We start from the raw sequence: 144179 nt of genomic DNA, 5'->3' as shown, positions 1-144179 counted from the left end.
ATCCGTTTACGGATTGGAAGCCAATGCAGGGTCTGCAATAAGCCCGCAGCACTGGCACGTCTGTTCAGGCCAAAGATCGCTCTCGCCGCCGCGTTCTGCACAACTTGGAGCCGCTGTAGCAGGTACTCTGGCAGGCCCAGGTACAGAACGTTTGAATAATCTAACCTGGAGCCTACCAGGGCCTGCACAGTCAGCTTCCTGTGCTCCTCCGACAAAAGGGGAAGAAACCTCCGCAGCATCCTAAGGAAGCCGAAGCAGATGCCCGACAACCCCAGGATCTGGGACTTCATAGTCAAACCCTTGTCCATCTTGACCCCCAGGTTCTTAGCCACTTGGGATGAACAAGTGGGGGGGAACATGCCAGTTGGCCACCATGCCTGCCAATCTGGCTCCATATCACACCCAAAGAAGAGTACCTCGGACTTATCGGAATTGCACTTGAGGCTGTTCAGTTGGAACCATTGGAACACGGCCCCAAGGCAATCCCGGATACTCTCCCCATCAAAGTCTCCTCCTCTCTTACACGAGAAGAGGAGCTGGGTGTCGTCTGCATAGGATACGATCCGGGCCCCAAACGACTCCGCCAACGCCGCCAAAGGGGTCATGAAGATATTAAAGAGGGTCGGGCTCAAGATAGAGCCCTGGGGGACCCCAACTCCCAAAGGCGGCATCACGGCGGAATCTGGCGAGGCCCAGACCGTTTGCCGGCGGCCAGCTAGAAAGGACGAAAACCAGCTGAACACCGTCCCCCGTAGTCCAATCTCACTAAGTCTGGTGAGCAGGCCATCATGGGGGACGGTATCGAAGGCCGCCAACAAGTCCAGCATCACCAGCATGGCTTTTCCCCCAGCATCCAGCACCCCTTTGATGGTTTCTGAGACCTCAAGGAGCGCGGTCTCCGTGCTGAGATTTGGGCGAAAGCCCGACTGGGTGGCATGCAGAATCTCGTTCGTCTCTAGAAAATTGGACAGCACCGTCTGCACGTGCTTTTCTACAATTTTCGTGAGAGCTGGTAGCAGGGAGATAGGCCGGTAGTTGACTGGGGCCTTTGGATCCAGACCAGGCTTCTTAAGCAGCGGGATGACCATTGCCTGCTTCCAAGCCTGCGGAACCACTCCCTGGCTCAACGAGAGATTCAGGAGCGGGTTAGCCAGTGGATTAATCACCTCGGCCAATTTCGCCAGAATTTTAGCAGGGCACGGGTCCAAAGGCGAGCCTGATTTCAAATTGCCCATAAGAGCTAAAGAGGCGGGCGCAGATAAAGGTGGAAACACGCCCAATGTCACGCCTGGCGAGGCCGGGGGCGGTCGGTTGGCCTCAGAATTGATCAGCCCTGCAGGTATAGCCGGTGGAAAGGAATCCTGTATGAGTTGGATCTTGCTAGTGAAAAAACTAGCCAGATCGGAGGCCCAAGAATCAGAGGGCCTCTCCTCAGAGATGTTAGACCGTGGAGATATAAATTCTCTAACTATAGAGAAAATCTCCTTACAGGAGTTGGAGGCAGCTTCTATCCTCCCTGCCAGGTATGCTTTCTTGCCCAGGCGAATGTCCCGGTGATAGTCCTTAACCGCACTCTTATACGTCAGCTTGGCCTCCGGGTCATATTTAATCCGCCAAGCTCTTTCGGCCACCTTGCACTGCTGCCGCTTAGCCGACAGTGCAGCGGTGAACCAGGGGGCGGAGACCCGTTTTGGAGTAAGACGGGGGGCCAGTTCCGGGGCAAGATCATTAAGCCTGTCTGAAAGCCACGCCTGCAAGGACTCCAGATCCCTCGACAGGTCGCCCGTGAGGGGGCAGGGATGATCCAGGGCAGCCTGAGCTAACATCTCAGGGGTCACTCGATGGTAAGCCCTAAGGGTTTGGCCATGCTGCTGTGGAGCGGCAACAGCCGATTTAGCTGTGCCTTTGATTGAAAATTTAGCTAGCAAATGGTCTGACCAAAGTACCGGGATAATCTCTAGCGCCTCAAGAGGGGATGTCGAGAAAACCTGGTCGAGAGTGTGCCCCTTGTCATGCGTCGGCCCCTGCAAATAGGGGAGCAGTCCCAGCGGTGCCATGGCATCTATGATTTTAATAGTGGCCGCGTCAGATGGATCATCCATCCGAAAGTTAAAATCCCCGGCTACGATGCAATGTTCCGCTTTCAGGGCCAGTCCCAATAAGACAGAGTCAAGGTCTTCAAAGAACGTACCGGGTGGACCGGGCGGTCTATAAACCAATAGCCCCTTGACTGATTGATGCGGAGCTAAGATAATAGAAAACGCAAGGGACTCCGAGCCGCGAATGTCCTCCACTGGCAAGATAGTACAAGCTGTGCCTTTCTTCACCACCAGTGCCACTCCCCCGCCCTTTCCCTTAGCTCTGTCCTTCCTGAAGATGTTATAGTCCGGGGGGATTGCCATGGCCACGTCTGGATTCGAAAGTTCTCCCCACCACGTCTCAGTAAGCATGAGACACAGTGGTTTAGCCGTGTCGAGAAGCTCAAAGATGTCTTGAGCGTGTCTGCACGCTGATCTGGTGTTTAGTAGCATGCAGCGAAATTCCACACTGGCGATGTTAATGCCAGAGGAACATGGCAACGCTCGGGTGGGGCGCCAGCCGCAACCGGGACAGATGGACTTACCATGGTAACGGCCCGGGAAAACAGTGCAGCAGCCACTGACAACAGTGGAGAGATCGCGAAGCTCCCCAGAAGTATACCGCTGCACGGGTGATCCTGAACGACACATGCTCGAATCCAAGCCCCCCTGTCGCCCCGTGCGCCTCCGGGACGCTGACGGGCGCAGACGGGCGCAGACGGGCGCAGACGGGCGCAGACGGGCAGGACTCTGGCAAGACTCCGGCAAGACTCCGGCAAACGACGGCGTCCTAGCTGCGCGTTCCCGCTGCGCGGGTAAGAGCGACTTCAAATAGGCGCCGAAGTGGAGGGAGGAGCGCATGGACGCTCCAAGATGGCGCCCGCCAAAAAAGACAGGACCCAATCCAAGATGGCGCTGGTCGCCGATCACAAAACGATCCCCGGACCACCCACAGGACCCGGGCCCACCAAAACGGTGGTGAGTATTCCACAAATTAAATGCAGGTGAGAGGGGGGGGAGAGCCCAGCCAGTGCACAGTTAAAAAACAAAAACGAGTGCAAAACGCGCGAAAACGCGGTAAACGCGCTAAATACTGCAACTACTAAAGATTAAAATCTGCAGCCCTTACAAACCGCAGCGCGGTAATACGGGACCTTTCAAGGCTGACCGCTGTTTAAAAGTGCCTTAAATAGGCGCCGAAGTGGAGGGAGGAGCGCATGGACGCTCCAAGATGGCGCCCGCCAAAAAAGCCTGGACCCAATCCAAGATGGCGCTGGTCGCCGATCACAAAACGATCCCCGGACCACCCACAGAACCCAGGCCCACCAAAACGGTGGTGAGTATTCCACAAATTAAATGCAGGTGAGAGGGGGGGGAGAGCCCAGCCAGTGCACAGTTAAAAAACAAAAACGAGTGCAAAACGCGCGAAAACGCGCTAAACGCTCTAAATACTGCAACTACTAAAGATTAAAATCTGCAGCCCTTACAAACCGCAGCGCGGTAATACGGGACCTTTCAAGGCTGACCGCTGTTTAAAAGTGCCTTAAATAGGCGCCGAAGTAGAGGGAGGAGCGCATGGACGCTCCAAGATGGCGCCCGCCAAAAAAGCGTACTTGTAAAGCGCACTACTTACCCGTGAGGGTCTCAAGGCGCTGAAGGGAGGGTGGGTGCTGCTACTGTTGTAAGAGCCAGGTCTTGAGGAGTCTTCTGAAGGAGAGTAGGTCTTGGGTCTGCCGTATGTGGGTAGGGAGGATGTTCCAGGTCTTGGCGGCGACGTAGGAGAAGGATCTGCCGCCGGAGGTCGTACCTTGGATACGGGGGACAGTGGCGAGGGCGAGACTGGCAGAGCGGAGCTGGCGGGTAGGGGTGTGGAAGCTGATTCTGCTGTTCAGGTAGGCTGGTCTGGCGTTGTGGAGTGCTTTGTGTGCGTGGGTGAGGAGCTTGAAGGTGATCCTCTTGTCGACGGGGAGCCAGTGTAGGTCTCTCAGGTGGGGGCTGATGTGGCTGCGGCGGGGGAGGTTGACGATCAGTCGGGCGGAGGCGTTTTGGATGCGTTGTAGTCGTTATAGGTGTTTGGCTGGAATTCCTGCGTAGAGTGCGTTGCCGTTGTCCAGTCTGCTGCTGATGAGGGCCTGTGTGACCGTTCTTCTTGTTTCGATCGGGAACCACTTGTAGATCATGCGGAGGGTGTTGTAGCAGGAGGAGGAGACGGTGTTTACCTGTTTAGACATGGAGAGGGAGAAGTGGAGGAAAAATCCTAGGTTGCGTGCATGGTCGGTGGGTGTTGGTGCTGTTCCCAGTGTGTCGGCCACCAGGAGTCATCACAGGCTGAGGGGGTGGGTCCGATAATGAGGACCTCCTCTTGTCCGAGTTCAGCTTCAGAAGGCTGCTCCTCATCCAGTCGGCGACGGCCTTCATTCCCTTGTGGAGGTTGGCTTTGGTGGTGTGTGGGTCCTTGGTGAGGGAGAGGATGAGCTTGGTGTCGTCAGCATAGGAGATGATGTTGAGGTCGTGATGGTGGGCCACTTGTGCGAGGGGGGCCATGTAGACATTGAACAGCATCAGGCTGAGGGATGAGCCCTGGGGGACACCGCAGATGATGTTGATGGCTTCGGATCGGAAGGGTGGGAGGCGGACTCTCTGGGTTGTGGCTGAGAGGAGGGGCGTGGTCCAGTCAAGGGCCTTCTTTTGGATTCTAGGAGGCGTGTCTTTAGAGTGTGATGGCATAACGTGTTGAAGGCGGCTGACCGGTCCAGGAGAATGAGTTTTGCCGTTGTCTAGTTGGCGCCTGATGTTGTCTGTGGCGGCTATGAGGGCTTTCTCGGTGCTGTGGTTTCGTCTGAATTCGGATTGGGATGGGTCCAAGATGTTGTTGTCTTCCAGGTGGCAGGCCAATTGCATGTTGATGATTTTCTCAATGACCTTTGCCGAGAACAGGAGCAGGGAGATGGGCCGGAAGTTCTTGAGGTCCTTGGGGTCCACTTGGACTTCTTGAGGAGGGCGTTGATTTCGGCGTGCTGCCAGCTTTCCAGGAATGTTGTTGTTTCGAAGGAGATGTTGATGACCTTCCGTAGTTGGGGTGCGATGGCTGCGTCTGCTTTGTTGAATATGTGATGTGGGCATGGGTCTGAGAGAGATCCTGAGTGGATGTAGTTCATGAACTTGCGTGTCTCATCATCGTTGACATTGGACCAGGAGTTCAGGCGGTTGGCGCTGGTGGTGTTCACAGGGGAGGTGGAGTCTGGCGTAGTCGGGCGGTCGTGGTGTTAAGGCTATCATGGGTGTCAGCGATCTTGCGGTGGAAGAAGATGGCTAGTGAGTCGCATAGTTCTTGTGGGGGGTGCGAAGTCATTGGCGTTGGCGCTGGGGTTGGAGAGTTCCTTTACGATGCTGAAGAGCTCTTTGCTGTCGTGTGTGTTGTTGTCCAAGCGGTTTTTGAAGAAGGATTTCTTGGCTAATTTGATGAGGTGGTGATGTCAGTGGGTGGCGTCCTTGTGGATTGCGTGGTTGTCCGGTTTGCATTCTTGGAGCCATAACTTCTCCAATTTCCGGCATGCGCGTTTGGATATCTGGAGCTCATTGGTGAATCAGGTGGCTCTCTTGCTGGTGTGGCTGTTGGAAGGTTTCTTAAGCGGGGCGAGGGTGTTGGCGCAGTCATCAATCCACTGTCTGAGGTTGTGGGCTGCAGCGTCTGGGTTGGTGGGGTCGGTGGGTGGGTTCTGGGCGAGGGTAATGATCAGCTGGTTGTCGGTGACTTTGCTCCAGCAGCTGCGAGGCAGCTGTTGGGTGCGGTAGTGCATGGTTGGTTTCTTGAAGGTGAAATGGATGCAGCGGTGGTCGGTCCAGTGGAGTTCGGTGGTGAGGTCGAAGGTGAAGTGGGAGCCGGTGGAGAAGACGGGGTCCAGCGCGTGGCTGGCGGCGTGGGTGGGTGCATTGACGAGTTGTCTGAGGCCAAAGTTGGCAAGGTTGTCGATCAGGATGGCGGAGTTGGCGTCATTGTTGTTCTCGAGGTGTAAGTTCAGGTCCCCGAGGAGGATGTAGTCCATGGAGGCAAGTGCGTGGGTGCTGGCGAGGTCGGCGATGGAGTGGCTGAACTGAGCCCGGTTTCCGGGGGGTCTGTAGATGAGTGTTACTCTGAGGGTGGTGTTGAGGTTGGTGTGGATCCAGAAGTGCAGGTCGTCGGCTTGGGTGGCGACCTTGTTTCTGTTCTTCTTTTCACCTTATTTTTCCATTGATAGCACACAGCATTTTGCATTTCCATTGTCTTCAGTAATTTGTGGTGTTGTACAGCAGTTAGCATGAGGAGGTTTTGGAGGAGCTTTTCAGCGTGGTACCATTTCGGTGATACTCGCACCTTATTTTACGCAGAGGCGTGTTACCCACACAGTGACACACACACCTTGTTATCATTTCAGCTGTATGTTCAAAAATCTAATCGCCTATATAATTGTGCATTTATTTTTATGAATTGTATTCAGAGTGCATTATTTTTACATATATTAACAATTGCTATCATATGTTTATTGTTGTGAGTATAGATCTATAGTACACAGTTAAGTACAGAGTGTGATATATATTTTTGCCTGAGTGGGATATTTATATATATTTTCTCAGCCATATTGTGTGCAAAACTCAGAATGTAGCATAACATTGTGCCTCTGCCTTTTTTGGGGGGCCAGTCCAGACCATGGGGATATGGACTGGGAACAGTGGAAAGAGGGTTTTGAAGCTTACTTGGAGGCTTTGATGGCAATGATTTCTCGTTGAAGAAAATGTATGAGTTGTTAAGACATTGTGTAGGTGCAGAAGGAGGAAAAAACTTAAAACATTTACCAAGGAAAATCATTCAGGGTGAAAGAGAGGTGAAAGATGAATTTGCTTCTGCAATAAAAATGCTTGATATCAGAGTTCAACCTCACAAAAATGTCATAATGAAAGGCACAAATTCTGTAGAAGACACCAGTTGCCAAGGAAATCTGTGGACAGATATGTTGGCATATTTAGAAAGCGTGGTGCCACGTGCGAATACAAGGAGTTCGAGCATGAACTAAGAGGTTTTGCTTATGACACCAAATCTAACTTTGAGTAGAGCTGTAGAGTTGGCAGATGGTATTGAAAATACTGTATTGTATATGGCACAAATAGTTACAGCTCATGACAGTAAGTCTATTGTAGCAAATACATTTACTAATGGAAAAAAGAAATTTTCCAAGAATCAGAATATGAACAAAAAGAGAACCCCATTCGCATGTTATAGGTGCGGCAGTCCTTCTTATTTAGGTGATTCACGTAGTTGCCCTGCGTGTTTATTACAAGAAAAAGGGACATTTTGCCAAAGTATGTCAGGCAAGCGACACAAGAAAATCTAAAGTTATTAGTGTGAAATGACGATGATAATGATGATTCCACTTCAAGCGAGGAATGTTGTGTGTTGAGCATTGAGGACGACACAGGAAACAATGCAGATAGTTCTGCTGGTAATTTTTCTGTACTAAACATGACAGGCATTAAAAGACCGTATTGTCAGGTTGGTGTGGGTGAAGTAATGGTAACCATGATGGCTGATTCTGGGACACCTTCCACATTGATCGGCATAGATGACATGTCCAAATTTCAAGAAGAGAATTTTGTTTTAAGGAATTCAGACATAAACCCTGTAGTGTAGGGGGCAAAACCTATAGAAGTGATCAGACAAATTGAGACCCTTTAAATGTTTAAGGGGAATACATCTCCTGCTATGGTTTATGTAGCCAAGAATGGCTCTTTGTTATTGGGTTGGACGAACAGAAACATTTAAAAATAATTCTGGATCCTAACAACGCTGAACAGGTTTTGCTAAAAAAGTAGTGTATGAGTGTGTGGGTGATGCAAGTATCTGAATGGGAAATTACATCTTCCAAAGTTTTCACCGATAAGGTAGGCATGATGAAAGGATTTAGGGACAAAATACAACTCATACAAGGTGTGGAGCCTGTGGTGCGGGAAACACCCATTAAATTGCATGTGTTACAATACAATGCATGCGATTACAACACGGTTGTTACAACAACTGCGTTAATACATCGCAATACCATTACAACGCAAGTGGTTTCAACAACTTGCTCTAGGGGGTGCTCTAAAATAAGGAATAATATAATTTACTATTCCAACACCTTCCCTACTGTTGCACACACTGGAGTTGGAATCGTAAATTATACTATTCCTAAGTAGAGCGCGCACCCTAGATCAAATCGTTGTAAGGACTTGCATTGTAATGGTACTGTGATGTAACAATGCGGTTGTAGTAACATTCACGTTGTAATCACATGCGTTGTAAACACAAGTAATGTAACCAGATATATTCCTGTGGTTCATATGGTTATTTAGGTTCCATTGATGTTAAGATATGAGTTGTGAAGAGAATTGCACAAGTTGCAGGAACAAGACATAATTGTACCTATAGAAGGGTCAGAATGGTTGTCACCTGTGGTTTTCGCAAACAAGTCTAATGGATCGTTATGCAAGGGTGCTGATTTGAGAGATTTAAATAGCAGGATTTGTGTGGACAGGCACCCTTCAGGGTGAGCATAGTTGGCGGAGTACTGCTACGTGGAATTCCGCAAAGTTGAACACATACTCATTCAGACTCCCAATGAATAAAGCAGAAACCTCATATACTTTTGGTAAAATAACAAATATCTCTGTCTTTACATGCTAAAATGCATATAGTCATTTTACAAAAGTGAAAATGACAATTTACCAAGCAGTGAGAGAGGTGATGATTTGGGGATCCTCACTAACTTAGGGAGAGAACCAAGCAGGTGCCTTGAAAACAGAAAGCACATCTTGCTGAACGATTCGGCGGTGGTCCCATCCTCTTAGAACCACTCCAAGCCCGGTTATGGGCAAAAATACATCCCCAACCAAAGGCCCAGCAAAGCATTATGGGACGAGATTAGCAGTGGGCAGTGAATTTTATAGAATCAATATCAGAATAATTCTACAAAGAGCTGCAGTTCAACTAGTCATTACGTGGTGTCCCTCACGAGTCAAATGCAAAAGCATTGAATTTATTACATCAAGCTGAAGTTCCACTAGTCGTTACTAGGTGTCCCTCATGCGTCAAATGCAAAAGCATTGAAACCCTTTCGAGAAACTGCAGTTCCACTAGTCGTTACTGGGTGTACCTCACAAGTCAAATGCAAAAGCATTGAAAAACCTTTCAAGAAGCGGCAGTTCCACTAGTCGTTACTAGGTGTCCCTCATGAGTCACATGCAAACGCATTTGACTTGAGGGACCCCTAGCAATGACTAGTTGACTGGTCTGTTATGGAGGATAAAGGTATGGCATCAGGGGCAGACAAATGTATGTTTCCTCTGGACAGTGTAAATTGTCTTGGGCACAAATTATGGGCGTGAGGTATAAAACCTAATTTGGTAAAGGGCATAGTGGATGCCTCTATGCCAGAGGAAAGGATCAGTTTTGTCATTTTATGGGACTGCTGGAATATTATTCTAGGTTTATCCCTAGATTTTGTGAAGGAACACACAATTTAGGTTGTTGCTAAGGAAGAGAGAGAAGTTTGTGTGGACTGGTTCATGCGGCAAGGAGTTTGAGGAAATACATTTATGTGTTTCCAGTGCCATTCCTCTTAAGCCTTTTGACACCAGGGATAGTAGAATTGTTATCACTGACCCTAGCCTTTATGGGTTGTGTACTGTGTTATTTCAGGAAAGGAATGCAAGTGAAGAAGTAGTGGCATTTCCCAGTCGTGGGCTGAGAGGTGCAGACGCTTTATATTCGGTGGTGGAACGCAAAGCATTATTGTGTATGGGGTGTCTTGATTATTCCCGCCAGTATTTGTGGCGCTCGAAGTTCATGGTGAGTGTTGATCATAAACCATTCATTGACATTTTTACCACAAGAGGAGCAGTAAGAACAACTCCAAGGATTGCTGAATGACAGTACAGACTCCAAGGTTGTCATTACAAGATGGAGTATATACTAGGGATAAAGAACATTATGACAAAATGTTTATCAAGGTTGCCAATAAAGGAGATGGATAACAGTGAGAATGATGATATTGAGGATGTAGAGGTTGTCATTAATTAATTATCGGATGCAACCATGATTTCCATTTCTGAAAAGGAATGGTGTGAGGCTCTTGAGATGGATATTGTTTTGAAAAATGTGGTGATGTATGTGATGAAGGGTTGGCCCATAAACAAATTATCATATGCTGAGTTAAATACTTATAGGAATGTGGGTCTTTGATGGTGCTCTTTGTCGGGCAGAAGCTTTGGTAGTTCCGGAGACTTTGAAATTGAAAGTAATTGAGTTGGCACAAGAGGGCCCAATAGGTATACGTGCCATGAAAAGGCATGTAAGAGATACATATTGGTGTCCAGGTATGGACAGGGAGGTGGAACGGTATGTACGGTTGTGCATGCATTGTATTGCTAGTGACAAGTATCAAGTCACTGTGCCAAGTTCTATGAATGCTGTTCCTGAAAAAGCTTGATCCAAATTAGTTTTTGACATGATTGGATTGGTGAGGGTGAATAATGGTATGGAAAAGTTTGGAATTGTTTTGATAGATTATTTTTCACGCTGTTCGGAAGTAGAGTTTGTGAACAGTATTACTTCAGCTTCGGTCAGAAGAGTGATGGAAGAATTTTTTTTGAGAGATGGTGTTCCTGATGTGGTAGTGTCAGACAATAGTCAGCAGTTCTTATCACAAGAATGTAAGGATTTTATGACAGAATTTGGAATTAAACTCATTACGCATCTTTATATTACCCTAGAAGCAATGGCCTCGTGGAGAGGTTTCATTTTGTGTTAAAGGACAATTTGTAGTTATCAATGGTCTATGGTCTTCATTGGATGCAGGAGGTTAAGAATTTTTTATGGGCTGTTTGTACCACACCTAATGCTGATACCAAAGTGTCTCCTTTTGTTTTATTGAAAGGTAGATTTCCTGGATCAAAATTGAACAGAGTATGGATGGGTTGAACATTTCCATCAGAGGATGTTTCAAAGTCAGTTGGAGAGAGAAGAAAATTGGTGCAAGACAAATATGTCACAGTAAAGTTACAAGAACTGAACGTGAAAGACGGCGATGTGGTGAGAATCAGAAACCTCAATGTTGGAAAAGGAAAGAGTAGATTTTCTGGTCCTGTGAGAGTGAAGAATGTGAGAATGGATGTGATTGTTTTGGAGAATGATAAATGCTGGAATAAAGATAGGATGTCCATTACGCATGATGGTGAAGGAGTGTCAGAACAAGTGTGCGGAAAAGAGTGTAAAGAAGTGGGAAAAAAGGTAGCTTGGGATAAATTGTATAGAACCAGGAGTTTGCCTCGTAGAATTAAGGATCATGTGATGTAGTCACATTTTATTATAGTTATTCTGTTATGTTGTTGCATAGTTGTTATAAGTTTTGTTATGTTTTATTTAGTTTTATACTAGATCTCTATTCTTGTACTTATTTTATTTTTACATTTGTATGGGTTTTGATAGCAATTAGAGCACCCTCAGTGCATGTGTTTTCATTTAATTGTTTATGGGGGAAGATGTGTTGGGATCTTGATTCCTAGTTGGAATCAGAATGTGGGGATTATGACACAAAATGGAATGGGCAACGTTAAAGGTGGAAGGGCAATTGGTGTGACCCTGGATTAATTGGCAGGCCATTTAATGCATGCTACTAAATAAAGTGTTTACTTAAGCTTTATTTTCAACTGGCATCATTAAAGTACATACTTTGGGATCATCAGCTGCTGTGGGGGAGAGTGCATTGGTCTTTACGCTACAGCACAGGGGTGCAGGGCACCACACAGCAGCTGATGCACCCCTGGTACAATTTTGGTCGAGGAGAGGACCTGTCCAACATGCTGGATATTGAGGTTGATGGGCTTCATGACTAATTATTAAAAAAACATTTTTTAATGCAAATATATTTTTTCAAATAGCAGCTTGCTCACTCTCAGAAGTAAGCTAGGTTTATGTTACGAATAATAGCTGGTACAGCTTGAGCTAGCCAGTGGTCAGTGCTATCTATCTACCGGGACATTGTTGATCTAGAAGAGGACTTACTTGACCTGCTAGATATTGAGGTTGATGGGCTTTGTGACTAATAATAATATATATTTTTTTATGCAAATATTGTTTTTCAAATAGCATTCTGCTCACACTTAGAGGAAAGCTAAGTTTATATTACGAATAATATCTGATACAGCTTGAGCTACCCAGTGCTCAGTGCTAGATTGGGTGAGTTATTTAAGAAGTGATGCAGACTCCTCTGTCTTGTCACTAATATAGTAGTGTATCAGTGAGTTAGAGTTCTCTGTGCATTTTTTCATGTAGCTCATTAAGTCCCAATCCTAGGGTGATGGGTAGTATGCATTGAAATGGAATACTGAGTTGGCCAATCAAAGGGTGTGGAGAAGCACAGATCATTTGTTGCAATGCATTAGTAGTTCAAAATGTAGTTTAAGGTTCGTAAATTAGCAGTAGGGCATTAAGCTATCTGATTTAGAAAGGTACAATGTTACTACATCTGCCTGTCAAAATATTCTTTTAAGGATTTACTGTACCACTAATATTTTTTTTTATCTTCTTTATTTCTAACATCAGCATCCAAGGGCAAGAAGGCACTGCCACTGGGCAAAGGGGCTGCCACTACCAGCGCTGCAGTGGATGAATCCACCACCACCACCAGAGCTGTAGCAGATGGTTCTGCTGGCCTCAGTAAGTCCTGTCATTATGGGGGAAGAATATTAAGGGTTTGATGGGTGGGTGGGAATGAACAGTTGGGGAAATGTGTGACAAACACTACAAATCAACAATATTCATTAAGGCCATAAGTAGCAAATCATCATCATCAAATCTGTTGTGGAAAGAAATGAAGGAATGGCGGTTCAATTAAATGCATTGCAAACAGTCCTTCTGCTGCAGAGACCAAAGTTATTATATAGCTATGTGTTCTGTCATCTATGATTGAAAAATACAAATTATGGAGGAGTGATCCCACAAAGTTCCCAAAATTATGATTGTTAATAGAAACATCATTCTGTATATAAACTTCAAATTGGTTGGTGCATTTGAATTCTTCTGGGAATGTCTGTCTTGTGTACCTGGTTGAACTGGTCTGGTAAAGTAATCAGGAGTGTTATGCTGCTTTTGCCTTTCATTCTGGAGAAGAGAAGGCCTGTTTATTGTGAAAGAGTAATGATATTTTAGAGTCAAGGTGAAGTACAGAAGGTAAGCTTCGTCAGGAGTGGACCAAGAAGCAGAACAAAAGCATAGGCTGCTGCAATCATTCATGATGACTTAGATGTGATTAGCTGAGAAGTGAGAGCAATTTTACAACCAATCACAGACAAGTCTCTGGATGTATCTGGCTGATCAATCCCACAATTGGCATAACATTTAGCCAAGTGAGTCAATCATGTTATGGTGTGACATCATATGTCTGTGTCCAGTTACTTCCCCGACTACAGCCACATAATAGAGGAGCTTGACACTTGAGCAAGCACCCTACTCACAATTACCGACATCAACACACCTCTCTCCAATCCACAGGGCTGAGTAGGCAACATAGATTTATCATCATGATGGTTTCTCAGTAGGCAACTTTCTTCTTGTGCCTCTTGAGGTTGTCCCGGTCTGAGTCCTAAATCCAAGTAACAAATCAGTCTGGCACCTGACCCAAATGAAATTGAGAGGGAGAGATACACCTGTAGTTCACTTCTGCTCGTGAACAAGAAGAGCAAGAGAATGTGAGAATTTTTCATAGATTTGCTAAATAAACTAACTGGTCTAGTCTCTGAAGAACCAGCAACAAAAGTACCACAAGGAGTGGAAAATGGAAGTACATCTAGCTAAGTAGGAAAGGCCCTATCACCTTGAGGCAAAACTACCCACCAGCCCCCAAATATTTTAGGTCATTGGAATCAAGTTTACAAATTAGTTGAACACCCTCACTTTCTGCTACCACATGAATCATCATCACTCAGACTCACTCATTGGTGCAATAGTTATATGTTCCAATCCAAGCATGGGGTGCACGATTGTTGTATTGTATCTCCTCTTTTCCAATGGAAGCAACACAGTGGCAGTCTTGTAAATTATTGCTCTCTAATGGGACCAGTCCTGCTCTGGAATGAAAAAATAAATATAGGCATGGGATGGAGGCAGGATTTATCTCAAATGTGCTTGAAGGGAATTTGGAGGCTTCTTCACTGCACACTGGTCCAACTCCTATCCAGCCATAGATGTGAATAAATGGTGATGCTTCATTAGTCAGACAGAAAATATATAATGTTCCTCTAGCTATAGCCATTTTTCTTTTGCTGAAGTAGTTTGATTATAATCTGAAAGTTCTATGGAGGCCTTTTCAGTCAAGGAAGTAGAGTGTGTCCTCAAACTCAGGGGGTTTGCCAAGAAGTTGGCCAGCTTACGCATTTCACTCTGACCAATCACACTCATCCTTCTCCTGTGGTGTTTAAGGAACAATGCAATTGGATGCTATGAAGTATTGGTCAACTTTAATAGTGGTAAATCTCTCCACGTTTTGAGGTGAGAGACTAGTCAGTCTAACTGTGACAACTGTGACAGCTGCACTGAGTACATGCTCAGTGGACACACTAGCCAAGGACAAGCCATATACATTATTGCCAGTTTGTTTAACTCTGGCTAATGGCTCATCTTCCCAAACAAATCGACCAATGGGTTTTCATCCACGCAGACTTTTTCTGGGTCACCCAGATAGTCTTAGTCCGTCCTCTAAATGGTCATTTGTGCTGCCACTTGCTTGACCTCTTTTGCCTTACCCTCTGTACTTGCCTTAAGCCCTCGTCACTTGAGACGAAGCCATAGTCGCCATAGAAGTTATAACTAAACTACAAACTATCCAGAACGCATCAGCACGTCTGCTTTCTGGCAAAACAAAATATGAATCAATATCAAAAAGCATAAAGGAATACCACTGGCTCACTATTCGAAACAGAATTCATTTCAAGTCCCTTTGTATTGTATACAAAGCGCTCAAAAACCAAGGACCACATTTTCTGAAAGAGCAGCTGCAACTGTACAAACCAAGCAGACTGTTATGCTCAGCTACCCTCAGTCAATTGGTCATTCCCCGCACCAAGACGGTATCTTGGGGTGATCGACGCTTCTTGGTGGCAGCCCCGAAGCTCTGGAATACTCTACCCCTAAACATCAGGCAGAGCCCCTCCCTCCTTCACTTCCGTAAGCTCCTGAAAACATGGCTGTTTAATCAATGATTGCCCTTTCCCCACTTTCCTCCTCACAAATAACTGGTTTTTATCAGCGCCAAGACGCCCGGGGGTATTTGCTGCGCTTTAGAAATATCAAAAAATAAATAAATAAAAAAATTGTGAGAGGTTGGGTCCAATTCTTCTGTTGTTGGCATTGTTGTTGCTGGTATTGACTGTTGTGAGACAACAGCATTTCCCTCTCTGGAGGTTGAAGGCTTCATGCCAGAGCTTCTGCTTGAGAATCTAACTTCCAGTTGCTCTTCTTCCAGGACTCCTGCTTGCATAACAATCCACATCTTGTATGGTGAAACATACCCTTCTGAAAAAGGAATGAAAGTTTGTAGTATTTTTTTGTACCATGGATCAAGTATTGTGGTTCAAATGTAATTTTCGGAGGACAAAATCTCTCTTTGCAGCCTTGGTTTAACAGCAAAGGATTAAGCTCTCAACCAACTCATATGCTGTTTCATTCACACCAGTGTATGTATGGATGATTCAGTGACTGACTGTATCAGTGAGTGAATAAACGTGTTGCAGTGAATGTATGGGAGAGTGACTAATCTGTGTGAATGTCTGTATCAGTCTGTCAGTTGGTGTGTAAGTGGCTGCATGGGTAGGTGACATGGGTTGCTTCATGAGTGTCTATATGGGTTATTGATTGGTTGTCTGAGTACCTGTATGGGTGTCTGAATGGCTGTGTGGGTGATTGGGGAGTGTGTGACTCCCTGCATGGATGTATGAGTGGGTGAATTACTGGGTGTATGGGTTCAGGAGTGTGTCCGCGAGACGCTGTATGGGTGAGTGAGTGTGCGTATGGCTGTGTCGGTGGATGTCTCCGTGGCATATGTGTAAGTAACTACATATGTGAAAGGCAGTATATGTGAGTGTTGCAGTATACACATGACTATATGTGAGAGAGAGTAATTGTGAGAGTTGCAGTATAAATGAGTGTGTGCTTGTGTCAATGATTGTATAAGAGAGTAATCATATCTGTATGAATAGGTTAGATAATTAATGTATAACTGTATAGGTGAGTAAATGGTAGTGTTATCGATTTTTATATGTCTAGCTTGGTGTGTCCATAACTCTATGGATGACTGACGGTGTATGAGTGTTTGTATAGGTGTATGAGTACATATAATAGTGCGGTATTTATGAGTGACTGCATGTATGAGTAACTGTATTGATGAATGAATGAATGTGCATGTATAGCTAGGAATTAGTCAGTGAGTATATGGTATCTGCTATAGATTTGTCTATAGTTTCGAAAATTGTAGTCTGTATTTTGTGGGTGTATCAAAGGTTATATTAGGGTGTGAGGAGGTGTATCATATTATCATGTGGATGATGTCATCAGTGATGTCATTTGAGATGTCATTAGTGATGTCACTGACCATATCATGCGTGATGTAATATATGACGTCATCAGCAGTGCATTGTGGGGCGCGAGTTATAGTTTGCTCTACTAACTACAACGTTCAAATTTCTCTGGTTGTGTACAAGTGAAATGTCCAACTAACTAAGGATTTTTAAATACTAATTTCTAATTATAACATTCGTTAAACCTATAGATTATTCACTGATTTTAAATTATCATTCCATTCTCAACCTGATGAAAACAGCCGATATCGCCAGTTTTCCAGCAATAGCTTCCACAAAAAAAAATTGCCACAAATGAGAGCAACAACTAATGCTAATATTATGCAGAGTAGGCGTTCCTGTGCACAAATAACAGGAAAACACAACTTCCCAATATTTTCAACTAGCAGACAAATCTGCGGTGCGATCCAAAAACAGGCGATAAGCTGAAATAGCAATAGAAATGTAGACAGTATACCTGATTTAAACATCATACCGGTTATAGACGAAGTCAATAATAAACTTGAAAGATTAGATAGCCTGCATTTATCTTTATATGGACGATGCAGTGTCATTAAAATGCTAATTTTACCTAAGTTTTTATATCTGTTTAGGACCATTCCTCTTTTGTTTTCTCAAACAAGCTTGGTAAAGGCAGATAGAGTTTGTTACAGATTTTTGTGGGGGTATAGACGCTCACGTAGCGCAGCTAAGTGGATGTGCCTTCCCAGAGATCGAGGGGGCTGGGCGGTTCAAAATCTTGCTATGTATTATTGGGCTGCAATGCTGCAGGTAATGGGAGTGTTGTTATGTGGAGATAAAGTGAGCATACCCTTATGTAACACTCCCACTATTTATGAGATTGGGCTTGGGTCAGCTGAAAAAGGTATACTACTTGAAGTCCTTGAACCTAGTTACTATAAGAGAACCCGCTTTAAGGTTTTGTTAGCAGCATATACTATCTGGCGAAAGATTAGGAGGAAATTAACTATTCCAAATATGAACTTATATACGCCTTTTAAAGCTACCCAAATATTCCCCAGCATCTTTCAGGATTACGTTATGTACAGATGGCAAAACAAAGGTATCTATGGGTTGGGTGATATGGTCGTGGATGGTGCTGTTCTACCATATAGTGAAATAAGGGATACATTTCAGTTATCTTCACGTGACTTCTTTAAGTATTTACAGATTCAAAGTCTTATCCAAAAATACTTGAAGACAAATTCTTGCATTTTGGAGAAATTTCCTGTCATCGAGCTGATAAAAAAAGAGAAGTAGAATAGGCATTCTGTATCATTATATTTTATCAACACTTCCGGATGACTTGATAGTTCAAAATGCCAAGTGGGAAGTGAAATTGGGTATAGCTGGTATTGATTTAATTTTGGTGATAGAACTTGCTAGTCAGGCTATAGTATCTGGTTCGCTTAAAACCCAAAGTTATATGTCAATGCTGGACTTATATTATACGCCTGCTAAGATTGCAAAATGGGGGGGGGCCACAAAAGGAAATACATGTCCAAAATGCGGGTTGTTTGCAGCCGATGCAACATATATGTTCTATTCCTGCTTATCGCTCCGTGCCTTTCTAGATGATATTGAGCACTTTATTAATGTTACACTTAAGATTCGATGTACAATAACACCGGTACTTGTGATATTTGGGGTTGATGCAGGTAATATATTAGTTGGTGGCAACACCTTTAATGAATCAGCTCTTATATTTATTGCTATGTCACAGGTTCGCCTATGTATTACTTCTCAGTGGCTCTCGCCGGAAGCCCCCACATTTGGACAGTGGCGGGCAAGATTGTTAGCCATACATCGTTTAGAATTCTCTGCATTCTCTTGTAAAGGGGGGAGATGGCGGCAACTTGCGACCCGAGTCTGGGCGCCTGTGGCTGAATGGATTGGATAAGAGAATAGCGTTGTTTGGACTGTATTTCTGCACTAGTATCTTTCTCATTTGTTTCGGATGTGTTTTTGTCCGTCTTAATTGATCAGAATGTATTTTTGTTATCATTTGCCTAATTTGACAATTTATTGTTTGTTTCATTTTGTATGAATTTTGTACAACCAAATCTGTTATTTAAATTGTAAATTCGAACTGTCTAATGTTTGGTCTCAATAAAAAATAAAAAAAATAAATGTAACATATACCTTTTACTAGTGTAAAATAGGATGACTGCCAACAGTGTGAAAAGGAGCCCAGCTCAGAATCACATCTGAAGACCAACACATGTCATAGAGCTACTGATCATGCACCTCTGACCCCCAAGAAGGCCACAAAACCCACTGCCACCACCATCAGGACCTCTCCCCGGACCAACCCTCTACTACCGAAGCAGCGCACAACAGGACAGCGGAATTTCCAAAAACGGCATAGCCTCTCAGTCACACAATAGCTGAATGTTGCGAGAGGTGGCAACCAAACATGTGTGAAGGATGCAAGTCACTCACCAATAATAATGCACACAATACCAAATGTAGAGGTTATGTGCTGGACAGACCTCACTATGCAGAGCACAAACCTCTTGATGTGTACATATACTGCTGGTGCTTGTGGTGTTGTGGACAGTGGACGCAACCATGTTACCTCAGGAAGTGGGGAAGAGCTCGGTCATGTACCTGTGTCGTCGTCCCCTGTAAGCGGAAGCGCAGTGGGCTGGGCCAACGTACGCCACTCCAGCATAGAAGTGTCAATAAATAGGCCAAGGCTCTGGGTGTGGTTCACTTGTGTGAAGGCCAACCCGTGTGCCAGAGCGGCGGCCCTCGCCACGCCACATGGCTGCCGCCATGATGCGGGCCTCCTCAAACACAGGCCCCCTGCGAACACAGTGGCACAGCACCGCAGATTTATGTCTGTACAGACTACTGCCTTCAATCTACACTGAGGACAGCAGGGCTCCTAATTCAGATGGAGTGGCGATTGCAGATGTCGTAGTACAGTAAGCAAGACACATTGCTCCCAGTGTGGCCCACCCGGACCACGCATCCTCACAGGCTGCGCACACGCTGAGCGCCAGAGATACCATTAACTCAATGCACCACAAGTCAATGCAACATGGCATTATTAAGGTAGAATTCATTAGACATGAGACATTGCTACCAGTTCGGCCCGCCCGAATCACGCATCATCGCAGGGTGCGCACACGCTGAGTCCTTCAGGTGCTACTAACTCAGTGCACCATAAGTCATCACCACGTACCCTTATTAAGGCAGAATTCATTAGACAAAAGACATTGCTACCAGTGTGGTCCGCCCGGAGCATGCATCATAGCAGGGTGCGCAGACGCTGAGTGCATCAGGTGCTACTAACTCAGTGCACCATAAGTCATCACCACGTACCCTGATTAAGGCAGAATTCATTAGACAAAAGACATTGCTACAAGTGCAGCCTGCCAGGATCACGCATCATCACAGGGTGCACACACGCTGAGTGCTTCAGGTGCCACTCACTCAGTGCACCATAAGTCATCACCACGTACTCTTATTAAGGCAGAATTCATTAGACAAAAGACATTGCTACCAGTGTCGTCCGCCTGGAGCGCACATCATAGCAGGGTGCGCACACGCTGAGCGCTTCAGGTGCCACTAACTCAGTGCACCATAAGTCATCGCCATTCACCACGTACCCTTATTAAGTCAGAGTTCATTAGACAAAAGTCATTGCTACCAGTGTGGCCCGCCCGTACCACACATCATAGCAGGGTGCGCACACGCTGAGTGCTTCAGGTGCCACTAACTTAGTACACCATAAGTCATCTCCACGTACCCTTATTAAGACAGAGTTCATTAGACAAAAGACATTGCTACCAGTGCGGCCTGCCCGGACCACGCATCATCGCAGGCTGCGCACGCGCTGAGCGCCAGAGATACCACTAACTCAGTGCACCACAAGTAAATGCCACAGGCCTTATTAAGGCAGAATTCCATAGACAAAAGACAATGCTACCAGTGCGGCCCACCTGGAGCATGCATCATCGCAGGGTGCACACACGCTTAGTGCTTCAGGAGTCACTAACTCAGTGCACCATAAGTCATCGCCACGTACCAATATTAAGGCAGAGTTCATTAGACAAAAGACATTGCTACCAGTGCGGCCTGCCCGGACCACGCATCATCGCAGGCTGCGCACGCGCTGAGCGCCAGAGATACCACTAACTCAGTGCACCACAAGTAAATGCCACAGGCCTTATTAAGGCAGAATTCAATAGACAAAAGACAATGCTACCAGTGCGGCCCACCTGGAGCATGCATCATCGCAGGGTGCACACACGCTTAGTGCTTCAGGAGTCACTAACTCAGTGCACCATAAGTCATCGCCACGTACCAATATTAAGGCAGAGTTCATTAGACAAAAGACATTGCTACCGGTGTGGGCCGCCCGGACCACACATCATCGCAGGGTGCGCACACGCTGAGTGCTTCAGGTGCCACTAACTCAGTGCACCACAAATCATCACCACCTACCCTTATTAAGGCAGAATTAATTAGACAAAAGACATTGTTACCAGTGTGGCCCGCCCGGACCACACATCAGCGCAGGCTCCGCACACACTGAATGCTTCAGGTGTCACTAACTGTTCAGCTCAACTCAACACCACAGGCAGTGGGCCCTTGCTGAACACTGCCTCCGGCCTACACTGCGGTCAGCAGAGCTTACAATTGAAATTGAATCTTGAATTTTTTTAATTAGAGTCCAGTAGGCAACTAACTACAACGTCCCTAAAACCTACACAATAACCTTTTAGTATCCTTGCTTCAAGAACTTTTTTGATATCAATTATAGCTTTAGTACAATAACCAAATTCATCTTGCAAGTCCAAAGGAACACTGAATTGCAGTCTAAAATTGCGGACAGCAGAGCTCACAATTTGAATTATTTATTGAGAGTAAACTGTACTCTATGTCGTTGGATTTTCTCAAGAGAAAGTCACAAAAAACATTCCTCGATGTGTGTGCTGACTACTGCATTCGATCTACACTGTGGAAAGCAGGGCTCACAATTCAGATGGAGTCGCAATTGCAGATGACGCAGTCTAGTAGGCAAGAGACATTGCTCCCAGTGCGACCCACCCACACCATCCCTGGCTGCGCACACGCTGAGCGCCACACCTACCACTAATTCTAGACAGCTGAAGTCAAGACCACATGGCTGTGGGCCCTTCCTGACCACTGCCACCTGTCCTCACTGTGGTCAGCAGGGCTCACAATTCAAGATTAGTACCGATGCATATTGTGTAAGAGATTATACTTGGTTAAGAAAACCAAATGCTCCCAATCTGTGCAGCTAAAGTCAAGGCCTCATGGCTGTGGGCCATTACTGACTGCTGTCTCCGTCCTACACTGTGGTCAACAGGGCTCAAAATTCAAATTCAGTCTTCATTTATTAATTTCTGAGTCCAGTAGGCAACTAACTTTAACGTCCCCAAAACCAACACATTTCGACAATGTATTCCATACATATTTCCTCTTTTGTTTCTTACACTGTGGTCAGCAAAGCTCACAATTTGAATTCAGTCTTGATGTATTACTTGCAGACAGAATTGTACTCTATGTTCTCCGATTTTGTCAAGTGAAAGTGAGAAAAAGCATTCCTCGATGCCTGTGCTGACTACTGCCTTCCGTCTACATTGCGTACTACAGAGCTCGCAATTCAGATCGAGTTGCGATTGCAGATGACGCAGTCCAGTAGGCAACAGACATTGCTACCAGTGCAGCTCTCCCAGACCACGCACCATTGCTAGCTGTGCACACGCGCAATGCTTCTGATGCCACTATCTCAGTGCACCACAACTCATGGACCCTTTATGATAGAATCTTTTGTGTATTATTTCACATCTGGTGCCCCTAACTTAGTGCAGCAAAACTCATGAACCCTTTATGATTGAATCTCTATGTGTGATCCGATTATTACTGTTGTACTTGTTGCCGGCACCAGCCATTCCATGAGGGCTGGCTTACACTTACCCCACACGTATCCAGGACAGATGTCACTGGACATGTGACCCTGGTAATAAAATGGGGCTGAGTGCCCATACCCATAGCCAGTTCCACCATCTATCTAACTGTGTCTGTGTGTTCATTATGTATGCATGATGCCCCTGGGCCCTACCACATTACATTCTGCTGTGCACAGCGCTCACAACCATGTTACCTCTGGCAGTGAGGAAAATCTCAGTTATGTAACTTTGTCTTGGTCATTGTATAAGTACAGAGGTACAGACTGCATCATTAGAGTACTGCAAGGAGTGTGTATATTGAATTTATAAGTGCTTTAGAATTGTAAGTGCGTATGTTGGAAGAGCCAAACCCCTGAGCACGAGCTTGGCTCTAATTGGCTGCCCTTCATGTGCTAAAAACTGAAATTTGGACTTTGCATGGCCCTGTATTGCTACAGCTGCAACACTCCACTTAATGTGCAATAAACATTCATATCCACACAGATGTGTCATGTGCACAATATTTCATGTGTGGAAGTATGGAAGAATGTAGGGTCAGTGATTCCCCCTACCTTCCATGTTGGCCATGTTTTGGGTCTTGGGTCACAGGGTGACACATTGGCGCGTGCTGCCCGGGTGGTGGAAGCACTACAATGGGGACACCTGCATCCGTTGATTCCTTATACAGCCCAGGACGGAACCACGCCCAGAGCTCCGCAGTCATTGTTCACAACCTCACACAGGACTGGCATACGCCAGGCCAGCCCACTCCACTTACACATACAGGGAGGGACAACAACGCCACATGGCCCAGATTTTCATTGTAGGGATCTGCTGCTCACAGTTCTAGTTGTCAGTATGCAACAGCCACTCCCTGACAGCTGGTTTATATCCACACCACACCACACCCATCAACCACAGGCGTCACCGGACACGTGACCCTGCCAATAAAAATGACCGGGCGCATGTGTTCATCGCCATTTCAATTTCAGAATTGGTGGCACCAGATGCACTGTGGGCAGCACAGGGACACCGCCATGGGGCGGTGACTTTCGGTGTACTGAGTTAGGGGAACTGTAAGTGAGGAGCAGGTGTGCAGACTGTGATCATGTCCTGTCCCAGCAGTCCGGACAGGTCAGGTTTTATGTGTCCTGCTGAACCTCAGTGTAGGCCTGAGCCCTCAAACAGCGGGGGCCTACCGCCACGTGGTGTGGCCTCGCTGGTCACAGAGTTAATGCCAATGCAAGGGCTGAGCGGATGTCCAACCTGCGATGATAGTGGGTGCACTGGTATGTAGTCTGCCATGGTAAAATCAAGACGCAACAGCAAATGTTAGACCTGGTGGCTTGCGGAGCGGGCTGCATGATATGCAGGGTGCCCTGTCCGCAGGGCCTGGGCTTGGTCCTTGCAGCAGCACATGGTAGACCCTCTTTTCTACACACAGGTTGCAAAAGGTGAGCAGAGATCCTTGTTTGTGCAGTGGCAGGCAATCACCACCGGGCAGTGGGAGTGGATGTGGTGCAGCAGTCTGGGTGGGCAGTGGAGGACAGACACCTCTGGCCAGTGGAAATGGATGGGGTGCAGTAGCCTGGATGCACAAAGGTGGGACAGAGATTTAAGCGTGCTCAGTCGTATGTACTCTGCCATTACTGAATCTGTATTATATTTCAGATGAGTAAGCTTGAGGGCTCCACTATGTCCCGGCACATGGTTGGAGATACACCGGTGGTGAAAAGGTGAGCTGTGAGGGTTTTGTTAACAGTGTGGGCACTCACTGTCCCTCGCCATCTCTTTCTTTTTCTCCCTCGCACTCTTTCTCTCTCTCACAGTGTTTCCCTCTTTTTCTCTCTCTTCCTCTCTCTCTCACTCTTTCTCTCTCTCTTTCTCTGTCACTCTTTGTCTTTTACTCTCTTCCTCTTTCTCACACTGTTTCTCTCTTTCTCTCTCTCTTCCTCTCTTTCTCTCACTGTTTCTCTCTGTCTTCCTCTCTCTCACTCTTTCTCTCTATCTTCCTCTCACTCTTTCTTTCTTTCTCTCTCTCTTCCTATCACTCAGTCTTTCTCTCTCTCTCTCTTTCTCCTTTGATGGATGCATGACGCACAATCTTATCTTTCTTTTTGTCTTGCAGGCTGTGATTCACAGATTGACAACCCCCGACAAGGACCTCCCACCAAAAGGCGATGAATTCAGTTCCCCAGAGTTAGTGCCACCAGAGATGAGCACGTCTGCAGCCTGCGATGATGCGTGACCATCCTAGCAATCAACACTCACCTTATTGTGAGCTTGGCTTGACCGTGTATACGCATGACTGAGGAGGAGGTTGCTTCGGCACATGGTGGGCCCTCTTCTAAATGCGCCGGTGGTGGAAGGTAAGCAGAGAGGCTTGTTTGTGCAGCGGCGAGCAGTCACCTCCGGTCAGTGGGAGTGGACGGGGTGCAGCAGCCTGGGTGCACAGCAATGGGCAGACACCTATGCGCAATGGAAGTAGATGGGATGCAGAAGCCTGGGTGTGCAGCAGTGGGCAGACACCTCTGGGCAGTGGAAGTGCGTGGGGTGCAGCAGCGTGGGTGCATAAAGGCAGCACAGCAATTTAGGTGTGCGCGGTTGCATATACTCTGCCATTACTGATGACATACTATGTTTCAGACGACTAAGCTTGAGGCCTGCACTATATCCAGCCACGTGGTTGGGTACACACCGGTGGCAGAAAGGTGAGCTGTGAGGATTTTCTCCAGTGTCAAAATTCTCTTTCCCTCTCCATCTCTTATTTTCTGTCACTCACACACTTTCTCTCTCACTCTCCACCTCTTCCTTTCTCACTCACACACTCTTTCTCTCTTTCTCTGTCTCTTCCTCTCTCTCTCATTCTTTCTCATTCTCTCTCACTTCCTCTCTGTCTCACTCTTTCTCCCTCTCTCTTCTTGCCTCTCACACTGTTTCTCTCTTTCTCTCTCTCTTCCTTGTATCTCACTTTTTCTCTCTCTTTCTTCCTCTCTCTCACTCTTTATTTCTTTCTCTCTCTCTTCCTCTCAGCCTGGGTGTACAAGAGCGGGCAGACATCTCTGGCAGTGGGAGTGGATGGGGTGCAGCAGTCTGGGTGCGTAGGAACAGGCAGTCACCTCCGGGCAGTGGGAGTGGATGGGAGGCAGCAGCCTGGATGCACAGCAGCGGGCAGACACCTCTGGGCAGTGGTAGTGGATGGGGTACAGCAGCCTGGGTGCACAGAGGCGGGCAGACACTCTGGGAGGCCGGAGTCGATGGGGTGCAGCTGCTTGGATGCGCAGGGGCAAAACAGAGAATTAGGCGTGTACAGTTGTATGTACTCTTCCATGTCTGATTCTATACTATTTTTCAGATGGCTACACTTGAGGGCTGCACTATGTCCCGACACTTGGTTGGAGACACACCGGTGACAGAAAGGTGAACTGTGAAGATTTTCTCCACAGTGTCAACACTCACTCTCCCTCTCCATCTCTTCCTTTCTGTCACTCACTCTTTCTCTCTCTTTAACTCTCTATTTCTTCCTTTCTCTCTCTCACACTCTTTCCCTGTCCCTTATTCTCCCTCTCATTCTTTTCTTTTTCTCTGTCTCACTCTTTCTCTCTCTCTCTCTCTCTCTCTTCCTCTCTCACACACTGTTTCTCTCTTTTTTCGCTCACTTCCTTGTATCTCACTCTTTCTTTGTTTCTCGGTCTTCCTCTCTCTCAAACTCTTTCTTTCTTTCTCTCTCTCTTCCTCTCAGTTTGGGTGCACGAGAGAGGGCAGACACCTCTGTCACATTTGTTTGTGGGGGGGTGGCAGACAAGGAGCTGGTGGCAGGGGTGGCGGATCAGTGTTGGGTGTCTGAGCTGCATGATTGTTGGCTCCACTACATCTGTTGTCAAATCAAATTCAAATAGTCTTTATTCGATATTTTTCAATCATAAAAGACATTTTACAATTAAAAATTGTTGTTTTTGATCCCACCCCCCCACCCCAAAAAGGTACAGGATCCACAGTGAATTATTTCAATAAAAGAAAGAAAGATTAAGTATCACCCTAACTCATCCTATTTACATTTTTACATATTCTTAAATAAAAAACTGTTAAAAGCAATTATAAAAACAGTTATAAAAGCTGAATTCATTACTAGAAAAATACAAAAAATCACAGTTACTTATGCAATGTACGTAGTTAATCCCTTATTAATACAGTGTGCAAATTTAAATAGCAGCAGACAATAACTATCCTACAATTACTCCAGACTCATTTTACGTGCCCGAATTATCCACATCCAGTGGAGAAATTTTGTCATGGCTATAACAACAGGCTGAGAGGTATCAGATCTTAAAATCCTAACAGCCTCATTTGCAGTTCTTAAGCCTAACTGGGCGCAGATCGGTTTTAGCCATGATCGTATAGGGGCACTGTATTCGGGACAAGCAAACAGCACATGACCAATGTTTTCATTATGATCAGGACAAAAGGGGCCCCTTGAGGTTTGACTCTTATACCATTTCTCAGTTAGAGCGTTTAGAGGTAGTGTCCCCACCCTCAGTTGATGGTACCTCTTCCGGTCCCCTGGAACGGTGATCCAGTCCCAGTAGGATTCTAGGGCCGGTGCATGCTTGAGTTCTAGAAAATCATAAACAAAGGATCGATCAATATGATTTCTAAAACACTTAATCTCTACCATGCTCCAATATAGATCTCGAAGAGTCCTTTTGGGTGGAAATACATTGCTTACAGGGTCATCCCACAATTGAGATAATCCCATCGTCCTATATATAATTTTTACCTCTCTCATCCAGACTATTTTACAACTTGTATCCAGGGTTCTAAGCTCTAAGAAGCCTTGGGCATACTGGGAGAGTTCTGGGGTTACCCATAGCCTTCTCCAGTAGGCCACTGATCTATACCTGGCCATATCCACAAAGCTATAGAATCCCAGATAATAATTTAAAGGTATCAAGGGGGTTGACATTGGTAATCCAATAATGTTGCAGAGGAATTTATTCTGTGCTACCGTCAACTTTGTAAGATTACTGGGCCCCCAGAGTTCAGCTCCATAGAGAACTGCCGCTCCAACCTTTGCATTATAAATTTTTAAAACAGGTCTAATTGGTTTAGTGTGTGATGAGAATAGTTCCTTAGTAAGGGCTCCTGTCAGTTGAGCGTGTTTTGTGGCTAGCTCATTAGTATGTTGTTTCCAGTCTAAATTATAGGACAGATTGATTCCGAGGAACTTAAAGACCTGGGTCTGTTCAAGCTGGACCCCGTCCATATTGACCTTCCCTCTAATGTGTCTCCGTTTGTGCAAAACCATAAATTTTGTTTTACTTGTGTTAATAACAAGGCCATGATCTGTGCAAAACGATTTGAAAACCCCAATGGCCCTCCGAAGTCCCTGCTGGGTCTTAGATATCAGCAGGGTATCATCCGCAAACATCAACAGGGGGATCAGTCTTCCTGCCAACTTTGGGGCATCTGTGGGCTGATGTTCGAAGTACCTGATCACCCTGTTGATGTATAGCGAAAAGAGCGTTGGAGCAAGCACGCATCCTTGGCGTACTCCCCTCGCGATAGGGAATTTGTCAGTGACACTACCCTGCTGGTTCCACCGAACTTGTGCAAAGTTATTTTCATGCATTCTAATTAATAAGTACAAAATTTCATTTTGAATACCCTGTTCTTGTAGAATATTCCACAGCTTGTGGCGGGGAACTAAATCAAAAGCTGATTTTAAATCAACAAAAGCTGCAAAAAGCATCCCCCCCCAAGTAAAACTACGCGCCAATATATTAAAACAAATCTAAAAACTTGATCAATGGTACTGGTATGGCTACAAAAGCCTGCCTGCAGGGGCGACAATATATCCTGGTCACCTATCCACCCATGGATTCGCTGCAATAGAAGTCTTGCCAATACTTTCTGTATACATGCGATCAGGCTAATAGGCCTATAATTACCTGGATCCGAGCATGCCCCCTTTTTATAGATGGGGATGATCTCGGCTCCCTTCCAAGTCTCAGGGATAGGCGAGCCCTTCGCAATGCCATTGGCTAACAACTGAATATAGGTGGCCCATAGATCCTCGTCATGCATGAACAAGTCTGCAGGGACAGAATCTAGGCCCGGGGCTCTGGCTTTGGGTATGTTATTCAGGGTTTTTAAAACATCGGGTTTGGTGAAGAGTAGGTGGTTCGTCGAGATATCTGCTGAGGCCACACACTCCTCTTCATCACCATCCTCAGCAGCAAACTGAGTTGCATAATGGGATACCCATGCTTCTGGTGGCACATGATTCATGGGTTCTCCTCTTATGGCCCCCCTTCCCCATTTAACAATGTTCCAAAAGGGCGTCATAGATCTTTCCTTACTAGCTTTAAGGAGATCCCTCCAGTAGCCTTCCTCCCAGTCCCTTTTTGCGTTCATTTGCACTTTTTTATACATTACACGGGCATCCCTTATCTTGTTTTTATCTTTGGCCTTTACAGCATCGGACAGGGCCCTGTAGGCAACCCTGCAGGATTCGTCGAACCACTGATCCTCCTTCCTTATTGGCCTACGCTGCTTCTTAGTAACTTTTTTAACAAAAAAAGATTTTAACCTATTAAAAAATTCATCATGGATCCTACTGATTTCAGATATCAGAGTATCCATAATGGTTATACTCCTAACTTCTCTGATGGCCTGGGTTGTTAAGTCCCTCATAGCTGTTATGCTTTCCTCATTGGCTGCGCAAGTTGACCATCTAATGTGTCTGTTATCATTTGAGAGATTTATTTGAACATTTTCCCTCTGATCATCTTTTGTCACCAGATCAAACAATTTAAAAGTCAAAATTAATGGATCATGGTCGCTTTCCCCCCTTGGCTCAATCCACATGTCAACAACGTTGGCCCAATTCTCTTTGTTGGTCAAGATATAATCGATGCGGCTATGTGAAGTGCCATTAGAGAAGGTGGGGGCACCCTGTTTATCTGAGCCCGTTCTTCCGTTAGTGGCCCGCAGCCCAAACTCGACACATAAAACTTTTAATTGTAGAGCAGCCACAGACCATTTTTTAATGGGTGTCAATGAAAGCTGAGGGATATCCCAGATATAGTCCTCTTCTATCGTGAGATCTACATCGTGGTTGTCTAATAGTTCAAAACAACAATTAAAATCACCGCCAACAATAACATTAGCATTTAGGCAATGTTGTTTTAAAAGGGAATCTAACTGATCAACCGCCTCAGTGGATTTACCACCTGGTAATCCCCTCGAATAGATGTTAAAAATGAAAAGGTCCTTACAAGATGGTCACTGTAACTTAACCAACAATATATCGGGGCTATTGGTGACCATTTGAAGAACTGAATGGTCACTGTTCTGTTTTACCCATGTCACCAGGCCACCTTTAGGCCTTCCCCTTAAGCTCGGTGTGGCTGGGACGTAAAAATGTAGATAAACTTGAACCGGATCTGGATCTAACTGCCAGGTCTCCTGGAAAAGGATTATATCTTTTGAATCCAGGAAAGTTAGCCAGTCCTGTGATGGTATCTTACTTTTCAATACAACAACGGACTCTGGCGTCCCCTCAACAAAGAAACACACAAGTTGAGTGTTTTACCCAAGAACTAGCATGCCATTATTTCGGCGGGAAAGGTAAAGTTACAAGATTTAGAAAATAATCTCTAAAAGCATACTTCAAATGGGGAGGCAAAATCTATGGATTAACCTTTCTATATCCCTGCAGTTACCAAGTCTTTAGTGAGTGGCATATCTAAAAATATATATTTAATTCAAACATAAGCATTGGATTCTACAAGAATAAATAAAACAGATAAAGCAATTTAGAGTAGTCTTAAAAAGATATTTTCCACACCATGAATTCCGTAAACCTCTGTTGTACATTTATTACATTTGAAAATACAGTTGATCATAATACAGTATACAAATTCTTAAAAGGGAAAGGTAAACACCATTAGTTTTGTTCAAGTGTAGGAATGTACACTAATAAAGCTTGATATGTTCCCTGAATGGGGGGTTGATTTATATCAAAAGGGAAAAAGAAATATGGCAACACCAAAACTTTATGTCAAAGGTGAATGTTTGGTTCTTTAAAAATGTCTATAAAGAAAAAAAGTACACTGCAGTTACTATTTACTGTGACCATATAGAGTATTGATTAACTAGATATCTGCACCAATGTAAGAAAAGTAACCCTGTTTTTTAAAATCTTTTTAAATCTGTCCAGAATCAGTCCTGAAGAAGGTAGACATACAGAATACCGAAACGCCGCGTCGACTTGTGATTCTTTGTTTTAAAGTGTTTTTATGAAATGTATAATCATGTTTTTTAAGAATTTGTATACTGTATTATGATCAACTGTATTTTCAAATGTAATAAATGTACAACAGAGGTTTACGGAATTCATGGTGTGGAAAATATCTTTTTAAGACTACTCTAAATTGCTTTATCTGTTTTATTTATTCTTGTAGAATCCAATGCTTATGTTTGAATTAAATATATATTTTTAGATATGCCACTCACTAAAGACTTGGTAACTGCAGGGATATAGAAAGGTTAATCCATAGATTTTGCCTCCCCATTTGAAGTATGCTTTTAGAGATTATTTTCTAAATCTTGTAACTTTACCTTTCCTGCCGAAATAATGGCATGCTGGTTCTTGGGTAAAACACTCAACTTGTGTGTTTCTTTGTTGAGGGGACGCCAGAGTCCGTTGTTGTATTCACTATCCCCCCAGTCCCCAATTAACCTGTGCGGGGTCCTCCTTTATTTTCGTAACATCTTACTTTTCAAGCCTGCAACATTTCAGCACACTAAAATGTATTGAGAAAAGGCATCGTCATTTGTAGATTTGATACTGCTAGATTGACTATCCCTTTGTTGTTGGGTGTGGTCATATTCTCTTATGTTATTCCCAATTACAGCCAGTTTTGAGGATAAATTTTCATTTAAATCATTTTCATCAGCATGATGGTGTGAAACCTATGGTTTTTTCATTGAATATATATACCATAGGTTTCACACCAGTTATAGTTAGCTGGAAATTTTACTGACATAAAACCATTGAAATTCCCACGTTATAGTTAGTTGGACTCACTATAACTTGCGCGCCTGCAATGCACTGCTGATGACGTCACATATTACATCACTCATGACATGGTCAGTGACATCACTGATGACACCATCCAGTGAATGTTTGTCTTTCTGAAAAACATATATGTTTTATATATGTATTTGTAAAGGACGATGGAAGAATAAATGGTTAAATAAGTGTGTAAATGGATGTTTGTTTTTAAAATAATTGATTGGTTAACTTCCTTATTAAGTGTATCTTAGTGAATACATATATTAGCAAGTAACTTTTAAATATTGAAATGTATGTATCAGTGTTTCACTTTGTGTATAAGTGGCTGTATGGGTTGGTGACTGACTCACTGTTTGTATGTGTTTTGAAGACAGCATATGTACAGGACTGTATGGATGGATGAGTGTGTATATGTGTATGTTAGTGAGTAAACAACTGTCTCACTATTGTCATTTTCAGTAAGGACATATGTTTTTATCTAGTATATGTGAGTATTGATATATATATAAGTGAGAACATGTGAGAGTGAGAGATTGTAAGAGTTCCTGTTTAAATAAGTATGTGTTTCTATAAGTGATTGTTTAAGAAAGTAAGTACGTGTAAGTTTCCTTAGAAGTAAAGTGGTAGTGTGTGTATAGCTGTATAGGCAAATAAATGGATGTTCAATAGTTTTTTTGCATGTGTGAATATGTGTGTGAGTATCTTTTGGATGACTGTTGGTGTGTAACAGGATGTATAGGTGTATCACTACATATAATGAGTGAGTATATGTATGAGTGACTATATAGAACTGTTGGTGAATGAGTGGATGTGTATATAGATGGTGGAATTACTGAATTGTTTGTTGTAACTGGTATGGGTATCTCCATTATTTTGAAAATGTTAATTTCTAATTTTGAATATGTGTTTCAAGGCTTATATTACACTGAAAGGAGGTCTGTCACTCTGTCACAAGGATGGTGTCATCAGTGATGTCATGAGTGATGTCACTGACCATGTCATGAGTGATGTAATATGTGATGTCATTAGCAGTGCATTGCAGGCGCGCAAGTTATAGTGAGTCCAACTAACTATAACGTGGGAATTTCAATGGTTTTATGTCAGTAAAATTTCCAGCTAACTATAACTGGTGTGAAACCTATGTTTTTTTCAGTGAATTTAATAGGTTTTTTAAATGCTAATTCCTTTCTATATCGAGTTTCTAACCTATGATTTTTTTTTAATTTGCTGTTTTGTGTAAGTATTAATTATTATTATTATTATTATTTTTTTTTTTTTCATTTTTTCCTGGGGCGCTCTGCGTGCGCGCTCCGGTAAGCTCTCCGGAAAACGCACCCAGAGCGCTACTTTCGTTCGTGAAAAAAAATATGAATGAAAAGTATATAATAACGCAAGACATTTAGTACCATACATATAAAAACAGTTTTTTTTAATAAGGAAATGAAAATGATTTTGCATTTCCGTAAAACTATCAAAACGTCACTTCGGCACGCCGCGTAAGCGCCCCTGGAAGCGCCTACGTTCGCGCCGCGTATGCGCCCCGGAAGCGCCTACGTTCGCGCCGCGTATGCGCCTACGTTCGCGCCGCATGTGCGCCCCCGGAAGCGCCTACGTTCGCGCCGCGTATGCGCACTCTGAAGCGCTCCGGTGCGCGCAGCGTCAGCACGTCAAGTCATGTGACCTTAAAATAACACTTTTCATTGGTTGCTAACACTTTTTTTTACAAAGAATGAAATCCCCACCCATTTCCTTCACTTCTTCTTTCACTTTTGTGACTGAAAGACCTGTTTTTTGCTCTTGGATCTTTCTTGGTTTACCATGGCTGCCAGAGAATCCAGCAGTGAAGATGAGCATGAATTCATCAATGAAGAGCCTCCTCAACCAAAGGTGAAGGAGCATTTCATTTGGAAATTTTTTTAATTACCACCTAACCAGAAAAAGGTGAATGCTCCAAAAGTGGAGTGCAGGATCTGCAAACAAGTCCTGTCACGGGGTGACCCCAAGAAGAAATATTCTTTTGGGAACTTTACAATGATACGGCATGTGGAGAGGAGGCAACCCCAAAATTTTGCCCGGGAAAGTGTCAGGGCTCTGGCACAAGAGGTTCCCAGTGATGGGGCCTCTACATCCACCGGAGGAGCAACTACTTCTGGGAGGGGGCGATCGCAGGAGCTTGTGCCAAATATTCAACCTGCTTTCAACAATGCTGTCCTGAAATGCAGATACTGCGATCAACTCCTTACCTATGGGGAGCAAAGTGTCAAGCTCATGGTTCGAGCATTGGAGAACCATCACTGCCGTTCCCATCCCTATTTTGTTTTGTTTTTTTTGCTCCTGTTAAGCAGTTTCCATTCCCTGTTTTTGTTTCTGTTCTTAAAAAAAGAAGAAAAAAAAGTTCTTTTCAGAACTACCTCCAATTCTCATCAAACAGCTATATTCTTAACAAAATGAAAAAGAGTAAGTGAAATGGAGTGCATTGATAATGGAAAGGAAAAGGAGTAAGAAAGAACAGAAAGGTATGAGAGGAGAAAGGAAGTGAGGTAGGGGGACTGAAAGAAGGTGAGTGTTGGGAAGGAAAGTAAGGAGAAGAAGAGTGAATATGGGGAATGTGGATATTCAAAGAAAATGTTGAAAAGGAACGGGGGTGTGGAAGGGTAAGAAAAGATGCATTGTTTTTATCTCGGGCCCCCGCTTGACGCATCCCCCCCAAATTTTTAGGGAAGGACCGGAGCTCGACGAGGCCATTTTGAGGAAATTTTCAGGCAGATTCGTCAACCGGCGCCAAAGTTATTCCAAATAGAATTTTGAGATTTTGCATTGAAAAAAATCCTAACTATAACTACCTACTGGCGACCGCAAGTAGGTAATATATATATATATATATATATATATATATATATATTCACTGAAAAAACCATAGGTTATAGACCATATATACCTAGGAATTAGCATTTACAAAACCTTGAAAATTCACCGAAAAAACCATAGGTTATAGACCATATATAGTTAGGAATTAGCATTTACAAAACCTTATTTTACTCACACAAAACCATTGAAATTCGCATATATAGTTAGTTGCACTAACTATATATCGCGCACCCGCAATCCACTGCTGATGATGTCACATATTACATCATTCATGACATGATCAGTGACATCACTGATGACATCACTGATGACATCTCAAATGACATCACTGATGACATCATCCAGTGACTGTGTTTCTGTAAAGTTTAAATATGTTTTACATATTGAAGAATGAGTGGATGTATAAGTGTCTGGATGAAGGATTTAGTAGGTGTGTGACTGACTGTATGAGCGAGTGATTAAATGTGTCTTACTGAATGCATGGGTTAGTGACTAAACTGTCTGAATGTTGGCATCATTATGTCTGTTGTTGTGCAAGCTGCTGCATGTGTTGATTATTAGCTATATGAGTGGCTATATGGGTTATTGATTAGTTGCCCAAGTATTTGTATGGGAGACTGAGTGTGTGTGTAAGTGCTTGAAAGTTGTGTGACTCTGTGCAGATCAATGTGTACTTGTATCAGTGATTGTATAAGAGAGTAAGTATGTGTTAGTATATGTTTGAATAAGTAAGGTGTTGTGTGTATAACTGTATAGTTGAAATGGAAGTGTGATTAATTCTTTGCATATCTGACTAGATGTGTGAGTAACTCCATGGATGAGTGGCATAGTGTGAGTGTCTGTATAGGTGTATGAGTGCATATGATAGTGTTGTATTGATGAGTGACTGTATGTATGAGTGATTCTATGGGTGAATGAGTGACTGAGTGTGTAGACCTAGGAATTAGTGTGTGCGTATGTAGTAACTGGTATTGGTGTGTCAATGGTTTCAAGAATGGTAGTCTGTATTTAACACTGGGTGTTTCTTAGGTTATATTAGAGTGTAAAGACGTGCATCGTATTATCACATGAATGATATCGTCAGTGATGTGATCAGTGATGTCAATTGAGATGTCATCAGTGATGTCATTTGAGATGTCATCAGTGATGTCACTGACCATGTCATGAATGATGTAATATGTGACATCATCAGCAGTGGATTGCGGGTGCGCGATATATAGTTAGTGCAACTAACTATATATGCGAATTTCAATGGTTTTGTGTGAGTAAAATAAGGTTTTGTAAATGCTAATTCCTAACTATATATGGTCTATAACCTATGGTTTTTTCAGTGAATTTTCAAGGTTTTGTAAATGCTAATTCCTAACTATATATGGTCTATAACCTATGGTTTTTTCAGTGAATTTCAATGGTTTTTTTAATAGCAAATATCAAAAGCTGTAAAATGTATTCTTCTTTTAAAGGAAAAATATATTTTATTTGTTTTAATATAATTTTTTTATGTATATAATTGGTTTTTTTTTTTTTTGTTTCGCTACCGGTCCGCGCACCGGGTAGCTTCCCGTTAGCTCAATTTGGTTCCGCGACCCGGTCCGCGCACCGGGAAACGTTCAGTTAGCGCAACTGCTGCATTCAAAAACAACATCATGACGCGTCACGTAAGCACGACGTATCGCGTTGCCGCGTAATGCGTCTTATGACGCGCCGCGTTAGCGCACCCGGAAGTGCTCTAGAGCGCGAACCGAGGCGCGAAGCGCAGCACCCCGGAAGCACTCCGAGTGCGTAGCGGGACGCGTAACATAAGCGTAAAAGGTCATGTGACCTGAAAATAACACTTTTCATTGGTTTAGAACATTTTTTTTCTCCAAAATGATGAAAGCCCCCACCTTTTTTCCTCACTCTGACTTTCAACTTTGTGAGAGGAAGACCTGTTTCTAATTATTCAGTGATGGCTTCAGTAGTAGCTGCAGCTGGTGTACCCGCACCACCTCCACAACCACCTAGGAAGGAAGGACCACCTACACAGTTCCTTCCTAACCCAGGGGAAGAGGAGGAAGAAGAGGAAGAGGAGGTACAGCAGAGACAATTCTTGTCTGAACAGCCCCGGAAATCCCACCACCAAGACAATTTTATTTGGCAATTTTTTTCTTTCCCTCAAGGCCAAAAAAAGGTCAATGCCCGACATGTGACATGCCTCATTTGCAAAAGAGTTCTGTCCCGAGGCACAGACAAAAAGTATAGTTTCGGAAACTATACTATGCACCGCCACATGCAGAGGTGGCATCCAATTAACTACAGTGTTGCTGAGGTGCGTCACCTCCAAGAAAACTCACCAACTCCTGTGGCCAGCACCTCGTCACAGGAAAGTCTATCGGGACCAGAGGCGAGGGAGACGGTCCCAAGCATTCAGAATAATTTTGCGCACATAAAACTAGTGTGCATTTATTGTGGTGCACTACTTTGTTGTGGGGAGAGGAGTGTCAATTTAATGAACATAGCATATGAAAACGACAAATGCTCTAAATGCCCCAAAAAGTAATTTTTTTTGCTCCTGTTGAGCCCTTTCTAATGCCTGTTTTTCGTTGTTCCCCCTCAAAAAAAACTAAAAAAATTTAAATTGTTCAAAAAATACAAAAAAATGTTCAGAAAAGTAATAAAAAAATATAAAACAACAAAAACAATAAAAAAAGTTCTTTTCAGAACTACCTCCCATTTATAAAAAATTGCTAAAATGTTTAGCACTCTGGCAATCTCTTTTTTTTGATTCGCTTCCCGGTTCGCGCGCCGGTGCGCGAACCGGAAGCGAACCAAAAAAAAATGAAAAAAAATAAAGAGTGAGTATAAGGGAAGGAGACAGAGAGAATAATGTTAAAAGAAAGACAGCTAGAGGGAGTAACACAGAGATACTGTATAATAGATAATTATACAAAGAAAAGATGTAAGAGGGTAAAAATTGAGAAAAAGAAAATAGATAAGGAAGTGAAAGAAAAAAAGAGAGTAGATGAATAATAAACAAGAGTTACTTGGAGAATGTGAGTGAATGTTCATATTAAAAAGAAAGTGTGTAAAGGATATGGAGTGAGAGGTAGGGATAGAACCGGACTAAAACAACAACCCTGAGGGAAGGTGTTAAAAAAACAGTGAGTGAAAGTAAATAGGATTAAAACAAGGTGTATGATAGTGAATAAGGTTAAAACATGTGGAATGACAGAGAGAAACAACAGAAAGAAGAAAAGAAGAAGTGACAGAAAAAGAATAATTGAAGCAGCAAAAAAAATGTAAATAAGATAGTGTGCTTGAACTACAGGGAGAAAGCATAATGAACAACTAGTAAAAGAGTGAAGAGACAGAGACAGTGAGAGTAAGAGAGACGGACTGATTGAAAAGGAGTAAGGAACTGTGAGAACAGAGGGACTGATAAAAGGAGTGGAAGGAGTGGAGTAAGTAAGTAATTGAAAAGGAATGAGGGAAAAAGCAAAGGAAGGAAACTGAGGGTTAAGGAAATAAAGCAGTGGAATAATAGAAGTTGAATGTGATAGAGATGTAAGGGAAAGAGTACTAAATACTTACTTTAAAGTTGTTATTAACTCCATCACTTATAATTTTTTTACTTTCAATCTGTGAAAGAAAGAACAACAATTTGAAAAATATTAAAACATGTATTTAAAAAATAAAAAAGACAAGGCATGAGGTTGAAAATCATACAATTTTACAAAGCAAGAAAGTTAGAAATAAACATTCAGAAAGGAAATTAAAGTAACGGTGAAAGACAGACAGAGTCAAAAAGAAATAGAAATAGAGTAAATTACTAAGAGAATAAAAAGGAGGATAGATTCAGTGACAGAAAAGAAGGATAGAAGAGAAAAATAAACTGAAGATGTGTAAGATACTAAAAGAATGTGAGTAAGAAAACTAAATAAGGAAAGGGTGAATAAGGAAAAGAGAGTGAGGGAGAGAGGGGACAGAGAAAGTGAAGGAAAGAGTGTCAGATACAGACTGAGTGAAGCAACAAAGAAAGATAAATGAGTGAAGGTGAGTTATACTAACTGATTGCAACAAAAAAGGAGAACCCAAAAATATTTAATTTCGAAAACAAAGGGAGAAAAGATGGAAAAGAGAAGCGAAGCAGAGGGTCTAAATGCTAGAAAATGGTGCAAGAGAGAAAAGTAAAAAGCAGAGTTGGAATAAGGAAACAAAGGTTGAAAGATAAGTGGAGTTAGAGAACAAGGGTGAAAGAGAATAAAACAAAAGGCAATGTGAGTATGTAAAGAGGATTGATATAAGGTAGTAAAAGACAAGTGAACATGACACAAGACGAGTACATATTAAAAATCACAATACAAAATATAGAATTAATTATACATGTTAAATGGTTTATTTTTGCTGTTCTCAGAATATATCAAATTTCACTAAAAACTGTGAGTTGAAGGTATTCATCATATAAAAGCGGGGAAAAAAAACACAATCAAAATGATTGTGTTTAAAAAACCCATATAATATAACAAATCAGAAATCAGAACTCATCAAAAGTACACTTACTTTCCATGACGTCGAATGATATGCTATGAACAGCTTATACTCTGTTGTGCTCAAAAAAATCCGTGCCCGCCACTTTCTGAAAGAAAAGCTCTTTTTTTGAGTAATATGTTAGAAACAATAAATGACTTTTCGCTCTCTACCGCACTTCTCCTCAAGGCCAAATTGTGCAAGAGGCATTTTAAACTCTTCGAATTCCTCAAAGCAAATCCCGTCATTTTCTTTTTCCTCAACTTTCAGAAAGAAAACGTCCAAAATAACTTTCACAATCTTGTACTAATAATATCTCCCCTTCTAGTTTACTCATGTTTCACATTTCCTATAACATTGATACCACTTACTATGAGGCACACTTACACTACCTCTATGACTTTTCCAATTTTTTCATTCTCTTGATCTCCGTTACTAACAAAGCAATTTAAAACAACAGAGTAAATCATATCAACTCTTTGAATCATTATAGGCCAGTTATGTACCTCTATGACTACTTTACATTTTTATTTATTATGATCACTCTAATTCACAAAACAATTTAAAACAGCAGACTAAAATTTATCAACTGCTCCAATCTTCGTAGGCCACTTTCCTTCCCTAAAATTTTGGTTGTAAAAACACTAGGTAAGAATTTTTTAAGTCAAATGGTAAACGTTTTTTGAAAGTTAAAACAGAATCATTGCAGAATGACCAGCCGTTTCCAGATTTTAAATAAGCTGTGTAATGTCCTGAAGTTGTTGAAGGACCGTCATGATATATAATTGCTGCAGTTACAAAAGTCCTTCCTGATATTGACAACTGCGAAGCCACAACATTTTTAATTAAAGTTGTCAATTTAGTTCCATCAGACCTACATCGTTGGAACATTAAAATGACATACTGGCCATAACTTCGTATAAATAATGTGGACATCATTGCAGACTTACATTGGCTACACTCCATGTTTTGATCAGCTGCTTTTACTAGCTTATTAAAGGATACTGATTTACGGTCAGGCAAAGTTAAATATATAAATCTTTCAGAGTCTACACTAGTAGTACTTGATAGCCTACAGTTCTCTCAGTCATGCTGCCATTGATAAGAAAGGCCAAACAGATAATCTACATCTACACCTTCATCTTGCAATACATCAAACATATACATTAAAAACTCTTGACAATCCTGCTGAATATTTTGAGAGAATTGCGTTTGACCTGAACATTTGTCTCAGAGATTTCGAATTTCAGACACACTTTCTATTTTTCTTCTATCAGTGCTACATTTCTCTAACACAGAATTTAACAAACAGCAAAATGTTTGATCCGAATTGACCACAATCTGTTCTTTTAATGTTTCTAGAGAAAAGACAACATTAACCACTACATTAGCATAGCAGTTGACACAGAACTATTTTCAAATTGAAAACCAACAACATCTTGAACAGTATCCATTTTCTTTCTGCTTACAATTCCGGGTTCATCGACTTTTCGTGTTTTTGCTACAACCTCCCTACTATTGGTTACATTTCTTCGTTTCCGGCCTACCACACGTTTTTTAAACAAAGGATATTGAGGCAAATGTGGCGCATACTCTCTTCTTAACCTATTGTATTCCTTTACACAATCTAGATCTGCACAAATGTTTGTCTCATGCCATCACACTCAATCAAGTACAATCCAGATAAAGTTCTGACTCGTGATAATGCCACATAAGCCATACCCTCCTTGAACACAGAACTGCCAATATTCACCAAAGCACTGTCTACACTTAAACCTTGCGATTTATGGATTGTCACCGCATATGCCAAGCAAACAGGAAACTGCTTACGGCGAACATATAAGTCTTTAACAAGCAAAAACCTAGCAGAGCAACAACCAATTTGCTGTACATCCTCAATGCCATCAAATTTAATTTTTAAAAATTCAATTCCATCTCTATTTCTGTATTTCTCAAAATCAACAACATTACCCATTGATCCATTTACCAGACCTCTTTCAACATTTAAATTCCTTCTCAAAATAATACAGCAATTTAGGCACACATTCAGAGTCTTTTCAAAACCAGCAGTCTTAGATATAGTCTTCTCTAAATAATCCAATTTAGATTTCGAATTTTCAGACAAAATAATTGTTGCTCCCATATGCTCAATTCTGTCTATAGCTTCCAGTTTCACTATGTCTTGGTTTTCTAAAATCAACATTTTGTTGTTGAAGATGGAACATTCTTGTAGAGTTGGCATCAAGCATATCCCAGATTTCTTCTCAGTAATTTTCTGAAAAATATTCTCTGGCAGAACGTCTTCATCTAGATACAAATTTGACAAATATCGTGCATGTAAAGCTTCCTTCCCATGCTCGGTCACTTTTCCGATTCTAACATCTTGTAGAATATTCTTATAATCTTCATCCTTCGCCTGACGCATATTTTCACGCAGTTCAGCATAATTGAAGTTTAACCATATATTAACGTTGCCAATGCTCCCTAGGCACTTCCTGGTATCTTCATGCATAAGTAGTTTAAACACTGGTTGTCCTTTCACTGGTGTTAGCTGCAGAAGATCACCGAAAACAATGATGTGTTTGCCACCAAATAACACATCATACTCTGTTTTAAGAACTTCTTGCATTCTCAAATGCACAAAGGCAAGCATGACATTGGAAACCATGCTTACTTCGTCAATGATAAGAAGTTTCATCTTCTTTAGGACTCTTGAAACTTAACAACAAGCATCTCCAGATAACTTGTGGTATTGTAATTTGTTATCATGCTCCACTGGCAGCATCAGTAGACGATGCAAAGTAATACCTTTAATTATGTTATGTGCTGCCAGTCCAGTTGGAGCGGTGACAACACAAGACAGCGATGACTTAGTCCTTTTCTGCAAATAACATGAAATTGCTTTAATGAGGAAACTTTTTCCAGTTCCTGCTTCTCCACTCACGTACAGTCGGACAGGCTTCAGTGATGTACATGAGCACTCTTTCTTCTCATGACTTAATCCATGATCAATTTGGTTGGTAACTTCGTCATATATTTTCCTCTGCTCAACGTTGAGTTGTCTTTCCAAATCTTCTAAGTTTACCGCATCCTCCTGAGCATGTGCCATGGCTCTTTCCACTTTAATCATGGCAGTGGCAGCTTCCTTTTCGATAACTGGTCCTCCTAGTGGATCCTGACTCAATGAAGTGGAACTCTGACTGTCCTGAGAACTATTTCTAGCAATCTCGGCTGCAATTGTTGCTTTCTGCTCGATTTCTGCATTCAACATTTCTAGATATTTTGGAAAAACAGGACATTCTATGGACTCCTTGGCTGCATTGAAAGAATCTTCATAACAGAGAAAATCTCCAAGCAGTTCCTCTTCTGCACGCCAAGGCTTGAAAAGTTGCGAAAGAGCTAAATAGAAAAACTTTTTTCTTTCAGGAGATTCGCAACTCAATTTTCGATGATTTACCAATTGGCATTTTCTTTGCTTGACCAGACATCCCTCACTTCCAATTACAGCATACACTCTTTTATCAATATCTTCTTTGATGTTCCTCTTGAGTATGTAATTTTGTAGAACCTCATACAGACAAACATTCTCGAGGTGACTGCTTCTATTGGATAATATGTATCCAACATGTTGGTCTTCAAAATATCTGTACTGTTTGGCTCCTTCTTTGCCAAATATTTAATTTCCCGTACAGGTTTCAGAACTCAATTATGTGTTGCAGCAAGACCAAGACTCACCCAAATTATACTCCTAGATTTGGCATAGAGACTTGCTGAAGATAACCCAATCAGAACATTCGTATGCTCCGATTTCTCGATGCGACAACATCTTTAGACTGAAACTGTACAACTTCTTACTGAGGCTCTTTTCATGTGAAATGTCATCCCACATATCTTTTGGTTCTGTATTTTCTTTTTTTGTGATATAAGACGTCACATACCGAGCCACAGCCATACAGTTGTCAGCTACAAACTGTATATCCATGTTAGCATTCCACATGGACAAAATCACTGGGTTGTAGTCGTTGATGTACTTGGACTCTTCGTTTCTTTTTAAATTGTATGTATTTTTGGAAGATTTTCTCGTCACATTATGTCGCAGCGAAGACAGCAAATTGTTCACTCTTCCTTTAGATATCACTGATCGTGGAAACCCAAATCGACATTTTGTATAAAACTTGTTCTTGTTTCTGAATTTACGACGATACTACTTTCCACAACAATGGTTTTGAAAGCATAAAACTTGTTCTCTTAAACTTTTGTCTTCCTTTGTCTTTAGAACAGCACATGTAGAACACTGTTCTATGAAACTCATCACTAAGTCATCCGGATCTGTTCCAAATTTGGGTGCATCTTTGATCCATAGCAGCATATGTATATGAGGAGCACCTCTTGCTTGATACTCCTTTCTCCAGAAGAAATCCAACACCTCTCCAAGAGGTGGATTTTTCTTGATCGTAATGAAAGACATCATAGCTTCAAATCTATGATTGAAGTACCTGCATACATTGACTGGATCCAAAGAGCACAGTTCTCCGGGTGTCTTGAATTCGATATTTTCAATGTTTCCATTTGCCTCTCGTAGAAATTCAAGTAAGTCTTCCCAGCCATACTCGGCACAGCTGAGAGTGAGGAACCATGTGGGAGTTCCTAAGTTCCTCAGCATACATTTTAAGTCACCATGACGAACGGTACCAATACTCATTAGTACCACGCTGACATGCCATGAGATTAATCAGGTGAGAATCTAAAATACTGTCTTGCACATTGACTTTATCCATAAACTCCCTTGCCGAGATATTTTGCAGCTGTACACCACTTTTCAGGATGTGGTTCACTGCAAAAGACAGTCCAGACAGATCACTTTCATACAGTAGATGAAACAAATAGGGAATGCATTGACGAAACCTAGGATCTTCTGCATACAATCGTAAAGTCCGGTATCCAGAAGCAGGAATTTGATCAGGTCGCTCATCATATCTTCCTCCTCGACCTGTTGGAAATAACTGTGGGAAACACCGAGCTTCCAAACTTTCCTCCCAAACACTAATGGGACTCCCTTTGGCTTGTTTCATTTGAAACAACTCAATAGCATTCCCCAAGACTTCTTTAGAATGCAAAGGATGAACACTATAATGTTCATAAATTTCTTCATTTTTAGAGGCATCTACTTTCTCTATTTGTCCAGCACACAAATCGCTGTCCTCTTCTTCACTTAGTTCCTCTTCTGCAACACATATATTCTTGTAGTACTCATTGTTTTTCATCAAATACAACGTTGCCTTTTTGACTTTCCTAACATCCACTAAATCTTGCCAGATTTTCTTACTCTTTGTCGGAACCCCATTAACTAGAATAACTAGAGGATCCTCTTGTGCTCTTTCTACACCAATTGTATCATATGGCTGAGATACCCGCCACCCCCTCTCAACACAATCCCCAAGGATGGGACACTGGAAACGGTTCTGAACTTTTGGAAGACGGGAGGGAGTGACCCTCCCGGCCGTATTTATTAAAAATATGAAACAAAATTAAAACATTAAAATAACAGTTTCATATTAATGTACAATTTCATTTCCACATTGCGATGTTTGGCTAACCTTAACATATTCTCTAATACAAAGGTTCTCCTAGCCGAACTAACATCCTACAAGACATTTAACTTGAAATTGTACATCCTAACGTTTAAGGGCCAACGGCAAGGTCGTAACCGGTGTCAGGATCCCTAAACCAGACATATCCCCCTCACTTGTGAGGGGCGACCGCACAGAGGTGTACCTCAAGTGCATTTACCAATTTCCCTTGACTTGACGGGGGCCCCAATAAACTCGATGCCATTTAAAGGTCGTCCGAGGACACGTGTGAGGTATCTAGAAGGTAGCGTAGACCCCCTCCCAAACCCCACACAACTTACCACATCTGCCGTCGCAGATGTCCTGGCCCCGGGAAATTCCCCAGGAGGGGGCTGTAGCCCCTCCTACCCAGGAAGGGGCCTTGACCGCCTTTCCTTTTCTTTTGGCGGCCCATCCTTAGAAGGTACCGCCTCCCCGTTGAGGGGCCAATGGCCACCTCCCTTGAGCGCTCCCATCGGTAATGGGTGACGCCCACCCCATAGGGATCCTCTAATTACTGCTCACCGATCATGACCTTACCGCCCGACCAAAAATAAATACGACAATTCTAACTAAACTACTAAATTACTAATTACTAAAAGACAGTAACAATTACCACTTATTAAAAGGCATGATTACTGATCCACACTAGTGCATCATTACTTTATTTGCAAAAACAAACTACGATTTGACCATTCTTTATTGCATATTCAAAGTTATCACGACCATCATCACAACCTGCAAAAAATTAGCGTTTACCACATCAAACTTTATTCAAAACCACTTGCTGTCCTCAGGGGCTGGTGGGTGGGTCAAAATTGGCTCTTCGTTCCGTCTCGAGCTCACGTGCAGCGAGGAGGTGCAGCTTTAGAGCACAGGAACAAGAGGATGCTTTCTTGGCTTGTTGCTCCTTTTATCCGTCTTCAGGGCGGGCGTAAACCCGCCCCTGCCTGCCCCAAAGGGGGGTGGCCGGCCGCGTCAGTGTCTAGGCCAGCCCACTCCAGGGCGGGAAAAGAGCGCGCCCCGGCTACGCCACTTCGGGCATACCAGCCGAGACGCGCCTCCCGCCCAAGATGGCTTCCCGGGGGGATCGTGGTACTCCGCCATACGTTCGGGGGGACCGAATGGTCGCCCCTTTCCATATGGCTGAGATACCCGCCACCCCCTCTCAACACAATCCCCAAGGATGGGACACTGGAAACGGTTCTGAACTTTTGGAAGACGGGAGGGAGTGACCCTCCCGGCCGTATTTATTAAAAATATGAAACAAAATTAAAACATTAAAATAACAGTTTCATATTAATGTACAATTTCATTTCCACATTGCGATGTTTGGCTAACCTTAACATATTCTCTAATACAAAGGTTCTCCTAGCCGAACTAACATCCTACAAGACATTTAACTTGAAATTGTACATCCTAACGTTTAAGGGCCAACGGCAAGGTCGTAACCGGTGTCAGGATCCCTAAACCAGACATATCCCCCTCACTTGTGAGGGGCGACCGCACAGAGGTGTACCTCAAGTGCATTTACCAATTTCCCTTGACTTGACGGGGGCCCCAATAAACTCGACGCCATTTAAAGGTCGTCCGAGGACACGTGTGAGGTATCTAGAAGGTAGCGTAGACCCCCTCCCAAACCCCACACAACTTACCACATCTGCCGTCGCAGATGTCCTGGCCCCGGGAAATTCCCCAGGAGGGGGCTGTAGCCCCTCCTACCCAGGAAGGGGCCTTGACCGCCTTTCCTTTTCTTTCGGCGGCCCATCCTTAGAAGGTACCGCCTCCCCGTTGAGGGGCCAATGGCCACCTCCCTTGAGCGCTCCCATCCGTAATGGGTGACGCCCACCCCATAGGGATCCTCCAATTACTGCTCACCGATCATGACCTTACCGCCACAGGCCGGATAGTTGACCGGCTATCCGGACCCCCCACAACACTCCTGCCTAAAGGTCATGTAATAACGTTTTTAACCAAGCTATCAGGTCTCCTATGAGTAACTCGTTCCCCATCCGAGACAAATGAACACCATCCCCCAAATACATACTGTCCCCTTTAATACAACCATGCGAAATAGAATGCAGTGTACTTGAACGGAACAGTCTACTCACTTTATTATTAATTTTCCTTACTGAATGATTCAGAGCAGAGACCGAAAGAGCCCCCCGCCACACTTTCCGTGGGATCATATGGGACCATGCAATTGTGCACCCTGGAACTCTTCTGGCTAACCAACTTACCGTGGAAAGCATCGCCTCAAGAAGAAGTCGTCTACCAGTGGTCACCAAATCATTGCCCCCAAGATGTACTATGACTACAGACGGCGGTGACCCTGTCCGCCCTAACAAACCCTCGAAAAATGATCGAAACTGGTCAATACAGAGCCCGCCCTTTCCGTAGAAGGACACCCTGTACCCGTATTCCCCAGACACGTGAATCATGTCACCTGCTTTGAATACGTCCGCGGCACGCCTCACGTATGAGTGGCCCACGACCCACACCTCCTTTTTCGCAGCCGGTGATGTCTGACCGCTGGCCCGGTGTTGGGTTGACTGCACAGTCCGCCCCGCCTCGTAGGCTCGCGCAACTGAAACCAAACAAAAACAAGAAGCGTGAGTACATCATTACAGCTTCACAACATGTGCAACCGCACATACCTTTTATAACAATTCGAGGACCAACGCCCCACACGTTTTACTTGATCGACATTCAGACCCCTGGCTGTAGCCTCGGTAGCAGCCCCTATCCGAAAGGAATGGGTCCCAAACTCGCCGGGGTTCATGCCCGCGGCAGAAATCGACATCGCAAGCACCCGCTGAAACTGAAACTTCGTCAGTGGGGTGGCGTCAGCGTGTCTCAACAAGGTCCCCCCCCATGATGCCACCCTTTGCGCCAAATATTCCTCAACGCAACCTACCGGGCACATGGACGACCCGGGAATCCTTCGTATCATTATGCAGTCCCCCATCGAACCCTGATCGGTCTTGGACTTGACAAATGAGACAGTCATTGTCTCCCCCCTGACTTGGACGTGCTCTCGGCATAGTCCCCCCATGGTATCCTGCTTGTTCCTTGCCACTAGTTCGCTTACCCGCATAGCCCCATGGAATGCTAGCACAAAAGCGGCTCGGAATAACACTGCTTCATACTGGGATGAACATGTTGCAGGAAGTACAGATAACAATAAAGCTAACCTATCCAGACCTATCGGGCGCCTTTCATCTACCTTGCGACCCTCAAGGCGTTGCCACCCACGTAGCGTTTTTTGCACAACGAAAGACGCAGTCGGGTCCTGGATCCCATGAGCCCTTGTCATAAAGGAAATGGCGGCCCGATGCCTCTGGGCCGTAGCCACTGATTTGCCTGCCTGATGTAAGGACAGCAGAAAATCCACTACCAGTTCTTCCTGGCCCCAAAGCTCCCTCCTAGCATCCCCCACAAAGGCCCAGTAGGATCGGAACGCCCCTTGGTATGCCTTCCTCGTCCTGGGTGCTAAACTCTCTCCCACGAGGTTCTGTAATTCGGGGCACCGAGAGACCAGAGAGCTTCGGGGAAGGGTGCCGCCACCGGGTCCGCTGTGGGCAGAAAACCCCAGAAGGCCTGCATACGAAAACGAGAAAGCGCATCAGCCGCTTTATTCATTACCCCTGGCACATGTCTTGCTCTGAATAGTACATTCAATTGCATACACAATAACACAATTTCTTTGAGCAATCTCAGAATCCATTTGCATCGTGCTGCCTGGCTGTTGATACACTCAACCACGGTCATGTTATCAGACCAAAACACCACAGAGTGATCTCTGAACCCTTCGGGCCAAGTTTTCAGGGCCACGAGAATGGGAAAAAGTTCCAAAAAGGCAATGTTACTTGTCAGTCCACACTCATGCCACCATAACGGCCATTTTTGAGCCGACCATCGTGTGCCGAATATGGCACCAAAACCAGTGCTCCCTGCCGAATCTGTCCACAGCCCCAGCTCCTCGGAGGACACCGCCGGTTTGTTCCAGACAATTCGACCATTGAAATCCGCCAGAAATGCCAACCAAATGCGCATGTCCTGACGAACCTCTGCCGATAACCGTGTGCGATGATGACCCTCCTTCAGGCCGACCATGGCTTGAGCTATCGAACGGGAAAAAGGGCGGGCCATCGGCATGACTCTCAGGGCGAAATTCAGCTGTCCCACCAATTGTTGCAACTGATGCAGCCTGACCTTGGACTCGCTAATACAAGCTTCCAGGGTAGCCCTGAATCTTATCACCTTCTCTTTAGGTAATCTAAAACAACCTTCCACAGAGTCGAGTTCGATCCCCAGGAACTCGAGGCAAGTCGAGGGACCCACAGTCTTACCTGGTGCCAATGGCACACCGAAATGCTTCATTAAAGTACAAAATTCATTCAAAGCCTGTCCACATTCGGGACCCCCGGCCGCCCCCAGAAACAAAAAATCATCGAGATAATGCATGACATGCTGTAAACCCGTCTTCCTTGTGAAGACCCATTGCAGAAAACAACTGAACTGTTCAAAATATGCACAAGAAATAGAGCAACCCATTGGCATACATCTATCCATGTAATACTGACCCTGAAACATGAAACCAAGGAGACGCTGATCGTCTGGGTGTACCGGGAGCAACCGGAACGCTGACTCAATATCCGACTTTGCCATCAGCGCCCCGGGCCCTAGGCGATTCAACATGGCCACGGCCTCGTCGAAGGATGCGTACCGCACCGAACACACATCCGGGTCTATTGCATCATTTACGGACAGGCCACGTGGGGCTGATAAGTTATGTATCAGTCGGAACTCACCCGGGTCCTTCTTAGGGACCACCCCCAAAGGAGAACAAACAAAGTTAGCACACGGTGGTTCATCAAATGGACCGGCGACTCGACCTCGAGTAACCTCTTTCCCAATCTTTTTCTGTACCACGGTCGTATGTTGCAAGACCGATATTTGATTTTTACATTTCCTTACACCCCGAAATTCCCCCACTGGGATGCGGAAACCATATGAAAACCCGTTCCTCAACACCCCAGCGGAAGCGTGATCCGGGTATTCGCTGAGCCAAGGAATCATTGCCATGGTATCAACCGGAGTAGGTAAAGGCGCCCCTCGGACTATTTTAGACCTGTTTGGCGCCTCCTCTCCCCCCGTTATCACCCGTTTTGGCTCTGCACATGGACTCCGGATGGGATGGCTGCCCACACCCTCCACATTCGTGACGGAATTTACATGACCCCTGGGGCCTCGTACATTTACCTCTGTTGAAGTTCCAACAAATCCCCCTTTTACCTGTGTTGCCGTTCGGCCTCGAGTTGTGTTCGTTACCTGTACTTGATCGAAAGGGGGTCCCGGCATATTGGCGGGAGGATTCACCCCCGCTACTCCCCACTAATGGTACTTTTAACATACCAGTACTCTCCATTTTTGACCATGTAACAGAATCGTAACAATCCCAAGTTAAGTTTTTATCGTGTTCCTTTGCTTTTCTAAAAATATTATCGTAACAGAACCACTGATTGCCACCATATGATACGGAATATTCCATGATCCGTGTCTGGTATATCGGCAATTCGGACAGCAACTCAGGTCTACGTTCGCCCACGATGGAGGTAAAGATTCCCCACGCCTTCCCCCAAGTGCCAATGTTTTCATCAACTTTAAAGGCAGCCATCTTTGCGCGCCAAACACTCGGATGCATGAGCTCCTTTTGGCTCTTAACATGCTCCATCTCATAATGATCGGTAAGCAACGAGAAGATGTTTACATACTCATCTGCCCATATCTTCTCCTTAATAGCCAGAGGGACATGTTGACCCAATTTTTCCCTTCGTGAAGGTGCAGACTCATCCCTTGCAATCGGCAATGGCCGCTTACCTGAACCGGAAGCTGTATCTGCGGCTGGACCTGTTCCTGGTGGTTTTCCTCCTGCCGCCGCCGGCGTGATAACTGGCGATGATGCCTTCGCCGCCTCCCTCGTTTCACGCAGTTGCTTCATCAAAACCTGTGCGTCGTCAGCCGTGGCGCCCTCGCTTTCTTTTCCCAACCACGCTGCTAATTGTGCAGCCAGCTCTGGCGGCATATCCTCCCCGGACACGGGGGTGATCACTACGGGAATCGGGTTCCCCCCTGCCGGCACCGGAGTTGGCTCTTCGACTGGGGCACAGGGAACCGGGATGTCACCCCCAGCTGCTCCCCTTCTGGGCCTCTTGCCTTTTCCTCCCGGAGCGGCTCCTGCCAAGGGTCGTTTCGGTCCCCCTTCCCCATCTCTATCCGCCATCCGTTTCTTCAGATCGGTCACTTCTTTCATGAGTACACGCAGCATCTGCTCAGTAGTCATTCGCTTTCCGACTTTCTTAGGCATTCTCCGACAGAGTATCTGTAAGACAAAAAGAAAGATTACCACACTCAAAATTGGCTCTTCGTTCCGTCTCGAGCTCACGTGCAGCGAGGAGGTGCAGCTTTAGAGCACAGGAACAAGAGGATGCTTTCTTGGCTTGTTGCTCCTTTTATCCGTCTTCAGGGCGGGCGTAAACCCGCCCCTGCCTGCCCCAAAGGGGGGTGGCCGGCCGCGTCAGTGTCTAGGCCAGCCCACTCCAGGGCGGGAAAAGAGCGCGCCCCGGCTACGCCACTTCAGGCATACCAGCCGAGACGCGCCTCCCGCCCAAGATGGCTTCCCGGGGGGATCGTGGTACTCCGCCATACGTTCGGGGCAATTTCCCTGTCTTAGGCTCCATTCGAACAATAGCCTGAAAAGGATGGACACTTTGAATCAAAATAGATTCATAAGTATTTCAATCCTTCAGTCCCGAAGGAATGTCAACCAATTCCAGATTATTATGAACCGCTCTAGCAGGCATTCGGTTTTGATTTATTTTGTTAAAACAATAAGTACACATACGTTGATCTGATCCCAAATCAAAACAATTTTCTACCATCAAGTATGTTGCAAAATCCTTCCATTCACTATTGTTTTCCATTTCACTTTTTGCATATAAATCCACTAACTTAGTCTGATTCTTATAATAAATCCGTCGACAACACACACAAGTGAAATTAGGCCTCTCACTTGATTTCACCGTAAACATGGAAATTTCCTTGTGAAACTTATCTGTACTGGAAATCTGTACACTCTCTTCCACATTACCTTCTTCTACTGGGTCAATTTCAACATTGTTCTCTTTACTAGCAAAGTAAAAAAACTCAATTTCTACACAAATATTCTTCACATCTACTTCAGAACCATGCAAAAGAGCAGTGCTTAATTGTTTAAGCATAATTGCTGGACTCTTAGCATAATACAACATTCTAACTAATTTCCTCACTTTATTATGATGCACTGCTAGCATCCTGAAATGATGAAAAACACTCTGGCATACTCTCCTGGAAAGACAAGCCAGTGAATGACCATGCAAACCTGTCACTTATCTCACTCTGCAAGGATCTATTTCTTGCAACAACTTCATTTTCTGTTTAAAACTTTTCTTATTAAATGTCCGTACAAAATCACAAAGCAAATTGATGGAATCCTGTCGCACACTGCAAATAGTACTACACTTACAGGTGTACACTGGTCCCTAAGACGTCTTTCTAAAACTTCATTACCTAACACCTCTTCTGCCTCCGTTGACACAAGTTTTTCTTTTTCAACCGGACAACCGTCTTTCACCTCATATGCTTAACCACTGGTGTCAACTGCATGCACCAAATCATTGTCCTAGAAATAACTCTCCTCATTAAAAAATGCCTCACAACTTGAACTATGCATCCATTCTCCTGAAAAAACTTCACAAAAATTACTACGATTAACTGTTCTCTTCCATCCACTATTTGATTTGAAATCATAAATTTCCTTGTTTAGTTTGCTAATTCTATTGATTATCAAAATAAATAACTTTCTCTTAATTTCGAAAGCCTGATCAATAATTTTCTCTACATTTTTCTTTCTCTTATAAAAAGCCACTTTCTGTTGACCTTTCTTAATATTTTTTAACAAATTGCCAATTATCCTGTTGTGGAACATTCGTCTACGAATGTCCCTAAACTGTTTTTTCCTTCAACTACCATGCACAGAGATATCTCCTGCTCTAGCAGTAACATTTTTGAGGGGCCTTTCCTTCCCGTTTAAATTGGCTCTCTTCTTCTGGACTAAAACATGTTCTGTAGTGATACTTTTTCGTCTGCAAATGTTTCTTAAAAAAGACTTTGTTGTCTTACCCGGAATTTTTTTGGTGGCTTGACAAGTTTTTATTGTAGAGGACTGCTGCAAAGGTTTACCAAGGTGGGGTGTAATTCGCTTTGCTTCTTTTCTTGTTCTTTGCCTTGAGGGCATTTTTTTATTTTTCAAAAGATCTTGAGTTGAATCTGTGGTAAAAAAAATTTAAAAATGTTATTAACCACTATTACGAAACAGTAAACCGATAACAGTAGGCAAACAATTAACACACTAGTTGTCAATTCTACCTACGGTAATTTAGCAGCATAGACACATTTTAAACCCACAAATAGTAGCAATGGAATGGAATGCTTCTACAATAATTTGCCTACTGGATGTGTTTAAAATCGTTTCTTGAAGTCACTTAGGTTTCATGATATGTACTGCTAGAGTTTCATAGCCAGCATGGGGCATATTTACAAAGCCTTTGAGCCATTTTAAGTCAGAAAACACATTTTTAAAACACATCAAGTAAGAAAATTGTTCTCCCAGATTCATGGGGGAAGTGACTTAAAATGGCCTAGCACACATGGGGGTGTATTTACAAGGCCCTTGCACCACTTTTGCGTCACTTTTAACATGGGGAAAATAACGTGAAAGTGGCTCAAAGGCCGTGTAAATATACCCCATGCTGGCTATGAAACTCTAGCAGTACATATCAAGAAACCTAAATGACTTCAAGAAACGTTTTTAAACACATCAAGTAAGCAAATTATTCTCCCAGATTCATGGGGAAGTGACTTAAAATGCCCTAACACACATGGGGGCGTATTTACAAGGCCCTTGCACCACTTTTGCGTCACTTTTAACATGGGGAAAATAACGTGAAAGTGGCTCAAAGGCCTTGTAAATATGCCCCATGCTGGCTATGAAACTCTAGCAGTACATATCAAGAAACCTAAATGACTTCAAGAAACGTTTTTAAACACATCAAGTAAGCAAATTATTCTCCCAGATTCATGGGGAAGTGACTTAAAATGCCCTAACACACATGGGGGCATATTTACAAGGCCCTTGCACCACTTTTGCGTCACTTTTAACATGGGGAAAATAACGTGAAAGTGGCTCAAAGTCCTTGTAAATATGCCCCATGCTGGCTAAGAAACTCTAGCAGTACATATCAAGAAATCTAAAGGACTTCAAAAAACGTTTTTAAACACATCAAGTAAGCATATTTTTCTCCCAGATTCATGGGGAAGTGACTTAAAATGCCCTAACACACATGGGGGCGTATTTACAAGGCCCTTGCACCACTTTTGCGTCACTTTTAAACATGGGGAAAATACAGTGAAAGTGGCTCAAAGGCCTTGTAAATATGCCCCATGCTGGCTATGAAACTCTAGCAGTACATATCAAGAAACCTAAATGACTTCAAAAAACGTTTTTAAACACATCAAGTAAGCACATTTTTCTCCCAGATTCATGGGGAAGTGACTTAAAATGCCCTAACACACATGGGGGCGTATTTACAAGGCCCTTGCACCACTTTTGCGTCACTTTTAACATGGGGAAAATAACGTGAAAGTGGCTCAAAGTCCTTGTAAATATGCCCCATGCTGGCTATGAAACTCTAGCAGTACATATCAAGAAATCTAAAGGACTTCAAAAAACGTTTTTAAACACATCAAGTAAGCATATTTTTCTCCCAGATTCATGGGGAAGTGACTTAAAATGCCCTAACACACATGGGGGCGTATTTACAAGGCCCTTGCACCGCTTTTGTGTCACTTTTAAACATGGGGAAAATACCGTAAAAGTGGCTCAAAGGCCTTGTAAATATGCCCCATGCTGGCTATGAAACTCTAGCAGTACATATCAAGAAACCTAAATGATTTCAAGAAACGTTTGTAAACACATCAAGTGAGCAAATTATTCTCCCAGATTCATGGGGAAGTGACTTAAAATGCCCTAACACACATGGGGGTGTATTTACAAGGCCCTTGCACCACTTTTGCATCACTTTTAACATGGGGAAAATAACGTGAAAGTGGCTCAAAGTCCTTGTAAATATGCCCCTTGCTGGCTATGAAACTCTCGCAGTACATATCAAGAAACCTAAATGACTTCAAAAAATGTTTTTAAACACATCAAGTAAGCAAATTATTCTCCCAGATTCATGGGGAAGTGACTTAAAATGCCCTAACACACATAGGGGCATATTTACAAGGCCCTTGAACCACTTTTGCGTCACTTTTGAACATGGGGAAAATAATGTGAATTTGACTTAAAGGCCTTGTAAATATGCCCCATGATGGCTATGAAACTGTAGCAGTACATATCAAGAAACCTAAATGACTTCAAGAAACGTTTTTAAGCACATCAAGTAGGCAAATTATTCTCCCAGATTCATGGGGAAGTGACTTAAAATGCCCTAACACACATGGGGGCGTATTTACAAGGCCATTGCACCACATTTGTGTCACTTTTAACATGGGGAAAATAACGTGAAAGTGGCTCAAAGTCCTTGTAAATATGCCCCATGCTGGCTAAGAAACTCTAGCAGTACACATCAAGAAATCTAAAGGACTTCAAAAAACGTTTTTAAACACATCAAGTAAGCATATTTTTCTCCCAGATTCATGGGGAAGTGACTTAAAATGCCCTAACACACATGGGGGCGTATTTACAAGGCCCTTGCACCACTTTTGCGTCACTTTTAAACATGGGGAAAATACCGTGAAAGCGGCTCAAAGGCCTTGTAAATATGCCCCATGCTGGCTATGAAACTCTAGCAGTACATATCAAGAAACCTAAATGATTTCAAGAAACGTTTTTAAACACATCAAGTAAGCAAATTATTCTCCCAGAGTCATGGGGAAGTGACTTAAAATGCCCTAACACACATGGGGGCGTATTTACAAGGCCCTTGCACCACTTTTGCGTCACTTTTAACATGGGGAAAATAACGTGAAAGTGGCTCAAAGTCCTTGTAAATATGCCCCATGCTGGCTATGAAACTCTAGCAGTACATATCAAGAAACCTAAATGACTTCAAAAAATGTTTTTAAACACATCAAATAAGCAAATTATTCTCTCAGATTCATGGGGAAGTGACTTAAAATGCCCTAACACACATAGGGGCATATTTACAAGGCCCTTGCACCACTTTTGCGTCACTTTTAAACATGGGGAAAATACAGTGAAAGTGGCTCAAAGGCCTTGTAAATATGCCCCATGATGGCTATGAAACTCTAGCAGTACATATCAAGAAACCTAAATGACTTCAAGAAACGTTTTTAAGCACATCAAGTAAGCAAATTATTCTCCCAGATTCATGGGGAAGTGACTTAAAATGCCCTAACACACATGGGGGCGTATTTACAAGGCCATTGCACCACATTTGTGTCACTTTTAACATGGGGAAAATAACATGAAAGTGGCTCAAAGTCCTTGTAAATATGCCCCATGCTGGCTATGAAACTCTAGCAGTACATATCAAGAAACCTAAATTACTTCAAAAAACGTTTTTAAACACATCAAGTAAGCAAATTATTCTCCCAGATTCATGGGGAAGTGACTTAAAATGCCCTAACACACATGGGGGCATATTTACAAGGCCCTTGCACCACTTTTGCGTCACTTTTAACATGGGGAAAATAACGTGAAAGTGGCTCAAAGTCCTTGTAAATATGCCCCATGCTGGCTAAGAAACTCTAGCAGTACATATCAAGAAACCTAAATGACTTCAAAAAACGTTTTTAAACACATCAAGTAAGCAAATTTTTCTCCCAGATTCATGGGGAAGTGACTTAAAATGCCCTAACACACATGGGGGCGTATTTACAAGGCCCTTGCACCACTTTTGCGTCACTTTTAACATGGGGAAAATAACGTGAAAGTGGCTCAAAGTCCTTGTAAATATGCCCCTTGCTGGCTATGAAACTCTAGCAGTACATATCAAGAAACCTAAATGACTTCAAAAAATGTTTTTAAACACATCAAGTAAGCAAATTATTCTCCCAGATTCATGGGGAAGTGACTTAAAATGCCCTAACACACATGGGGGCATATTTACAAGGCCCTTGCACCACTTTTGCGTCACTTTTAAACATGGGGAAAATACAGTGAAAGTGGCTCAAAGGCCTTGTAAATATGCCCCATGGTGGCTATGAAACTCTAGCAGTACATATCAAGAAACCTAAATGACTTCAAGAAACGTTTTTAAGCACATCAAGTAAGCAAATTATTCTCCCAGATTCATGGGGAAGTGACTTAAAATGCCCTAACACACATGGGGGCGTATTTACAAGGCCATTGCACCACATTTGTGTCACTTTTAACATGGGGAAAATAACGTGAAAGTGGCTCAAAGTCCTTGTAAATATGCCCCATGCTGGCTATGAAACTCTAGCAGTACATATCAAGAAACCTAAATGACTTCAAAAAACGTTTTTAAACACATCAAGTAAGCAAATTATTCTCCCAGATTCATGGGGAAGTGACTTAAAATGCCTTAACACACATGGGGGCATATTTACAAGGCCCTTGCACCACTTCTGCATCACTTTTAACATGGGGAAAATAACGTGAAAGTGGCTCAAAGTCCTTGTAAATATGCCCCATGCTGGCTATGAAACTCTAGCAGTACATATCAAGAAATCTAAAGGACTTTAAAAAACGTTTTTAAACACATCAAGTAAGCATATTTTTCTCCTAGATTCATGGGGAAGTGACTTAAAATGCCCTAACACACATAGGGGCGTATTTACAAGGCCCTTGCACCACTTTTGCGTCACTTTTAAGCATAGGGAAAATACAGTGAAAGTGGCTCAAAGGCCTTGTAAATATGCCCCATGATGGCTATGAAACTCTAGCAGTACATATCAAGAAATCTAAATGACTTCAAGAAACGTTTTTAAACACATCAAGTAAGCAAATTATTCTCCCAGATTCATGGGGAAGTGACTTAAAATGCCCGAACACACATGGGGGCGTATTTACAAGGCCATTGCACCACATTTGTGTCACTTTTAACATGGGGAATATAACGTGAAAGTGGCTTAAAGTCCTTGTAAATATGCCCCATGCTGGCTATGAAACTCTAGCAGTACATATCAAGAAATCTAAAGGACTTCAAAAAACGTTTTTAAACACATCAAGTAAGCAATTTTTTCTCCCAGATTCGTGGGGAAGTGACTTAAAACGCCCTAACACACATGGGGGCGTATTTACAAGGCCCTTGCACCACTTTTGCGTCACTTTTAAACATGGGGAAAATACCGTGAAAGTGGCTCAAAGGCCTTGTAAATATGCCCCATGCTGGCTATGAAACTCTAGCAGTACATATCAAGAAACCTAAATGATTTCAAGAAACGTTTTTAAACACATCAAGTAAGCAAATTATTCTCCCAGAGTCATGGGGAAGTGACTTAAAATGCCCTAACACACATGGGGGCGTATTTACAAGGCCCTTGCACCACTTTTGCGTCACTTTTAACATGGGGAAAATAACGTGAAAGTGGCTCAAAGTCCTTGTAAATATGCCCCATGCTGGCTATGAAACTCTAGCAGTACATATCAAGAAACCTAAATGACTTCAAAAAATGTTTTTAAACACATCAAATAAGCAAATTATTCTCTCAGATTCATGGGGAAGTGACTTAAAATGCCCTAACACACATAGGGGCATATTTACAAGGCCCTTGCACCACTTTTGCGTCACTTTTAAACATGGGGAAAATACAGTGAAAGTGGCTCAAAGGCCTTGTAAATATGCCCCATGATGGCTATGAAACTCTAGCAGTACATATCAAGAAACCTAAATGACTTCAAGAAACGTTTTTAAGCACATCAAGTAAGCAAATTATTCTCCCAGATTCATGGGGAAGTGACTTAAAATGCCCTAACACACATGGGGGCGTATTTACAAGGCCATTGCACCACATTTGTGTCACTTTTAACATGGGGAAAATAACATGAAAGTGGCTCAAAGTCCTTGTAAATATGCCCCATGCTGGCTATGAAACTCTAGCAGTACATATCAAGAAACCTAAATTACTTCAAAAAACGTTTTTAAACACATCAAGTAAGCAAATTATTCTCCCAGATTCATGGGGAAGTGACTTAAAATGCCCTAACACACATGGGGGCATATTTACAAGGCCCTTGCACCACTTTTGCGTCACTTTTAACATGGGGAAAATAACGTGAAAGTGGCTCAAAGTCCTTGTAAATATGCCCCATGCTGGCTAAGAAACTCTAGCAGTACATATCAAGAAACCTAAATGACTTCAAAAAACGTTTTTAAACACATCAAGTAAGCAAATTTTTCTCCCAGATTCATGGGGAAGTGACTTAAAATGCCCTAACACACATGGGGGCGTATTTACAAGGCCCTTGCACCACTTTTGCGTCACTTTTAACATGGGGAAAATAACGTGAAAGTGGCTCAAAGTCCTTGTAAATATGCCCCTTGCTGGCTATGAAACTCTAGCAGTACATATCAAGAAACCTAAATGACTTCAAAAAATGTTTTTAAACACATCAAGTAAGCAAATTATTCTCCCAGATTCATGGGGAAGTGACTTAAAATGCCCTAACACACATGGGGGCATATTTACAAGGCCCTTGCACCACTTTTGCGTCACTTTTAAACATGGGGAAAATACAGTGAAAGTGGCTCAAAGGCCTTGTAAATATGCCCCATGGTGGCTATGAAACTCTAGCAGTACATATCAAGAAACCTAAATGACTTCAAGAAACGTTTTTAAGCACATCAAGTAAGCAAATTATTCTCCCAGATTCATGGGGAAGTGACTTAAAATGCCCTAACACACATGGGGGCGTATTTACAAGGCCATTGCACCACATTTGTGTCACTTTTAACATGGGGAAAATAACATGAAAGTGGCTCAAAGTCCTTGTAAATATGCCCCATGCTGGCTATGAAACTCTAGCAGTACATATCAAGAAACCTAAATTACTTCAAAAAACGTTTTTAAACACATCAAGTAAGCAAATTATTCTCCCAGATTCATGGGGAAGTGACTTAAAATGCCCTAACACACATGGGGGCATATTTACAAGGCCCTTGCACCACTTTTGCGTCACTTTTAACATGGGGAAAATAACGTGAAAGTGGCTCAAAGTCCTTGTAAATATGCCCCATGCTGGCTAAGAAACTCTAGCAGTACATATCAAGAAACCTAAATGACTTCAAAAAACGTTTTTAAACACATCAAGTAAGCAAATTTTTCTCCCAGATTCATGGGGAAGTGACTTAAAATGCCCTAACACACATGGGGGCGTATTTACAAGGCCCTTGCACCACTTTTGCGTCACTTTTAACATGGGGAAAATAACGTGAAAGTGGCTCAAAGTCCTTGTAAATATGCCCCTTGCTGGCTATGAAACTCTAGCAGTACATATCAAGAAACCTAAATGACTTCAAAAAATGTTTTTAAACACATCAAGTAAGCAAATTATTCTCCCAGATTCATGGGGAAGTGACTTAAAATGCCCTAACACACATGGGGGCATATTTACAAGGCCCTTGCACCACTTTTGCGTCACTTTTAAACATGGGGAAAATACAGTGAAAGTGGCTCAAAGGCCTTGTAAATATGCCCCATGGTGGCTATGAAACTCTAGCAGTACATATCAAGAAACCTAAATGACTTCAAGAAACGTTTTTAAGCACATCAAGTAAGCAAATTATTCTCCCAGATTCATGGGGAAGTGACTTAAAATGCCCTAACACACATGGGGGCGTATTTACAAGGCCATTGCACCACATTTGTGTCACTTTTAACATGGGGAAAATAACGTGAAAGTGGCTCAAAGTCCTTGTAAATATGCCCCATGCTGGCTATGAAACTCTAGCAGTACATATCAAGAAACCTAAATGACTTCAAAAAACGTTTTTAAACACATCAAGTAAGCAAATTATTCTCCCAGATTCATGGGGAAGTGACTTAAAATGCCTTAACACACATGGGGGCATATTTACAAGGCCCTTGCACCACTTCTGCATCACTTTTAACATGGGGAAAATAACGTGAAAGTGGCTCAAAGTCCTTGTAAATATGCCCCATGCTGGCTATGAAACTCTAGCAGTACATATCAAGAAATCTAAAGGACTTTAAAAAACGTTTTTAAACACATCAAGTAAGCATATTTTTCTCCTAGATTCATGGGGAAGTGACTTAAAATGCCCTAACACACATAGGGGCGTATTTACAAGGCCCTTGCACCACTTTTGCGTCACTTTTAAGCATGGGGAAAATACAGTGAAAGTGGCTCAAAGGCCTTGTAAATATGCCCCATGATGGCTATGAAACTCTAGCAGTACATATCAAGAAATCTAAATGACTTCAAGAAACGTTTTTAAACACATCAAGTAAGCAAATTATTCTCCCAGATTCATGGGGAAGTGACTTAAAATGCCCGAACACACATGGGGGCGTATTTACAAGGCCATTGCACCACATTTGTGTCACTTTTAACATGGGGAATATAACGTGAAAGTGGCTTAAAGTCCTTGTAAATATGCCCCATGCTGGCTATGAAACTCTAGCAGTACATATCAAGAAATCTAAAGGACTTCAAAAAACGTTTTTAAACACATCAAGTAAGCAATTTTTTCTCCCAGATTCGTGGGGAAGTGACTTAAAACGCCCTAACACACATGGGGGCGTATTTACAAGGCCCTTGCACCACTTTTGCGTCACTTTTAAACATGGGGAAAATACCGTGAAAGTGGCTCAAAGGCCTTGTAAATATGCCCCATGCTGGCTATGAAACTCTAGCAGTACATATCAAGAAACCTAAATGATTTCAAGAAACGTTTTTAAACACATCAAGTAAGCAAATTATTCTCCCAGAGTCATGGGGAAGTGACTTAAAATGCCCTAACACACATGGGGGCGTATTTACAAGGCCCTTGCACCACTTTTGCGTCACTTTTAACATGGGGAAAATAACGTGAAAGTGGCTCAAAGTCCTTGTAAATATGCCCCATGCTGGCTATGAAACTCTAGCAGTACATATCAAGAAACCTAAATGACTTCAAAAAATGTTTTTAAACACATCAAATAAGCAAATTATTCTCTTAGATTCATGGGGAAGTGACTTAAAATGCCCTAACACCCATAGGGGCATATTTACAAGGCCCTTGCACCACTTTTGCGTCACTTTTAAACATGGGGAAAATACAGTGAAAGTGGCTCAAAGGCCTTGTAAATATGCCCCATGATGGCTATGAAACTCTAGCAGTACATATCAAGAAACCTAAATGACTTCAAGAAACGTTTTTAAGCACATCAAGTAAGCAAATTATTCTCCCAGATTCATGGGGAAGTGACTTAAAATGCCCTAACACACATGGGGGCGTATTTACAAGGCCATTGCACCACATTTGTGTCACTTTTAACATGGGGAAAATAACATGAAAGTGGCTCAAAGTCCTTGTAAATATGCCCCATGCTGGCTATGAAACTCTAGCAGTACATATCAAGAAACCTAAATTACTTCAAAAAACGTTTTTAAACACATCAAGTAAGCAAATTATTCTCCCAGATTCATGGGGAAGTGACTTAAAATGCCCTAACACACATGGGGGCATATTTACAAGGCCCTTGCACCACTTTTGCGTCACTTTTAACATGGGGAAAATAACGTGAAAGTGGCTCAAAGTCCTTGTAAATATGCCCCATGCTGGCTAAGAAACTCTAGCAGTACATATCAAGAAACCTAAATGACTTCAAAAAACGTTTTTAAACACATCAAGTAAGCAAATTTTTCTCCCAGATTCATGGGGAAGTGACTTAAAATGCCCTAACACACATGGGGGCGTATTTACAAGGCCCTTGCACCACTTTTGCATCACTTTTAACATGGGGAAAATAACGTGAAAGTGGCTCAAAGTCCTTCTAAATATGCCCCTTGCTGGCTATGAAACTCTAGCAGTACATATCAAGAAACCTAAATGACTTCAAAAAATGTTTTTAAACACATCAAGTAAGCAAATTATTCTCCCAGATTCATGGGGAAGTGACTTAAAATGCCCTAACACACATGGGGGCATATTTACAAGGCCCTTGCACCACTTTTGCGTCACTTTTAAACATGGGGAAAATACAGTGAAAGTGGCTCAAAGGCCTTGTAAATATGCCCCATGGTGGCTATGAAACTCTAGCAGTACATATCAAGAAACCTAAATGACTTCAAGAAACGTTTTTAAGCACATCAAGTAAGCAAATTATTCTCCCAGATTCATGGGGAAGTGACTTAAAATGCCCTAACACACATGGGGGCGTATTTACAAGGCCATTGCACCACATTTGTGTCACTTTTAACATGGGGAAAATAACGTGAAAGTGGCTCAAAGTCCTTGTAAATATGCCCCATGCTGGCTATGAAACTCTAGCAGTACATATCAAGAAACCTAAATGACTTCAAAAAACGTTTTTAAACACATCAAGTAAGCAAATTATTCTCCCAGATTCATGGGGAAGTGACTTAAAATGCCTTAACACACATGGGGGCATATTTACAAGGCCCTTGCACCACTTCTGCATCACTTTTAACATGGGGAAAATAACGTGAAAGTGGCTCAAAGTCCTTGTAAATATGCCCCATGCTGGCTATGAAACTCTAGCAGTACATATCAAGAAATCTAAAGGACTTTAAAAAACGTTTTTAAACACATCAAGTAAGCATATTTTTCTCCTAGATTCATGGGGAAGTGACTTAAAATGCCCTAACACACATAGGGGCGTATTTACAAGGCCCTTGCACCACTTTTGCGTCACTTTTAAGCATGGGGAAAATACAGTGAAAGTGGCTCAAAGGCCTTGTAAATATGCCCCATGATGGCTATGAAACTCTAGCAGTACATATCAAGAAACCTAAATGACTTCAAGAAACGTTTTTAAACACATCAAGTAAGCAAATTATTCTCCCAGATTCATGGGGAAGTGACTTAAAATGCCCTAACACACATGGGGGCGTATTTACAAGGCCATTGCACCACATTTGTGTCACTTTTAACATGGGAAATATAACGTGAAAGTGGCTCAAAGTCCTTGTAAATATGCCCCATGCTGGCTATGAAACTCTAGCAGTACATATCAAGAAATCTAAAGGACTTCAAAAAACGTTTTTAAACACATCAAGTAAGCAATTTTTTCTCCCAGATTCGTGGGGAAGTGACTTAAAACGCCCTAACACACATGGGGGCGTATTTACAAGGCCCTTGCACCACTTTTGCGTCACTTTTAACATGGGAAAAATAACTTGAAAGTTGCTCAAAGTCCTTGTAAATATGCCCCATGCTGGCTATGAAACTCTAGCAGTACATATCAAGAAACCTAAATGACTTCAAAAAAGGTTTTCAAACACATCAAGTAAGCAAATTATACTCCCAGATTCATGGGGAAGTGACTTAAAATGCCCTAACACACATGGGGGCGTATTTACAAGGCCCTTGCACAACTTTTGCGTCACTTTTAACATGGGGAAAATAACGTGAAAGTGGCTCAAAGTCCTTGTAAATATGCCCCATGCTGGCTATAAAACTCTAGCAGTACATATCAAGAAATCTAAAGGACTTCAAAAAACGTTTTTAAACACATCAAGTAAGCAAAATTTTCTCCCAGATTCATGGGGAAGTGATTTAAAATGCCCTAACACACATGGGGGCGTATTTACAAGGCCCTTGCACCACTTTTGCGTCACTTTTCACATGGGGAAAATAACGTGAAAGTGGCTCAAAGTCCTTGTAAATATGCCTCATGCTGGCTATGAAACTCTAGCAGTACATATCAAGAAATCTAAAGGACTTCAAAAAACGTTTTTAAACACATCAAGTAAGCAAAATTTTCTCCCAGATTCATGGGGAAGTGATTTAAAATGACCTAACACACATGGGGGCGTATTTACAAGGCCCTTGCACCACTTTTGTGTCACTTTTAAACATGGGGAAAATACAGTGAAAGTGGCTCAAAGGCCTTGTAAATATGCCCCATGCTGGCTATGAAACTCTAGCAGTACATATCAAGAAACCTAAATGACTTCAAGAAACGTTTTTAAACACATCAAGTAAGCAAATTATTCTCCCAGATTCATGAGGAAGTGACTTAAAATGCCCTAACACACATGGGGGCGTATTTACAAGACCCTTGCACCACTTTTGCGTCACTTTTAACATGGGGAAAATAACGTGAAAGTGGCTCAAAGTCCTTGTAAATATGCCCCATGCTTGCTATGAAACTCTAGCAGTACATATCAAGAAACCTAAATGACTTCAAAAAACGTTTTTAAACACATCAAGTAAGCAAATTATTCTCCCAGATTCATGAGGAAGTGACTTAAAATGCCCTAACACACATGGGGGCGTATTTACAAGACCCTTGCACCACTTTTGCGTCACTTTTAACATGGGGAAAATAACGTGAAAGTGGCTCAAAGGCCTTGTAAATATGCCCCATGATGGCTATGAAACTCTAGCAGTACATATCAAGAAACCTAAATGACTTCCAGAAACGTTTTTAAACATATCAAGTAAGCAAATTATTCTCCCAGATTCATGGGGAAGTGACTTAAAATGCCCTTACACACATGGGGGCGTATTTACAAGGCCCTTGCACCACTTTTGGGTCACTTTTAACATGAGGAATATAACATGAAAGTGGCTCAAAGTCCTTGTAAATATGCCCCATGCTGGCTATGAAACTCTAGCAGTACATATCAAGAAACCTAAATGACTTCAAGAAACGTTTTTAAACACATCAAGTAAGCAAATTAATCTCCCCGATTCATGGGGCAAGTGAAATATTTGTTTAAAGAAGCAGACACCATTTTTTACTTCTCATAAATTTAAAAAGCATTCCTTTTCCTTAAAAACGATTTTCAAGTCATAATTTGAAAACACAGCACAGCTCCTATGTACAAGCACACCCTGTCAGTACTAATACTTCACATTATCTCCAATTACAATTTCACAAAGAAACAAAATCTTTTTGTAAAACACTTGACACAAAGCAACATTTTAAATACACAACTTGCTTCCTAATTTTCTCCCTAAAGCATACTAGTCTCTATCTAAATTAAATGAATCTTTTCTCACCTTAGCAAATGCTTTTTGAATTTCAAAACAGTCTCAGACACACACCAATTTTTCTTTAGCAGAGCAAAGGGTATGCACTCCAGAGGCTGCAACCAACATTGGCACAGAAATGCTGTAATTCATCACACATATCTCTCATGTCACCCAATCAAAACTCTTCCCTCACTTTTTTCAAATCAGCACCCTTCCCCCCTCAGCCCTTTTTGCCTTTTTTCCATAGCAACTAGCTCCTGACAGACCTCTCATGTTTACAAGTTCACACAACAATGTTTCAACTGAACTCTGAACTCTCAGTACACCTGCTTATCCAGTGCAATGTTTCTTAACATTATTTTTTTTCTTAACCATTCAAATTACATCTTTCAAAGAACACATCCATGCAGCCTAACTTTCTGCTTCCAGCAATCAAAATCCACCAATCACTGCTACTGAACCATTAGCACTAAAACTCCACCGTTTTTTTCATTACAAACTCCTACTGTTTCAACTGCCATTTCATTCCAACACTTCATCTGACTGCAGCAGAACCTCCTCTCACCATGTTTTCTGTCTGGATTGTTGGACATAGTTACATCCACTGGGCTCACAGGTATGCTGATAACAGAAATTTACACAACCTCAATTTACAAAATGTGGAAATCAACTTGATTGGCCAGAGAGGATCGAGATGTCACCAATTGATACCATTGGTGAAAACCTTTTTGCATTTGCCAAACCCTGACCTCATAATAGTGCACTGTGAAGAAAATGATTTGGGCACTTTGACTGGGGTAGGTCTGGAAATGCTTTTAAAGGACACCTTTGAACAATTGATGGCCCTTTTTCCTCAAACTGCCTTGGTATATTCAAATATATGCCAAAGACAGAAATGGAGGTGGTCCAATCAATTTTGTCCACAAATTGAGAAAGCGAGGAAGCATGTAAATAAGTCTGTTTCAGCTTACTTGAGAGACCATGGAATGGGCTCCATCTACAACAATAACTTGCGTTACTACATGCAAGATATCTACAGAGGAGATGGTGTGCACTTCTCAGATAAGGGGAACAGAGTTTTCATCCAGAATTTAAGACTGTGTATTGGTACCTACTTATAAGTACCTAAATCTTCCACAGACCCAAAAGCTCCTTTCAGAGCTACCCTAACTATGATCACTCTAAATAAATTTAAAATGTAACTTTTTTTTTACTAATTTTCACGATTTACGCTTTCTGGAGCGCTACCCGGTTCGCGCACCGGGTGCTAACCGAGCGAAAATTTGAATTTGTTTTTTTTGGGCATATATGGGCCTCCTCATCTACCCTCACAAAACCTAGGGGGTCAGGATATGTCTCCCTTGCCCCCTTTTACACAATCCCAGCATTGTTTATCATCCATCTTGTGTCCAAATTAGACGTTAACGCAAGATGGCGGACTCCCGTTACGCTACCGGTAAGCTACCCGGTTCGCGTACCGGGTAGCGCTTCCACCGCGAAAAATCCGAATTTTTTATTTTTTTATTTTTTTGCCCCGCGGGGCCCTTTAATGGCCCCCACATCAATCGTAGGGAGTCAGGAGGGGTCTACCTTGCCCCCTTTTATTCATTTCCCCCTTCGTTTATTTCCTCCTCTTGTCTCTCGATCCTACCGAGAGACAAGATGGCGGCCACTCCGAACTGTTTAGAATGTTGACAGTCACCGGAGAGCCAATCCGCTTCTCCTCGCGAAGTTCCGTTACGCGTTTGGTACGCGAACCGGGGTACTAACCGGGGACGCTGTCACAGATATATATATTTTTTTGAACCTAAAATACTCAAAATCCACTGGAGCACATATCTTGAGACCTAGCAAAGGCACATCGGACTACCGGTCCCTACAATTTTGCCAAGTTTCATAGAAATCCATTCAGCCGTTGGAGGTAAAAGTGAGTCCAACCGCCCTATGGAAAACTCAATGTTAAAAACATGTTTTGGGACCCCCCTTTTTTCTCGGCCCCCACTTCATGAAACTCCCCCAAACTTTCAGGGGACGCTCAGAAACAAAATGTGCCATTTTCCTGAAAACTTCAGCCAATTCCGTCCTTCAACACCAAAGTTATTCAACATAAAATTTTCAGAAATCCCTATTCCAAAAAATCCTAACTATATATACCTACTGGCGACCGCCAGTAGGTAATATATATATATATATATATATATATATATATATATATATATATATATATATATATATATATATATATATATATATATATATATATATATATATATATATATATATATATATATACATATATATATATACATATATTTATATATATATATATATATATATATATATATATATATATATATATATATATATATATATTACCTACTGGCGGTCACCAGTAGGTATATATAGGTATATATAGTTAGGATTATATATATATATATGTATATATATATTTTTTTTTCAACAAATGCCCTGAAGCTTTGTAGGACGCACACAGCAGCGGGTCACCCTCTGGTTATCGTTGACTGCTCACATTTAAACGCAGTTTTCAATTAGTTTGCCTTACGTGTTTCAAGACATCTCGGCTCTCATCAGAGGCAGCTAATTACACATGAGTAGCGGATGGCTCTTCTACATTCACATTAGTGCACAGTTCTGATTGGATCTCTTCCCTCAGTGGGACGTTCTTCATTCTTATAACAGCATGGTGCCTGCTGGTACTAATAGTGCAGAAGAGCAAAAAAGCAACAAGCCATCTCCAATAGTAGGTTCCGACTCGCATGTATTTTTAAAAGCACATTGTTTGTCTTTGGTAGGGTTCTGGATGCAAAGGTGAGTTCGATCTATCTGGCTCGCTGTGCCGCATTGGGCTGAAATGGTTTCCAACTGCAGCCTCTTTCCCCTGTCAAGATAGTAGAATGATGTTTATTTTATAGGGAATAAGGGCTGTCAGTAGTTTTTAAATGTTGTTTCCCCCACCAAAAAAGATGTAAGTAAAAATTGAAAATTAAAATATTGAGGTTGTCTTTATTTTGGAGTAGAACATTTTATATTGTTTTTTAATTTATATAAAAAAGTAGAAAATAGTAGAAAATAATATAATTTAAAAAAAATAAAAATTTATTTTAAATATCAATTTACATTTTTTTGTTTTATTGATGATAAATTTGGAGATTTAATAGTTATTTATCATATTTTATTCTCCAGCATTTTCTTTGAGTTTTCTTAGTTTTGGAATTGGAATAGTAATTTATAATGTTTTATTATCCAGCATTTTCCCCGAGTGTATTTAATTTTGGAGTTAGAATAGCAATTTAATCAGGTTTGTTATCCAGCACTTTCCCTGAGTTTTGTTGGTTTTCAAATTAGATTTTTTTTTCTGTTTTATTATTGAGCACTTTCCCTGAGTTTATTTGCTTTTGTAGGTGGAATAGTAATTTAATTAGGTTTATTATCCGGCACTTTCCCTGAGTTTTGTTAGTTTTAGAGCTGGAGTAGTAATTTAGGAGATCATTATGATGGCAGAGGGACTTAAGCCTGTCCGCCATTGTAACAGGGATTGGGACCGGCCGTCTATATGGTGGTGGTCCCGCAAGTAAAATTACAATGCCAAAGCATTGTCACATCGTGCTGGCTGCTGCACCCGTTGCAATGGTAAAAATGAACGTTTCCCATTTCCCTGCTCTACCTGGCAGGCACCACGCAGTGCCTGCCACATGGTGCAGGGAAATGTTGAGCGGCACCATAGGTGCCCCCAAGTGCAAAACGAACATGTCCCTGCTTAAGGGATGCCCACTATGGGCCTCCAAAGTCCATCGCCGAACGAGCCTGTGAATGGCGGTTGAACTGCCATACAAAGGCTGGCCGGGATGAATTCACTGCTAACATAATGAACCCCTTAGTTAGGTTTATTATCCAGAACTTTCCCTGAGTTTTGTTAGTTTTGGAGTTGGAATAGTATTTTAATTAGTTTTATTATCCAGCACTTTCCCCGAATTTATTTTGTTTTGGAGTCAGAATAGTGATTTTTAATGTTTCATTATCCAGCACTTTCTCTGAGATTATTTTGTTTTGTTTTGTTTTGGAGTTGGAATAGTAATTAGGTTTATTATCCATCAATGTTACTGAGTTTTCTTGGTTTTGGAGTTAGGTATAGTATATTTTAATTGTTTATTAGTTGTTTTATTTTTTTATTTATTATGTAAGTTTTAATAAGAAAGGTGATGTATGTTTGTTATTCTTGTAAATATTTTTATTGGTTACACGTTTTTTTATTATTTTACAGATTGTTCTCATTTGCATTTGTTATATGTTTTTTCTAAATAATAGAAACATTATTTTGGTGTTTTGATATTGTTTAAAATGTATTATAAACTATAATATATTTTTAATATACGTATTTCATGTACAGTTGGGAAATTACCATATTTTCTAATATACTTTTTTCTGTGAAATTGGAAAATTAACAATGTTTTTTAAGATATATTTTAATGTACATTTTGAAAACTAACAATATTTTTAACATATTTATTTATTAATACATAATCAGGTTGTCATGTAATATTAAAGAAAATATATTAATTGTTTAAACAATTTCACTTTAATTGGTGATTATTTTTTATAACACAAAGTAAACACTTTTATTTGTGTTTCAAACTTTTTAAAATATATTTAATATAACTTTAGTTTTTTAACTCAATTGTATTATATCTATTTTAAATATTCTTAGTACATTTTATTATTTAGTATATTGAATAGTATTTTAATCAAATATTATTTAATATATTAAATAATGTAATCATGTATATTTTCACATATATTTCTTTACTATACATTTTAATATTTTGGTAAATTTACAGTACATTAAATAAACGTACATTTTAATATATTTTAAATATTATATTTTTTGTTTTCTGATAATATAATACGTAATATATATTTTGATTTTTTGCATATTTTTGGATTTTTTTTTGCATTTTAATATTATTTCTCTATTCTTTTCCTTGGAGAGTTAGTCTTCTTTCCATTTTCATTACACAGTCATGTTTTGCTATTTTCCTTACTTTTATATCTATCTCTTTAATTTTTAGGTCATTTTGGAAGACGGAACCTTGTGGTTGGGAGCTGCGTTTCGTCACTTAGGGTAAGTTTGTTTAAAGTAACTTTTAAAGTAGTTTTCGGGTAGGGGCAAGGTAGTAGTAGTGTAGTTAGATTTGTGAGAAGCATATTTGTTCATTTTTGGTGTAGTTAGGTGTTGTTAAGGTAGTTTAGGAGCCTATTACGATGGCGGGCGGACCGTACTGGTAAACGGGACCGACCGCCATTGGTGCGGCAGTCCTGCCATGGAAATTAGGATGCCACTGGCACTGTGTACTGCTGTAAGCAGCAACCGCCACAATGCAATATATGCATGTCGTGTATTTTGCATGCACAACGTGGCAGGCTTCCCTCGGTGCCTGCCACATTGTGCATTCAAATTTTATTTATTTATTTATTTTATTGAATTTATATTGCGCTCAGCTACCCGCAATGGGTTTCCCAGCGCCAGGGACAGACTGAAGAAGAAAACAAGCACGTGCAGAAAGAAGAGCTCACAGGCAGGGGAAATCAAAACAGAAAAGTCTTCAACTTTTTGGGAAAAGCCAGAAGATTAGTTTCTGTTTTTAACGCTATCGGGAGAGCATTCCACATCTTTGGTCCAAGATATGCGAATGAGCGACCTCCCATTTTTGCCAGTCGGATTCTTGGAATCAAAAGATTGCCATTGTTAGATGACCTTAAGGAGCGGCCAGGTAAATAGGGCTGGGTAAGGTTATGAAGGTAGATGGGGGCAGAACCCTGACGGATCTTGAACAAGAAACACAAAGTTTTAAAGGTCACACGATCTGAAATTCTTAATCAGTGTAGGTCACGCAAAGCTTGCATTGCGGACGTTCTCCGTGGAACATTGCGCAAGAGGCGAGCGGCTGAGTTCTGTACCATTTGGAGTTTATTAATTGTTGCTTTATCCGCTCCAAGATAAAGCACATTGCCATAGTCGATGCGGGACATCACAAGGGCCTGGACGACAGTTCTTCGAGTGGACTCAGGCAGCATCCATATGATCTTCTGCAGCCAACGTAAGGTGTTAAAACAGACTGCCGCGACCTTGGCTGCCTGCTGCCTCATCGAAAGTTTATCGTTGATCAGGAAACCGAGGTTATGGGCAACAGGCACAGGGGTAGGCAGAGGGCCCATATCACAGGGCCAATGTCTAGAGCCCCACAGATCTTTATGCTTGCCTAATATGATAACCTCGGTCTTATCTCCGTTGAGCTTCAGCAGATGGACTTGCATCCAAGCTGCAACACGAGATAGGCCAATTTTAAGGGCAGAAACTTCCTGAACCCTGCTGCTAGAGAGGGAAAACACAATCTGCGTATCGTCTGCATATGAATATATAGACAGACCGGCGTCCTCTACGATGGAAGCAAGTGGTCTGATGTAAATATTAAACAACAGAGGGCTTAATATAGACCCTTGAGGGACGCCGTAAGCTGAAGAATGAATCGCAGATTCAGCTTTGTTTGAGAAGACCTGAAAGGTGCGCTCATTGAGGAATGAGGCCACCCAGGCAAGCGCTGATCCATCAACACCTAGGGAGCGGAGGGACTCCAAAAGCGTGGAATGGGACACGGTATCGAAAGCAGCGCTTAAATCAAGAAGAATAAGCGCAAAGGTCTCACCGCTATCGATACCGTGTCGGAGTCGCTCAGTCACCCCAAGGAGTGCGGATTCGGTGGAGTAATTAGCGCGAAAGCCTGATTGGGTACCCCCCATGTGCATCCCCAACCCCCAACCCCTGGGGGCCCGCAAAATGCCCCCGAAAGTATACTCCACCTGGCTTTCCATGGCAGGGTCCCCGCCATGGAAAACCCTGCACCGCCGCCCATCCTAATATGGATGGCGGTGTCTTGCAGCCACTGCCACCGTATTGGAGCCCTTTTCCGCACTGCTGCCTGTCCTACCGGTGGAAAAACTGTGGACGGTCTTCCTGTTCCCTGGGGTCCTCACCATCATCGTAATTTGACTGGGGAAATGGTAGGTGGGCGGTGGCAAATGGCAGGCGGATCGCCACCACCAGACAGACTGTGGCGATCCACCCATCATCTAAATTGATCCCTATGTTTTTTATGTATTTGCTGTAGTGTTAGACTAGAGTAGAGTGTTATGTAGTGTTAGTTATGTGTTATTTAATTGTGTTATCATGTGTTTATTGGTAATGTTAACGTTTGTGGATTTGTACATGTTATTGTGAGTGGGTGTTCTTTTTTATTATTTTTCATTGGTTTTCTCGATCGTTAACGGATGGTGGTCCCAAATCTTTTTTTTCTTACAAAAAGGAAAATGTATCTTGTTTATTTAAAACAAGAATGTTTACATTTCCTTTTATTTTACAGGTTTGTTGGAGCGTTTCTTTTTTTTAAAGCTATTTTTCGGGTTTTTGAGCATATCTTTATTGAGAGGATTGCGTCATTGGAGCATATTTTCTACAGTTTAATTTTTTGGGTTTATTTTAAATCAATTTTCAGGTTGTTGAGGTTTTTGTTATGGAGAGGATTGCGTCATTGGATAATTTTTTCTAAAGTTGTATTTTTGCCTTTTTTTGGTTTCCCTTTTCGAATTGATTTGCTTTTCAATTTATCTTCTTTGGATTTATTAGATTTCCCAGATTGTCTACTGCTACATAATTGTAAACTATTTTGAATTATTATGGGGGGGAAATGTTTATTTTTTACATTGATTTACTTGTAATATTTTTTAATTTAGTAATTAAAATATGTCATATATTTGTGTTATTTTTTAAATTTACATGAAAGTTATAATTCTTAATTTAAAAGAACAATAGAATGATGTTGTTTAATTGTTTTGAAGTTTTACAATTTAGAATTGATGTTTTTTTACAGTATAGATTTAGGTATCATGTCTAAGTATTCTAGACCGTTGGTGTTTTTATATAGTCTAATTTTATGTTGTAGATATTTTCTTGAGTAGCAGTGCGCGATACAAATCCATATATAACATAACATAACATATTCATATGTTTTAATTTGTTTACTTAGTTTAGGGCCGATTTTTGTTAGGGATTGCTCTAGTCTGAGCTCTTGATAGCTTTATTCTTTTTGAATAGCTTCTATACGTTTATGTAGGTTTGGTTGTCCTCTTCCAGTTGTGCCTTGGAAGGTATTGAGGTACAAAAGGGGGTGGTGATGGACGTCACCACTCCCTTTTGTATCGCTTTAGGGAGGTATTGTGCCATCCTTCCACTGCATTGTTTGTTTTTGCTTTTTGAGCTAAAGTATTGTTATATACGTTTCACCAAGGTATTTGGAATTTGGGTTGCCTACGGTGCCCTTGCTACTCGTGTTTCTTTGAAATAATATAGTTTAGTTTAATTTGCCTGATAGAAGGGGATTCAAGAAGTAGGTTGTAATGGTTTGCTACTTCAGTTGTTGGCACGTAGGCCAGGGCTATTCATTTTTTCAATTTGGTAGGCAAAGTTACTATTGGTGGGGTAGTCTATGTTTAAAGTAGATTTTTGTAGGTGTCTCCAGATACTCTGATTAAAGTTGTAGTGGCAACATTGTATTTCAGTTTGTGGATATAATTTTAAAAATTGATTAAATCATTGATTGTTTAAAATCAATGATGATTTTTTGTGGAAAGTAGTTGTTGGTGTATTGTTTTACTACTATTATGTGCTCCTTGTGCGTGGTTTTCTGTTTATTAGGGAGTAGTGCATATATGAAGGGTATGTTAGTACCTTCACATTCACAGTGGATTGTGTATAATTGGTAAAAAAGGCTTCGGGCAAACTTTGAATGTGCCATCCATCATCCATGTTTCGCAGTTTTTAAGTTTTGGTAAGTTGTTATTTGTTGCAAAGATGAGAATTTGTTTTTCATGACTTGTGTTATCATGGAGAAGGTTTTTTTCATCTTTGTGAGTGATGGTATATTCAGATAATATTTGTATTTCAGAAAAAGTTTGAGGGTGGGTGGTGTTTGAGCTGCAGCTCTTTTAGTTTGGGAAATCTTTTCAGACTGGTTATTGATGGTAGTTGTCCTGTAACATGCTCAGGTACCCTAGTTAACACATTTTAAGTTTTTAGTACTTGTTTGTTGCAAGCTGGTACTTGCTTCTCTTATAATCTCAAGAACATCTCTATCTTCAATTTCAGTTACATTGGGGGATTGTTATGTCTTTGGCATTTACTACATTGGTTCCTATTGTAGTGGCTCTGCCATAACAAGCTTTAAAGTAATATTTACTGCATTTCCAGTGTGTTTTGCTTCCAATCATTTTCTCTTGGGTATATGTGTATCCCATGAAGCAGAGAAATATTTTCCCCTTTTATGAAGTTATGAATTTTACTCCTCTGCCATTTTTTGGTTAATCTGTTAATATATGTATATATATTTATTAATTATATGATGTTGACCATTAAACAAATTGTATAGTTAATATGGCTGAGAGAAACTTACATTTATTTAATTTTATTTTCTTGATGGATTTCTTTCGATTGTTGATGTTTATCCACTTGTATTTTTGTGTTGGTTTAAAAGCACAATGTTATTCTTATTATAGTGTTAGATTTTATTGTATAATTTTATTTACTTAATTTCTGTTTTCATTTAGTTGATAAAAAATAAAAAATTTTTGTTGATGTACTTTTCAATGGTTTTGTTGTAGGTTGTAATTTGGAAAAGCTGGAAGAGAAAAGTATTTGTTATATTTTCTTTTTCATTTATTTTAATTTTGTTAATTAGTTTTTTGTGTTAGTTGGTAATTTGATATACTTTTTTTTTTTTTTTTTTTAAAAGACCTTTATTGACAGCCAAGCCATTGACATCACCAAATGTAACACACAAGTACAGTGTACCTCCGCATACAATACAAAAATCACGTGAGCAGCAAAGTATTAGTTCGTACACAGCTTTTTAGCCGGCATCCCGGAGGCCCGGCAGCGTGGTAATGCAATAATTGTATAACTGCGCCATTTAAAGTGTCATGTTGCAAGCTACTTGTTGGTTCGGTGTGTCAACTGGCAATCTACTTCAGCAATCGCGGTTAACAGATCTAGTATCGAGACAAGTTCAAGAAAAACAACCCCCACTGAACTCCCACCCCACCCTCTAGAGTGTGTCTGTGTGTCTGCCAACCCTGCCCCAGCTATCATGTCCCCATGTGTACCTACTCTGTGTCCAGTGCCCATCCCCCCGTAGTGAACGGTCCTCCCCCAGCAGCTCTCCCTCTATCTCAGCCCTGAGTCCTCACAGCAGCCCCCGCTGAACTCAGTGCACTCCCAGCCCTTCCCTCTCCTGTATCACAGTGATCACAGTCAGAACCTTACTCCTCCATCCTATCCTGTAGTTCCACCGCCTCGGATGTGTCAGAGCCGTCCTCCTCCCCTTTCTGTAAGTGCTCTTTATAAAGATCCCAGAAATTCTTGGGCCTACTCCTGGGCGGTAACAGGTCGCTGTATAGTTCTGTCTGGGTGCAGCAGTACTGTAGGTCTCGCATCCATCTTGTTTTGGTGGGAAGGGGCCCTCGCATCCAGCAAGCCGCCACCACCCTCCTCGCCAGCAGCAACGCCATGTCCACCAGACGACGCAGCCCTGGGGCCAGCGGCTTAGAATAACCGATAAGCGCAAGCACAGGAGTGCGAGGCAGAGGTTCCCCCAGAATCTGGTCTAGTTCGGCAAATACTTCCCCCCAGAATGCCTGCATCCCAGGACATAACCACGCCAAATGGAAAAAGTCCGCTACCCTTGTCCGGCAGCGCTCGCATTCAGCTGTGGGACGGATGCCATAGCGGTGCAGACGCTCAGGTGTATAATACACCCGCTGTAAATATTTGAAATGCACCAGGCGGTGCCTGCCGTTCAAGGAAATCTTACGCGTGCTGGAGCAGCAGTACCGCCACATTGCATCATCTATGGGGGACTGAAAATCAGCTTGCCAGGCCTCCCTGGCCTTAGAAGGTCGCAGGCGCTGCTGCTCTACCCCCAATTTGTTAACCTGCAAAATGAGCTTCGCCGACGAGGAGGATTTGATTACATAGGTCAGTTCCAGGACCTCCTCCGGCTCCTCCAGGTCTGGGCCCAATATCTCACGGAACGCAGAGCGGAGTCTGTGATATTGGAACTTTTGTAGCAGGGTGTGGCCTGCCTCGGTGGTAGTCAACTGGTCCCAGGTTTTAAGTATGCCATCCGCGAATAGGTCTTCCATTCTCACTATGCCAAGAGACCGCAGGGCGTTAATCACTCCTTTTTCCCCCAACGGGTCAAGCCAAAGGGCCCACTCAACAGGCAACAGTGGGGAGTATAGCAACGTACAGCCACGGGAGCTCATCAAGTAGTTCCAGGCATGGTTGGTCGCTTTAAGTGAGTCCATCTGGCCAACCGTGCGGTCCGTGGGCAGGTAAACAGTGGCGGGCAGAGGAAGCGGGTCTGCCAACAACCGCTCCAATATGAGGTGCGGGGTCCGAGCATCACCATGTATCCACGAGTGTAGGTGCGATGCCTGTGCAACCCTATAGTAGCGTTCTAGGTCCGGTGCCCCCAGTCCCCCCATCTCGCAGGGGAGAATCAGGGTCGTCCATCGGACTCTGGGCTGCTTGCCACCCCAAGCCAGCCGCACCATTACTTTGGTGAGTTGCCTTAAGAAGACCTTCGACAATACCACCGGTAAATTCAGGAAGAGGAACAGGAATCGGGGAAGCACCACCATTTTCATTAAAGCGATTCTGCCCGAAAGGGAGAGCGGAAGCCTGATCCAGTTATCAACGTCGTCGACCAATTTGCTATAAGCCACCCCGTAATTGTCCCGAATGAGGACCTCAGGATCTGTATGTAGGCGAATGCCCAGGTAGCGAACCCAGTCGGAGGACCACTGCAGCGGGTACTCCATAGCGAACGGTCGTGTCACCGGGGTGAGCGGGAAAGCAATCGACTTATCCCAGTTCACTTTCAGGCCCGACAGTGAGCCGAAGCGGATCACCTCGCGCAGCACCGCGGCCAAGTTGGCTTCCGGGTCTCTAACATACAATAACGTATCATCTGCATAAGTCGAGATCCCTATTTTATAGGTGGGGAAGCTAATACCCTCCAGGCTGTGGTACTCCCGTATGGCACACGCCAGGGGCTCCGCCACCAGTGCATAGAGCAGCGGCGACAGGGGACACCCCTGTCGCGTGCCCCTTCCAATGTATATCGGCTCCGTCACCCTATCGCCCAGGCTTAGCCTGGCAGAGGGCCGATGGTACAGCGCCTCAATCTGCTGCAGGAATGGCTCACCCAGACCCAACTTTCGCAGTACACGTACCATGAAGGGCCACTCAACCGAGTCGAACGCCTTTTCCATGTCAAGGAAGATTGCCAGCGCGCTGTTCTCCTGCTTGACATGCTGCATTGTGTCTAGCACCGTGCGTATGTTGTAAGTTAGATTTCTGCACGGGACAAATCCGGATTGCTCCGGAGCGACCAGTTCAGGAACCAGTAAGGCCAGTCGAGTGGCTATGACCTTTGCATAAATCTTAGCATCGACATTTAGCAGGCTGAGTGGTCTGTACGAGCCGCAAAGTTCAGGCGGTTTTCCCGGTTTGGGTATAGTGATGAGCAGCGCTTCACGCATAGTAGCCGGCATTTCGCCATTCTCACAGATGGCATCAAAGAGGGCAACCAAGTGTGGCAGCAGTAATTCCTTAAAGGCTTTATAAAAACTAACCGTGAGGCCATCCGAGCCCGGTGCACCTCCCGATCTCATACTCGCTAGAGCCTCCAGAATTTCGTCCTGGTGGAAGGGGGCCATCAAGAATTCTCTATCCGAGGTCTTGAGGAACGGCATAGCAATATGATCTAAATAGTCCTCCACCTCGTCCTCTACTCCCTGCGTCTTGGACTGATATAACTCTGCGTAGTATCTCCTGAAGGTCTCTAGTATCTGCTCCTCATCTGTGACTGTGTCTCCCTCCGGAGTCCTCAGCTCCTCAACGACCAGTGGGAGTCTGGTGCTTCGGACCATGCGCGCTAGTAGTGCGCCAGGCCGTTCCCCTTCCCCGTACTGTCTGGCTGTGGCATATTTGCCCATATAGAGGACCTCCCTGTCCGCCAGAGCCTGAAACTCGGACAGAAGTTGGGTGATCGCCGGTCCCTCAGTATCGCCGCCTGACTGCAGCCGCCTAGCCTCCAGCTCCGCTATCCTATTCTCCAGAGTGGAGAGGTCCCGTCTGATGGCGCGTAACACACTCGAGTGTTTTTACATTGCCACCCCCCTGATGTAGACCTTAAAAGCTTCCCAGACCGTAAAGAAGTCGTCTACTGTGCCTATATTTGTTACAAAGTATTGTTCTATGTCTTCTGCGAGCTCCCCCCTAAATGCGTCGTCCAGCAGCGCAAAAGGTGGGAACCTCCATGTGAAGGCCGGAATCCCCTTCCTGGCCATTGTAAGGTGTAGGAGAATAGGGGAGTGGTCCGAGAGTGTGCGTGGAAGGACCTCGCAAGCGCTAATGTTACCAAGTACCGGGGGGGACACCAACCAGTAATCTATCCTAGTGTGGACATCGTGGAATGCCGAGTAATGTGTAAAACCACCCTTCGTTGGATGCCTCTCCCTCCAAACATCTACCAAGTCAGATTTGGTCATTTCAGCCACCATATATGAGGCCGAAGCCACAGGGCGCCGAACGGTGCCCGCGGAACAGTCCATATTTGGGCCGAATACAAAGTTAAAGTCCCCGCCCCATAACGTCCAAGGCTGCGCATACGATCTGACAAGAGCGGACAGAGTCGCGTAGAAGTCAGGGTGGTCATAATTGGGGCCATAAACATTCACTACCAATAGGTCCAGACCCTTACCCACACATCTTGGTAGGACGTACCTGCCTTCCGGGTCAGAGTGCACAGGAATGAGCCTTAGCTGTGACGAGGGGTTGGCCCAGATTAACACCCCACAGGCATGTGTCGTGAAGCCCGCGGCGACTATGTTCCCAGCAAGTCCCCTGGATTTTAGCATTCTACTGGAGTGTGGGAGGTGCGTTTCCTGTAGTAGGGCTAGGTCTACATGGTGTCTACTAAGATAGCTAAGGACCTTCCTTAATTTACAGAAGTCATTCAGGCCCCGCACATTCCATGTCATAAGTTTCAGCTTGTTCGGGGCACGTGTATGCAAATTCGATGCAACATTAGACATTACCAGGATTCACTTGTGCATAATTATCGAGGATAAGCAAATCAGGACACAGCGTTTCACATAATCTCAAAATCGTCAGCCGACTTTTCCGAACAGGTACAGCACCACACTGCAGTTCACACTCCGCGCAATCAAACCCCACAAACAACCCCAGGCAACAACTCTCCCCAACAAACCAAATCCTAGTCCCCACCCCTAGAGCTCCAGCCCACCCACAGCCGACCTCCCCCAACCTGGTCAGACAGGCCCCAAGAACCCCCCCCATCTACCCTCAATAAGTGTAGTGTTCAATAGTCCAACACTAACCCCTCAGAGAGTAACACAACCAAAGGCACCAGGGCAGAGCGCGCCAAAATAGTCCACCACTAACTGTTCCAAAGGAATAACTGATCAGCCCCTCAGTACGGCCCCACTTGAATGTCAGTGCCCCTCGTATATTGAAAGAATTATAGCCCTCTCCCACCCATACTGGCCTCCCCAAGTCTGCCGCATTTGTCCAGGTTACTCTCCCCCTTTACAACTACTACCTTATCAGCAGGGCACGAGGCCAGTGTCCGATCAGTGTCTCCACCCCCAACAAATAAGTTTTAGCAGAGCGAGTGTAGGCCCCCTGCGCATCCGCAAACTTGGAGTCCTCGCGGCCCCAGGGTCAGGTGACTACCCTCGGTGAAGAGTTTCAAACCACGCCATAGTAGCCTCTAGCCCTGGTCTTCCAGGTTGGATGTCGAGCCGGCTTCGTCTTCTAGGCCTCGCCGGGCCCCTTTCCGCTCCTGCGTCCAAGTCTTCAGGGACTTATGAAGTTACTTAGGGTCTGTGAAATAGTACGATCTCCCACCAGTATTTATACAGAGCTTGGCGGGATATAACATCGCATAGTCCAGGCCCAGAGTTCGGAGTTGTTTCTTATATGGTGCAAACTGTCGCCTTTCTTCCTGCACCCTGGCTGTGAAGTCCGGGTAGATGGAGATATACATACCCTCATGTTGTAGTTTGCCCTTCTCCCTCGCCACTCGCAAAGCTGTGTCTCTATCGCGGTAGTTAAGTAGCTTCGCAATAATGGGGCGAGGAGGCGCGCCAGGCTGAGGTTGTGGGCCCAATGTGCGGTGCGCGCGTTCCACAATGAACATGGGGAAAAAACCTCCTCACCCAGTAGCAGTTTCAGCAGCTTCTCCACGTATAACTCCATCTTCCCTGTTTGTGTGGTTTCCGCTACTCCTGTGATACGGAGGTTAGATCTGCGGGAGCGCGCTTCCAAATCCTCTGTTTTGTCTCTGATAACATGTAGGAGTCTATCGAACTGCTTTCTGTCTTTGTCCCACTCCGTTTGAGCCTCCTCAGCTTCGGTGAGACGGCGCTCCGCCATGTCTAGGCGCTCCGCATGCTTGTCCACGCGCTCCGCCATTCGATCCATGCGTTAGGACAGAGCGTCTATCTTTGTGCCCACAGATGTAATGCTATCCTGAATGCCCTTCTCCATTGCGGCTAACATGTCTCGGAGCTCCGTGGTTGCCGGGGCCGTCGCCGCGGCTCCCTTCGGCGATGCGTCCGGCGCCGCCACCTCCGTCCCTTTCGGCCGGCGCCGTTCAAAGGAGATCTTCCCCTGAGCTGTGTCGTTCTTCCCCATCGCAGTCTCCAACGTGGAATAGATCAGAACAAGGGAGCAGGCCGCACCTGCAGCTCCAGGGTCTCCGCAGGTAATCAAAGTACTGCCACCAGATTTCGAGTGTCCGATGCGCCCAAGATGGCGTCTGCAATGGCGGACGGAGCCCTTCCTTTCACTTCGGCAAGTCTCGAAACCTCCCAGCCCAGGAGGTAGTCAGGTCCACAGTTCCAGCCCCGGCCAACTTCGCCCCTTCTTGGCTAGGGGAGGTCGGTATAGCGGTACGCCGCTGCGGGGAATCGGATAGGTTATGGCACCAAGCTAACGGGCCCTCCACCCCGTGACGCAGGTATTCAGTGTTGTTCGTTCCTCTACGCCGCAGAGCCTCCAGGCCCTTCTTTCATGGGGCAGTCGCCGTCTGGTGATGAGAGGACGCCTCGGTTAGTGACAAATCCCAACTGCGAGTCAGTCCGCTCTCAGCCCGACCTCTTCCAGCGCTGAGGCCGCACGTCCGATGACGTCACCCGGCCTCCTCTCCAGGATAGTGCGCGGCTGCCGGCCTAGTTCTCCACTGCCGTGCCGCCGGGGACAACACTCTCGAAAGGGTGGGAAGGCTCGCCCGCAATCGGCCCAAAAGTTCCTCAAAGGCAGCTGGGGGTGCCAGCAGGTGATCGAGAGCCCGCTATGGCTTGCTTGGCACGATTAAGGATAATTTAACAGGATTATTCCGGGGCTATGCGAGGAGCCAAAGGCTCACGCATCCGCCATCGACGCCGGCTAGCTCCGCCCCTGGTAATTTGATATACTTACTGGTGTCTTTTTCTATAATGTTGATTTTGTTTGTGATTTCAAAGTTTATTCTTGCTTTGTTGTTTTAAGGTGAACGTTTATTGAAGTGTAATCTGTGAAATATGAAAGAGAAGATTTTAGTTTTTGTTTAATTGTTTTTTATTCTTTTTGAGTCTATTTATTTTATTGAAGAAAAAAACAATACTTACTGAATGCACTTGGAGAGGTTTCTTTCGATGATGTTGTTTTTGTTGAATTTTGTAGAAATTGTTAAGAGAAAAGCATTTGTTAGTAACAATGTATTTTTATTAAATTAATCGTTTTTTATTAGTTAGGTTTAATTGTTATTTATTTTAAATACTTAGGGGGTCATTAGCATGGTGGGCAGATAGCCACAACCCGACCGGTGGTGGCGATCCACCCGCCAAAACACCCCGCTGGATGGCCTGTTACCATCCGCCACATTAGTATGGTGGAGGGTACCGAGGCAGACGGAAAGTCCGTCTGCAGCTTTTCCACCGGTAGGCAATCATCTCGATTGCCTACCAGGTGGAAAAGGCCCATAATATGGTGGCGGTGCCTTGCAGGCACCGCCATCCATATTATGATGTGGCATTTTCAATGCCTTTCAACGGCTGAGACTCCGCCATGGAAAGGTATGCAGAGTTCTCTTTGGGGCCTGTTGTGGGGCCCCAGGGGGGTAGGAGGCAGCACTTGGGGGTACCATGGCATGCACAAGGTGGCAGGCACTGCTCGGTGCTAATGCACAACATGCATATATTGCATTATGGCGGGTGCTGCTTTCCTTCCCGCCACAATGTAATATAAGCGGGGGGCTACCGCCACTGTGGTGGTGGCATCCTAATTGCCAGTGCAGGACCGGCACACTACTGGGGGCCGGTCCCAGCACTGCTAGGTTGGCAGGCGGACTGAAGTTTGCCCGCCATCCTAATGGGCCCCTTACTTTGTATTATAATTTTCTAGTATCTTGATTTTATATTTTTGTTCAAAGATGATGTTTGTTTTGGGGTTTTTGGGTGGAGTTTTTGTGAATTATAATCTGTGAAAAATAAAATATTACGTTGTAATTTTAGTTAATTTGATTATTTATATTATAAAGTATTTATTTTTATTTATTTGAAATTAAATAAATGTACTTACTTTTTTTAGTTGCTGGAGTGTCTTTGGTAGATGTTCTGGGTTTTTTCATTTTTTGTTGAAGCTGTTAAAAGTAAAAGAATATTTGTTAGCTATGTTTTGCTATTTTTTTCAGTTTAGTTCTTTTAAATAAATTAAGTTAGTTGTTGGTTAAGTTATATACTTACTTTGTGTTATATTTTATTGTAGTTGTGTACTTACATTTTTGTGTTGAATTTTCTAGATGCAATTTTAGTGATGATAAAACCTCTTATATATAAAGAAAATTATGTTATAGTATTTTACAAGCTATTTTAATTTATTTAGTTATACAGTCTTGCGCTTACCTTTATTGCAGGATGTTTTGAATAGTTTTTGGTGTAGTTGTTTTTCATTTTTTCTTCTCTCTCTAAGGTTTGCCCTTCCTCCATCGTTGTCTGTTATAAGGCAAATTTTATGTTAATTATTTGATTGTTTTTATAGTGTTTTGTTTAATTAGTTAGAGTTTTCCAATCCAATCCAAAATGTATTTATTTCGGTTGTGGACCATAAAAGAACATTACATAGATGAACAGTATAAAAAAACCGATTAAAAAGTGTTAAAATTATGATTAAGTCTGGGCGTAAAATCCGCACCACTCGCGGAGTTTGTGGATTTTTGGCAACTCCGCGGAGTTACCAAATAATACTGCGCTGCACAACAGGCCAGAGTTTTTTTTGTATTTGAGTGCTTAAAATGTGTTTTTGCACACGCAGTATGACTTACCGGGAAGACCTGGCTTGGAAGTTCGGGCTGGACTGTTCCCATGAGGCACAGGGTCAAGACTGATTTGCATTTAGCTGGGTCTAAACTGAGCTGGCAGAGTGAGCTAAAGAACAATGATGGATTCAACCCAGATCTGTTATTGGGGGTGAGTGTCTGAAAAGTTTCAGCTCTCCATCCATCATCTCCTTGTGTTTGCTTTGTTTGCCCTAAGTTGGCAGGGTATGCCCAGACGTGGGTCCCTTGCTCACTTTGCCACTTGATTCAAACTAGCCTGGCTGATGAAGGGTGTTACCCTGAAACTGGTCCCAAGATGCTTGTTTCCGGTTCATGGAAGAGCTGGCTTGGCAGTTCGGGCTAGACTGTTCCCATGAGGGACAGGGTCAAGACTGATTTGAATATAGCTGGGTCTGACCTGAGGTGGCAAAGTGAGCTATAAAACAATTATGGATTCAACCCGGATCTGTGACTGGTGTGAGTGTCTGAAAAGTTTCAGCACTCCATTCATCATCTGCTTGTGTCGGCTTTGTTCACCCTAAGATGGCAGGGTATGCCCAGACGTGGGTCCCTTACTCACTTTGCCACTGGATTCAAGCTAGCCTGGCTGATGAAGGGTGTTACCCAGAAACCGGTCCTAGGATGCTTGTTTCCAGTTCAGGGAAGACCTGGCTTGGCAGTTCGGGCTGGACTGTTCCCATGAGGCACCGTGTTAAGACTGATTTTCCTATAGCTGGATCTGACCTGAGGTGTCATAGTGAGCTAAAGAATAATGCTGGGTTCAACCCAGATTTGTGACTGGGGGTGAGTTTCTGAAAAGTTTTAGCACTCAATCCATCATCTCCTTGTGTTTGCAACTTACCAGAATGCACGCGTTTGCTGATGAGATTTCCCGTCCGTTCGCGAGTGCCTTGAGATTTGGTAGCCGTCCGCATGGTCTCGCGAGAGTACACAATTACAAACACGTCATTCAGGGGCTCCATCGAACTTCCGGCAGACTTTTTGTGAAGATCACCATCTCAAACAAGCAAAATTTGCAATCTGGAGAAGAATCTCTCTCGAGCAGCATCAAAACCTTCTCGAAATGATGATTTGGATAAAAAAAAACTCCTCAGGTTGACATTTGGCTGTACTTTTTGTGCAAGTCCTTTTTCTTTTTTACTTTTTTTTTTAAGAGGAAGTGCCACAGTGTCTCCAATTTCCTGTTACTGTCCAGCAGGCTCCTGTTCTTTTTTCATTTGGATTTAGAGCTGGAATGATCACTCTTTGTGTCTGGTGCATCATATATAATTGGATTTGAGGACTTTTGGATTTGAGATTTCACAAGTAAGTTGGAAAATTGGTGTTGTTTCTTTGATTGGGGCATTGCACCTACATTTTCTGATACTTTTCATAGTTTTAAAAAATGTATTGTGGTGGATGGCCTGTAGCTTCAGTAGGGGCCTAGTTGTTTCCTTGTATGTAATTGTTCCACTAGTGTTCTTCTATAAAGGAAACATGTTGCAAAGTTCACTACATTTTCTCCAACTTTTGAAATCATTTTGAAATATTTATTATATTCACAGGCCAGTAGTCTGCCAATCAGTCTTTCAGCTATTATGCCCAGAGCTTCTCATGGGTACATGAAACAACTGTTTCTGTGGTGTCTATTAAATTTAAACATAATTTAGGGCATGGATGGCATTGGATTGAATTGAAAGGCAAAATGTGCTTTTTGGGGTGTTTCACTTTTTTATGTGTGTTAAACAAATGCCTTTGTTGGGTGTGTGTGGTTGTAACATGCAAACCTTAATTAGCCCTTTGGATTTTTGTTTTTGACATTGTTTCATTAAAGCTGTGTTGCTTAGCATGCCTCCTTTGTCTGGCCAGTCTGAGAGTGTGTTTGCAAGGTGTTAGTGCCTTTGCCATAGACCTGCATGTCTTCCTTCCTTTGTTCCTCTTGGCTTATTGCTTCTTCTTGTGGCCTACCTGGCCATGTGTCTGGGGACCATTTTGTGAAGGCATCCAATGTGTTTTTGCCATAGGCCTGCATTTCTGTTTTCCCTTTCTTGTTGTTGTGGCCTGCCTGACCATGTGACTAGTTGCCATTTTGTGAAGGCAACCAGTGTGCTTTTGATGTAGGACTGCATTGTCTGTCTCCCCTTTCTTGTTGTTGTGGCCTGCCTAGCCATGTGGCTGGTGGCCATTTTGTGAAGGCAGCCAATGTTCTTTTACCATAGACCTGCATTGTCTGTCTTCCCTTTCTTGTTGTTGTGGCCTGGACATGTTGCTGGTGGCCATTTTGTGAAGGCCTGCAAGCCTTCTTTGTCAATCAATCAATCAATAATTTGTTTGTTGAGCGCTACTACTCACCAGTAGGGGTCTCAATGCGCTGGGGGAGGGGGTTTTTGCAGGTTCCAGTCCATCTGTCGAAGAGCCAGGATTTTAGGTTTATTGTGAAGTGGGGAGAGATGTTGTTTGTCTGCGGTGGAACAGGAGGGCGTTCCAGGCTCTGGCCATGAGGAAGGAGAAAGAGCGGCCGCCTGATCATCTTGAAGGTTACTCTAGCTTCGATGGGGAGCCAGTGGAGTGTGCGCAGGTGCTGGGAGCTGTGGCAGTGTCTTGGCAGGTTTAGGTTGAGGACCATCTTGTGGCGACATTCTGGATGTTCTTTAACTTGGGTGTGAGGTTTTTGTTTATTCTGGCTTACAGTGTATTGCCATAGTCGAGTTTGCTGGTGATGAGGGCGGTCTTTCTGTGTTCGAGAGGGATCCATTTGAAGCTGGTCATGCCTTCTTGCTGGTTGTTATTTTGCTTGCAATTCTTTCTTCTTTTATCCAGCAAAAAATATAGCACAGTTCACTACATTTTCTAATGAATTTGCAATATTATTTAATGATTCTCTTTGTGGCAGAGTCTGCCAATGGGTTTTCCAACCAATAGGCCCAGAGCTAATCATGGGTGCATGAAACATCTGGTTCTGTGGCGTCTGTTGAATTTAAACATCATTTAGGGCATGGATGGCATTGGATTGAAATGATAAAATGTATACATAGACATTTAAAAGGAATATCAATCAGCATTTAGTCTATTACTGGTTTCTAAAAACAACGTACGCGTCCACCACATAGAGGATAAAAAGCGAGAGACAGCATATACAATTGGTAGATGGGTATTATACTTCAGGAGTCTAAAAGTATCTTCACATCGCATTGTGCCCAGGTTCCTACACAGTTGTACCAGCAATGTTTGTCTAATTTTCTTTACCCTGGGCAGAAAAAGAATACATGAGGTTCGGTCTTCTCTGCCGTACTGCATGCTGAACACCCCAGAGTAATGCTGGTTGACCATTTTTTTGAGAATGCTCGTAGCGGGAGAGAACCATGCCTGAACTGGACAGAAAGCTTACAGTTGTAGGCTGGTCGTATTTCACCTAGGTATGACTCCAGATTATAGGTATCCTTAAAGGCCAAACATTTTGCAGTAAGGGAACCAATGGCGGTATTTTCATGATATTGGGCAAGTATGCCGTCCCTATAGCTACTGACCAATTGTATCTGTGTGATTGCACTGCAGGTTAACTCCAGACTGCTCCTGAGACTGTCTCTACTTAAGGTGTGGAAACCTTTTTAATGTGCGCAAATCAGGCCAATTTGCTGAAACCAGGGAGACACAAAATTTCTTGCAACTCTGACCTATTTTTGGTCAGTTCAGGGGTCACCCAAAATCGACGCCAAAATAGTAGGGGTCTGCAGCCAATTTCTTACCCCTAGATCCAGATGCATTGGGACAAGTGGGGAGCTTGCTGTTAAACCAAGCAACTGTCTAGAGTTTTCTATTGGTTTGTGTTTGTGTGTTTTATATTTATTGGTTGAGGTAGCTTTTTTTGAATTTTTTAGTTGTTACCTTGTAATTTATTTCATGTTTATTATGTTTATTTTGTTCTGTTTTTATTTTTTATTGTTTGGTATTTAATTTTATATGTAGATAAATGTGTTATATTTTTTTACATATTATATATAATTATGCTTGTTTCTTTTCGTTAGTTGTAATTTATTTTTTATGTTATATTGTTTGTTTATTATTTTGTTTTTGTATATGTATATATTTGCTTTTATTAATGTGTTTCATTCGTAATCACTGTTATTGTTTATTTAAAATATTTGGTATATGTTATTTTATTATATTATTATAAATAGTATTTTTTTACGTTGAAATTTTATTTTCGATATAGTTTATGTGTTATATTGATGTTTGTGGTGTCGATATTGTTTCTATCGATATATTTGATGTGTTTCATTTTAATGTTTTCGATATTTTTGTGTTCTCTATTTCTGTTGTTGATATTTTTGTTATCAAGATTTACGTAAATAATATTTTTTTATCGATATTAGTGTAATTTCTATTTTGGGTATTGTGCCCTGCAGGTCACTCACACTTCAGTGGGTACATGGCTTGTACAATCTTGTTGACTGCGGTTTTTAAGTGAGGGGAACTATAACTATTTTCTTTTCGTTAGGTGCACAGTGGCTTTGCAGACAGTAAAATATTGCTAATCGTTTGACATTTGGCACAGTGTTGCTTGTCTTCCTTGCAGAGGGCATTTCGATTATTTTTTTCATCATTGAAAAGGCAATAACATCAATGGATGGTGGCGGAAACATTTTCTACATAAACCTTACTTTGCCAGAGGCTAGTCAGTTCTTTGAAGGCCTGGAAAGCATGTGAGATGGGAGAATAAAGGACCATGATGTATCAATTAACAGCCCCCTGTCTATACCAGCACCTGCCATTCTGCCATCCTCATCCATTCATTAACTACTCGATCACATATTCCTTCACACACACAAGCATTCATCCAAATATGCACCCACACCCAGATGTCCGTCCACCCACCCATCACTGTACCCTCCCACAGCCACCTATCCATCTATGTATCCTTGTATACACCCATCTTCAATCCATCCTTGTACCCACCCTGCATCCACTTATGTTCACATGTACTCATATGTGGTTTATTTGTGTGTCTTTGTCTCTGTGTTTAGCCAAACATATTACACATTACCAAACAGTCATTATAAAGATAAAATATCTTTAATATGAAAGTGCCTCGCAAAATATGTGAGCGAGTGTAGTACCTGAAAAGGCATAAAATGCACGTTTATGTACCATGACATTCCCGTACATCATTGTCGGTCAGATGTATATCAGAGATGTAGAGGAGGATTCAGCACTTCGATTCATGTGATCAAATGCTGAAAGTTATGTATCATCTTCTGCTAAAACTGTTTGCCTTCAAAGACCAAATAGCATTAGAAACAATATGTTTTTCAGGCGGTCTGGACTTATACGATTTCCCGTGAAAGGTCAACATGGGGCGATTTCTTTAACATTAAAACCACAATATTGGTAGGCCCCGTTCTACTGTATGGCTCGTATTTATGGGATATTTCACAGTGAACTTTACATTGAGATCAGATCTGACCTACATGAAAAATATAGGACCTAAATCATATTCTGTTAGCAGATGCCTGGACTTTATAATCGAAATACGACCAAGCATCTTTGAACAAAATCACACCCGTTGCTAGATGTCTCATCTTATCTTAACCTGAAAATGATTGCTTGTTCTTTGTTAACAGGTAGCTGTTCGTAATTCTAAAAGCGTTGCATCGAAAGGTGTGTGTGTTGTCAAATTTCATATGTTGTAATTCAGAAGACCAGCGTGCCACGTGTACCGTAGATGCAGTAACTGGTGGTTAAGGATGCACCTTACAATGAAACGGGCCCTTTCTAAAATTCAATGAGATTCACCTAAAATTGTATTTATCCTGGTCACTTCGTAGATACACAAAAGCCCTCCTCCCAGAGCCCCCAGTTGATGAGTGAGCCATTCCTTCATCAAAGGAACAGCAGATGTCTAAGTTCAGGTGGCAGGTGAGGGTTGCAATGAATTATTTATTCACTCTAAATCCTTCCTTAAAAATATAAAAAATCAGCCAACGTTTTGGTGCAAGTTAAACTCACAACATTGCTTGATTGCCAAAATGGCTCTTACCGCGTTTAATTTGAAGATATCTGCAAAGAGTTCATTGAAAAAAAGGTTTAACAGTAGTGCTAGGGATTAAAGTGCAGAGCGCCGAAGATTTTGTTAGGATCAGGCTGCCAGTGCTGCGGTTTGCAGAATACAAAGACTGTGTCACGTTCATGTATTTCTTTCACCATTCTGTATTTGTATTTTACTTGTGCAAGTTCTTTTCGTCTCTCCTTTTTCGCGTTGACACTGTTCTCCAAGCTTACTCTTTCTCCTATGTTTTCTAATTTCTTCCTTTTTCTCTCTTACCTTCGTTCAAGCTAGCTGATGAAAAATATGTCTTGCTTGGACCCACTAAATGAGTGCTGGGGCCCATAACCTGCAATAACGTGCACAATTTAATCACTGCATAGTGCAGAGTAAAAACCATGGGGGTGATTACGGTGGAGGAGTGTCCACCACCACCAGCTGTGTAGTTGCAGGCCCACTACTATAGGAAAGCAGTTTTCCCCCCACCAGATTATGACGTTGGGGGGGGGGGGGAAGGGTTGGTTGGGATTGTTTCAGGTCCTGGGGAGTCGCAAAGACCGCCTGCAACGCTTCTGCCATAGGCAATCGTACCGATTGCCTGGAGGAATGGTCAGCATCTTCAAAATGGTGGCTGTGCCTAGCAGGCACCATCCGCCAAAATAAAATGCTGGCTGTAGTCAGCCTTTCTATGGTGGTGAAAATGCCATGGAAAAGCTAGCGGGGATTGGTTTTGGGGGGCCTGTTGCGGGCACCCCTTGTGTTGGGGGGAGGTGGTGGTGCACTGGGGAGTTACACATTGTACCCCTCTACATTTCCCTGTACTAAGTGGCAGGCACTGCGCCGTGCCTGCCATTGAGTGCAGGGAAACGCACTACATGCATTTTGAACATTGCGGCGGGCACTGCAACCAGCAGCACCCGCCGCAATGGTAAAGATGCAAGCTGCGACCACCGCGGTGGCAGTTGCATGGTATTTCTACATGCGGGACTGCCCCCATACAGGAGGGTGGTCCCAAGCACCACAACGATGGCGGGCGGACTCAAGTCCGCCCCCAATCGTAATGACCCCAATGTATCAGGGTAATGACTTTCCCCACCTCTCATCTTGAAAGATGCACAAACAAATAATGCTCAAGAGAATATCAGCTGAACTTGTTGAAAGGCATCAATGCCCCACATTATAGCTGATGGCTGCTCCACGGAAATGTTTGTAGTGAAAAAGCTCCACAAGAAGATGTTCTAATTAACTTATTTACTCACACTTTGTTCACTGTTTTTAAAGCATGGTGACAAAAAAGGCCCGAGAAAGTAGGTGTCAAAAGGGGCATATTATCAAGGGGGTTTATCTCCGCTTTTTTGGCTTTAAAAGCCAAGAAAGCGGAGATAAAATTATCTCCCTATTACCTAGCTGTCGCTAACACCAGTTAGCGACAGCTAGTAGGAGATAGCGACCATCTTGGGCCCCACTTTGCATGTCAGTGATATTTATCACTAATGACATGCAAAGTGGGCGTGCCAAGATGTTAGCGACTGGAAACAGTCGCTAACAGCGCTATCTTCTATTACCAACTTTTGGAGATATTCGCGCTAAGCGCGAATATCTCCAAAAGCTAACACCTGCCCTGAGCAGTTCTTATCCATGTTATCCAACGGGAGGTGGATAACATGGCTAAGAGCATTAGCTCGGTAATGCATGAATATCGCAGACTTTTCAGCGATATTCATGCATTACGGCCGATTTTTATCGCATTTGCGATAAACCAAGGTAATACCAAGGTTTATCTGCGATAAAAATCGCCGCAGCTCAGCGGTAAATTTTTGTCTCTAACCAAGCAATAGCGATAATTATTGCTATTGCTTGGTAATATGCCCCAAAATTCGGAATTGTGTTGCAATTTAGTTAACTGGTCTTGACAACCTTCCCGCCACCCTCATCCCCGACTCCCCGAACAAGCACTTTTTTGCCATTTGGGAAAGGACACTGTTAAGCCTTCAAAAAAAATGTTGACCAAAGATATCCAGGTCAACTTTGTTTTCCTTTTCCCCCACATTTTGAGGCTTGTAAAGGTAACCATGGTTCGTGATTTAAACTGTAGTTGGACGAGAAAATATCAATCATGTACAAAAAGTCGCAGTTTTAGAAAAAGGGGAAATGAATTTGGAAAAAGAAAGTCTGTGGCGTTTTTGTCTTAAAACGGCACTAATAAAAGATTCCTTGTAGTATCATCACTTTCTTCCCTGATTTCAGAAACAAGCATCATTGGAACAAAACTCCAATTTGTTTTTGCAAAATTAGGGGTTGATATATTATTTCGCTTCCTGCCTAATCCGAACATTTGGGGAAAGCAGTATGAAATCCAAGGGTGAACTCAGAAAGCTAACAGTTTCTGGGAAATGGATACAATTTTGAATGCCAAAAGTAGTCGTTTCTGTTGTTTTAATAATAAACTAATCATTGAAATTAAACAGAATGTGAATGTACAAAGGAAAATAAGGTATGCATGTGTATTTTTTTTCACTGAAGGCTGTTCTATAAAATGAGTACAACATTATGGCTTTTTTTTTTAAACAAAAGAGGGCACTAGATGCATTTAGACCAAAGAGGTTACGAAGTTCCTAGGTGAAACAGTGGTCACCATTGTACTATCATGACAAATGCTGTCTGGTAGTGTGTTGCAGGGGGTCAGTAAAAGGAGGAGGGATTCTCCTTTTGGAACTAGGGCTCTCACACACCAGCCAGCTAGGTGTCATGCTTCATCATATGAGCCTGCTCCTCATTGGAACACAAGTTTTTCTATCAACACTAATCCACTTATACACTATGTTCCCATGATATATAGTGTAGTTTACCAGGACTGCTTGTTTTTTACTTGTGTTCTCTATTGCAGGTGGTTTCACTTCCCTAGTAGTCAAGTCTCTAGGCGATTTAAAGTGACCGGTAGCATTGCACCTTTTCCACTGCATCATGTAGATAGTCTATACCATAATATTGTTTGTTCACGGTCCTGAAGAATCGCCACTGATCATTATTTGACACACCAAAGGCGAGAAACATGTCGACCATCTGGGAGTAGAGTAGAGTAGGATTTTGTCACATCATTAACGAATACGCTACCCCTCCTTAACTATTTTATTCAGGCAGGGTACCTAGCAGAATAAAATGTAGATTAGGAAACTCTGACCTGTTTTAAATTTCACCACGCATATCTACACATCATTAGGCTCCTAACACCCACTGCACCCTTACGTCGGGGAACAAAAGATCTCCGACAAAGAGCCCCTTTAAGGGTGCCCGTTGGGCATTGCAGCGCCGGCCCAACAAGGAGCAGGCTCATATGATGAAGCATGACACCTAGCTTGCTGGGTGTGTGAGAGCCCTAGTTCCGAAAGGAGAATCCATCCCTCCTTTTACTGACCCCCTGCAACACACAACCAGACAGCATTTGTCATGATAGTACAATGGTGACCACAATTACACCTAGGAACTTCGTAACGTCTTTGGTTTAAATGCATCTAGGGCATGTAAGCTGGACCTCTTAAAAGCCCACAAACTATTCCCTCTCCCTGTTATAATTCACCCTTATGGCTGTCAGAATAATCTGGCCACAAGGATATGTAGTTTTTGTAGGTCGTTCAAAAAAGGTCTAATACCCAGTACCATCAATTTACCCATGACTTACAAAGATTTTGCACCTGTTCCCACGTTGCAGCACTTCATAAGGAATATTCTAATGAATAAAGATGGGTATGAAGGAAATGTATGCATTTTTTAATGTACTCAATATTCTGAGATTAGAGATATGGACTAATTGTACCAAAATGAATGCTGGATTACCCATAATGCTTAGTATTCCTTAGGATGTTTTTGGAAGATATGTTTTTGTGCCCAATGATATACAATTGGAAATCAATATTATGGAGAAATTCAATATACAACAAATAATAATCTAAAACTGTGTATTGCCAAATTCTTCCTGATTTAAATGGTACCCACCATGTGTGAGTAGGTCTATCACATAGAATGGGAACGTCCCAAAAATGTAACCATGTGAATGAATGAATGAATGAATGAATGAATGAATGAATGAATGAATGAATGAATGAATGAATGAATGAATGAATGAATGAATGAATGAATGAATGAATGAATGAATGAATGAATTGTTTATTTGTGTGGTTACTTAAAAGCATTACAAGAATGCAATGTATGTAAAAACAGTATAAAGTCTAAAAAATCTTTAAAAAGCAAGTGTATGCACGATACAGTGTTAGGATTCTCTTTACTTAATTGGGTAAAAACAGTCAAGTGTTGATTAGTCTTTTATATTAAATCGGTCTTTTGTATTAAATCAGTCTGTTTTAAGAAGGGGGCCGCAGTCCCAGCAGTGCCTGCCTAGCAGCCTAGGGCGAAGTGCCCATGATTTTTAGGTGAGTGAGGTGGACAAATTTGCCAAAGTTGGCCATGTGCTTCACTGTGTCCAACGTGTAAAGGTGAAGAACTGCCTCCTGTGCAGTGGGAGTGCCCAGTTGGAGCAGAATTGGTTTAAGGTAGAGTCTGCGTGCTAGACGCAAGGCTAGGCAGCAGAGTAGGATATGGCCCAAAGACTAGCGTTTGTAGTTACAAAGGCGACACTCCGTAATGGCTGGCCTTACTTTCCCAGTTTGATATAGATCTTTGAGAGGGAGGGGATGTAGTCTTGCAGCTAGAATTCTATTTAGGACTTCTCTCCCCACAGCCTGCGTAAGATGGAGTTTGAGGCTGGGCAATGTGTGGGGGAGACTTTGGGTCTCGTGAAAACCTCTTGCTACTAAGGATTCCATATCCAAGGTCTGAGAACGTAGACGTACTTGCATTTTTATTGTTTTTTTGATACTGGAGTATTTGATTATGCTTGGGTCCTAATTCTCTGTTGCAAGTTGAAGCCGATCTTTAGCAGAGGCGAGACAGGAGGACCAAGTATTACCAGGTTGTTGAAAGATGTACTTTATGACGGCTTTCATTGAGTTCTCCGGGAATGCCGTTGTTAGGTAGAAGTATTTACTCAGATCCGTCATCTCTTCCAGTTTTGTTGGTTGAGGTTAAACTCTAGACGGATTAAGTTGTTTCTGGTGCAAGCTGGTAGGCAAAATAGCTTTTTGTAGGCAGTACAGTGTATTTTTTCTAGGTCATTCCCAAATTTCCCTGGAAAGGCCTGCTGGACATAATTAATTGATGGTAGTAGTTTCGCCCTCAGTACTCTTTGAATGGCAGTTGTGTTTGGGCTATCTAGGGTGACGTGTAATTTGCAGAGAGCGTAGGTGACCCTTTTCCCTTTCTCCTGTAGTTTGTTAAGATGAATCCATGGGTGGCCCGTTTTGCTAAGCCATGGCCCTAGATAGTTATAATGTTGTACAAGGTCCAAGGTCAACGGACCCAGCATCCACATGGCCCCTTTTTTTTCGGATAGTGGCCAAAGATCACTATTTTAGATTTGGTTGGGTTAGCAACCAACTTGTTTTTGACAATATAGACTGCGAGAGCTGTAAGCGCTTTTTGTAATCCAATTTTGGTGTGATCCAAAAGAACCAGGTCGTCTGCATATTGCATCAGTTGGATCTTTGTGTGCCCGATCCTGGGGGTGGCTAAAGTGGCTCCATTTAGGGCTTGACCCATGTCGGCTGTATATAAATTGAATAGCATCGGGGCCAGGACACAGCCCTGTTTTAGTCCCCGATCTGTGGAGATTTTCTCTGTGGTGAACTCTCTTGAGAGTTTGACTCTAACCCAAGTTTGTGAATACAGTAATCTAATTGCTTGTAGTAAAGGTGGGCTGATGTTCCAACGTGCCAATTTCTGCCCGAGAATAGTACCATTTACCCCAATGAAGGCTGCTGAATAGTCGATGAAGCAGGAAAAGAGTGGCAAGGTTCGATGGGTCACCGCTTGTTGGGCTAGATATGACAGGGCAGTGATGTTATCCACAGTAGAGCACCCTGGTCTGACCCCGATCTGAAAAAAGGGCAGAAGGCCTTCGTTGCCAGCCCAGTCTGCTAGTTCCGCTAGGAGAGTGCTTGCATAAGCTTTGCCCTTGATGTCCAGCAGTGCGATCATGCGGTAGTTCTTTGGGTCGGTGTTGAGCCCTTCTTTAAATATTGGGTGCAGCAGTGATCCCCTCCAGGAATCTGGAACATCCCCCAAGAGCCTGCATTCGGCATATAGCTGTGCGAAGTTTTCCATCCAGAAGATTATGTCTTCTCTGAAGAAGGAGCTGGGCAGCCCATTCGGACCAGGTGCTCCGTTCTGTCGAATCTTCTTTAGAGTAGTGCAGACTAATCCTTTTCTTGGGAGGATTGGATCATCCGGCGAAAGAGTGGATTCAGGGGTAAAGTTGCCTGTTCTCTCTCCTGGTGTTAATGAGCTAGTTGGAGGAATTGGGTTGGAATCATCAAAGTACAAGCTTTTCACATGGGCTACCCAAATGCGCGCGTCAATTAGATTCTCTTTATTAGTGGCCCCGTGGGTAAGGTTGCTTAAGTAATGCCAAAATTCTTGGGATTTACTCGGTGCCAACAGGTCAAAGATCTTAAGTGCATTCTCGTCTTGTTTTCCAGACCAGTTTTGAGTGGATTTTTGCAGCTGATTTAAATTGCATTTTGGCAGACTCTGATCCGGTATTCTGGTAAGCTCTGCATTTGGTATTTAATTGTTTAGCACTTTCCTTGATTGCTGGGACATGTCCTAGGGAGTGTGCTGGGTCTGTGGGAGTTCAGTGTGTAGTGCTACCATGAAGCAATGAGGCTAGTTCGTAGGCGAGAGAGTCCCATTCGCTTATGATATCCCCATTGGTTGAGCTGGTTTGCCAGCCTACCCGCATTTGTTTCCAAGAATCAAATGCATTTATTGGCATCGGCCCCCATTTGATTCTTTTAAGAAGTTTATGCTGTTCTTCCCATTTAGATGTTCCAATGCAGCGCAGAGAGCAGCGAATGTCTGCTGTGATAGTTAACTGGACAGTTAGGGCGGCATGGTCGCTTTCCGTCCGTGGGTGCACACTATAGTTTGACATGAGTTTTTGTATTTTCTTACTTAAAAAGATATAATCTATTGTGGTTTGATTGTTATAAGTGGGTGCAAAGAAGGCCCCAGGGTTATGTTTTGTCAATAGAGAGTGCGCTGTTGCCAGATTGTACACCCGTATAAGGGCGTTGAAGATCCTGGTGCTCGCTGAGCTGTAATTTTGTTGTGCATGGTCCCCTATGTTGTGAGTATTAAAATCTCCTAGAATAATGGATTCCATAGATGCAAACTGTATGATCAAAGCTTCTATCTGAGTTATGAACTGGTTGAGCTTGTCGTTGGGGCCAGGCCCATGGGGGTTGTAATAGACGTTAGTCAGAAGAATAGATAGTGGTCCGTCAACCGTATTAAGGCCTTTAAGGGTACCCACTAGAAACATGTCTTAGGAGTTCTTTACCTCTGAAGTTTACTTTCAGTGAGTGCCTAATGTATATGGAAATCCCCCCAGAGGCTGATTTAGTTCTAACTGTGAGGAGCCGCCCCGCAGCCTCACACAGTCTCCCACTGCCTCAGTAACTGCCTCAGTAGCCCTGATGAGGCCCTGTTAAAATGATCTAGTGGCAGTCTGCTAAGCTGTCAAGCTGTCTGCTGTCCGATAGTAATAGCAGTAGCAGTCACCTACTGCTCTGAGGGTTGCCTGGAGGTGGTCTAGTGGGTCCTCTCACCTTCCCACTGGGCCACGCTGCACGCTGCACTCGGCCGCCTCCAGACACAAGTGCTGAGTCCCGGCCCACGTCGCCCAGGTCGCCCCGACTCCCACGGCTGGGGCGCGCTGCTCCCTGCTCTGACTGGGGAGGGAGGGTGAGCAGGGATGTGCCGAAGGGAGCTGGGCGGGTGAATGGTGCTCCACGCACCTTCTGTGTCGTGCTGCCTGCTTGCTCCATGCTGCGGTCAGAGCAAAAACTCGGAAAGGATCAGTCCGTTGTGCCTCAGCGGTTCCGCCTTTGGCCACTCACACTCACACTCCTGCCAGCAGTGAAAGCAGAGGTGCTTGCGCTCCCCCAAGGAGGGGCTCCGGCGATCTTAATGTACCTCTTAAAGTACCTGTACCACACCCTCTGAACATGACCCAGTTCGCCCATTTAGATGCTTGGTAGTCTGGGTACTGTTAAATTTAGTCACAGTCTCTGTCTCTAAACAAAAGGGGCTTGATTCAGGCTCGGGCTCCCTCACCTTAAGGTTGTGGGGGATGTTGTGTGGTTGTGGTGTGGCTCCCTCTGAACGACAGAATTGCTGCTCCAGGGCTCTGCTGGCACGCGCCACCTCCTCTCAGCGCCTCTCTGTATCCGCCAAACACTGCTGCTGCAACATCCGCTGTAACAAACTGCCGGTCCGCGAGGAGCCCCCCTGGGCGGCTTTAGGTCACCTCTACTGGCCTCTAACGGTCCCCGGCGGAAGGGTTCAACCTCGCGGGTAGTGACAAAATTGTGCGGCCGCAATTCACGGTCGGCAGCAGTAAAAAATGCCACGCTGCTCCTTGCTCCTTGCTCCTGCTCCTTGCTCCACGCTCGTGAGTGATGCAGTGTTTTCGGCAGCCGGTGGCAAATGCAAAAGCCTAGACTGGAGTAACCATGTGTAGTGAAGAAATTATGTTTGGAAAAGATCAATTTTTGGTGGTTATACTTATGCCAGTGAAGTATACCTGGCAAATTGATGTGTTTTTTGTTGTTTAAATGTTGCCTTTTCAGTGAATTCCAAAGGCTTCCTCATAGAGGTTATGCAAGGTCCCCAGAAAGCTAAAAGGAGAGCACTTTCTCTACATGTCCCCACTATCCTACTCAGTGATATGAGAATAAAGTGTGATAGTCTGAGAAAAACATGTACTTCCAACAGCAGCAGCCTGTCAGTTGATTCTCTAGTGAAATAGTGAATAACTAGAGCACTAACATTTCATAATCCATGACAAAAGTGTGGCACACCTATAGCCATCTTGATGGTATCAAAGCTATAAACCTTTAGGAACAAACAAAATAAAGTGGATCTTTTTGTCATAGAAGTTATGGTTAAGGCACTAGAAAAATATAATGAGGATTCATTTTCTATGAGTTGTCAAGTATTATTCTCATCCATTTTAGTAAAACATTCTGACATGTAGACAGAAATATGTACTTCCATCCAGCTCCCCCAGCCCCCCTCATAGACTCCAGCACAGCATAGCAGTCAGCTTAAGCTATCTAGAATTTGCTAAACTTCTTTAGGCCCTACTGATGAGTGGGATTACACAAGTAGAGCAGATTTTTGAGGGGATTGTTTGGTTTGATAGTGGTATGGCCCGACTGTTTACTTTCTTTGAAGATTGCCGTTAGAGTGATAGTCAGGCTGATATGTAAGATGGGAGAGAGACACCCACTGGGTGTGGCGGGCATGTGAATTTCATGCATTTTGAGCGGCCTGGTTCTCTCGGATCGTAACCCGCACATGATCGGCTTTTTGCCGCTAGCTGTGTATTTAATGACTTAGTTAGTATAAGCGGGTGTGCGTACGGAGTTTAAGGTATAGATCCCTTTTATCCAGCATGTGTGGACCTTTAGTTAACATGTTTTAACTTTGGTGGAAGGAAATTTGGAGAGAGGTTGGAGTGATTGATGGTTTTTTGTTGTTCCTCCCCTTTTTCTTTCTCCTGTGGGCCGGCATGAGTGTAGGAAGACTGCGAAACTTGAGCCAATTCAGACTATTTTCTCTATCTGGGCGGACACTGTGAAGATTTAAAGGTATGTTCACCTGGTTTTGTATTAAATTTTCTGTTGTCAGTGATGGCTTCTGCCCCTCTGTTAGAACTTTCCCCTTGAGTGATTGGCCTCTTCATATACTTTTACTCCGTGTAGAGTCCACGGGAGGAGACCCGAGACAGTGGTTCCTATCCCACCCTTTGGGTGGTGTGGGGGAGCCGGCGATACCATCCCGAGATTTAGCCAGGGTCGTGAAGAATAGGTATTGATATTGGACACGCAATGTGTCTCTTAATACTTGACATGTAGATGTACTTATACACTTTGGGTTATAAGGTGATTTGATTGTTTACCTTTAGTTTTTTGACTTTATCACATGTTTGTGTTGTTCACCCTTGAAGGTGTGGTTGAGGTCTGCTTGATAGTCTTCTTCATTATTAATATTATCAATTTTTTGTCTTTTGATTTTCCTTGTTGGGCTTTTACTTTCCGTCATTTTTTCAGTTTTGCTCTCCACGTTAGAATCACTCATTGACACTGCATTTCCACATATGGGGGAGAGATTTTTTAATTCTAGCAGCTGTAATGTTTTTTCTTGTTTTTTCTTGTTTAGTGAGAAAGAGGATAATATATGGATTTGTTGTTATTATAGTACCCATGTCCTGATGAAGCCTATATCATCTGGCTGAAACGCGACCGCGACTGCGTCGACACCTTATGCTTGGAACGGAGTCCCCGGTAAAAATCTAAGGAACAGTTGATTTTTCCCTAGGTGCACCGACACAAATGTAGGCTAGATTGATAAGTCAACCCCCTGGTGCGTTGTTCTTGGGACTACCATTTTGTTGTATACTCCACCCCAAATGAAGAGGAGGTACATATGTAAATTGGTGTATATATATTTTTTCTTAAGGGTACTGAGAAGTGTTTTTGGCATTGTAAATGTTTTGTGTAATTGTATATTTGTATATAATGTACATGTGATGTGTTGTATATAGACTGTGTTAGTTGTTTACTTTTGCCTCTCTGGCTGTTCGCTCATATATGTGTATATGAATTAATATACATTTTTGCTGCGTATAATTCGCATAGCACAAGACAATTAATTGTATCTTGTTTGATAATTAAAAGTGGATTGATCCCTTCAGTACCATTTGTTTCTACTTTTTCATCTTTGGATGTCTCCTGCTCAGGTACGGGAGGATGAGCTGGGCAGAACCCCTAACCATTTTTTCTAGGGATGACACGAAGCGACACACTTGGAAGGATCCCATAACAGAACTCAACCTAGCCGGTGATGAGCTTGGCTGTGACATTAGAGCCACAGCCCCTGGGTGGAGCCGGAGGGGCGCGGAGGCCGGCGGGCTAGTGCCTGGTGTGGCTTGCATCCCTCCGTGTGTTGCCATGCTCCCCAAGCCAAGCACCCCTTCCGAGGCCCCGCGACTGCAGCTTAACAACCAATTTAACAACCAATCTTTGTCTGCTGCAGCTCCATTCCTACTGTGCCTCTCCGGCTGGTAAGTTCTCCTGGAGTTCTTCTGGACCATAGAAGATTTTGAATACTGCTTTGCCCAACTTGGCCATGAGGTATGGGCAAGCATAAAATGAGTGGTGGAAAGAACATCATCTTTGACAATCCTTGAACTGTCACCACCCTGGATTCTTATTTGGTGCGAGTAGTGAGCGTACTCACCAAGTAAATTGACTTGGTGGAGAGATGACTATCCCTGGATATAGAGGGGAAAGCTTTCCTCCAATTAGTGGGCCCCATCTCTGGAAGGTCTCTGTGCAGGGGCCTGTGGTCGACTTTATGGTCCATCCACTCTTGAGTCTGCCAGAAACACTTCTCCATTGATTACTGAAAGGGTGCCATTCTTGGAAATACCCATGACAGTGACCAAAAGCCCTTGTGAACCGGTGATTAGGAGAAAGGGCCTATTCTTGGCCATTCTAAAATGAAGAGGACCGCTGCCCATCCCCTTACTTGTTTTAATTAACCAACAAGCCTAATTCCATCACAGGCTGAGTTGGCATCAGGCACCAAGGGAATTGGACCAAGTCAAATCTGTTGTGGGGTCTACTATTGCTACTTTGGAGGGCATGCTATGCACTTTGGAAGGGGCTTTTCAGGACTGGTCCTCTAAATTAGAGCTTTTACTGGTGCTCCCAACAGTCATTTGGCCCTCTGGGCAAGTGCCCCCTAATGCTGGGAATAGTGTCACTGCTACCAAGAACCAAGTCGACCAGGGGCCTCAGTTTCCCGTTGTGGCCCCCGTTTCTTATTTTAATTCAGCCATGCCAGTTAAGATGCCTGTGTCTGGAAAAAATTCATTACAACAAAGTGATTACATCGCACTGCTTTTACAACGCAACTGTTACAACGCAACTGCCTTTACATCGCATGCCATTACAACGTATGCCATCACAACGCATGTCTTTACAACGTATGCCATTACAACGCATACCATTACAACACATGCCATTACAATGCATTATAAGGTAAGTAATGGAGATTTTTTAGTTTTAGGGTGGGTATGGGTTTTGGGGTAGATGAGAATAGTAATGTTTACCCCTACACTATCCAACATTTCCCTACTGTTGCACTCACTGGAGTGGGAATAGTAAGTGTTACCCCTACCCTATCCAACACCTACCCTACTGTTGCACTCACTGGACTGGCAATAGTAATTTTTACCCCTACACTATCCAACACTTACCCTACTATGCCCTAAAAGTATTATGCGTTGTAATGGTATGTGTTGTAATAGAATGCATTGTAATGGTAGTTCTTATAAATGCATTGTAATGGAATGCATTGTAAAATCATGCAATGTAATGGTAGTTGCCATGTAAAAACCACACTGTAAAAACATGCGTTGTAATTGTTTGTGTTGTAACGTCATATATTCCTGTGTCTATGCCTGCAATAAGCAGGGCTTCAGTTGGCAAAGAGAAGCTTGGTCAGGAAATGGCTAACAGTGTTGTCAGGCCACCTCCCTAGGACTGGACGATGCAGCCCCATCATAGACAAATACAGCCACATCTGGGCTAACCACCGGACTGCTGTCCTTACATGGCAGTTTTGTTGGGGTATCACCATTGTCTTATGATGGGGAAGAAAACCATAAAGAATTAAAGAACAAAGCTGGCTTGTCTGGAACGCCAACGTTTCCACTGCTGAGTATGATGATAATCTACTGGTAGAAATAATTGGGTGCATGGGCCAAACATTCAATAACATTGAAGGAGACTGTGTGACCATAAATTGTAGGTATCCGGGTTTGGCACACCGGCTGATAAAATCTGCTGTGGATCTGGTGATATAGGTGCTGCTGTCAGTATTGTCCCTCTTGGGTTTTGTTTATAGACTCAACCTCTCTTGTCAGCTGAGCAGTAATAATTTTGCAGAGTTATCAGGTTTGGATACTATTGATTGACTTCCTTCCACACTTGCCCACAATATGGCTCTGGGTTCAGTCGAGCCTATGGAAGCAGGTGCATGCCCTGATGTTTATACTGGAACTGATGGCTGTCTCTGTTCAGGGTTGGTCCAAATTACTCCAAGTGTATACGTTAACCATCTATCCACATCAGAATAATTAGAACTAATTCGATCCCCTTTCCCTTCTCCCTTACCTCTGTCTACTGTTGAATCTGATAGTTCTGCCCCTTATGAGGTCACCTCGCAAACCAGGTTTATTTTCTGGAATGTCCCCAGTTTGTCATTAAAAATTAGTAATTCCAGAATGGGGTGATTTTATACATCAATATGATTTCTCCCTTTTACAAGAGACTCGGTCTCCACAGCCCCTCTAACATGTAGGATATGTGAGTTTTTATAAAGCAACTATATCCTCAGAGCTGGGCAGGATCTCAGGGGATTTAACAAAATGGGCCAGAACCACTATCTCTGGTATGTTGAATGAGATCAATGTGAACCCCCCCCCCCAATATGTTGTGCCTTAGTTTGTGTGCTTCCCCAGATGCTTACAAGTGGTTTAAAGGTGCACATATTTTAACTAGTACCTTGGTGCTATGGTACTGCTTCCGCTGTCAATACGGATGCCTAACAAAGTCAGTGAAATAAGCAGCAGGAAAACCTGCCAGTGCCATGCACTGTTCAATGGGTTTATAATCCAAAACCCCTCTGTTTTTCAAAAATAGTCAGTAGCCTCAATTTGTGTGATCTTTCACTTTTATATGTTCTGTTGTTGATTCACAAAAACATAGTACAGGCATTATAAACTTTAAACAAACATCATTCTTTCTTTGTAACGCTAAACAAAGATCTTTCTAAATGAAAAACACCAATTCGAATCAAATACAATATAAGGAAAAAAAATTCTCATTCATAATATTCTTCATCCATATTTAGTATGAGGCCCAATGCATTTCGGGACGGTAGGGTCCCTTCTTCAGGGGATAAAACCTACAACAAATATTTATAATTACTCTCAGTATATAGGATAAGACTGCGGAGTGTATGCACTCAACAAACAAACATGAATTTATTAGTTGTGGAGGAGAGTATAAAAAACACCCCTAAACAAGAAATGATAGATACACCGGTGTGTGATTGTGTGTTCACAATGACCTGCAATGAAGTTGTGAATAATTCAAATATCTATGAGAACAAAGGATTTATCAAAGTGCCACCTATGTGCAACCATTATTACTGATCAAAAAGCTGAACAAAACTGTGTGTTTAATGGATAAATGGAGAACAAATGTATTTGGTATTCTCACCATAGAAGAGAATCGTGTTATTCTTACTATGATGCTGCAAAGACTGGGCTGTAACAATCACAGATTTAAACTGAGTAAAATAATGATCTAAAAAAATTCCAATAACCCATAATTACAGGCCTGCGTAGATATAACCTATGGCTTACCTATAAAACCACGAGGATAACAGAAATGATGAAGAGACTTTCGGAGAAAGTGTACAGAGATCTGTAAATAGATGTAGGCAACCCATTAAAACCATGTGTAACCTGATTTAATTCTTCAAACTAAAACCTGTCTGCTAGCGACTGTCTCAGCTTATCCTTACTGAGCATCAAAACCCAAAGTGAACTTACCCTCAGAAGTGGTGAGTGAGGAGTGGTAAATGTTGGTCCACAGTTCCATAATAACTTATCCCAATGCGTCTGTGGAAATGAAATAAACCAGTCATCAATCTCAACCGGAGTTACATAGAGTTAGAGGAAACAGATGTAACACGAAAATTCAAGTCAAATAAAACCCTGGTATAGTCCCAGACTAATAGTGCAGCAAGAGCCGAACGCTCAACTGTGTTAAACAGCCAGTGGTCTCGACCGTGATTAAATAATGAACCCTGAGACTGGTGCAGTCATGTAATGCGATGTTTAAATACAGCCAGTGTATAACAGCTCACCGCTTTAATGAAGTCAAGATTGTCTAATAATCGCCAGTGAACAACACCATTCCAGGGATTATGCTATGAACGCCAACTAGTACCATAGAGTTTAAGTGCGGCATGCCGCCCGGAAATGTCTGTGTCACGTAATAAATCTCCACATCGAGAGAGGACTCTGAGTAGTTCTCAACGTAACGAAGAGATACCGAATCGTAAGCTGAATGTGAACAACTAATGGTCCTAAACGTATCCAAAGCAAGGACGCTTTGTAGTTCCAACTGGATCGGAAAGATGTAAAATAATATGTAAACAATGGGTAGTCCTATTGATACCATGATGATCAGTGATGGTAAAAGGTAAAACCAAAGCCGACCGATACACTGGATGAACCATAATTAAGATGTAAACTAGATAAGGTCCAAATGAAAAAGGAGCGTGTGCTAGTAAGAATCAGAACAAATAACAAAAAAAGTAAAAAGAAGAAAATTATTTTAGTGACATGGTAATGGATGATAAATGACGATAAAAGAAATGGTGAACCAAACACCTCCACCAGTGAAGTGCATAGCAAGAAAATGTACAGCATGTCATATGGCAAATAACCAGATTGTCAGATATCATTATCCCTGGGCATAATACTACGCTACGCTAATGGAGCATGCTTGTACTAATTTGCAAATTGCACGTAGTGCAGTAACAAAACTGTGCTTAATCACTTTGCGTAGCAGCTAAATCAACAACATCCTCAGATGTTTTGAAAAAACAAGTTTACATGCTTAAAAGCATATAACCAATTTACAAAAGTGAACTTTTACAATGAAAACATTAGGCAATGAGAGAGCTGATGATTTTGGGGTCCCTCCTATCCTAGGGAGAGGACCAAGCAGATGCCTTGAACACAAAGAGCATAAACAAAAAGCACATTTTGTTAAACTTCAGTGGTGGTCCCATCCTCTTAGGACCACCCCAAGCACAGTTATTGGCAAAAAAACAATCCCAACCAAAGGCCGTGCAAAGCATTATGGGACGAGATTAGCAGTGGACAGTGAATATTATAGTATCCAATATCAAAATAATTCTACAAAGAGCTGCAGTTCACCTAGTCGTTACTAGATGTCCCTCACGAGTCAAATGCAAAGCATTGAAATTATTCTTACATCAAGCTGCAGTTCCACTAGTTGTTACTAGATGTCCCTCACGAGTCAAATGCAAAACCATTGAAACCCTTTCATCAAGCATTTGCATTTGACTTGTGAGGGACATCTAGTTGAACTGCAGCTCTTTGTAGAATTATTTTGATATTGGATACTATATAATATTCACTGCCCACTGCTAATCTCAACCCATAATGTTTTGCAGGGCCTTTGGTTGGCCAATAACTGGGCTTGGGGTGGTCCTAAGAGGATGGGACCACCACCAAATTGTTCAATAAGATGTGCTTTTTTGTTTTCAAGGCATCTGTTTGGTACTCCCCTAGGTTAGGGAGGATCCCAAAATCATCACCTCTCTCACTGCTTGCTAATTTTTCAGTTTCACTTTTGTGAAAGTACTATATGCACTTTAGCATATAAAGATAGAGATACTTATTTTATTATATCTGGCACTGTGGAGGATGCCATTTGCAATTATTTTTCAATTTTTTCACAGTGCAGACAAGTACACAGTGTCATCAGCTACACTATGCAGACTGCGTGTACTACGTAAAGTTCAAAGTATACTATGTGAAGCTACTTGTAGTGCTGCTATGTAAACTACGCCCAGGCCTTTCATGCATTGTACAAACAATGAAACCCAAGTGTTCAAGGATACACCAGATGTCCTAGTGGTACATTTGTAAATGGCATGTATATCTGAATTATTATGCTAAATAAAACAACTCATGTCTAGCCGATCATTAAGTCCAGATGGCATCATGGTATTCAAATATTTGATCCAATATACCTCCCTTTGGAGTAGTTTCTTTGAGTTATCTACCCCTGGATATTTTTGTACCCTTTCTAATATTTGAAACCTCAGTTGGGAGATAGTGTGTTTTAATTCATCCCAGTGTTTAGCTAGAGAGGATGTATGATAGTGGTTTCTGATCTTACTTTTGTGTTCTGTAATTCTTACTTTTATTTTTCTGTCTGTTTTTCCAATGTAAGCAAAGCCGCATGGGCATTTGATACAATATATGATGTTTTGGGAGTTACAGTCACTGGTGTGTTTCAAGCTTATTTTTGGCCGGTCAATGGATGTGTAAGTAAGTTTTCTTGGATCACATTATTACAGTGAATGCAGTTATTACATTTAGTATTACCTTTGCGTTCAACCCCAGTTTCACTCGTGGATAGTGAAGATAACATTGTCCATAACTTTTGACCTCTTGTATATGCAAAGAGAGGTTTCATGGAAAAGATGCCATTGAAGTCTTTTCGTGTTCAAGCAATTCCCACCTGGTGTTGATAATTTGTTTCACAGATTTTGATACAGTCGAATATTTGGACACATAGAACAATCTTTCATCTTGATGTTTAGGTGTTGATTGTAACAGGTCCTTCCTTTTTTTTGTTGTGGTCTACGTAAACATTCCTCCAGTATGTTGTCCGGGTAACCGCGAGCTCTGAACCGCTGTATGAATTATTTTTCTTTTTCAACTGTGGTTGTTAAGTCGGTGCAAATGCGCAGAACTCTGATTAACTGGGAATATGGAAGATTTTTCAATAGGCTTCTAGGATTTTGGAGATGAGCACATCAAGAAATTGTATACTGTGGTTCTGGATGTTGTATGTGAATTGGATCCGAGGGTCAATTGTGTTTAATGAGTCGATCAATGATTTGAGTTTGCTATCCGAGTCTGACCATACAATAAAAATGTCATCAATGTATCTGCAATACAATTTGATGTGATCCCACCATTCTTGATTCTGCATGATATTTTCAAACTCGAAAAAAGCCATGAATGTATTGTCATAATGTGGTGCTTCTCACAAAAAACCCTTTGAAGTACCGTTGAGTTGGGCGTAAAAAAGGCCCTGCCATTCAAAGTAGCTGTGGTTCAAACAGAAATTCAGATGTTTCAGAATGAATAATTTGTCCATGTCAATGTTGCCAGTGCATAATAATGCCCATTCAACTAATTCAAGGCCTGCTTGGTGTGATATAGATGTATTTAGTGCAGTTACATCAATTGTACACAATGTAAAATCAGAGGCATCCAATCCATGAAGATTTTCCAATTTCTGTAGGAAATGAGTAGTGTCCTTCACATATGATGACCAATGTTGTACAAACTTTTGCATGTAGTGGTCCAAGAATTTACCCAAAGGGTCAAATAGCAAGCCGCAACCTGAAATAATGGGGCGGAAGGGAGAGTCCGTAGCATGCTTATGTATCTTGGGTATCATATACAATTTTGGTCTTCTTGGGTTTTTGGTTGTGAGGTATGCCATAGTTGGATCAGTGATCCATTGTTGGTCCGTAGCTTCATTGAGTATGTCTGCTAATAAGTTAAGCAGTTGAATTGTTGGATCTCCTGGAAGGCGCACGTAGGTGTTGACATCTGAAACGTGAGCATTGACTTTAGCATTGTAGTATGATGTGTCCATTATTACTATCGCTTCACCTTTGTCAGCCAGTTGCATACTAATATCCGGGTTGTTCGCCATGGTTTTGATGAGTAATCTTTCTTGTTTATTAAGGTTGTTATACATATTATGTTTATAGTGTTTATTGTAGATCTACCGGGAATGAGCTGGAACCTATTGTTGTAGACCACTTGAACAGACATCTAGCTACACTCACAGCCATTGCAAGACAAATTATGGGGGCTGACTTCAATTGACAATTTTAACTTCTGAGCATTGACAGCCATGCCGTAACGGCTGATGAGGACGCTGTCCGGTCAATATCGGAGCTGAAAATCTCTCCCATTAAGAATTGGTTTCCCATAGTATTCCAAATTAATGCCCCCATATTAAGCCAGTGGCTTTGTGTTTGCAATGGCAGGACAATCTCTGATAAATTAAGCATTCACCCATGGAACAGCGCAAATCGTACCAGTTTAATTGGGTATATAATGCTGGATGTTAAATTGTGGCCATTCTTGATTGACATGATAGTTCTTCCCTTCTCTGACAGTGACCACAATGTCCTGCTATAAAGCTGAGTTTGCCCATCAGGGCACAACATAGCACCCAAGGTGAGCCTTTTGACAATAGATTGAGAATCATTAGTAATAGACGCATGGTCAAATGGAGTATTTTGAAACACTCATGTGAGTCTATCAGAGATCTATAAATTGGTTGCCGTTGGTAAGGAGGGCTTGACATTACTGAATCTTGCTGGGAATTGCAACTTGTAGGACTAATGGCCTTATGTTCAAAGCTATAATGCAGTTGCAAAAAGTCTGATTTGCAATATCTGGGGCCTTTGTGACAGCAAAATTGCTTTTGGGGATTTTAAAAACCCAAAGTTTGATTCAGCACCTTGTTACTGAATCACAAATTAGGTTTATGATTACTTACCTAATCGCAAATTGGAAAGGGTGTGTTTAGGGTGTCCCTTCAAATTTGGGATTTCTTATGGAATGGTACAATGGTTTGCGATGACAATTGCAGTCACAAATCATTGATAGATTACCAACACCTCAAAAGAGGAGGCAGTCCATCCATAAACATGAAGGGGTCTCTTAGGGACCCCTTCCCCTTTGTTAATGTTGTTGAAAATATTTTTAGGAGTAGGCAGTGGTCATTGGGACCACTGCTTACTTGTAAAAATAGTTTTTGACACTTTTATTTTTTTAGCACATCTTTTGAAGAAAAAAAGAATGCTTTATTTAAAAGTAATCACAGACAAATTGGTCTGCTGATCCCAGCAGGCCACCATACTTGTGATGTCAGTGATATGTAGTGGGTTGCAATTTATCACCTACCTCATGCATATTAATGAAGTAGGTCAAATTGCATTATTTCTTATTCCACCTGTAATAGAGTATACAGTATATCCAACATCTTTGTGACAGAGGAACCCATCCAACAAACTCTAAAGCTGGCCCTAAGTCAGAAGATAAAATCGTTGATCAGGATAAACCTGGTTGGTTTATCCAGCATGTGCTCCATCATGGTCAGCCACAAATTTTACCTAGGACCAGGTGTGCTACGAACATGGACTATCATGGTGCTTTGGGCTTTTTAGCGCTATTTTTACTTACAAATTTAAAAATTCATATCTCCAGTTCCCCTTATTATATTTTTGTAATGTTGGTGTCATTTTGTTTACTACATGTTAATCTATTTTTCTAATTGGATGTGGGACTTTTATTATTTCCCATTATGACTTTAGTACTATTTAGTACTGCATAAACACTTTACACACTACCCTATAGTAATCCTCTCTGCTCTGTGGCATAGATACCAAGGGGTTGAACAAAAGTTAATTTAGTGACTTTGAGGGCGCACTCTTACAAGGGATGGTGTGTAGTTACGTACCCCATATCATAATTCAAATTCTTACCTGGGGGTATCCCTCTACTCAGTAACCCGTGATTTTTTTCAGAACGATGGGGCATATTACCAAGCAATAGCGATAATTATCGCTATTGCTTGGTTAGAGACCAAAATTTACCACTGAGCTGCGGCGATTTTTATCGCAGATAAACCTTGGTATTACCAAGGTTTATCGCAAATGCGATAAAAATTGGCCGCAATGCATGAATATCGCTGAAAAGTCAGCGATATTCATGCATTACCGAGCTAATGCTCTTAGCCATGTTATCCACCTCCCATTGGATAACATGGCTAAGAACTGCTCAGGGCAGGCGTTAGCTTTTGGAGATATTTGCGCTTAGCGCAAATATCTCCAAAAGTTGGTAATAGGAGATAGCGATGTTAGCGACTGTTTCCATCTTGGCACGTCCACTTTGCATGTCATTAGTGATAAATATCACTGACATTCAAAGTGGGGCCCAAGATGGTCGCTATCTCCTACTAGCTGTCGCTAACTGGTGTTAGCGACAGCTAGGTAATAGGGAGATAATTTTATCTCCGCTTTCTTGGCTTTTAAAGCCAAAAAAGCGGGGATAAACCCCCTTGATAATATGCCCCTCTGTTCTGTATTGGTAATAAGGAAATGAATCCTATTTGGATCTCGGTGCTTCTAATTGGCTAAAGAACCAAAGTGTTGTGAACCAATTTCGGCAGATGGATGTGCTCTTTTCTGGTTCTCTGTCACACACCGGAGGGTTCTTTGTCCAGTTCATAAATGTCGTATTTTTTTGTGGCAGCAGTCCTATATTGTTGAAACTGAGGAAGGCTTCTTACTTGAGGCAGCAGTCCTATATTGTTGAAACTGAGGAAGGCTTCTCACTTTCCGAATACCTTTCTTCTATTGGTTCATTAAACAATGTATTTTATTAAGGAGAGGGTAGACTTAATTTTGGGCTCCTTGTATTCAGAAGCCCCTTACTCTCTCGCTATGTTTGTAAAGTTTATTAAAAACACGTCTGTTACATGTAATTGTTTTATTTTCCGACAGTTTTGTGTAAGTAGAAGAGGCAGCACTTTGAGGCAGTTGAATTTATCATTTGTGTAAATCAAGTTAGTACATAATAACATTGAAGTTGCCTCATTTGATTTTTTTTCCTTTTTTGTTCGGAAACAATATACAAAACCATGAAAGAATTCAAACTTAAACTGTTGGCACTGTGATATGTCTCATTAAAGGACTCACATTAAAAGGTTAAACTATTTTGGTGCATTTGGCCTGAACTGTATCTGTACAGAGTTACGCACATAATCTGTATTCCTAATGTTTTAAGATATACAGGCAGCATGGCTTTAATCTCATGCATTCAGAAGATCTAGTACTTGCTCAAATGTGTACATACTGCTGGTCGATAGTTCCACTACTGAGTTGTACTTAAAAATGGAAATATGAGCGCCAAGCTGTTGGTAGCCTACTTCGCTTTCACAGCAGGCAGGTGGACACCTTTGGAGAAGTAAAGACATTTAGAATATCCTCTTTATCATAGAGTACTCGGGGTTAAGCGTTGATGGCCTGTTTGTACAGTATGATGAGCAAGAAATCCTCTAACCTTGAGCAATAAGTCAAAGCATATGGCAAATAAGGCTGGGTGCGTGGCCGTGAAAGCTAGGATTGGATAATATATACCGGTTGGATAATATCGATGTTAGCCTAATACAATATATCATGGGAGTCCAATGTGCATTTAAATGCCACTCTAAATGAGCATGCCTGTGGAGAAAGGCCACCACTCTGAAAAGAAAATTAAATGAATTTGGGATCAATACTTTTCGTGTTCATGGCTGTCACAACTTGAACCAAATCACTTTACAGGTTTAAATGATACATTTTCTTAAGCCTGAAAAACCTCTGAAATATTGACTGAAGTAAACACATACAAATGTTTACAATTGGAACTCATCACCTATTTTCGCACTAGTTTAGGATTCCAACAAGATCATCCTGGGTCATTATGCCACCATGTAGTTGCTTAGGTCAGCAAAAGTAAGGAATTTGTTTTTATGGTGTGATGAATGTGCTTGCATTCACAAGAAATGTTTCAGATTCGTAATAATTTGCAATAAAAGTGAAAGTATGTAAATTAAACAACTAACCATTTAGCAAATCATAACATTTTCCTAGACATACAGAGGGTATGTGTTTGCTTTGAAATACTCTCACAGAAACCTCTTAGGTAGGTCATATATTCAGTATTGTTGATTAGAAAATTAAAATATAAGTAAATGTATGATTTCATGCGATCCACTGCTGGCTCTGCTCATAGAGCAGATGTGGGAGTTATTCACTAAGATTTTGTTTGTGGTGCAAAGCATTGTGTCATTTTGCCTATCATTTTGAATGCAAATCATTGTATAATTTTGATTATCGTTATAAACGCAAAGCATTATGTCAATTGACTTATAAAAGCCTGGAGGTGCTGGGCATATGTGTTAGTGCCATGCATGCACTTCCTAAATAACCCCCAAAGTGCCTTAGTGGAGGAGGCACATCACTTTGCAATCACTCAAGGAACCTCACGCTTTGTGCAGTTCTGAAGCTCCAGGCTTGAATAAAGTGCCTGCACACACTAAGGGGTACATTTACTGAGTTTCCTGAGAACTCATTTTCGGTCTGAAAATCAAATCACGAACATACACTTATAGCAAAAACCATCCACAGTAGAATGCACTGAAATAACAATTGCTCCTCTCATACAGATACATATCCTTCTTGTTTAGCTTGCCATTTTTCCTGGGATAAAGCTGACTATTCCTCCGACAACCTGTCCAAATCCTCAAAGATCTGATGGACACCTACACGCGCTGAATTCTCACTAAAGGACAATGACAATGACCTCATGGACTTTTTCTACCAAGGTGGACAAAACTGATGCCAGCATTGAAGCTTTGACATTCTGCTGAAACCACAAGTTTGTGACATACTCCTCCATAACTCAGTCCATTTCCAAAATAGAAAACAAAACACATCTTCAAAGTGCTTTTAAGCTGTGGCTTGAGGGTTTGCGGTACTTCATTTTGGCTGGTGGTTGCCGGTGGGGGCACCAGCATTTATTTTTACACATCAGATATTTTCTGAGAGCAAAAGAGGGAAACACACAAATCGGAAAGACGGAGCAGGAGCAAGTGAATGATGGAACAATGGTAAAAAGCACAAACCTACAAGAGAGAGATAAAGGGGCAGGCTGTGTCCAGCAGTGGATTCAGGATGCAAGAGGTGAGTTTAAGACTACCGGCTTTGAAATTCAGCACTCCAACTTTTAATTGCACCAGCCACAGGCCTCAAGCAGAGCTTCGGGCACCAGCACTATTTCTTTCACAAATTAAAACCCCTCCCAGGTGGCGAGTACTCCTCACCTTTCCCTGCAGGTTTAGTTGCACGCCTTTACCTTTAAATCACACCACTGACAACGTACTTTGGTGCCATAAAAAAGTTGCAGTTTATTAAAAAAGAGCGAGTTTGTACATTTCGCAATTTTATTAGTCATTCATAAACATCCATGTTATCTCATACTTTCTTTGTCTTTGTTGTTGCCTTTGTACATTCCTTGTGGTTGTGCGCTCCCAGGTAGTCTATTTTGTGGATTGCGCTTTCGTTTCCTGGCAAAGGGGCATTATGTGTTTGTTCAGAGACCTGTGCCCTTATTTAAACCCCCCAGCTGCTTGTTAACTCGCCCCCGGATTAGGGGTGCCGTAGGCTATCCTGGGGCTACCAATCCTGGTCGCACCTTTTTCGTGTGCCTCGCGATAAGGGGGGCTTTCCGCCTCCAGGCGGGGTTTGTCCCGGGCCACCATCAGGTGCCCTCCCTGGCCCGGGCTTCATTCTGGGGGTGTGGCCATGTCAACAATAGGAAAGGAAGAAAACTCAGAGTACTGTGACCCAACACAGCCTGTTGAAGTTGTAAAAGACATCTAAAACCCAAAATTGTAATGGCAATGTAATTCACCGACTAAAGAAAAGTCCCAATCATCATTCGAGCTCACAAAATATGGACCTCTCTGGCGTCGTAGACCTTTACAATGGTTTAGTAAGCTGGCTACAGTTTGAAAGCAGATTTTCCATGAAAAGGTTGTACCCACTGAGAAGGGCTTTGAACGGGGGCTGCAAGGGTGTAAAGCAGGTCGGGGCAATTGAGCAACAAAAGAAGCTTTTGAGTCCCACTGATTCTAGGCCTGGAGGGGCATATAGACATATGATGTTCAGAGAACACTACGGATGAGTTGAGGTGGGCCTAAAGGGCTGGGTGCAAAGACTGTGGGTTGGACAGAGGAGATGGAAGCAGCTCACACTGGTGGTTCCCCTCATTGGATAACTGCGGAAGATGGATCATCCTATAGGAACAGGGGCGAGGGGACAGGACCCACGAGTTTGGGGGGGGGGGAGGGGGGAATTATGATTGAACGGGAATAGAGGACCCAGATGATTATAAATTCCAGTGCTCAATCGGGAAACCTAAGTACAATGTAATCATCAATGCAAGGTCCTCTGAAGGTATTATTAATGCACAAAATTGTTTAGATCAAGAAACGTAAGTCTGGCTGATTATGTATACACATAGGCCAGTTGCACACAAGAGGTTACTGAAAGGGTGAGAAAGGCAGCATATTCACAGGCACGTAAGTGATACATGCCATCAAAAGAAAGGCAATGTCGGCCAATAAGCAATCAGAATTTAAAAATAGAAGTGAGGTGAAGCAAAGACGTGTTGCACCGTCAACGAAAACCTAAACTACGGAAGGGGACAATCTAAAAAGGATAGAAGAAGAGAAGTGGTGATGCTACTGTAGATTAACATAGAACTGAATGAAATGTCCCTAGAGTGCACCAAACTCTAAGGATTGGCGGAAGCCCTTGTTCTTTATTCTGGACTTTGTACCGCACTTTGAACTGAGCAGCCTAGATGTGGAAATTATGTAACAGTTAATTTTGCGTCACCTCTGCTGTACCCCTGCATTTGCACAACTCAGTATTAGATACCATTGCCCAGCATATGGAAGAATAATGCAGAGAAAGGAATTCACAAGAATGAACAAAACAAAATGTGTATAGGGGTCAAAGGAATGGAATTAGGGTACTCATAAGATTCTACAACTGGGCACAGATTGGTTGAACATAATAAGGCTAAAGAATGCAGAAAGAAAACACAACCTTGTTGAAATTGATTACTCCTAATATTTGGCCTCACATATTGCATGATCACCTGTTGATTGGTTATTTCTTGATAATACACTTAAGATGACATACTGAATGTTAACAGTGACATTTTTTGGTCCAGGTTGGAAAAAGCTGTGGTTAGAGAGGCAGGCACATCTGGTCAGGTAAGAGCAGTGGGGCGGTGTGGGAGGGGAGTCAACAAATGATGGAATCGGTAAAATAAATGTAAAAAATAAACAAAACCACTTACCTTACGCATGCTGCATTGCCAAGTCAACTCCCCCCGGACCCGCACCACCCCACCGCTCTTACCTGACTGGCCACACCTGGAACCCAGAGTCAAACTATGGAAGTCAGGCTACATAACCTAATGGGGAATTGCAATAAGATGCTTTTAATAATGTGGCCCATGGCCAATTGATAACTTCAATGGCCCAGTACAAAGAATAAGGCTATCATGCCAGTAACAACTAACTAAAGTGAAAGGCTAAAAATGTTAAAACATTTACATGACATCAAGAGCATTGACATACAGTGATGTGTATTTTCCCACAAAAGTATTGTTAACTGTGTAATAGGACATATTAGAAATGGGATTCCTGGCTGGGTAAGGTATGTTTCCAAGCCAGGGAGGATCCACCAATCTAGCTAAAGTAAGCTAGATACACACTAAAGATAACCTGTGCTCACCCTCTGGTAGCTTGGTGCAAAGCAGGAAGGATTATCAATGAATGAAATGAATGAAATATTATTTATAATGCGCAACTATGCCCAGTGGGCGTCAAGGCGCCTAAACCAAATAAAAAGCTGTTAGCAGACAGAAACAGAGCCTACTGGTATGCCTTAATAAAGAGCCAAGTTTTCAATGACTTCCTAAAGAGGTCGAGGGAAGGAAGAAGTTTGATTTCAAGGGGGAGTGAATTCCACATCAGAGGTGCCAATATGGAGAAAGCTTTGGTCCCCCATCTAGCCTTCTTGGCTCTGGGAATTACCAGAGGCAGTTTGTAAGGTATTTGTGCAAGACACAAACAATACTGCACAAAAGACTCCACTCAGGGTTATAAAAATAGGCTTCTATATTATATATAAAACAAGACAAAAACGATACCAATTGGATAGGTAATTTTCAAGTCATAACATGACATTTACAAATGCAGGTAAAGTGCTTTCACATCTATGATTGCAATGATCCTGATTGTGGATCGTCAACAGAAATACTTGATGTGGGCACACTAGCCTGATGAGGAAAGCATGCTTCTCCCTGGGGCCCTTCACAGTGGTTTCTTACCCAGGACAAGTAATGCACCCAATCAACAGTGAGTCTGAAGCCGTCAGGGGAAACTTGAACTGCAACTCCTGATGAAACCAGAGCCAATAGCAAAGGAGCACAGGGTGGATTCACTGCTCATAAAGGCACCCACTTAACTGAAGTGCCCCAAGGGTCCCTCTGGACTGGTGCAAGAGAAGGATCCGGGCTGCCAACAAGTGTGCTGATCAGCGGACGGGGCCTCGCAGGTCCTGCTTTGTGGAGATGGTATCTTTGCACTAGGCAGAAGTCACTTGGCTGGAGGAGTGCGTATCTAGGGGCCATGCTGAGCTGTCTTCAGCCTGTAGGGGCAGGCTCAGGGGTCCAATGAAGTGCCAGCAAGGTGATCTTCTCTGGCCACAGTTCCCTGCACATGTTGGTGGAGCACGGCTGATGTTGTTGAAGGATTCCACATTGCCTCTGCACTGCATCTCTGAAGGAATGTGACAAGGTCTGTGCAGCGCGAGTCAAGGAGGACCTGCCAGTCCTGGGTGCCACACTTTGCCTTTCACCACTAAAAGTGCTCAGGTGTTCAGAAGGCTCTGTCAGTGTAGCGCCAGTCAGGCAAAGCCCTGCCGCTGGACTCACCAGTTGCAGAGTTTCATAGCAGGGGCAGGCAGGGGGAATCTTTGATGGCCCTGAGATTCCAAAAGATCAGGGGGGAGCCAACAAGCCCTTGGAGAACACTTGTTTTGCTGGCTTAAAAGAAGGTGGCAGGCAGCAGGCCAGCACATCAAGGCAAGTTCAAAGTGGAAGTCCCTCCTGCAGTGCAGAAATAGGCAGGCAGCAGGCCAACACAGCAAAGCAGTTAGCAGAGTGACAGTTCCTCCTAGAAGCACAGCAGTCATTCTGGCAATGTGCAGATTCAGAGCCAGCAGTGTCTGGTTACAAATCCTACGCAGTGTGGAATTTGGAGAAGCCTGAGCCCCAGTTTTCATAGCTACAAGTGCCTTTGATGTAGGGAGTGACGTCAACTTTCTGAAGTGCACAAAGATCTCTTTCAGCCCAGCCCTAGCTCCAGACTACCAGTAGGGGGTAAATCAGCCCTTTGCGTGAGGGCAGGAGACAACCTATTAAGATGTAAGCATGAGCCACCACTTTCCCTTCCTGCCAAGGAATATTATCAGTATGAAGATGAATGAAGATGAATCCCCTGTCATATCCAGCCCTTACTGTTTTGTGGCTGTCTAGAGGTAGTGCACAGAGTGTAGCTGGCCCCCAGCCCAGACGTGTATTGGATACAGGCTGTTAGGCACAAAGAGTTATAACCACAGAGAAATAGCAACTTTCTAAAACTGTCATTTCTAAACAGTAATGTGAAATTCAACTTCACCAGTAAGGAGGCTTTATCATTACCATTCTAAACATACCAAATATGACAAAGCTACTCCTTTCTGATCAGGAATTACCACTTAAAAGAATATAGTGGAATTTCCAATGCTAGCCTATAAGAGAAGTAGGCCTCAACGTAGTGCAAAATGAAATAGACTGTTTGTAACTACCAGGACATGTTAAACATAAAAATGCATTTCCTACCTTTTACTTACACAGCACCCTGCCCATAGTGCTACATAGGGCCTACCTTAGGGGAGACCTATGTGTAATAAAAGGGGAGTTTAAGGCTTGGCAAGTAGTTTTTGAAAGGCGAATTAAAGTGGCAGTAAACCTCATACACAGGCCCCGCAGTGGCAGGCCTGAGACGTGTTCACGGGGCTACTTTTATGTGTGGCACAAGCAGTGCTGCAAGTCCACTAGTAGTTTTTAATTAACAGGCCCTATGGATATATAGTGCACTTTACTAGGTGCCTATATGTTAATTAAATATGGCAGTTGGGTATGAGCCAATGTTTCATTTTTTAGGGAGAGAGCACATGCAATTTGGCAGTAGTAAAGTGCCCATAGTCCTAAAGCAACAAAACTGAGGTAAAAAAAAAATAGGAGGAGGAAGGCAAAAGGTTTGGGGTAACCCTGCAAAAATGGCCTGGTCCAACAGGGCTTATTATCTAGTGATTGACTATTTTCAAAATTAATGTATGGATGAATTTACATAGATGGTGTTGGTTATATGCATTTGTCTGAAAAACAAACTGAGAGCTTGAAGTGGATACATTTATGGTTCATTATCTGCTCAAGTATAGAACTATTCAGAAAAGGGGGTGGTGATGAACAGAGTGTCTGAATTAAGCAGACCACTCTTACCCAGTCCAAAGATCAGGGCTTGATCCATCACCGTTATTTATCACGCTGCACCATCCCAGTTCAGAACCTGGCTATATGCAAATCAGTCTGTCCCTGGCCCAGTGCATCATGGGAATAGGGCAGACTAAACTACCAAGCCAATTCTTCACCAGAAAGGAGACAAGCTACCGGGGACCGGTTTCTGGCATTTCAGCCGTCGTCGGTCCGGCTTGCTTGAATCCTGATGGTGCAGTGAGAAAGAGACTCATGTCTGAGTATACCCTGCCACACCTATAGTGGCCAAAAACGATTCAGAAAAGCGGGTGGTGATGAACAGAGTGTCTGAATTAAGCAGACCACTCTTACCCAGTCCAAAGATCAGGGCTTGATCCATCACCGTTATTTATCTCACTGCACCATCCCAGTTCAGAACCTGGCTATATGCAAATCAGTCTGTCCCTGGCCCAGTGCATCATGGGAACAGGGCAGAATAAACTACCAAGCCAATTCTTCAACCAGAAAGGAGACAAGCTACCGGGGGCCGGTTTCTGGCATTTCAGCCGTCGTCGGCCCGGCTTGCTTGAATCCTGATGGTGCAGTGAGAAAGGGACTCATGTCTGAGTATACCCTGCCACACCTATAGTGGCCACAAACGATTCAGAAAAGGGGGTGGTGATGAACAGAGTGTCTGAATTAAGCAGACCACTCTTACCCAGTCTAAAGATCAGGGCTTGATCCATCACCGTTATTTATCTTACTGCACCATCCCAGTTCAGAACCTGGCTATATGCAAATGAGTCTGTCCCTGGCCCAGTGCATCATGGGAACAGGGCAGACTAAACTACCAAGCCAATTCTTCACCAGAAAGGAGACAAGCTACCGGGGACCGGTTTCTGGCATTTCAGCCGTCGTCGGCCCGGCTTGCTTGAATCCTGATGGTGCAGTGAGAAAGGGACTCATGTCTGAGTATACCCTGCAACACCTATAGTGGCCAAAAACGATTCAGAAAAGGGGGTGGTGATGAACAGAGTGTCTGAATTAAGCAGACCACTCTTACCCAGTCCAAAGATCAGGGCTTGATCCATCACCGTTATTTATCTCACTGCACCATCCCAGTTCAGAACCTGGCTATGTGCAAATCAGTCTGTCCCTGGCCCAGTGCATCATGGGAACAGGGAAGACTAAACTACCAAGCCAATTCTTCACCAGAAAGGAGACAAGCTACAGGGGACCGGTTTCTGGCATTTCAGCCTTCGTCGGCCCGGCTTGCTTGAATCCTGATGGTGCAGTGAGAAAGGGACTCATGTATGAGTATACCCTGCCACACCTATAGTGGCCAAAAACGATTCAGAAAAGGGGGTGGTGATGAACAGAGTGTCTGAATTAAGCAGACCACTCTTACCCAGTCCAAAGATCAGGGCTTGATCCATCACCGTTATTTATCTCACTGCACCATCCCAATTCAGAACCTGGCTATGTGCAAATCAGTCTGTCCCTGGCCCAGTGCATCATGGGAACAGGGCAGACTGAACTACCAAGCCAATTCTTCACCAGAAAGGAGTCAAGCTACCGGGGACCGGTTTCTGGTATTTCAGCCGTCGTCGGCCCGGCTTGCTTGAATCCTGATGGTGCAGTGAGAAAGAGACTCATGTCTGAGTATACCCTGCCACACCTATAGTGGCCAAAAGCGATTCAGAAAAGGGGGTGGTGATGAACAGAGTGTCTGAATTAAGCAGACCACTCTTACCCAGTCCAAAGATCAGGGCTTGATCCATCACCGTTATTTATCTCACTGCACCATCCCAATTCAGAACCTGGCTATGTGCAAATCAGTCTGTCCCTGGCCCAGTGCATCATGGGAACAGGGCAGACTAAACTACCAAGCCAATTCTTCACCAGAAAGGAGACAAGCTACCGGGGACCGGTTTCTGGCATGTCAGCCATCGTCGGCCCGGCTTGCTTGAATCCTGATGGTGCAGTGAGAAAGAGACTCATGTCTGAGTATACCCTGCCACACCTATAGTGGCCAAAAGCGATTCAGAAAAGGGGGTGGTGATGAACAGAGTGTCTGAATTAAGCAGACCACTATTACCCAGTCCAAAGATCAGGGCTTGATCCATCACCGTTATTTATCTCACTGCACCATCCCAGTTCAGAACCTGGCTATATGCAAATCAGTCTGTCCCTGGCCCAGTGCATCATGGGAACAGGGCAGAATAAACTACCAAGCCAATTCTTCACCAGAAAGGAGACAAGCTACCGGGGACCGGTTTCTGGCATTTCAGCCGTCGTCGGCCCGGCTTGCTTGAATCCTGATGGTGCAGTGAGAAAGGGACTCATGTCTGAGTATACCCTGACACACCTATAGTGGCCAAAAACGATTCAGAAAAGGGGGTGGTGATGAACAGAGTGTCTGAATTAAGCAGACCACTCTTACCCAGTCCAAAGTTCAGGGCTTGATCCATCACCGTTATTTATCTCACTGCACCATCCCAGTTCAGAACCTGGCTTTATGCAAATCAGTCTGTCCCTGGCCCAGTGCATCATGGGAACAGGGCAGACTAAACTACCAAGCCAATTCTTCACCAGAAAGGAGACAAGCTACCAGGGACCGGTTTCTGACATTTCAGCCGTCGTCGGCCCGGCTTGCTTGAATCCTGATGGTGCAGTGAGAAAGGGACTCATGTCTGAGTATACCCTGCCACACCTATAGTGGCCAAAAACGATTCAGAAAAGGGGGTGGTGATGAACAGAGTGTCTGAATTAAGCAGACCACTCTTACCCAATCCAAAGATCAGGGCTTGATCCATCACCGTTATTTATCTCACTGCACCATCCCAGTTCAGAACCTGGCTATGTGCAAATCAGTCTGTCCCTGGCCCAGTGCATCATGGGAACAGGGCAGACTAAACTACCAAGCCAATTCTTCACCAGAAAGGAGACAAGCTACCGGGGACCGGTTTCTGGCATTTCAGCCGTCGTCGGCCCGGCTTGCTTGAATCCTGATGGTGCAGTGAGAAAGGGACTCATGTCTGAGTATACCCTGCCACACCCATAGTGGTCAAAAACGATTCAGAAAAGGGGGTGGTGATGAACAGAGTGTCTGAATTAAGCAGACCACTCTTACCCAGTCCAAATATCAGGGCTTGATCCATCACCGTTATTTATCTCACTGCACCATCCCAGTTCAGAACCAGGCTATATGCAAATCAGTCTGTCCCTGGCCCAGTGCATCATGGGAACAGGGCAGACTAAACTACCAAGCCAATTCTTCACCAGAAAGGAGATAAGCTACCGGGGACCGGTTTCTGGCATTTCAGCCGTCGTCGGCCCGGCTTGCTTGAATCCTGATGGTGCAGTGAGAAAGGGACTCATGTCTGAGTATACCCTGCCACACCTACAGTGGCCAAAAACGATTCAGAAAAGGGGATGGTGATGAACAGAGTGTCTGAATTAAGCAGACCACTCTTACCCAGTCCAAAGATCAGGGCTTGATCCATCACCGTTATTTATCTCACTGCACCATCCCAGTTCAGAACCTGGCTATATGCAAATCAGTCTGTCCCTGGCCCAGTGCATCATGGGAACAGGGCAGACTAAACTACCAAGCCAATTCTTCACCAGAAAGGAGACAAGCTACCGGGGACCGGTTTCTGGCATTTCAGCCATCATTGGCCCGGCTTGCTTGAATCCTGATGGTGCAGTGAGAAAGGGTCTCATGTCTGAGTATACCCTGCCACACCTATAGTGGCCAAAAACGATTCAGAAAAGGGGGTGGTGATGAACAGAGTTCTGATCTGGTATGGTGCAGTGAGCTAAAAAACGGTGATGGATCAAGCCCTGATCTTTGGACATGGGTAAGAGTGGTCTGCTTAATTCAGACACTCTGTTCATCACCACCCCCTTTTCTGAATCATTTTGTCCACCATAAGCGTGGAAGGGTATACTCAGATGTGAGTCCCTTGCTCATTGCACCATCAGGATTCAAGCAAGCCGGGCCGACGACGGCTGAAATGCCAGAAACGGTCCCCGCAAGCTTGTTTCCTTCCCAGTATAAGAATTGGCTTGGTAGTTTGGTTTGCCCTGTTCCCATCATGCACTGGGACAGGAACAGACTAATTTGCATGTAGCCAGGTTCTGAGCTGGGATGGTGCAGTAAGCTAAAAAACGGTGATGGATCAAGCCCGATCTTTGGACTGGGTAAGAGTGGTCTGCTTAATTCAGACACTCGTTCATCACCACCCACTTTTCTGAATCATTTTGCCCACCATAAGCGTGGAAGGGTATACTCAGATGTGAGTCCCTTGCTCATTGCACCATCAGGATTCAAGCAAGCCGGGCCGACGACGGCTGAAATGCCAGAAACTGGTCCTCGGAAGCTTGTTTCCTTCCCAGTATAAGAATTGGCTTGGTAGTTTGGTTTGCCCTGTTCCCATCATGCACTGGGACAGGAACAGACTAATTTGCATATAGCCAGGTTCTGAGCTGGGATGGTGCAGTGAGCTAAAAAACGGTGATGGATCAAGCCCTGATCTTTGGACTGGGTAAGAGTGGTCTGCTTAATTCAGACACTCTGTTCATCACCACCCCTTTTCTGAATCATTTTGTCCACCATAAGCGTGGAAGGGTATACTCAGATGTGAGTCCCTTGCTCATTGCACCATCAGGATTCAAGCAAGCCGGGCCGACGACGGCCCGGCTTGATTAAAACTGTGCCTCGCCGGACCCGCTTCGCGGGTCCCGCAGCGTCTTGCCTCTGAAATTGCTGATTGACTGTGAACCTGTGGAGAGGAGCGCGGGGCAAGTGACAGCGTCAGCGGGGCTGCGAGCATAAAGGCCGGGACTCCAGAGTCCAGGAGTCCCTGCACGCCCGATTGAAGACACCTGGGCTGCTCTCCCCGCTGGCCACGCCCCCCGCCAACGGAGTAAAAAGCTGACCTTGCCTCCGGTTCTTTGGGACCCTCTTGGAAGCCGTGTGCACGCCCTACCTGGTCGTGGATTGTTCCTCTGTGACCCTGCGGGTTTCTGAACTTGAGGATTAAAACTGCGCCTCGCCGGACCGGCTTTGTGGGTCCCGCAGCATCTTGCCTCTGAAATTGCTTATTGACTGTGAACCTGTGGAGAGGAGCGCGGGGCAGGTGACAGCGTCAGCGGGGCTGCGAGCATAAAGGCCGGGACTCCAGAGTCCAGGAGTCCCTGCGCGCCCGATTGAAGACACCTGGGCTGCTCTCCCCGCTGGCCACGCCCCCGCCTATCAGCCTATGAGCGTTCTGTAGTTTAGTTTAAAGGTGACCGGTGCTACCGCTTCGCGGGAGCGTGCCGGGATAAGCCCGGGACAAGGGCGGGACCGTCTAAGGCCATCATAGACCGGATTAGGCTGGGCTGGGCCTACCCTCTTTAGTTTGTCTCTTGAATATTGGTTATTTTTCTGTTAAACTTCTCTTTAGTTCTGCACTCATCACGGTTAGTTATGCCTTCCCCGGCTAGGGAGGGCACTCCCATGAAGCTGGGAGGGGTAAAAAATAGGACTCTAGATAACTATTTTCCCCGGGCGGCAGGAGAAGGGGACAAGGAAAGCATCTTGATTAAGCTCAGGGCGGAGCGCAGGCGCTCTATAGAAAATTTGAAAAATAGGCCCGTAGGAGATAATTTTATATCACTTAGTGAGGAGCCAACCTCACTGGATGATGTTCCCCTTCTGCTGAGGGATTGTACCAACAACCCGACTGACCCAATCATTAACTTAACCCCCTCTAACAGCCCAAGTAGTGTGACCATTGATTTAATGTCCCAGCCCCCACCGGCTACTAAAGCCAGGAAAGCTAAGCCCAAGTTAACATCTGTGCAAGGGGTGTTTGGGCCCCCACCGAATAAACGCAGGAGGAAGTCAAGGGGTGGCCAAGGAAAAATTAAAACAAAAATCCCCCACTCTGATTTCGGGAGGACAACAAAACCCCCTCCACCCACTGAGAGGTTAGTGGAAGAGGTACACTCAACGCCTCCTGAAATGGTTAAAATTGTTACCGACTTGGCAATGCTACCAATGTCCCCCTTTCTGTTATCCCGCTAGGGAATCTTGAATTCTTGCTCAGGTCCCTATTATTGCCAATTAGCGAGAGTATTAAAAAGGTTGAGATCAGACTCACCATTCTGGAGGCTACATTAAATAGCATGAAACCCTCGGTTGGCCTCCAGGGTAGATCTCCTGAGACTATTCCCTCTCCCATGGCCCCCCAGAAGCCTTCTAACAGGGCAGTTAGTTTAGCCCCCCCCCCCGGGTCACCACTTCTGCTCCCCCTCCACAACCTCTCATGGTTAACTCAGTTCCAGCCTATCCACTTAATCCTAACAGGCCACCTTCACCAGCAGGTCGAGCTCCCTCTATACCTGTTACTGGTAGCACTGCTCCCCCACTTCCAACGATGCCTCCTCCTAGGCCACTTAGGCCCAATCTCCCCCCAGAGGCAAATGATTTTATGGTAGTCATGGCCGGTGTTCCCCCACTTGAAGCGGACGAAGCTGAGAACTTTTGCACATTGAAAAGTAAGGTAATTAAGTGGTTGAATGTGAACAGACCCCTCCCGGTACATCTCAATAATGAAATCATTATGGTGAGAAGGGTGCCTTGGGTGGGCAAAACAAACAAATCCATAATAGGGGATTGCATACTGGTGAGTTTTAGAGACGCTGGGACTGTCATGCATATATGTCGAGGGAAGAACAGATCATTGGAATCAACAATTCAGACCCTCCATGTGTCATTTTTTTTCCCACCTGTCCCAATGCACCCCAATCAAGTCTATGACAACTGGACGAGGGTTGCCCGGAGGGGCAGACACCACGACTTCAACGCTCGGCCAGTCTTTCATCGCCCGGAGTTACCCTTCCAGAGCTTCAATCGATTTAGTTGCCTGAATGGACTTGAGGGGGTCGATTGACACACGGGCAGGTATACCAACACAATGGGAACTGTATCTCCAGGAGCTGTAAAAACAGGGGACTTAATATCGGAATTGGAGCAGCAAAGCCCCCTGGTACAACAAACTTCATCTAGTAGAGTTAGGAGGATTGAGGCAGACGTGCCCACGATTACAGCCAATGAACTTACAGGGGGAAGAAATGGGCTGGAAATGGGTCGGGTGGAGACCGTGGAACAAACTGAGCTTTATGGGGGAATAGAGCAGGTTAACGAGGCACTGAGAATCATCTCCTGGAACATAGCAGGTTTGGCAGCCAAATTTAACAACAAAGAGTGGCGCGATTATATTAGTAAGTTTCATGTAATTAGCCTTCAGGAGACATGGGCCCTTGATAATAGTAACTTCCATATGCAGGGGTATAAATGTTTTTTGTCCCGGAGCAAAAAACGAGATCGGGGAGAGCCATGGGTGGATTATCCATATATGTAGACTTAAACCTTCCAGGCAGCTGGTCCACTACAGATTGGAAATCCCATGCCATACAAGCAATTCGGTTTTCCGGGAAGGGGCTAAGACTTACTGTTTTCAATATTTACAACAATGGGGCAGGGGGAGACCATACCTCATTTGTAGGGGAGTTGGAAGACAGACTGGGCCAGGAAATTATAGCTCAGAAAATGGGGCAGGTACCTGCCCTGCTGGTCATGGGAGACTTTAACTGTCACCTATGCTCGGCACTGGTCCCAATAGATGCAGAATGGTCTCATTGCCCTGTAGAGAATGGGCCGCACTTTTCCCACACGCCGGATGGGTTAGCCTTTAGTAAGCTCCGGCTTAATTATGACCTAGAGCACACTATCAACATGATGGGTGTGCAGAGGGATGGCACCCTCCCACCTACATTCAAGGGCAGAGGATGTTCATCTATTATTGATTATATCTTGGTTTCTAGATTTTTAATAAATAGAGTCATCAGTGTAGGGATTGAATGGAGCAGTTTTAGTGATCACAACTCCCTTGTATTGGGGTTGTTGTATCTGGCGGGCCCAAAAAGTAGATACCAAGGTACAATTACTGAAAAGGTAACAGACCAGGGAAGGAGACTAAGGTGGTCCAAAATAGATGGGGAAACTTTTTATAAATCCGTGATGGACTCTGGTAAACTCGCCATTTATGACTGTTTAGATATGGATGTTCAAGGTCCGAGGTTACTTGAAGCATTTGGCCAGATTGCTGACCTTATAGACGGTCTATTAAAAACTAGCGCCCCCACAAGGAACCACTGTAACCCACGTTGGTTCGATAGAGACTGCTCAAAGGCTTTGAGGGAGCTCAAAAGCAGTCTTAAAACTAAACCAAGGGACACCCTACAAATCATGGTGTGTAGGAATAAATATAAGAGGGAGATTAAGAGGAGGAAATTAGCTTTGCAGGGAGAAGCGTGGGCAGACCTAAGAGAAGCGGGGGAAAAAAGGGACATGACCGGGTTCTGGAGAATTATTAATCAACCTACTTTCCAGGAAAATAACACCCCGGAGATAGGATCCAATATCCTACCAGAACAGTGGGTCTCTCATTACAAGGGGCTGTATAACTACGAGCCAGGGACCACGGAAGAGCATCCTGAGATTTCACATCAGGGCTCTACAGTAGTGTTCACCATTAAGGAGATCACGGCTGGAATAGAGGGATTGACAAAAAATAAGCCCCTGGCCCTCCCCCTGATTTGTTTCTGAGCTGTGTAGAACTTTGGGCTCCCATAATGACCAGGGTCATAAATACCGCCATCATTTGTGGCCTGCCATCGTCCTGGTCCAAGGCCATAATCGTCCCTATTTTTAAGAAGGGCAATAGGGATGACCCTAAGTGTTATCACCCGATTTCCCTGATTGATGTATCTGCCAAACTTCTGGGAAGGGCGATCCTTAATAGACTGTCCGAGTGGACCGAAGAAAATAACACCTTCTCGGACACTCAATATGGATTTAGGACGGGGAGGTCCACTAGTGATCAATGCCTGAACCTCTATATGCTGACAGCCAAATACACCATGGCCAGCAACGAAGCCATCTATATGGGGTTCATGGATTTGGCAGCGGCATTTGATCATGTTAATAGGGAGAAACTTTGGGTCATGATGTCTCTTATGGGGATAGAGGGTGGCCTAATTAATATCCTAAGGGAACTTCACAGTGATACCTCTGCTAAGGTTCGTTTCAACAGGGAGGGGGGTTGACCGATTCATTTTCTTGCAAGAGTGGGGTTCGGCAAGGTTGTATTCTTGCCCCTTTTTTATTCTCCCTTTATATAAATAATTTGGAGCAGTTTTTGTTAAATCTAAAGACAGATTGCCCAAGGGTGGGGACGCGTCATTTCCCCGTTCTGCTTTACGCAGACGACGCGGTCCTGCTCGCACGCACGCCTAGGAGCTTACAGATTCTGATTGACAGATTTGTTAAATTTATGGGCTCCCTAGACCTTTTTGTTAATTTGGGAAAATCATATGTGTTGCTGGCTGGCAACAAACCCTGCACCAAATTTAGGTACACGATAGGAAACCACAAAATAGAAGAGGTTAAAACATTTCCCTATCTAGGTGTAATTTTTGACGGGGCTTTACAATATAACTCCCTGGTTGAGGAGCGCTGCAGCAAAATGATCGTTACCAATGGGGCAATAGCAAGTTATGGTAGGAGGGTAGGTAGATGGAGCCCTGAACAGGTGATGAACCTGTATAGCTCCATATGCTGCCCCAAAGTGATCCATGGGGCAGAGGTATGGGGCTTTGTTAACACTGCAAAAATTCAACGGGAGGAAAATAAATACCTAAAAACCATCCGAGGGTACCCCCAAGGACTGCGGGGTTTATAGCACATAGGGAACTAGGGAGGCCTTACCTAGAAGATCTGGTAAAACTTAGGCCAATAGTGGCCTGGTTAAAAATTTGGGTCAACCCTGACGCGTCTCTAAGCAGAGAAATTTTAAATGATTGTTTAGAAAGGGATAAATGTATGAGAATACCATGGCTCAATTACGTAAAATGTACCTTAGAGGCCCTTGGCTATAGGAATCTTTTTACCAACCCTGTAGCAATTGTATCCCAGCACAAGATGTTAGTAAAAAAAGCTTTTTTAGAGCAAAAAGCACAACAAAGAGCTGAGGCTGAAGGGCTTAAAAAGACAGTGAGGGCTCACAACCTGGTCAAGAGCGTCGAGGGAATGGAGCCATATTTGTACCTCATGCATAATGCTCAGGACATATTTCTGATGTGTCGCTTTAGATTCCATACTTACTGGCATCACCAGCAGGGTTTTCAACAACAATTGAGCAGAAGGGATCCTGCAGCTGCGACAATAGATCTCCGCAGGATTCCCTTCACTTTGTACTACTCTGCCCTTTTTTCACCATGCCTAGGCGCAGATTTCTAGTGAAAATTTTAAAACAAGCCAATTTGGAACATGCTAAAGAGGCCCTAATCTACCTACAGAAAACATCTGACCCTTTAACACTGTGCTGTATAATGAATTTTATTAAAGTGGCGGTTCGTTTAAGGGTAACCAGAGGAGAAGAATGATGTCTAAAAATTGTTAATAATCTGTTCTAAAGTGTCATAATCCTTTTATCTTTTTGTAATATGTAAACAATATTTATTATAATCGGGATCTTGAAAATGATTTAATGAATTTTTAACTTATGTATATATGTATGTGCTTTTATGGTGATTTTTAATCATCGAATAAAGAATCCTTGAATACTGAATTGAAACAAAAACTTGACTTATGAAAATGGTAATTGTGTAAGCCATTAGCATTACAAGAGCCTTTTCTGATTGTCATGTATCACAATATAATACATGGGATCCTGTAATACCTGTATTAACAGCAGTCTTTGATGTCTTTATAACCAGAGACATGGGACGCACCCAGTCACTAAGCATGGGCGGAAAATCCGTTACGCTCGCGGATTTTGCGGATTTTTGGGAAATTCGCAATCCGCGAGATTTGCGAATTTCCCGCAAAATCCGCAAATTCGCACGCAGCGGATTTTTTTGGCGGCGCGCGGCGTTGGTGATACAATTTTTGCGGCGCGCGGCGTTTATCATCGTTTGCCGAGTTGTTTTTTTCGATAGTTTGCGAGTGCTGCGCCATTTTGGATCTTGCTGTGTGATCCCGCGGGAATTGGCGAGCGCGATTACGTCATCGCGGCTTGCCAGCGATAGTTTGTCAACGCGAGTACGGCGAGATCACGTCTCGCGGTACTTCGCAATTGCGAGATTTGAGATGCGGCGAGCGAAAATATAAATTTGCAATTCTGCACAAGAAATCCACCAGCAAGCAGCATAAACCTTCTAGAAATGATGATTTTTATCTGAATAACTCCTTAGTTTGACATTTGCCTGCACTTTTTTAGCGAGGTGTCCATTTTGGGGAGGGGGGCAGGGGGGTGGGAGGAAGGAAGTGCCCCACAGTCTTCAACTTCCTGTTCCTGTACAGCAGGCTCCTCCCAGTGCTTTGTCCATCTCCTGGTCACTTTTCATTTGGGTCTGGAGGTGGAAGGATTACTTTTTGTGGATGCTGCTGGATATTTGGATTTGAGGCCTTTTTGACTTTCTTTGGATCACTGTTGGATTAGAAATTTTACAAGTAAGTTTGTTTGGGGCATTACAGTTGCTGCAATTAAAATTTTGGAATTTTCGATTTTTGGGCTGTTTTGGGGCCTTTTGCCCAGGGGTACTCAGTGGTGGGTGGACTGAGTCTTTCTGTGGGTTGTCTTGAACTTAAACATCATGGAGGCCATGGATGAATTGGGATTGTGCTGATTTTTCAGTGATTTTCGTTTTTTGGGGCTGTACTTGTGGCCTTTTCACCAGGGGTATTTGAGTCTAGCATGGGCCTAGTCTTTCTGTAGGTTGTCTTGAATTTAAACATCATGGAGGGCACGGATGGAATGGGATTGTGCTGATTTTTCAGTGATTTTCGTTTTTTGGGCCTGTACTTGTGGCCTTTTCACCAGGGGTATTTGAGTCTAGCATGGGCCTAGTCTTTCTGTGGGCTGTCTTGAACTTAAACATCATGGAGGGCATGGATGGAATGGGATTGTGCTGATTTTTCTGTGTTTTTCGATTTTTGACCTGTTGTTGGGGCCTTGACCAGGGGTAGTGAGTGGTGCATGGGCCTAGTCTTTCTGTGGGGTGTCTTGAATTTAAACATCATGGAGGGCATGGATGGCATGGGGATTGTGCTGATTTTTCTGTGTTTTTCGATTTTTTGGATTGCTCATGGGGACAGGCCATGTGGGTGGGGGCCATTTTGAGTGCTGGTACAGGCAGGCCCTGGCCATGTGCTAGGAGGCAAGTGGCCATTTTGAATGCAGGCTTTGTTGTTAGGCCTCCAACCATTTTGCCTACTTTTCAACCTTTATTTATGCCCAGGGGTAGTGAGTCTTGCATGGGCTTAGTCTTTCTGTGGGTTGTCTTGAATTTAAACATCATGGAGGCCATGGATGGAATGGGATTGTGCAGATTTTTCAGTGATTTTCGTTTTTTGGGCCTGTACTTGTGGCCTTTTCACCAGGGGTATTTGAGTCTAGCATGGGCCTAGTCTTTCTGTAGGTTGTCTTGAACTTAAACATCATGGAGGGCACGGATGGAATGGGATTGTGCTGATTTTTCAGTGATTTTCGTTTTTTGGGCCTGTACTTGTGGCCTTTTCACCAGGGGTATTTGAGTCTAGCATGGGCCTAGTCTTTCTGTGGGCTGTCTTGAACTTAAACATCATGGAGGGCATGGATGGAATGGGATTGTGCTGATTTTTCTGTGTTTTTCGATTTTTGACCTGTTGTTGGGGCCTTGACCAGGGGTAGTGAGTGGTGCATGGGCCTAGTCTTTCTGTGGGGTGTCTTGAATTTAAACATCATGGAGGGCATGGATGGCATGGGGATTGTGCTGATTTTTCTGTGTTTTTCGATTTTTTGGATTGCTCATGGGGACAGGCCATGTGGGTGGGGGCCATTTTGAGTGCTGGTACAGGCAGGCCCTGGCCATGTGCTAGGAGGCAAGTGGCCATTTTGAATGCAGGCTTTGTTGTTAGGCCTCCAACCATTTTGCCTACTTTTCAACCTTTATTTATGCCCTGGGGTAGTGAGTCTTGCATGGGCTTAGTCTTTCTGTGGGTTGTCTTGAATTTAAACATCATGGAGGCCATGGATGGAATGGGATTGTGCAGATTTTTCAGTGATTTTCGTTTTTTGGGCCTGTACTTGTGGCCTTTTCACCAGGGGTATTTGAGTCTAGCATGGGCCTAGTCTTTCTGTGGGCTGTCTTGAACTTAAACATCATGGAGGGCATGGATGGAATGGGATTGTGCTGATTTTTCTGTGTTTTTCGATTTTTTGGATTGCTCATGGGGACAGGCCATGTGGGTGGGGGCCATTTTGAGTGCTGGTACAGGCAGTATGGATGGATTGGGATTGCATGGATGGATTGGGATTGTGCTGATTTTGCAGTGTTTTTCGATTTTTTTGTGCTCTATAACTGAACTGATGTTCCTCTGTCTTCCATTTTTTTTAGGTGCACAAGACTCAAGAGAACCACCAGTGCCAGGAAGAAGTCCTGCAGCGGTGTGTGTGTGCAGCATAACGTCACGCGACGTCACGTCTGGCCTCAGACAACTCTACAATTCGTGCAACTGCGGCCTGCTGTCTGACCTGCTCTGAAGAAGATGGCCCCAAAGAAAGGTCTCCGTAGCTCCTCTAGCAAGAAAGTTGCTAGTAAGGAGCAGAAGAAGCAAGTTACCAAGGAGGCTGGTGTGCCACCCGCCACGTTTTTTGGGAGAAAAAAAAAAAGTACGCCTGCAGCAGTAGGATCTGCTGGGGACCAAGCTGGGAGCAGCACCCCTGCTCCATTGGGTTCAGTGCCTCCACCATCACGCCAACTTAAGTCAAAGCCCTTGAGTGCTTCAGAGGCAGTCAGTGTACTTCTCCAATCACCATCGACCAGTGATGTTGGCTCATCGCAAGAAAGTAGCAGCAATGTCCCTGAATCAACACAGGTTGTTGTAACTCATCTGACAAGTGTTGAACAACCACAGCCGCAACAACAACACCATGTGCAAGTACACGCCCAAGTACATGTGGAAGGAGAGGCAGCAAAAGGAGATGCGCAAGCAAAGGTGCATGGAGGTTCACAAGTGCCCACAATAGTTGTTCCTCCCGAAGTAGGGGCACATCAGGAAATCGACAATGAAGCCGAGGTATCATTGGAAGCCACTCCTCCTGATGATCATTCATTGTCTTCCACATCCCTAGCAAGGAAAAGATCAAGGGGGGTGTCTACATCTTCTTCAAGCCCACCTCGTTCTGATGCAAGTGATCTGTCTTGGGAACCACAACTGCGGTCTGACAGTGAGGCACACCATGATCTGACACCGGTACCTAAGCGTAAAAGGAAGGTCGTCCAAAAACTCAAACCTATGGAGTGTGATAAGGCTCAACAAGAAGTGACAGATACTGCTGGTGATGAAGCCTTTCACGATGACGACGAGCCAGTCATCACAAAGGTCACTGCAGCCCCACCGGGCATGCAGCAGAGAGACATTTTGACCCTATCCCGAGAAGCTGCTGAGCGTGATGATGATGTCGGCGAGGAGGCAATGGAAATGGAATCATTAGATTTGGAGTTAAGTAGTACACCAAAACCTACCGCTTCCATATTTCTTCCTCGCAAGAAGGTACCCACCTCGTCCTCGACCTCAATTCGTGGTGGTAAAAGTGCAAAACGTACTGAAGTTCGGCAATCCACATCCTCCACTTCATCTGGCATTAGCAGCAGGACCACCACCACCAGTATCGCCGCCTCCTCCGGCCCCCAAAGACATTTCAAGTCTCCAGTTTGGGACTTCTTTAGTGTTTGCCCAAAAAAGGAAAACGCAGCCATTTGTAGCATTTGTAAGCTTCGAGTTAGTCGTGGTAAGTTTGGTACCAACTATGGTACCGGAGGCCTGAGAGGTCATCTTAGGAGAACGCACGATGTCCAATGGTTTGCGCACCTACACGCGATCAAGGAAGCCCGAATTGCACGCAATGAAAACGTTGATTTTTCATCTGATGATGACGAGGAGGAAGAAGACGATTCAAACACTTCACTTACACCCAGTTCCCCTGTCAGCAGCACACCCCATGGGAGCCACACTAAGAGTGTGGGAGAGAGTGAGACATCAATGCGGAAAAGTTCATCAGCGAGCGTAACTGGGTCGAAGAGATCATCATCATCCCGTAAATCCTTGGTCCAGGGCAACATTAAAAAGATGTTGTTTACAGAAGCGCAATATGAACGCAACCACCCAATGACCCGTCTGTATAACACTAAGCTGGCTAAAATGCTAGCTCTGGACCTTCTCCCTTTTTCTTTTGTAGAAGGGGTTAGTTTTCTAGAATTAGTGGCAGCGCTCTGCCCTAAATGGAAGGTTCCTAGCCGGTTCTATTTTGCCCGAGTTGCGGTTCCAGCACTACATGAAGATGTTCTGAAGGTGATTGGGGCAGCTTTGCAGAAGAGTGCTGTTCACACTATACATCTGACAACAGACATGTGGACCAGTGGCGCAGGCGCTGATTACATGTGCATCACTGCACACTGGGTCTCTTTTTCAGGGGCTAAAGCAAAGCTAAACACAGGTGTTGACACGAACATTGTTTTTAAAGCTGCTCGGAAACATGCAACACTAGCCATGTTTGGTTTGGAGAAACGTCACACAGCAGAAAACATTTTGGATGTCTTTAACACAAAGGTCCTTAACTGGCTGTCCCCACTAAAACGCGAGGTTGGTTATGTTTCCACGGACAATGGCGCCAATATAGTGAAGGCTATGAGGGACGGTTACTATTTCAGAGTGCCGTGTTTGGCGCACTATATAAACCTGGTTGTCCAAAAATTCTTGGGTAATAAAGGCAGTGCAGCGTACAGTGTATTGGAGACCTGCCGAAAAATGTGCAAGCATTTCAGCCATTCTTTTAAGGCCCGGAAGCAGCTGAGGAGCCTGCTATATCAACGTCAAATGCCAGTGAAAGCACTCATCCAGGAGGTGGTAACACGTTGGAACTCAACCTTCTACATGCTTGAGCGTCTGTATGAGCAGTATACGGAACTCGATCAATACTTCCTTAAAGAGGGTACAGAGGAGCTGAGGATGGGTGGGCCGCAATGGAACATAATTGAAAGCCTGACACGCATGCTTCGTCCTTTTGAGTTCTTCACGCGTGCAGTCAGCAAGGAGGACTCTAATTTGGGAAAAGCTATCCCATTGTTGTACATGCTGGAGGACCAACTGAAGGAGGTGTGTTCTGTGTTTGGAAAAGATGACAAAAACCAAGACTCTTTGCTTCTGGCTGAGCAATTATTAGAGCTCCTACAAGGTGATGAACGTCTTAAAAAGATCCACTCAGAACAGCATTACATTTGTGCTACTATTCTGGATCCACGCTACAAAAAGGCGCTGGCAGGCCAAGCATTCTTTCCTTTTGATGATGAACATGTTCCAAAGTACAAACGTTGGCTAGCCTTGTCAGCCAAGAGGTTTGAAACAGAACGGCTGGAAATTGAAGGAAATGGCAGCACATCAGCAGGCCATCCCCAGTCAAAACAATCCACTTCTGCACCTGTGGCTGTGGCACAAGTGACCTCTCAGCCGTTAAAGACACCGGCAACCGGATCATCTGCACGAAACACAACAGAAACATTGGAGGCTGAAGAGGATTGGCTAGCTCTGCGTGGGTTTGGTTCTCAAAAGGTCAGAGGCACAGCAAGAGCTAAGCAAAGTGGAGGAACCTTGGATGAGGACCTTGAGTCGATGGTGAAGGACTATCTGAATGACTCAACAGAGGTCTATGTTAATTCTGACCCATTGGCGTATTGGCATGGGAAAAAAGAATTGTGGCCACAGCTCACCAACCTGGCTTTAAACTACTTGTCTTGCCCACTCGCAAGTGTGTCTTCTGAACAGGTTTTCAGTGCGGCTGGTGGGATTGTAACTCCCAAACGGAGCCGCCTCTCGCCCAAAAATGTGGAGAGGTTAACAATGATCAAGATGAATCAGCACCTCATACCACCAGATTTCAGAGTACGAGAGAGCGTGCCGGATGAAGAGGAGGTGGCCAGCAACATAGATGAGGGAATTTCTACTCTGTCAGGTGACACTGAGCTCACCCTGCCTGAATTCGCAGAGTATGATGACGAAGCCTTATTCTTATTCCTGGACCGTGATACCGAGCCCTGAAAATGAGACAACGAATCAATAACTTTCTTTTTCATCCTTATTCACTTTTATTCCTGTGTGTCTGTCTTTCTTTGTTGTGCACAGTTAATATAATTCAAACTTTAATCAGATAATCACAAAAACAAGCCCATCAGCAGAACTGTCTTCACTTGTTTGCTAATTGATTTGAAGGTGCCGCAGTCTGCATTCCTCAGGTTCACAAGTTCAGAAGAACATGCTCCTCTATCCTCCTCCTCCAGACTCCTATTTCCATCAAAGCAGAGGGCTGGTTTACGCCCAATGAAGAAAGACTCAGCACTTGTGGGGGTGTTGTTCTACCTCTTTGCAGGTGAGTTGACGGGTCTGGGGCCATTGCTGGGAAGCACTAAAAGTGGTTTGGACCAAATCCGAGGCGCAAATTTTTTAGTGTTTTTGCTGACTTGCTTGCCTTTGAGGTGCTCTTAGGGAAGGTTCCGTCTGTTTGTGGGTGAGTTTCGTGGTCTGGGAGCATTGCTGGGACACTCTAATCTTGATTGCATTTGCTTTTCAGGAAATCCGTCGTGCCAACCCCGACTTATGGCCTAGCTATGCAGCGCGTTTGGATCGAAGGCCCAGAAATATTGCAAGTATGAGATTTTGCTTTTGGCCTGTTTGGGGGTGTTATGCTTCTTGGCGGGTGGGTTGGCGGGTCTTGGGGCATTCCTGGGAAGGTCTAATACCGGGTAGAAGTGGTTGGGACAAAATCCAGGCCGATTTTTTTTTGGCTATTCCTGACATTTTACTCTATGTAGCGTTTTCGGGGGCCTGTTTGGGGGGCTTCCTGGTGTTTGTGGGTGAGTTTCGTGGTCTGGGAGCACTGCTGGGACACTCTAATCTTGATTGCATTTGCTTTTCAGGAAATCCGTCGTGCCAACCCCGACTTATGGCCTAGCTACGCAGCGCGTTTGGACCAAAGGCCCAGAAATATTGCAAGTATGAGATTTTGCTTTTGGCCTGTTTGGGGGTGTTATGCTTCTTGGCGGGTGGGTTGGCGGGTCTTGGGGCATTCCTGGGAAGGTCTAATACCGGGTAGAAGTGGTTGGGACAAAATCCAGGCCGATTTTTTTTTGGCTATTTCTGACATTTTGCTCTATGTAGCGTTTTCGGGGGCCTGTTTGGGGGGCTTCCTGGTGTTTGTGGGTGAGTTTCGTGGTCTGGGAGCACTGCTGGGACACTCTAATCTTGATTGCATTTGCTTTTCAGGGAATCCGTCGTGGCAACCCCGACTTATGGCCTAGCTACGCAGTGCGTTTGGACCGAAGGCCCAGAAATATTGCAAGTATGAGATTTTGCTTTTGGCCTGTTTGGGGGTGTTATGCTTCTTGGCGGGTGGGTTGGCGGGTCTTGGGGCATTCCTGGGAAGGTCTAATACCGGGTAGAAGTGGTTGGGACAAAATCCAGGCCGATTTATTTTTTTGGCTATTTCTGACATTTTGCTCTATGTAGCGTTTTCGGGGGCCTGTTTTGGGGGCTTCCTGGTGTTTGTGGGTGAGTTTCGTGGTCTGGGAGCACTGCTGGCTATATATACTTTACTTTGCAAGAGGCTTGAAGCAAATCCATGGTGGCAGAGGGGAGTTAGGGCCTAGCTGCAGAGCGCGCGCGGAGTGATTTGGGAAATTTGTGAAAAATTGACTAAGTCCCCATTTTTGTACTTTTGCTCTTTGGCTGTTTGGGGGTCTTCTACTCGTTTTCTCCTGGGTTGACGGCTCTGGGGCCATTGCTGGGAAGCTCTAATACCGGATAAAAGTGTTTTGGACCAAATCCCAGGCGGAATTTTTTTTGTGTTTTTGATGACTTGCTTGCCTTTGAGGTGCTCTTAGGGGGGGTTCCGTCTGTTTGTGGGTGAGTTTCGTGGTCTGGGAGCACTGCTGGGACACTCTAATCTTGATTGCATTTGCTTTTCAGGAAATCCGTCGTGGCAACCCCGACTTATGGCCTAGCTACGCAGTGCGTTTGGACCGAAGGCCGAGAAATATTGCAAGTATGAGATTATGCTTTTGGCCTGTTTGGGGGTGTTATGCTTCTTGGCGGGTGGGTTGGCGTGTCTTGGGGCATTCCTGGGAAGGTCTAATACCGGGTAGAAGTGGTTGGGACAAAATCCTCGCGGAAAAGCCTTTTGGCACTTTTTGTAACTTAGGGTTCGTTAGGGTTAGCCCTAGCAGCAGGATTGCATGTGTTTCGGGGTGTTCTAGATTATTCCAACTGAGTTCTGGGGTCTTAGAGCACTCGTGAGAATGTGTAATTTTGGTTGCAAGTCATTTGAAGAAAATCCATGGTGGGAAAGGGGGGATTTGGCATAGTTAAAGAAAGCCTTTGCCACTATTCTTAACTTAGGGTTCGTTAGGGTTAGCAGTATTTCTATTGCATGTGTTTGAGTGGGGGGGATTTCGAGTCTTGGAGCGATGCTGGCTATGGCTACTTTTGCTTGGTTGCTTGCAAGTGGTTTCAATGCAATCCACGGTGGGTAATGGGTAATTAGGAAAGGGGTACTTCGGCCTACTTTTACTTTCAAAGTAAGTTTTGTCACCAGTTTTCTGCTAGGCCTCGTTTTTTGAGATTTGATTGGGGGTCTTCTACATTTTTGCGACTGGCTTTAGTAAGGGTCTGGGTGGGAGCACTGCTAGGAAGATCTAATTTTGTTCTAAAACACAGTTTACAGTACACCTAGCTTGAGGGACAAGATCCGCTACATTAATTTGCCCATACTTATTTATCCTTCAAAAGGTGACTCAGAGTACGCACTTTCAAAAATATTGTACTGTCTACTAGGAAAATCAAATTGTGACTTTTTGCACTCCACAGCCTACATACCTTATATTTATTTATCAGTGGTGTTGTAATATTATATCACTTCCTGTTTTTCGTTGAATATTTACAGGCCGGGTTTCAGTCTCTGCAATGGGGAAAAAAGGATGGAGTCAGGCTTCACAGTAGCGAGCCACAATTCAGCATCAGGCAGGCAGTGGACAGGGTGTCTTCTGGTGACCAACATCGATAGACGAAGCGTCGGCTGCAATGGAGGAGTGCCGCTAATAGGAGGATTTTTTTTCTGCAGGCAAATAACTTACCACTTCCAACAGGACCACTACAACCACATAGATACAGTATCCCTTGCCTTTTTCTCTGACTGTGACTGCATTTCTTGGATCTCTCTCTGCTTCTAAATTGATCCCTTAACACATCACTTAGTCCACTCCACTATCACATCTGCACCACACATAGTCATTTGTAAGTGCTCCTACGTAATTCGCAAGTCGCAGCACGCCCCAGGCCGTAGAGGACTGGGATGGCCCCAATGATGAAGCATGTCACCAAGGGGCAACCCTGGTGAGTGAGGGGACACCTAGAAAACAAGCAATTTCTCCTTTTCTATCTACTATACCTTCCAGACCAACCCCACTGAGTGTTGTTGTGAATGGATTTATAGTGACCAGCAAGGCTCTCGGGTATCTGGCTAAGTACAGAGACCTTATGTTGAATATCGTTATCAATAATTCCACACAGGCCCTGTACTGTCGCATTCTTTCTTCCACAGTTGTCGAATGTACTACTTACTTTTCACTGACATGCATGCAGTAGTGCATGCACTTTCAAAGATTGATGGATAGGTTTGTACCCAAAGAATTGTTTATGTTCCATTGTTTGTCTATGCTGTGCTTTTTTTTACAGGGTGTCTTCTGGTGACAAACATCGATGGACGAAGCGTCGGCTGCAATGGAGGAGTGCCGCTAAAAGGAGGATTTTTTTTCTGCAGGCAACTTACTTACCACTTCCAACAGGACCACTACAACCACATAGATACAGTATCCCTTGCCTTTTTCTCTGACTGTGACTGCATTTCTTGGATCTCTCTCTGCTTCTAAATTGATCCCTTAACACATCACTTAGTCCACTCCACTATCACATCTGCACCACACATAGTCATTTGTAAGTGCTCCTACGTAATTCGCAAGTCGCAGCACGCCCCAGGCCGTAGAGGACTGGGATGGCCCCAATGATGAAGCATGTCACCAAGGGGCAACCCTGGTGAGTGAGGGGACACCTAGAAAACAAGCAATTTCTCCTTTTCTATCTACTATACCTTCCAGACCAACCCCACTGAGTGTTGTTGTGAATGGATTTATAGTGACCAGCAAGGCTCTCGGGTATCTGGCTAAGTACAGAGACCTTATGTTGAATATCGTTATCAATAATTCCACACAGGCCCTGTACTGTCGCATTCTTTCTACCACAGTTGTCGAATGTACTACTTACTTTTCACTGACATGCATGCAGTAGTGCATGCACTTTCAAAGATTGATGGATAGGTTTGTACCCAAAGAATTGTTTATGTTCCATTGTTTGTCTATGCTGTGCTTTTTTTTACAGGGTGTCTTCTGGTGACCAACATCGATGGACGAAGCGTCGGCTGCAATGGAGGAGTGCCGCTAAAAGGAGGATTTTTTTCTGCAGGCAACTTACTTACCACTTCCAACAGGACCACTACAACCACATAGATACAGTATCCCTTGCCTTTTTCTCTGACTGTGACTGCATTTCTTGGATCTCTCTCTGCTTCTAAATTGATCCCTTAACACATCACTTACTCCACTCCACTATCACATCTGCACCACACATAGTCATTTGTAAGTGCTCCTACATAATTCGCAAGTCGCAGCACGCCCCAGGCCGTAGAGGACTGGGATGGCCCCAATGATGAAGCATGTCACCAAGGGGCAACCCTGGTGAGTGAGGGGACACCTAGAAAACAAGCAATTTCTCCTTTTCTATCTACTATACCTTCCAGACCAACCCCACTGAGTGTTGTTGTGAATGGATTTATAGTGACCAGCAAGGCTCTCGGGTATCTGGCTAAGTACAGAGACCTTATGTTGAATATCGTTATCAATAATTCCACACAGGCCCTGTACTGTCGCATTCTTTCTTCCACAGTTGTCGAATGTACTACTTACTTTTCACTGACATGCATGCAGTAGTGCATGCACTTTCAAAGATTGATGGATAGGTTTGTACCCAAAGAATTGTTTATGTTCCATTGTTTGTCTATGCTGTGCTACTTTTTCTTGTCTCCCAAAACCTTTCCCAAAAACCCCCGTACCCATCCATTTTTCAAACCCTAACCCTCTTCCCCCGGGCTGTGTGGTTTTGATTGATGTGTGACTAAATTACAGCAATAAATCCACACACTTGCTGGGGAGGATAAGGTGATAGCAACAGGCTGGTGAAGAAATCCGAGGATATATTCTTACTCTGCTTGACAAAGACCCATGGCTAATGTCAAAGAACTTCAACCGAATTAGTTATACTTTAACATTTGTTAGGCTACAATGTGGCACTGTTCTAGTGTACTTCTGTCACCTGCTATATTCTGTATTGTACCTTTGTATTGCTCAGGAGGACAAACCAGATTTCATTTTCTTTTTTTTCATAGGCAAGCAACTGCCACTGTGTCACACCACTAGTACCACCGCTATGAGGAAATTTTATCCGCCCAGGATTGCCAACCTTATTTGCTGTTTCCCGTGGAGCCAGCCCTGGGCCTAGCCCTACTTGCAAACAGAAATTACAGGTAAGATAGGCGTTTGGTTGGAGGTAGTATAATGGAGTATTAGGAGAGACGAGAGATTTGATTGACGGTAGTACTACTAAAGTCCTAGGACTATTCAGGAAAACAAACTTACTGTTATGTTAAACCCCCACCCACCAGACTCAAAAGCAGTAAAAAACAGGTATGGTCAGATAAAGTTTCAAAAAGTATATTTTTATAGCCCTAACAAAAGAATCTCCCGCAAGACCCTCCCTAACCCCAACGATTGTCCTTCAAAAGTCCCCAAAAATCACAACTCCCAATTCCCACCCCCCAAAAGTCTCTAAAAAAGGGGCAAGGGACACTATGGCAGGGTGCTGTTGGAATTAGCAGCCAGGGCATCATGCTCCTTGCGGATGGTGGCAAGTTCGAAGCGGAGGCCCTCCACCACGTTCTTATAATTATGGACCTCCTGCTCCAGGTAGGACAGTCTGAGGGATAAGCGGCGCCGGTGTGCCTTGCAATTCCTGTGAGGGGCAGCTGCTTTCTTTGCTGCTGGGCGGTGGCGTTTGGCTTTGGTAGCCCGGCTCCGTACCGCTGGAGCACTGCGCTGGCTGGCAGCCCGCACGGAGGAGGATGCAGCTGTCCCAGTGGACGTTGTTGTTGTACCAGACTGCATCTCCTCCTCCTCCAGGGCCACCAGCCGCCGATATTCAGCAACAGTGGCATCCATCCTCCATTGCCGGGCCATTCGAGCCAGCTCCTTCCTCCTTGATGGTGTCTTGGATTTGGAAGGAGCAACTACATGAAAAAAGAAAGACATAGTCTGTAACCAATGCTCCTTAAGATTAACACAAAATGATTGAGCAGAAAGTTGTCACAGTACCAGTAGCAAATTGAAAGCACAGTGCATAACTATTGAGGACAGTATCTATGTAACCTCCGACTTCTTCATCCTTGCTCTAACATTAGTGGGAGTTTAAGGAACAAATTCTACGAGCACTATGGACTTCTATTACAGTCGACTATGACAGTACACCACTCTTATTCTTCTTCTTCTCTCTTGTTTAGGAAAATTGGTACGTTATCTTATGCAAGCCGCCATAATGCCAGCGCAGTGAACTTGCACCCGAGAAAAACAGACGCACACCATGGTGAGTGAGACAGACTTGCGTTATTGTACCGGTCCAGTACATGCAGGTGGTGAAGCTCTTACTTTTCTATTACGGGTGGCACTGAGAATACTCTGTTAAAAGGGCTACTGCTTAATTAATTTAGCTTTCACCCTACAGTGCAAATGAGTATTAGAAAAGGAAAATGAAGAAGCTAAATTATCTGATTATCTATCACTTCCAATGGGATGTATTTGATGACATATGGGATGACTTTAGGTGCTTTGCTTATTATTGAGTGAACAGTGATACCCCCACACATGAATGACGTACTACTACTAAACTGAAGTTATTAAGGGAGGTAGGGAGTGTCCACCGTAATAACTGGATATATGCTGTGCTTGCAGTTGCAATACAAACTACTGCTACTATTCATGGTAGTCTTTGGACAACGTTACAACTTCTTTTCCTTGCCTTTCCTACACTGGAACGGACGTGCGGGTGCGGTGTTACATGCTCTTCAAAGTAACACTTAGTTCATCC

The sequence above is a fragment of the Lissotriton vulgaris genome, chromosome 5 (genome assembly GCF_964263255.1).
Source record: "Lissotriton vulgaris chromosome 5, aLisVul1.2, whole genome shotgun sequence".
Lineage (NCBI taxonomy): Eukaryota > Metazoa > Chordata > Amphibia > Caudata > Salamandridae > Lissotriton > Lissotriton vulgaris.
The sequence above is the reverse complement of the archived record's forward strand: the minus strand, read 5'-3'. Positions refer to the sequence as shown.